At 40.1% G+C, this 131,745-nt stretch overlaps 2 protein-coding genes across 9 annotated transcripts; one reads left to right on the top strand and one right to left on the bottom strand.

The window, feature by feature from the left end:
• Positions 1-11,751: 11,751 nt before the first annotated feature.
• On the bottom strand, positions 11,752-68,117 carry LOC126198116 (uncharacterized). 8 transcript variants are annotated; one of them, XR_007540070.1, is made up of 3 exons: positions 67,819-68,117; positions 13,547-13,645; positions 11,752-11,913 (listed from the first exon to the last, which is right to left on the bottom strand). XR_007540070.1 is itself a non-coding variant. In XM_049934695.1 (3 exons), exons 2-3 carry the CDS (start codon positions 51,352-51,354, stop codon positions 35,567-35,569), a joined length of 1,290 nt encoding a protein of 429 aa, XP_049790652.1. In that variant the 5' UTR covers positions 51,355-51,547; positions 67,768-68,117; the 3' UTR covers positions 32,080-35,566. The 8 variants fall into 8 exon arrangements, 7 of the variants coding, with proteins under 7 accessions (XP_049790652.1, XP_049790651.1, XP_049790653.1 ...); XM_049934695.1 differs by lacking the exons at positions 11,752-11,913; positions 13,547-13,645 and adding exons at positions 32,080-36,853; positions 51,352-51,547 and having other exon boundaries at positions 67,768-68,117; XM_049934694.1 differs by lacking the exons at positions 11,752-11,913; positions 13,547-13,645 and adding exons at positions 32,080-36,853; positions 51,352-51,547.
• Positions 68,118-73,198: 5,081 nt separating this feature from the next.
• Positions 73,199-75,060, top strand: LOC126227063 (uncharacterized). Its single transcript, XM_049942235.1, has 2 exons — positions 73,199-73,546; positions 74,686-75,060. Exons 1-2 carry the CDS (start codon positions 73,199-73,201, stop codon positions 75,058-75,060), a joined length of 723 nt encoding a protein of 240 aa, XP_049798192.1.
• Positions 75,061-131,745: the final 56,685 nt, after the last annotated feature.

Here is a 131,745-nt window from a genome sequence, read left to right as displayed (position 1 = left end):
AATGTACATCTTTCTATCTGTTTATGAACAGAACCCAATTATCTATTCACATGAATGGCCACTGCAGACTAAACTGCCTAATTCTCTCTCACACACACACACACACACACACACGCACACACACGCACACACACACAGCTGCCGCCACCGCCACCACCACCACAGCATCAGTTCCTCACAACTACCTCTCCAGTTCAACCTTCATTCTCACAACCACCCTATCCTAAATATCTGCTAGTCCCCACCCTCAGCTGTCACCTTACAACCTTACTTTCTGCCACATCCCTACCCCACTGTGATTTACTCCCTTTTCCTCCACATCTACCTCTCTCTCTCATTACTCTCCAGTCCTCAGTTTTGTGATTTGTATCACAATTAGGCTAATCCTAGTTATTTTATTGCTATTTAAAAACCATCTGCTTCACAATACTTCCCTACCCTACCATCGCCTGACTTTTCCCTCCTGTTCCAGTTGCCATACTCACTTGCCTATACAACAACTAACACAAATCTTGAAACACGGAATTAAGATAAACAGTTAATTTGTCGAAGAGTTAGCTAAAACAGATGTTTTAATTTTCTTTTGAATTTATATGAATTCTCAATTCCATCCATTATGTAAGATGAATATGAAAGTTGGCTGTTTGTGTTTTTCTTATCTGTGTGTTACTGTCTATGTTATGTATCTTTATGTTCATATGTAGTTGTATGCAGGGATTTTTTTCAGGAAGAATGTGATGGTACACATATTCAAACATTTGAAGACTGTTTAAGAAAAAAAATGGCAAATATAACTTCTGACTTGAGATTTCATCGATCATCTGTCATCCATGTGCTGGTCACAACAGGTGAAAATTTTGAGTAATCTTCAATTTAAATTGCCCTACTGAAACAGTTTCTCTTCATCGGCAACTTGGCACCAAGCCGCAGAGTCAAAACATTAGCGCATATTGTTATATGCCCGGCTAAAGCTTCATAACTGCTGCCTTATTTAAAGAAATTTTACTTGTTTAGGCAAAAATAAGTCTTTTAGTGCTGCATGTTGGCTGTACAGTTAATTTAGGTTCTTACAATCACTGGCTTTTGTCTGCTGTGATACCTGTGCCTTTCAATTTTCTTCAGTGTGTGATTTGTCATGTGGTTTGCATTGAAAATCAGCGTGTCTTTCACTATTAGATTTTGAATTTCTTAATGGTGTATGTAGCTTTAAGAAAAGCAAATAAAGTATTAGACTGTGCTGGGAATCTTTTTGCACACCTGAACAGAAACGATTTGATGGTACATACTCTAACAATCATAAAAAAATCCATTCTTATAAGCATGCAGGCTAGTGTTTGGCAGTGATTTAGGTTGTTACTTTGTGTATGTCATTAGGTCTGAAGAATGAAGAAAATAACAAACTATTTTATATCCATCCAGGCATTGAACAAACTGAAAATTCATTATCTGTGTAGTGGACTGACAAGGCAGCCAGTCCACAGTGACAGGTAACCGAAAGGCACGCGTACACACACGCCGACTGGCGTTAAGTCTGAAACAGGATACGGGATGAAAGCTATAAAGAAAAGAACGGAGCTTCTCGTATACTTAACTTTAATTCATTGTGGTACATTTCTCTTGATAATACAAGTGAGACTCTCTCCAGATATGGTTAATGGCGCCTTGCTAGGTCGTAGCCATAGACTTAGCTGAAGGCTATTCTATCTGTCTCTCGGCAAATGAGAGAAAGGCTTCGTATGTGTAGTCGCTAGCAATGTCGTCCGTACAACTGGGGCGAGTGCTAGTCCGTCTCTCTAGACCTGCCGTGTGGTGGCGCTCGGTCTACGATCACACAGTGGCGACACGCGGGTCCGACATGTACTAATGGACCGCGGCCGATTTAAAGCTACCACCTGGCAAGTGTGGTGTCTAGCTGTGACACCACAATCTGAATGTAAACAACAGAGAAACACTAACTCTTGTGGTGATGGCAAAAGAAGATCTTAACAAAGACAGGTTTGCCACAAATTTCCTCAGGTGAAATTCCCTGATATTTTCCTGATTTCCAGACAAGTTTTAGCATTTTTCCCTGAGAAATTTTGAAATCTCAAGGGTAAGTTAAGACGTAAGTTGACAAACTGTCTTCTTAGCTATGGTACAAGCAACAACAGTGCAAATGAGGAAATATCTAAAAAAATCTTGCAAGCAGATGGCATTTTTGGATTAGGCAAAACTCTTAAGTACTAACATCAACATCTTTTGTAATGAACTGTTTTTCGATGGAGAAAGCAAGCCAAATGGTATATCTTAATTTTATCCATTGTTTTTCAGTGTTATGGTATATGTTTTTCATTAAGACCACTGATGTTATTTGATTTCAATAAAACAAAACACATTTGGTGACAAAAATATGGAGTCACAAGACAGGTTTAAAATACCTTCACTGATTTCAGAAATAACCTCAGAAAAAAAGTAGGCCTCTAGAAAGAAGTGTATAAGATAGGGAAGAATTGTGTAAAGCAACACTGTAGGTGACCACCAATAAAATGTTGGTTCTACTATGTTCATTATTGTCAGTTATTACCCACTGTGCTATATCTATTATTTTACTTGTATTTTGTGACTTTTCTTTCAAAAAATATATGAGTATATTGCATACAAACTGTCAGTGACTGACACAATTTTCTTCTTCTTATTGCCCACACATTCTAACATATAAATTAGTTTTGAAGTGCCAAAATGTACTAGAACAAATAAAATGTCTATAAAACTCAACACTGTACAATGTACTTGCAGTGAGACAGTCACAGTTCCTGAAATCCATAGCCCATGGCCTCTGGCCTGATGAGGAGCACCACAATCCTAGGTCAATGGATAAACCATGAAAATCCGCTGCATTACACCACACGCAAACAGACCTAGCCTGCGGGCAGATTGGTGAGACTAGATCCGACGGGCAGGGACAGCACAATAGTGGGAACCGAACGGCTTCAGATCAGCAGGCCCGATCCGTTATGGATATCCGTAGAAACAGCCCGCAGATTTGGCCTGTCGCGGAAACCCACTTGTGTGGCCAGCTATTCACGAGCCATAAAAAATATGTTGATGAAATGGGACCACGCTGATCAATCCATGTAACAGATAACTTGTTCATGTACTCTGAGAATCAATAATAACAAGGACAGGTAGCAACTCACGGTAATGATGATTGCTAGTCACAGACAGGCACATAGAAAAGACAACCACACTCTCATAACTAAATTTTCAGCCATAGCTTTTGTCAGAAAACAATAGCACACACTCATTCACAGTCATTACTCACACACACATGACCGCTGTCTCCGGCCACTGTGTCTACAGACTGTGAAAATCAGATCCAAACAAAACACTCCTTCCTCATGCCTGCCTGCCCCTCGTCAACAGCTAGAGACAAGAAATGGTGGCAGCACTGACTACAAGCTGAGAGGAGTGGTAGGAAGAAGAGAAGCAGTATTAATGAGGGAGCAGGGAAGTGGTGCATGTACTCAGCTGCACCCAGCCAGCGATGACAGCTCAGTAAACAAACCATTTCTTCCACTAGGACAAACCAGGATTTTTCCAGGTTTTTTAAATTTCCCTGATATTTCTCTTATGTGTTTGAAATTCTCTGATATTCCCCGATTTCCAGAACCTGTAGCTACCCTGACAGAGCTTTCAGTCACATGTAACAGTAGGATGGGAGACATTCTGGAATGCTGGAATTTGGAGAAAAAGCAGAATTTCACAGTAAGTATGAATGGCTGGAGGTGGAAAAGAAAATTTAAAAAAATTGTAAAGAAGTTGGTGACTTGGGAACTGAAAGGGCATCAAGTGGGATGAACATTTCACAGCAGTAGGTTTCAGTTTCTGTTTGTGTGACTGGTGGAACTGAAAAGAAATCTCAGCAAATGCTTTCTCTCCACAAGAAAATATTTAAACACAAAGAGGTCCTCAGGGTGCAGTTAAAACATCAAAAACAAAACTGGAAACTGCATGCACTAAGGCTTTCAAAAAAGTAAAGGAAATAACTGCCAATGTATTTCAATCAGCATATAAAGTAGTTACGAAAAATGAAGCCATCCACAGTTTTGAAACAGAAACTGATGTACAGGAATGTCTTTCATATGGGTCACATTCTTCATTCAACAAATGCATCCATAAACACTGCTTCTCATATAACAACAGAAAGGAGATAGCAAACAAGATAGTGATTGGGGGCAGTAAAATTGCCATCCTTATTAAGGAAAGTATCACATTCGCACAACTGTCATCAGTGTACCTGAGGACAACACTTTCAGATATGGATCAGTCAGCCTTTTTTTGTGTGTGTGGGTGTGAGGGGTGGGGAAAATTATTGAATTGCATGATGTCACTGCTGAAGGTATATATTTGGGAGCACTGGGGTTCACTAATGAGTTTCTGGAGTAGAATCTTGTTGCAGTCTCATCTGATGGGTCTACAGTAATGCTAAGAAAGAAGAAGGATGTAATTGCTTTAATAAAACAACTGTTTCCCAATTTTTTTCTGGCATTGTGCCAATCACATATTTCCGTAGCTGATATTGTGAGTGAAGATTTCCCCTTATGCATAAACTATTTCAAATCTTTCCTTGATAAATTGTATACAATTCACCACCAGTCAACAAAAAATGCTGGGTGAATAAAAGATAATGCAGTGAAACTTGAAACCAATTTACAACAAATTGAAAGAACTCTAGATACAAGATGGGTTGCTTATACCTTTAGAGCAGTCTCATGTGTGTGGAAAAATTTGGAAGTTTTAGTGGCACATTTCAAAAGTGTCAAAGAAGATCCCAAAAGAGACAAAACTGAGCAAGTCATGTATGGAAGACTATGTAAGTGCATAGCACATGTCAATTTTATATTAGACCTTGCACTGATGTGTGATGTTCTTCAGGACTTGACAGGACTTAGTGTTGACTTGCAAGGTCATGACTTTACAGTTTGTAAGTCCATAAGAAGATATGCCAGAAAATTAATGTGTTTTCTGAAAGAAAGACAAAACATGGCCTAAAGTACACTGAAGCCTTTGACGTAGAAGCACTGTTAATGTTAAAAGGTGTGAATCTTGAAAAAGGAGCAGGAAATGAAAGGAATCATATTGATGCGGTGAAGTTTTATGTGTGCCTGGGCAGGTGTATGGAGAACCACCTTTAAACATCAAAAGACATTGAAATCTCAGAACTGGCTACAGTTTTTGGGTCCGACTACTTTTAATCCTGATGTAGCTTATGGAAAAGCAGAAATAAGAAACTTATGTAAACATTTTAAGCTCCATGAAAGATATATCATAATAGGTTTCTATGAATCTCTTACTGAGAAGTATACCCAATATCTTTCCTGCCCCTGGGTAACACTATGAGTAGCATCCCAATTTCAACAAATGAATGTGAAGAGGCTGTTCACAAATGAACTTGATCATGATTCCAAGTGCATCACTATATCTGAATGCAGTAGCAAGTCTATGTTCATCAAATTGGTTGGTCCTCCACTAAGAATTTTCAAATCTGTGGATTACATGAATTCATGGTTCCTGAAAGGAAAGCATCTGGTGACTGACCTGAAAAGCAAGGAGAGAAAGTGCGAAGATGGCAGTGATCAGCCTCTTTTGCCAGTGTGGAATTAACTGTAAGCAGGTCAGCAAAACGAGGCACTACCAAAGTGCTTATATTTGTGTGTTCACTTGATTTTAAAAAGTAATACGGTTAGAAATACTGAGTGCAGTTACCACCTGGACAGGTTGACCACGAATAAATTAACCCAGCACAACCTCTCAGTTAACAGAATTTCAGAACCCTCAATTACACCAAAATAATTTCTCTGTCATTGACCTCTGATAGACCGAACCCCAGACCTCTAGATTATTGCCTATTAGTTCAATAATAGTATGTCTTTGTTTAGTTCTGTGAAGCAGAACCAGACTCTGCATAATTGCCAAAAACTGTAAGATCATGATGTGCTGTCGACTACAACTGAGAGTACCCCTTAAAATTTTTTAGAAAAAAAAGTATTTGTACATAGCCATTAGTAACGTGTCACTAATATGCCAAGAATGCAGCCAGCTGATTATGCAATAATGCAGCGATTGTCAGGAATGTTATGTAAAGTTTTACTTTCAAACAGATGGAGGAAATCTTAACAAACTAATTGCGTCAGTTGAGAGGTGGATACCGAGAAACAGTGGGTGCTGACATAGAAAGCAAAATAATGAGAAAACATATGATATATTAATAATTCTGGCTTACTTAACTTCAATTCAGCAACTGCTATTGTGTTCCAACAGTCCCTTGACACAAACAAGTTTGTCATAGATAATAACACAGAGAGGGGAGGCTAAATAGTAAGTTTTGAACACAATGAATGAATGCCGCTATCCAACTGGGCTGCCGTTGGTGCAGTGTCTTCTTAAATTGACTCTGTGATGGTGCTGGCCTCGTGTGCTGCAAAGGGTGAGCCTTTGAGCCGACTGCAGATTGTCAGGGCTGTATGTGAGTTATTGCCAACCTCTTGACATTGACTGCCTGCATGGTGTCGATGGTGTACAACACTACAAAACTGATGGCAAATAAATGAAAAGGTTGTTTCAAATTGAAATTGCAACTTTTAAACACATGGAATTTGAATCACATTAACATGTGAACTGTAATCTTCTTCAAACATTCTCACAAATAATGAAATTAATTCATGGGGAAACTAAAGAACATTCTTGATATAAAAATCTTGTGTGCACTTTTCTTTTGAAATGCTTCTAAAGGTGAAAGACAAAAAAACAGTTTATCAGTACAGTGAACACATGATTGATAATTCTGAAATGGATAACAAAGTACAGACTGTCAATTAGAATTTTGTCTTGACATTGTAATAATTCAATGAAGGTTAAACATAGCTAGAGTAGTTTGCATTAGCATTACAATTAGCACTCGCAACAAATAAGAACTCTGCCCATACTATTTATTTATTATTTATTTATTTATTTTATTTATCCATACGTTGACAATAAATATTGTATGGATGTTGTCAAGCCATTTCAAAGAAATGGACACAAACAATATATACATAAAAAAGTACAAAACAAAATAATACAATGAGGTTAATAATAATACAATGTAAGTAATATAGCCTATATACATCACTGCTTGTTATTTTAAATGCATAGTCTGTTTTTCATAAGGCTTTAGTTTTATCCTCCCTAAATGGCAAGTCCTTATATACACCACACTGCTTAAGTATATATTTACATCACACAATGGCTGTCCTTTAAGTATGTAATGTAATGAATGATTAGGTACATATTGAGTATTTTCCATTTTGCCTTTATAAATATCATCAGAAAAAATTTATTGAGCTACATAGTCATTTACACAATAAAAACATTGTTCTACTAGAAATTTTTTAAATTCTGTTTTAAATTTGTTATCATCTTCTAACTGCCTGATGTTGACTGGCAGTGCGTTGTACAGTTTTGCACCGATATGGCTCACATGCCTTTGTGTATTCGTTCTTTTTGTTTGCTGAGTATGGAGTGCTGCACTATTACGGGTATTGTAGTTATGAAAGTCGGCATTTGTCTGAAAATCTGCAATGTGGGTCCTGACATACAATACACATTTGTATATGTATAATGATGGTATAGTAAGTATTCTAAGCTTTTTGAATATGGGTTTGCAGTGTGTCTGTGGATGACTGTGAGTTATTATTCGGATGACCCTCTCCTGCAACAAAAAAATTTGTTTTAGGCGCCCTGTTCATTCCAAATGTACAATGGTCCAAGAACAAAGCATTATAAATGCCCAAGTTCAGAAGTGCCAGTGTTAACAACTATAGGAGTCTGTGCAGCTTCAGTTTGGTGTTTACATCATCAAATAGAAGCAATATAATAGTTAGGATACATTATATGTCAAGATTCATTGCAATTTAATTCATCATATCATTTCTATTCAGGTAGTGAAGGGAGATGAAAATTTAATAGTCATGGGTGACTGGGATTCGACAGTAGGAAAAGGAAGAGAAGGAAACATAGTAGGTGAATATGGATTGGGGCTAACAAATGAAAGAGGAAGCCGCCTGGTAGAATTTTGCACAGAGCATAACTTAATCATAGCTAACACTTGGTTCAAGAATCATGAAAGAAGGTTGTATAAATGGAAGAACCCTGGAGATACTAGAAGGTTTCAGAAAGATTATATAATGGTAAGACAGAGATTTGGGAACCAGGTTTTAAATTTTAAGACATTTCCAGGGGCAGATGCGGACTCTGACCGAAATCTATTGGTTATGAACTGTAGATTAAAACTGAAGAAACTACAAAAAGGTGGGAATTTAAGGAGATGGGACCTGGATAAACTGAAAGAACCAGAGGTTGTAGAGAGTTTAAGAGAGACCATTACTGAACGATTGACAAGAATAGGGGAAAGAAATACAGTAGAAGAAGAATGGGTAGCTTTGAGAGATGAATTAGTGAAGGCAGCAGAGGATCAAGTAGATAAAAAGACGAGGGCTAGTAGAAATCCTTGGGTAACAGAAGAGATACTGAAATTAATTGATGAAAGGAGAAAATACAAAAATGCAGCAAATGAAGCAGGCAAAAAGAAATACAAACGTCTCAAAAATGAGAACGACAGGAAGTGCAAAATGGCTAAGCAGGGATGGCTAGAGGACAAATGTAAGGATGTAGAGGCTTATCTCACGAGGGGTAAGATAGATACTGCCTACAGGAAAATTAAAGAGACCTTTGGAGAAAAGAGAACCACTTGCATGAATATCAAGAGCTCAGATGGAAACCCAGTTCTAAGCACAGAAGGGAAAGCAGAAAGGTGGAAGGAGTATGTAGAGGGTCTATACAGGGGCGATGTTCTTGAGGACAATATTATGGAAATGGAAGAGGATGTAGATGAAGATGAAATGGGATATATGATACTGTGTGAAGAGTTTGACAGATCACTGAAAGACCTAAGTCGAAACAAGGCCCCGGGAGTAGACAACATTCCATTAGAACTACAGACAGCCTTGGGAGAGCCAGTCCTAACAAAACTATACCATCTGGTGAGCAAGGTGTATGAGACAGGCAAAATTCCCTCAGACTTCAAGAAGAATATAATAATTCCAATCCCAAAGAAAGCAGGTGTTGACAGATGTGAAAATTACCGAACTATCAGTTTAATAAGTCACAGCTGCAAAATTCTAACATGAATTCTTTACAGACGAATGACAAAACTGATAGAAGCCGACCTCAGGGAAGATCAGTTTGGATTCCGTAGATATGTTGCAACACGCGAGGCAATACTAACCTTACGACTGATCTTAGGAGAAAGCTTAAGGAAAGGCAAACCTATGTTTCTAGCATTTGTAGACTTAGATAAAGCTTTTGACAATGTTGACTGGAATACTCTCTTTCAAATTCTGAAGGTGGCAGGGGTAAAATAAAGGGAGCGAAAGGCTATTTACAATTTGTACAGAAACCAGATGGCAGTTATAAGAGTCGAGGGACATGAAAGGGAAGCAGTGGTTGGGAAGGGAGTGAGACAGGGTTGTAGCCTATACCCTATTCCTTCTGTATATTGAGCAAGCAGTAAAGGAAACAAAAGAAAAATTTGGAGTAGGTATTAAAATCCATGGAGAAGAAATAAAAACTTTGAGGTTCGCCAATGACATTGTAATTCTGTCAGAGACAGCAAAGGACTTGGAAGAGCAGTTGAACGGAATGGACAGTGTCTTGAAAGGAGGGTATAAGATGAACATCAACAAAAGCAAAACGAGAATAATGGAATGTAGTCGAATTAAGTCGGGTGATGCTGAGGGAATTAGATTAGGAAATGAGACACTTAAAGTAGTAAAGCAGTTTTGCTATTTGGGGAGCAAAATAACTGATGATGGTCGTAGTAGATAGGATATAAAATGTAGACTGGCAATGGCAAAGAAAGCGTTTCTGAAGAAGAGAAATTTGTCAACATCGAGTATAGATTTAAGTGTCAGGAAGTATGGAGTGTAGCCATGTATGGAAGTGAAACAGGGACGATAAATAGTTTAGACAAGAAGAGAATAGAAGCTTTCGAAATGTGGTGCTACAGAAGAATGCTGAAGATTAGATGGGTAGATCACATAACTAATGAGGAGGTATTGAATAGAAATGGGGAGAAGAGGAGTTTGTGGTACAACTTGACTAGAAGAAGGGATCGGTTGGTAGGACATGTTCTGAGGCATCAAGGGATCACCAATTTAGTACTGGAGGGCAGCATGGAGGGTAAAAATCGTAGAGGGAGACCAAGAGATGAATACACTAAGCAGATTCAGAAGGATGTAGGTTGCAGTAAGTACTGGGAGATGAAGAATCTCGCACAGGATAGAGTAGCATGGAGAGCTGCATCAAACCAGTCTCAGGACTGAAGACCAGAACAACAACAACATCATTTCTTTTGAAAATTATTTTTTGAGCATGTAGAAAAAGTTGAAATATAAGAACTCCACATTGGAAGAATTATTATGCCAGTGAACATTTAACATCTGTTTCAATGGCTAAGTGGATAGGCTGATGGTTTACAAACATAAAAGACGAGTGTTCAAATCCAACTGGAGTCACTTGTGCAGCTAATATTTTAAACCTTAATTCCCTACAAATTGTGCAGTTGTAGAGTTTTCTAGGTTCCGCATACTTTTAAAAGATTCCATTTTATAACAGACTAATCTATAAACACACAGACAAATAGTCATAGTAAAAATATCGAAAATGGATGTATGTATTTGTAATTACTTTGACCAGCACCTGTTGTCTCTATAGTTTTCAGCTAAGGGAAATTTATCACCTGCCTGTTATACATCGAAGGTCTGCTTCAAAATGGCCGACATGAATGTTCGAGACCAAATAATCGCTCCCATTGAAACTGGAGTCACTAAGTCTGAGGCAGCACGTCGTTATGGTGTTGATGCTCCACAGCAAGGAGATGGATTAGATTATTTAGAGATAATGGTGAGGTAGCAAGACATCCAATACCTGGAAGACCATGAGTCTCTACATGGAGGCAGGGCAGCCCAGAATGCTCCTTTGTCTGTCATCCAGGAACTAAGGAGAACTTCACATTTCTTGGGATCATCGAGAACTGCTCTCAGAAGATTAAAGGACTACGTTGTATTTTGAAATTAATATTGTTGGCCTAATAATTATGTAGGCTTTTTACAGAATAATGAAATAAAATAAAATGAAGAGTAGGCTACGTATAGCTTCAATGTCTTGTCCACATGCCATTGGCATCAAGAATACTTTGGATCCTTTGAGGCATAGAATTTACAAGTCTATGGGAAAAGTTCTCATCCATGGCAATTCTCTCCCATGAATAATAAACTAAAGCCCATAGGGCATTCACAATTTCCAAAATATGGGTATGGCCAATTGGCCTGCAGAATCTTCTTAACCCATTAGTATCCAATTTATTTTTAGTTAATATATATTCTGTAGTTTTGGAAAGCTGTGTCCTGGCAACCCAATTTATGGAAACATGAAGAAATTTTGTTCACTTGTTGCCTAAATGTGAAATTTTTGGTTGTCCTCATTTGAGGATGCTGGGTGCTTGGCAGTTATTTTGTCATTACACTGCTTACTAGGAAAAGGGACAAGGGATAAATAAAATGGTAATAATATACTCAACATAACATTTCAAAACTATTATTTATTTTAAAATAAGTAACATTTAAAAGATTTAACAAAAAAATTCTCCAAAACTGGAATTTTGTTAAGGCCTGATATGATATTTGGGAAAGCTTTCCATACAGAGTGTAACATTACACTTGCCACAATATGTTCTCTGCTTTCCTTTGCAGTTCTCATAATGGTATCATCTTAGCTGAACTCATTTCAAGATCTTTCTTCAGATATGTTCTCACAATCTGTCTTCCAAGTTCTTTCCTGAAAGAGAAGTTCCTTCATTGAATCTCTTGAAATCCAGGTATGCATTCAGAACAGTCATATTTGCTATCCTTGTAAAAAGGCACCAGTACCACTTTTTACCACGCACTGCAGTGGTATGTTTCTCTGGCAGCCAGTCATGAAGATTGACGCCTCCCGTGAAATCCTAGTATATATTCAATGCATGTGGTTGTGGAACACTGGCCTTTTCTTTTTGGGATGAATTCCAACGTTAGAGTTTGACAGTTGGAAGCACAGTGCTAGTGTAACACACTTGTCATTCCGTTTTATGATCGAAACTTCCTTCTGTCTCCCAAATCTGTATTTTTATGGGTGGACAGATAAGTATCACCCTTTGCAAATGATTACTTTTATTGTTATGGGAAGTCAGATAAATATTAAGTTCCAACGAAGATTATTTTTACACTTGAAATTCATAAATCACAATTAGGCAGAAGGGTTGAAGAGGAAGGAAGAAGGGTGAAGGAAAAGAACTGGAGAGGTCTAGGAAAAGGGGTAGATTTTGATAAAGGCAACCAGAACTGCGGCTCAGGGGAGACTTACTGTATGGGATGAGAAGGAAAGACTGATTATTGGGGACTGCATCGGACAAGATTTGAAAACCTGAGAGCTTAAAAGTGGGAGACAGGGTAATATGCAAGACAGAGATTACTACTAAAACATTCACTCTTATTAACTCATATATGATGTTTTAGTAGTAATCTCTGTCTTGCATCTTACCCTGTCTTCCACCTTTAAGCTATCTGGTTTTCAAATCTTGTCCGACGCAGTCCCCAACAGTCAGTCTTTCCTTCTCATCCCGTACAATAAGTCCCTCCTGAACTGCAGTTCTGGGTGACTTTCCCGAAATCTACCTCTTTTCCTAGACCTCTCCAGTCCTTTTCCTTCACCCTTCTTCCTCCCCCTTCAACCCTTCTGTCTGAAGAAGGAGCCACTGGCTCGGAAAGATTGCCAACCACAACAGTCTTTTATGTGTGTGTTCTGCCACCACTTGCTGAGTAGATTTTTTTACCTATCCAATTAAATAGTTTTATGAATAATTGATTGTTTTCATTGTTACAAATCATAATTAGTTATTTACTGAAGAGAATAACAAAAAAGGTAAAAAAAGAAAATATAATTTAATAAAAAATGTAAATAAAGCACAAAACATTTGTGACATGAGTAAAAAAATAAAAATAAGACAGTGGTCAGATTCAATCTGACATATACTACAGCTACCACTACAGTAAACTGACACACCACCACTGACCTGCCAATCTCTCTCTCTCTCTCTCTCTCTCTCTCTCTCTTTAGCATAACAGTTGAATAGGCCTACCATAGTTGAAGAATGAACATTAAACTGGAAACAACAGACACTGGATGGCACATACACTCACTCGTGTAAACCACATGTAAGGTCTTAGAAAAATATGCCAATCAACTGATACGTTTCTCTTAACTGGAAACTATAGAGACTCCAGGTGGTGGTCAAAGTAATTACAAAGACATACATCCATTTGTCTGTTTGTTTCAAGATTAGACTATTATGAAATAGAACTTTTTAAAGAATGTGGAACCTAGAAAAAACTACAACTGCACAATTTGTAGCAAATTAAGGTTAAAATATTACCTGCACAAGTCTAAATTTTTAAAAAATGACAAGTGACTCCAGCTGGATTTGAATGCTCATCCTTTATCTTCATAAACTGTTAGCCTATCCACTCAGCCACTGAAACACATGTGAAACACTCATTGTTCTAGTAATTCTACCGACATACAGTTCTTATATTGCAACCAATTCTACATGCTCAAATGATGATTTTCAAAAGAAGTAACATGAAGAGTTCAATTACACTGAATCTCAACATACACTGTATCGTAACTATTATACTGCTTCTGTTTGATGATGTAAACACCAAACTGAAGCTCCACAGACCACTATAGTTGTGAACACTGGCATTTCTGTACTTGGGCACGTGCAATGCTCTGTTCCTGGACTTAAAATTATTCGAGCCAGGCAATCTTTTTGCCTCTCATTGCACATTCACACCAGAAAGCACCTCAAAAATCATTGTCTGTCTGCTGTGTCCACTGTCTGCACTGCTCATACTGCCTCCACTTACAAGACTCCTGCTCACAGCAGAATGACAGTGATGCCATTTACTCGCAACACAATCTCTGACAACCAAAGAATTACGTATCACTCATCTGTTTCTGCTCAGGTAGCAAAAGACACTCTTTTTGGCAAATGTAACAAAGAAAGGACCCACTTCTTATAATGTAGAAACCCACCAAACAAGAATTTCACAGAATGTGTCTCGCCAAGAAATATAGCACTGAATGTTCAAGAAACCTTTTCACAGTCAAACACAAAAAAAAATCAAAGCACTAATATGTGAACATGTATAAAGTTACACACCCAAGAATTATGGACTAGAGTAAAAAAGTCATTGTCTATGAAAGCAGAAGACATGTGAAACATAAAGAATACAAATAGTGGTAATGTAGCATCGACAGCTAAATAGCTATAAGTCATTAGTTATTGAACACAGAACTAAAAAATGTTCTGTTTGTGAGCAGTTTAACAAAACTAACTCCAAAAGTAAAAAGCTTACATAAAATTGTACACTGAGTACATTATTGCAAGTGTAAAATAATGACACAATAAGTGGAACAACAATAAGAAACTGTAAATCTTGAGAGCTAGGCTGAATTACTTTGCATATCAACAATATGGTTAACAGTAAAAAGTAAGTGTCTTAAAAGATATAAACAGCCCCACTAAAAAAATGAAGCACAAAATATATACAGAACACAGTCATGTAATGGAAGGCGAAAATGTTTTGACTCATAAAAAATGTCACAAAAAGCACATATATCACTGAACTTTTGTAGAGGACATACAATTAGTTGATTCACGTAGTCTCAATTGAACAGACAGATGGGAACGTGTGGAGTAAGGGGAAACTCGGGAGGGCAGAAGTGCTTAGGCAGTTCCTCCAGTGACAACCCAAAGATCCAAGGTGTATGTTTGGCTCTCCCACAACTCAATGTCACCTGCATTTCATCTATGCTGACAACTTAGAACTGGTCCATTTTGTTTAAAGCACAGGTAGTGGGGTAAATTGGCAAGCCAACAGTAGAATGTGACACCTGATATGGTGCCCCAGCTAGGTGACTCTGATCGTCCATTAGATGTAGCAGAACTGGACATCGAGTTTCAGTGTCTATTACAGCCATACAAATGCTCTTCTCATTGTAACATATGCATGCTCATCTCTACACACCCATGCTTGTCCAGAATGCATAAAACATAAACCAATGGAAATTAGACACTAATGTGTGTAAGTTTAATAACATACTAATGTAAATTTTTGTACATATAATAATAGTGTGCCATGAAATGAAAATTACCAGCAATAAAATATACATATCAAGAATCTTTCTAGGGAGAAAGTAATTAGGAAAAATTGTATAAGTTATTACAAATTTCTTAAGCATTGTGCTGTTCTGTATTAATATACTTGCTGTATTTTCAATTACTTGGAAATACCCCAAATTAGAATTATGTTGTTATGGTTACTTTTAAATTACCTTTCTATTCACTACTTCTACCTACCCAAATATACCAAACTACAATACATCTACAGTGCAAGCTAAGGGAAAAAGGAAACGGGATCATCATGGTTTTGGCATCTACTGGGTGTGTATATGTATTACAAGAATTAAAAAGAAAGGTACAATCAAGAGTCAGTCAAATGGTCCTTTCATTAGTCTATTAAAATCTTAGAGCCTATGTGTAATATAGTCTTATACTAGAAAAACATTTTAGATCCTCAATATCTTTATAAAGGAACTTTTGATGTATGGTAGATCATGTCACAGTAGAATAACCTGAGATCAGCTTTGCCACACCAATTAATGACCAAGCAGAAAAACTTCCCTGAAAACTTTGTATATGTGAAAGGTTAGTATTACATACTGACCAGAAAAGCTTTTGGCCATTAAGGCCTTCATCAACAATAGACAGCAGACACATACTCACGCAAATGCAACTCACACACACGACTGCAGTCTCAGGCAACTCAAACCAGTTGCCTGAAACTACAGTCAGTGTGAGTTGTGTTTGCATGAATGTGTGTGTGTTTGTGTGTGTCTGTCATCTATTGTTGACTAAGGCCTTAATGGCCAAAAGCTTTATTTGTGACTGTCTTTTTGTTGTGCCTATCTGCAACTCAGCATCTCCGCTATATGATGAGTAGCAACTTTCCTTTTCATAATATTGTTATAAAGAAAGAAAGTCTGTCATCAAAGCAAAAGTCTCATTCATATATATGTAATAAATATTCCACAACAAGCTGTTATCTATGGTGCCCACAATGGTTACTTACAAGTCATCAACATACAATTCCATCTCTCTTGCTGTGAAAAATATCAAAGCAGTAAACAATAAAGCCATTATACACCAACATCTCTGCTGAATCACATCTCTGCTCAAGAATCCTCTGTTGTTATTCTTCAATATTGCCACTTGCCCTCAACATTATATGTCTCATGTTGAACTCAGACTTTGCCAAAATTTTTGATGAAAGTAAGAATAGCAGGCAAAACCCATAAATATACCTTTCCTTGTTTTCTGGTGTATTAATTAGTCAAACACATCATCCTGTTACCATGGACTTGTAAATGATTCACAATTGATACTACAAGGTGTATAATATAAAATTAGCTTCCCATTCTGAAACAGCTTACAGTAGTTCTAGTTCAAATCTCAATCTCATAAACTGCAGAGAGTAAAGATGAAAGAGGAGAGAAATGAACTCTAAATAAGAAGTAAAGTTCCAAAGTTCCACCCTTCTGGGGGCATTCCATTCACCAGTTGGTACACCAACAAAAGAGCTGTTGAATCCCTATGTCTACACATCACCACCTTTAGCTGCACAAGCTTAGCAGCATTTGTGCTATGAAACTTTTACTCTGCTTAAACCTCACTTGTTTCCATTAGTCTCAAATTCCTAGTTTTATAAACACTTCACTGAACACAATCACCTACCAAGATTACATGTCTTAACCAAAACTGTAGTTTTGTACAACAAATATTTGTTAGTTCATCAGGACTGTATGGATTTGTCAGAAGCTGATACTTACACACCTTGTGTACGAAATAGTGCACAGGACTTAAAAAATCAGACTGCTCAAAGTTCTTAAACATAACACTGTGTCTGACGTAAGCTTGTGTAGTCTCTGACCAATAAACTGACAAAAATGCATTATATAAATCACATAAGTTTGCCCTTGAGGTATTTGCACATGAATTCCAATTTACGACCAAATGACTATGTAGATGGATGAGAACAATCAAATTGGTGAAGGTGTTCCTTTGGCTGTATTTCGTTTCAAACCATTTTTAATTTCCTAACAATAAGACATAACCCATTGCTTCTTTGTATGTATGAATTCTCTCTACCACCACAAGTTGCATCCCAATCGTATTATCTTCGAAAAACATTAGGTTCTCGAGTAAGCTTCCCCACATCATGAGTTTGCTTGTTCATCGGAATTTCCAATAACAGACCTACTAAGCCTATATCATTACCTCCCTGATCAAATTCCTTTCCAATACAAGAAAGCTGTTTATGTATTTTATTAACTTCTCATTTATGCTACTGATTAATAGTCATTTCTTCTTCCTTAAAACACAGCAACGATTGAAATTCTTCAGAAGCAGTAAAAGGGGCTGATTGTCATAATAATTTTTATCAGAATTGGTGGACAGTTGTGCCACATCTGTAGTCAGTTCCTCTACCTGTTTTGTAACTGCATTCAAATTTTCTTAAGTTTTAAGTGGCTGAGCTTCCAACTGTCATGTAAAAGATACTAATTGATGACTAATTCTTGTAACTGCACCTCACACTGAGTCCCTTGTTTCTTCAGCAGCAGAATTTCAGCAGTTTCCATACATTCAAGTTCGGACTTTATTTTATTTATCTCTGGCATGAGCTCGTCACGCACTTCTTGTCTAATCTCACTTAACTTAAAGTTCATCTCTAGCTCTTTATTTTCCTCTTTAATCTCTTTATTACATCTTCTAATAATTTCAAATTCTCTTCCTTTCTTTTAAAATTCTCTTCCCCGAGTATGTTAGTATACTCATCTTGACTTTAAGCATTGCTCTTTTCTAACCTCTTAACAATACCCTCCATGAATGTTGCCAGCATATTTTGCAAAGAATAATTTTCCCCAGGTACAGTATTGCTACTGAAGGAAAGAGAAGTTGGGTCAGTTTGCATTTGTGTTATGGGCGCAAGACCTGAACCTTCAACCACTAAGCTAGAGAGTGCTGTGACTCATCACACCCTAAAGAATCATTCTCAAATACTGGATCTCCTGATACATTTTCTAGTCCACTTCTTATTACTGGAATTTCATTATCCCATTTATGTCTGTCTACCACCTATCTCACACTTGAATGATTACTCTGAGCATGCCTTTCTTCACTCATATTTTCATTAAAAGTAGTTTCCCTTTGTCCTCAAATTTTAGATTTAGTTCTAGTAGGTCCTGACATCATACTTCAGATATAAAGAACAATGAATAAGAATCACAACTAACTGCACAATGTCTGAGAATCAACAAGGACACAGAAAATGTGTATTCATAAATTTCCAAAGAAAATGCAGAAATATTCTACTGTTATATGTGTACATAAGGAATGGAATAGCTACACTTCAATAGTACAAGTATAAACAATCACCATAAATCACTGCCTAAACTTGCAACCCAAAAGCCAAAAGTAGTGTTCAGTGGAAACAAAAGCTAATCTCAATATAATAATTGCGGCACAAAGGAAAAGAAATAATAACTACTATAATCGGTCACTCTAAATAAGTGCAGAATAAAAAAGTAACACATCAAATGTAGAAAAACTTTTCCCAAGCCTATCGTTCACATTGGTGTCACTTCAGAATTTTATACAGGGTCTAGGCAAATTAATGTGACCACCTGAAAAAGCCTTATTGACAACCTTTTACAGCATAGACGAGCAGAAAGAGAGACAGCAATGAGATTCTGAAAGGTCAGCCGTGGCCAGCTGCACTAAGTTTCTCAGTTAAGGATACATGGGTGGGAACAGCATGACCGAGATGGCCCCGCAGATTCTCAATTGGGTTTAAATCCAGAGAGTTTGGTGGCCAGAGGAGTACAGTGAACTCACCATGGTGTGCTTTGAACCATGCATGCACAATGCAAGCTGAGTGATGCATTGCATTGTTCTGTTGGTAGATGCCATTGTGCTGAGGAAACAACAAACTGCATGTAAGCATGTGGATGTGGTCCCAAGGATAGATGCATAATTGTGTTGATCCATAGTGCCTTCCAGAATGAGTTCCTGCAAGGTCAAAGAATGATGTATTTATGTTTCAGCTGGTTAATAGTATACTAATAGCAACTGATACACCAGGAAGTAAAAGACGAAGAAGAAGAGCTGTAACAGTTCACCCAGGGAATGCCATGAAAACGTTCCCCAGACCACAAAGCTCCCTCCTCTGGCCTGGACCCTTCCAGCAATTGTTGCAGAACTGCACATGTCAATGGCCAACTGTCCCATGGGACATAAAACGTGATTCATCTGAAAATGCCACCCCATGCCTTTCAGTGGACATCCAGTAGCAATACTGGCATGCAAATTCTAGGCTTTGTTACTGATGAGTGGTGGTCAGCAGGGGTGCATGAATCAGACCCCTGCTGCAGAGGCCCATTGCAACAACATTTGTTGGACAGTCATTGAGGAGACACTGTTAGTAGCCCCTTGGTTCACATGGATGGTCAGTTGCTTAACAGCTGCATGTCTATTCGCCTGTACACATCTCCGAAGCTCTTGTTCTCTCCTGGCATCTATGGCCTATGGTGTATCACAGCTGGCTCAGTGCTGGTTTTGGATAGTGCCAATTTGCCATGCACGGAATACTTTAATCACAGCGGCATGTGAACAATTTGCAGACTTCGTCATTTTGAAATTGTTTCCACCCTTGGCCTGAAAGCCAATGATCATGCCCTTTTGGATGTCAGGTAAATCACTCATCACTCCCTTTCTACAATATGAAAACAACAGCGCTATTTCACACATCCCCCCCCCCCCAACATACTTTTTCTACTCTCCACTGTTAGTACTGCCACCAGGCATCTGCAAATGGTTACTGCATGTTGATGTCGAACTTAGGCAGTGGTCATATTAATGTCACTGGACAATGTACAATACAGATGCACATACCTAACAGATAAAAGTGCACTAAACAGTTTTCCTTCTCAAAAACATTGAATAAACAATTGTTACACAGCAGCAGTTTTGCACACTCAGTTACTTCTAGACAACCAATGAAAAGGCTTTCAAATATTATTGTCTATATATACAATAATATAACTCTCAACAAACAGTATGTCATGCATCCCAACTAGTAACATACATTGCTCTCCACTGCAGTTCAGTATTTCTTAGAGCTTTCCACAAGATTCATTACCCAGCAAAAATGTATCTGTAATATGTACAAAAACTTCTTGTGTGCAATAAATTGCCAAAAAATACTAGAAAAAATTATTACACTATGTTGTCACATAAAAAGTGTCCATCTCACTTTCTAAACTGCGCAGCGCGCCAAATCACATATAATTATGTCATAAATCATAAAATGTATAGAAATAAAGATAAGAATACACAAATAGTATTTTGTTGCAGATACAATTTCAGAGCAAGCAGAGTTTTTCATCCAACTGCTAAACTGAAAGCTATCAATAAGAACGGACTCTAGACGGGAAGGTCAACAGGTTAAAATTGCATTGTTGCGTGTTTTGCTATCTGTGGGTGACTTTCTATGTGGTGTAACTTCATGTTCCTATTTAGTTGTATGTAACCATTGGTAACTGTCACAAATATTCTGTGATCTAGAAGTGCCATAACTATACTACTTGTGAATGCAAAAATTAACTACATCCATCAAAAAAAGTTTCGCATCACCCCAGTTCCCAGAACCCCTGAAGATAGACGTTGACTGTATCACAGACACAGTCCCTTTGACTGTTCAAAGATGTCACTAAACCCACCCAAAGATGTAAACAACCACACATAAACAATGCCTGTTAGACGGAGGGGGTCCGATAGCTGATCAGTTCCAATCATTCCACCAGGAAGGAGGTATACAGTTCGTGTTGTCTATAGTTCAACCATGCCTAGACAGTCAATTCCGCAGTTTGATCACATCCGCATTGTTACTTTGTGCCAGAAAGGGCTCTCAACATGGGAAGTGTCCAGGCATCTTAGAGTGAACCAAAGTAATGTTGTTCAGACATGGAGGAGATACAGAGAGACAGGAACTGTGGATGACATGCTACCTATGGATTATGGCTCGGAGGAACCCTGACACCAATGCCACCATGTTGAATAATACTTTCTGTGCAGCCACAGGACATCGTGTTACGACTCAAACTGTGTGCAATAGACTGCATGATGCGCAACTTCACTCCCGATGTCCATGGTGAGGTCCATCTTTGCAACCACGACACTATGCAGTGTGGTACAGATGGACCCAGTAACATGCCTAATGGACTGCTCAGTATTGACATCAAGTTCTCTTCACCTATGAGTGCTGCATATGTCTTCAACCAGACAGTCGTGAGAGACGTGTTTGGAGGAAACACGGTCAGGCTGAACACCTTAAACACACTGTCCAGCGAGTGCAGAAAGGTGAAGGTTTCCTGCTGTTTTGAAGTGGCATCATGTGGGACTGACATACATCGCTAGTGGTCATGGAAGGTGCCATAATGGCTGTATGTTACGCGAATGCCATCCTCCAACCGATAGTGCAACCATATAGGCAGCATATTGGCGAGACATTCGTCTTCATGGATGACAATTCACGCCCCCATTGTGCACAACTTGTGAATGACTTCCTTCAGGATAACAACATCGCTTGACTAGAGTGGCCAGCATGTTATCCAGACATGAATCCCTTTCAAACATGGCTGGGATGGATTGAAAAGGAATGTTTATGGACGTTGTGACCCACCAACCACTCTGAGTGATCTACACCAAGTCACCGTTGAGGAGTGGGACAATCTGGCCCAACAGTGCCTTGATGAACTTGTGGATAGTGTGCCACAACGAATACAGGTATGCATCAATGCAAGAGGACATGCTACTGGGTATTTGAGGTACCGGTGTGTACAGCAATCTGGATCACCACCTCTGAAGGTCTCACTGTATCATGGTACAACATGCAATGTGTGGTTTTTATGTGCAATAAAAAGGGCAGAAATGATGATTATGTTGATTTCTATTCCAATTTTCTGTACATGTTCTGGAACTCTTGGAACTAAGGTGATGCAAAACGTTTTTTGGTGTGTGTATATAAATTTCCTCAAATATATGACATTTAATTACTCTAAACTGATCTTGACAAACTATAAATGATTGATATTGGAATGTAAAGAGTAACAATCTGTGATTTACTGAATAATTTCCTCATCAACAAACAAAAGTTAAAACTGTTAACTGTTTCATGTTAAATTTGTCTACTGTCCTAAAAATGCAGCGTCTGCATTGCATAAAAAAATTGCTGTTCCTAATTACAACACACAATAATGCATTTTGACCCTATGTTTTATTCTTACCTGCACAATGGACAATGGTGATCTGCTCTGCTTTAATTAGAAAGAAAACACTGAGCTACAAGTTCCTAAAAGGAATCACTGTGCGCCTGACACCCATAAGATTTACTTTAACTGCTTGTCAATAAGGATTTAGAATGCAGACAGCTGATCGTGCAAAGCATTAAGTTTTTGTTTCAAACAGACAGAGGAAAACTCAACTAATTGATGGCAAATAAATAAAAATGTCGTTTCAAATTGTTGAAAGTATATTGCAACTTTTAAACAAACAGAATCTGGATCAGATTAACATAAGAACTATGATTTTCATCAAATATTGTCCCCAACAATTCATGCAGAAACTGGAGTACATTCCATACACAAAAATTCCTCTTAAGTTTTGTTCTGAAATGCTTCTAAAGGTGGGAGATGAAAAATAGTTTATCAGTATGCTGAAGATTTGACTGATAATTCTGAAATGAATTTCAAAATACAGATTGTCAATTAGAATTTTGTTTACACTACAATAATTTGTGGAAGATTAAATGTGCCACAAGCAGCTTCCATTAGCTTTGCAAGTAGCACTCACAATAAATATGAATTCTGCCTATATTACCTCATTCCATATGTACAGTCACCCTGGAAAGCGCACCTCAAAAATTATCCCCTGTCTGCTATGTCCGCCATCTTGACTGCTCACTCTCAGACAATTTACAAGAGCCTCCTGGTTGCGGAAGAACAACAGTGACATCATCTGCTCCTGACATAACCACTGGTAACCAAAGAGTTACATGTAACCCATGTGCCCAGGTACCCGAAGATGCTGTCTGTGGCAAATGTACAAATCAAATAGTCACTTCTTATAATACAGAAACCTTAGAAATGCTTGTAAGACCCATGAACTACAATATACATGCCTGCCCTGAGCTGCAGACAAAGAAGCAAAATCTACATTTAAATTCTATTTTTATCTCTTATTGTAATTGCATAAACTGCAATTTTACTGAAACTGATTTTTGTTATCAAAAACAAATACCATTAAGATAAATAAATGGCAAGTGAGTAAAACCATCTCAATATTTATGAAGAAGCTTCTCCGTGATGTGTGGCTATGTCGCAAGATTCCTACAGCTCACTTTTAATGAATGAATATTTTCGTAGATCAAAAACATAAGATACTTTGGAACCAACTGAAACTTTCTACCTTTCTGAGTGCAGTCGAACTATAATATTTCATACTGTTAATATGACCATTTACTACTGTGAACCTATTACTAAACGTATATGACTCTAATGTCACAATGCTTCAACTTCTCTAGTCAAAGGAAAGATAAGTTCACAGAAAATAACAATATTATTATTCTGCCTGCAGTTAAAAGCTTTTTGTACGTATCCATTTTTACAGATGGGTTTCACTACTGGATATTTTAATCTGCCATTACATATGTTTTCAGCACACAGATGGATTATGAATGCAACCAATGGTTGTTGTTGTTGTTGTGGTCTTCAGTCCTGAGACTGGTTTGATGCAGCTCTCCATGTTACTCTATCCTGTGCAAGCTTCTTCATCTCCCAGTACCTACTGCAACCTACCGTACATCCTTCTGAATCTGCTTAGTGTATTGATCTCTTGGTCTCCCTCTACGATTTTTACCCTCCACGCTGCCCTCCAATGCTAAATTTGTGATCCCTTGATTTCCCGAATCTAACCCGCACCTGAAATTTGAGACTCGAAATTCAAGGGGAGAGAAAAGTTTTAGGCCGCACCTCCAAATCGAAACAAAGTTGGTCTATTGTAATATGAGACACAATTTAGGTAGAATAAATGACGATACAGCTACAGTAGTTTGGTTCGAGTCGTAAGCTTATCAGTTAAGCTTTATCAGGTAGCCATTGCTATGCGTCAGGCGTGCTTCGTCTGGTTTGAATGGGTTGCTTATTTTTCTTTGATCTGATAAGTGCCGTTCTCTTTGTTATAGGTGTTTACGTCACTCTAGGCTGAAAATGCATTATTGTACTGTGTCATGTACTGCTTGTCGCATTCTGATAGTAAGTGTTTATGACCTGTCGCCGCTCGCGGCTTGGCTTGCTTACGTGCGCGCTACCGCCGCTTACAATAAATAAAAAAAAAAAGGAATTGTCTCATTAGTGAAACAATGGCAAGAGACTGCTATTTGTTGTTAATTTTACTGCTGCTTTCTTTGATAATGATCAACAAGAACCAAATAATAGACTGCGTATGATAGATGTTCTGAACGACAGTTTAGCTAAAATTTTTCTCTGTTTGAAAATCTTTGCAGACGCCTCTTTTGTACATTACATTCTGCACAGAAATTAGTCATCTTAGATTTAAAAATCTAGTCAATTGCCGTGCTTCATTTCTGATTGTATCACTATTAGGCATCAGAATAATACGAATATAAACATGACATGATATGTATATTCTTCCGCACTTGCTGCTGTCTCACACTAGTTTCGTAGGTTATTAGGTAGACAGGATTTAAATGAGATAACAGCAAACACGAAAGAATACATGGCAAAATGTTTATATCCGTATTATTCTTATGTTGAAGAAAATACTGCATGTGATTCGCAATTCATGAAAGTTCCTATTAGCAACCATCTTTTCTCACACGTAGGAAAAAATTCAGAACGTAGAGTTGGCCATATTGACAAACATCCCAAATAGTCTTGCCAGTCGGATTTTCGTAGTACATTGAAATGCTGCTACATTCGAAGATGAACAACACGGAATTTGTATTTACTTCGTTGGATAATGTATGAAAATGCAGTGGTCGAAACTCGGGGCGGAGAAAAAAGCTCGTCTTACACCTTTTTTTTAAAAAAAAATTATTTACTGACGCAGAAGTTTTGGTGCCAGTATTTATCTTTGTGCCTGCAAAGCATGCCTGTGTAGCGCTACATATATTCGACGGCAGAAGTTAGTTCTGGCGGCACCTACCAACATTTTTCAGAACTTCCACTTACTTTGCACTCGATTCTAAGCCGCAGGTGGTTTTTTGGATTACAAAAACCGGAAAAAAGTGCGGCTTAGATTCGAGTAAATATGGTAGGTGGAGCACATCACAACCATTCCCAAGTCCTCAGACAGAAAGAAGCCTGTACCTGGGCGGAGTGATGAATGCTGCTCAGAAATCTGGGTCCGGTAAGCTGCTCCGCAGTGGTTTAAATACCTATCAACAAATATTCCACACAGGTATGGGAAACCGTCAAGAGGATTACCGGTAAATACAGAAGCCATACATAACATCAGTGTTGAGGATAATGGGTCTACAAACAACATGGGACATCACTCAGACAGCAGCAGAGCACTTTGCAATGGCTATTGCTTCTATCATGCCTCAGCATTCTGCTGCTACCGTGCAATTATGGAAAGGGTTGAAAGGACTTATCTATTACGATTTATATAACCACCTCCTTTCCTTGTTGGATCTGGAATCAGTGACTGTCTAATGCCTGTGATAATGCACCCAATCACAACCGAATCCAATATAGTGTGCTAAGACACTCTCAAACAGAATCAAAGGAAATCCTCCTACAATGTTTTAATTTGACATGGCACAAATGACAATTTTCTAACTCTTGCAGGCAAATAATTTTCATATATCTCCTCAAAACAGAAAAAGGACATACATGGCCCAGTAGTTACAGAAGCATCACCTAACTAAGGTTTGATGGAAACATCCTGTGTTGAATAGTTAACCTTCACTTGGTCTCAACACTAGTGACCAGACTCTTAGTGCAGGTTCAGATGGTATTGTACACTGTCAACAGCTTGATGCTGCTGGATGTGGCTATAAAGCAAGCTTACCCAAATAGACAACATTGTACAGGGCTATATTTTGAAACAGATAAAGCATACAACACTATTTTGTGAACTATACTATACGTCACCTCTATCAACAGGGTTCCAAAGCCATCTGCCTGTGTTCATTCGGTCCTTTTTTCCATGACACTTTTTTTTAAAATGCCACATTGGTGAGGTTCTGTCTGATATTTTGGTGTAGGAGAATGGTATCCCTCAAAGTGTTTTGAGTGTTACTTTCTTTGTCATCGCCATAAACAGTATAATATCAATAATATGGAGTCACACGGCAATGATTCTCATTTGTGGTTGATTTTGTAGTTTTTTTTTCTCCACCTCCAATCCTGCAATGGCAACTCATTTGTTGCCCACAGTTGGAGGAGTGGGCTGCAGAGGCAGGTTCATTTTAATAATTCCCATAATATTTTTAATTTAGCTGACTTGTAAATGAGGGACACTATTATGTATTTCAAAGACTGAGTGAGGTTCCCAGGCACCTTATTTGAATCAAAACGGTCATGGTTATCACACCTAAAGGATGCAGGCAAGGACCCTGAAGGCACTGCAATCTTGCAGTTCTTAGCCATGGTCATTGGGAACAGACAATGTATGTATGCTCCAGTTCTATAAGACTTTTATGAGACTCCAACAAAATCATGGGTGCACAGTGTACAGATCAGCAAGACGTTCTTACCTTAAACTCATTGCTACCAGTGTTTGCAGAGAGGTCTAAGCAGGGTGATCCTCTTGGTCAATGTGTGATTTTCTCTGATTGTGTCTTCAAGATCTGGATACGTGAGTAGTTCACAGCGTATGATGCTAGATTACATGCAATCTTGAGATGAGATGTATCCAGACTGCAAACGCCCTCATCTGGTCATCTAGTGCCCTCCAGTCTCCTCAAAGCTTGTAATTGATTGTTTTATTGGTCCATTTCATCATTTTTGTACATAGTTACAAATTGGTATTGGACAAGTCAATTTTTGTGAGATGGTGAGATAAGACAACATGAATTTATGTGATGATTATTAATTGTATATCTACTACAATTTAAATAAGTTTACATACATAAAACTGTAAGAGCTGCATGTGAAATATAGCAAAGTGGAGCCACTGCACCTGCTATTGTGCTACTCCTATTAAATAACAATTTTTTCCATATCTTTTATCTGAATCTATTTATACAGACTAGTGTGTAAGTAGTCTGTATATAAAAATGCTACAATATTGCTCATACAATGTTTTATGTAATTTTATTATCCATGTGATAATTTACAGTTGGCTGGTTATAGTAGGGTACTTGATTTTTTAACTATATTAATTACGAGGAATTGGCAATTGAAATTGTTACAACAGTATCCAATGGAAAATTCAACCAATCTAATCAGTAGGTTTGAGAGTACTGACACCACTAAAAACTGAGTACCTTAAATAATATTCATGATTGAATATTCACCATAACAAAAATTACTTTTGCCATTATACTAGTTAGATCCCATGATTTGACATACTTTTATCATTCTCATTCCAGCACCAAACAACCATCATTCCACCATCACATCCAGTCTTTTTACTTCTCTCCTTTTCCGCTATCCCCACCGTCTCCCTTGCCCTCCATGTAACCTGCAGCACTTCACTGCAGCTGGGTGGTAGTATGACACTTCCTGAAACGTCGTGAGATATCAACGCTACCACCCGGCTGGAGACCCGAGAAACCTTCATCAACAGTTTACGCCAGGAAAGCCTACAGCCACACAATATAAACTATATTATGAATTGACAATTAGTGAAATTTGGTAAATGAGGTTTACTTATTATGATGTTCCATAAACTCAGACAAAGAATAGAAGCAGTGGTCAAGCAAGAACTGTTTTAACTTTATTTTAAATGCATTTAATGTTGATATGCATTTTAGATACGATGGCATATGGTTATATAACATAGCTCCAGAATGATACACTCCTCTTTTGCGTAAGTTTGTATTTACTGTGTTCCTGTGTAGGTTCATCTTCTGTGTAGTTTCATGTGTGTGTATATCATAGTTGCATTTGAAGAGATTTTCCTGTTTTAAGATGCTCCCTTTTGTGAAAATTAGTATTTCGTATGTATACAAACAAGGCCGTGGCAATATTTTCAGAGTTTTAAAAAGGGGTCTACATGAATCCTTACATTTAGCTTTTTTTTATCACCCTGATAATCTTTCTCTGCATTTTAAATGTTTTGTAGTATTTATGGAATTCCCCCAAAAAATTATTCTTTACATAAGTAGCAACTGTATACTGCAATGATACATTGTCAGCACTGATGAGCAGCTTGTATTTTGAGTGAGAATCCTAACAGCATATGCTAGTGAATTCAGTCTCTTATTTAAATTGTTTAGTTGTACCTCCCACTTCAGATCTGCCTGAACATGTACACCTAGAAATTTTGTATGACTGACCTTCAACACATTTTTTTTCCTTCGATAGTGAAAACTGGTTTTGCAGAATGGAGGTTTTGTGTGGTATGAAAGTTAGCTGCCACAGTATTTTCAGAATTTATGATGAGCCTATTGGTCTTGAACTAGTGTGTTAGGGTACGCATAACTGATACTGCAGGCTCCTGCAGATTTTCCTCATTCTGTGATTTAATTAGAATATTAGTGTGATCTGAAAACAGTACAGTGGTTCCATCATGTATTTTACTAGCCAAGTCATTTACATAAAGCAGAAATAGGACAGGTCCTAGAACTGACCCTTGTGGGACTTCATACTTGATTTTCTGTTCATAACTGCAAAAACTAGATATTTTTTGTGTTTCACTATCTTTGTGTTTTATTACTGTAATCTGCTGACGATTACTGAGGTACAACTGGATCCACTTTTGAGCCTGGCCTCTAATTCCATAATTACTTAATTTACATAAGAGAATGCCATGATCAATTACATCAAAGGCTTTACTTAGATCCAGAAATATCCCAGATACATGTTTATCATCCACTGCTTTTAATACTTCATTTAAGAAGGCAAAAATTGCTGACTTTCCAGCTCTGAACCCATGTTGTGAGTCACATATCTGCCTCCTTATTTAAGAAATCTGTTAATCTTCTACGGAACATTTTTTCCATAATTTTGCTGAAGCTTGACAAAACTGAAACTGGTCTATGATTAGCAATCTCACTTTTTGCACCCTTCTTATGCAAAGGTGTTACTTTTGCAGTTTTTAGATTATTTGGAAATACACCACTCTCAAAAGATGTTGCACTAGCTTTGATAATAGCATCTGATATCTCATCAACACCCACTGAATATTTGACAATAAGAGGTAATTCTTTTAGGGTTCTTCGACTGTTCCTCAGGTATTGTTGGATACAGAAATAGTGTGTTTGAATGAATTTTTTGATCTGAGTGACTGGTTGGCTGTTTGTCATGGTGTGTATTTATTAACTGCTGTGCTGTATTTGAGAAATAATTGTTGAAAGCACTAGCAACATGTTTGGGGTCAGTTAGTTTATTTTTATTCATAATCAGCTCTATATTACTGTGATTAACTGGCCTCGTACCGATTTCTTTCCTTATAATTTACCGGGTTGCTTTAGTTTTATTCTTGGAATCACACAATATTTTGTCATTTTCTAGTTTTTTTGCTTTTGAAATAACTTGTGTTAGTATCCTTTTGTATCTTTTGAAATATGCAGTAAAGTCAGGAATGGTATTATGCTTGGAGTACTCATACAATCTCCTTTTATTTTGACAAGATATCCCATCCCTTTTGTAATCCTTTTTTTTTAATAGTGGAGTTCAACATAGTTGTTTTCCTGGGAAAAGCCATTTATGTTTGAATGTAGCCATAAACTTATATTTCTCATTGGTCTCATTACAGTCACATATCTTTCCAACTTTCACCCTCTAGGAGAGAATAAAAATATTCCACATTTTTTATACTGAAATTCCTTACAGTGTGTTGTATTCGACTGGGAATTTGGTGTCCTGAAAACATTCATTGCAAGAATTTGAGCATAGTGATCGCTAAAACCCATGTTTACAACTTGTGTGTTATAGGCATATTTGGACATATTTATCAAGATCTGATCAATAATAGATGCAGAGGTATGTGATTCTCGAGTTGGTTCAGTTACCGTTGGACTGAGTTTGAACGATTGTAGTAAATTTATTAGGTCATCCCTGAATTTATTGAATTTTGAGAAATCAATATTAAAGTCACCACATATAATTATATTTTTCTTGGGAGAGTGAATTTCTTCCAAAAGTTCCTCCATGTGATTGTAAAACACTTTTTTGTCTCTATCTGGTAACCTGTATACAGAAATAATCAACTGTATTTTGCCTTGATAGTTCAGCAATAGAGAGTTCTATATCTTTTTCACAGGACAGTTTATGGTATTTAGTTACACTATTGAAATCAATATTTTCTTTAACAAATATACAAGTACTCCCATGACCCAGCAGATAAAGTAGTCCGCAATATCCAGGATTACCCCCCCCCCCCTACACTTACAAAGATTGGAGAAGCGGGCATTATTCTTCCGGGTACCAAGGCATATTTAAATTCAGGGATATGAATCGGCATATGTAGCAGGATGGAGGTGCACAGTGATAATAAGCTGGTGTGTCATCCCCCTGCATACTATCAACTCACTGTTTATGTGCAGTATCACACACAGACAAAAAGAAGAATGGCTGGAAATAACAGACAGTAAACAGTGCCTAATAGGGCCAACTTTTAATACTGTGTAAAATATCTTGCTTACAAAAATATTGGGGAGCAGTTTTTAATGTCTTAATAGGGTGACTAGACCAACCTTTTTAAGTGATCAGGCAGCTATACATCCCTGTATTGTTGTATAATAAATGTTTTAGAAGAGAGTTTAATATCACTGAACTAAATTTACAGGCTCTTGTAAGTTGCATGATAGTGTGATAATGCTGATGGAGAAAAGTGAGACTGAACGGATGTGAGTGCATTTTCAAGCAAGGTTGAACTATTACCTCTTTTCAATATTTTGGGCATTTTAACCACATTCACCTACTATTGTATGAGCGCTTATAACCCAGCAATTGAACATCGATAAACAACAAACACAATGCTGTTCATCCGTATTTAGCATGTTCACTGTCATGTGGCTGCTGCTGGCCACAGTGACACTGCGTGCCTGATGATGAGTGGCTGGTGGCAGACACAGCAGAGCCTCAAGCCTAACACCATGTGTCTGGCCTGTTGGCGAAACATCCATCACTAAGCTTGTGCCAGTCAATGTATTAATTGCTTATTATTAATTCCTATGCTTGTTGCCACTTATTGGAAGTAATCATTGAATATGTTACCAATAATTTCAATGTGTTATTTCCACCACATTTGTTAGCTAGGAACTGAATATTTTTAATACACCTATTTTTGATTACCACACACTTAATAATGTTTCATATTGTTTTTGATTTGTTCTTTGAGGTATTATTTTTCTAAAAACTGTAAACATTTTTTAGTTTTGAAAACAATGAAGGATTCAACAGCATTATTTGGAAATTACTCAAGTTATAGCTGTTATCTACCATACTACAATATATACTTGAAAAGAAACAAGTTTTTCAATAAACAGCATTGGTACCAATTCCAAAATCAACCTGAAAATTGCATTATTAAAAATAAATACACTACCCATATGGTTAAATAACTTTATTCAAAACAAGGTCCTCAGAAAATAATACAATTTCTGTCAATGTATAATTATTTTTCAGAGTTTGTCAAATATAGCATTTGAGATTAGAGGCACAAATACAGTTTACAACCATTACTGTTTCAGGAACATCTTTATTTTCCTACAAATAAAACCTATATTATAACTACATTACAAAACATATGGCCTATGCTTCTGACTATGAAAGAAAGAAGTTACAAATTCCTAGGTTCATTTTATAGCAGTTTGTAAAGTTCTTTTAAGATGCTATTTCATTTTATCTTCAGTGTAAACCACAATTTAGGTTCTGCCACACTGTTTTAGAGAGAGTATAACTTTTACAGTAGGCGTAAGTACCTTTACAAACATCAGAAACTGCAGGTTGCATCACAAGTAATCCTGACAGCATTTTTCTTTGTGTTAATAATATATCTAGATTACTCTATGTTGTAGCATCTTATATATCTATTTCGTAATTAACACCTTGGTTCCAAGTTTTGTGGAATGTGTTTCCCAAGTGTTATCATTTTTAATATCATTTCCTGCTAACAATTTCATATTAATCTCCATTTGTCTTCTAGTGTTCATTTTTACTGTTACAGACATTTAACAATGAAATGGCTAACCACAGTAAGTAATCTAACATTATAATCTTTGTTAATGTCATATTACAGATGTGAATTTTTTGTCACACTAATTTTCTTTTTGCAGGTAAATTAGTCTAAGTCAGTTCAATAATCCGTAGATCGTTTGTGCAATTTCTGAGCACAGCCACAGGTATGCCAATTATCCATAAAATAAATTTCACACTGACTTATACTTAATGAACAAAAATTAATGTATTTGCCTTTTAAATTAATTGTGTTGGAAATTGAAAAATTTAATTTTCATGATAAATGTAAATACATTAGACTTTCATGCTACTAGTTTCCAAACAAACTTTCATATACAGGATAGAAGGAGCTGCCAAGGAAAGTTAATTCCAGCTCAGATTTAGCAAATTGGTTAGATACACTCTCCTTCAAAATGCATAACTAGTGCCATAACCACTGCACCAAAACTACATTTATTACGATATTATTCCATCTTCTAAGTAAAGGATAATATTTATGCAGAGAATCACTTAATATTTGCTTGATAGGTTCCCGGGAATTACGCCGGATAATATTGTAGAAACCGCACAATATTTCAGCGAGACAACTGCCCGCCATTTTCAGGTGCTACTGTCGTGTCACTGCGAAGTTCACCAATTTATATGCTGGCTTTCTAGAACAGTGCACGCGCGAACGGGGTCCGTCACTCCCGGCCACATTTTCCCGCGCCGTGGCCCGCTTCCGCAGACCGCAACCCGTTTCTCCAGCAGAGGGCTCTGGTATTCGAGGCTGTCTACGATTGGTCTTCGATGACGTTATGCCCCGCTGGCACCTGCGCTGTTCTAGAAAGCCAGCATATAAATTAGCGAGGTTCTCAGCGACGCGACAGTAGCACCTGAAGATGGTGGGCAGTTGTCTCGCTGAAATATTGTGCAGTTTCTACAATATTATCCAGTGTAATTCCCGGGAACCTATCAAGCAGATGCAGCACCGGGAAAGCCTCAAACAGCACACTTACTATTTGTTTTTCAAAAGTGTTATTGTCAAATTATTCCACTACCACTTTTCTAAAAATATGGATCAAAATACTTGTGACATCTTCAAAAGGTAGTAACCCCCTTATGGCACAAATTCCCTACATTACTAAAAAAGCATTCTTGAAAATAATTTTGCATCTCCGAACTACACTGATATGCTTGCATACAAGCAAATCTCTCATACTACTACTGTTCACTTCAAGATTAATAATAATGGCTCTTCAAAATATGAAAGACACTTTTACTGATTGAATTACACCGAAATGACTCAAAATCTACTTCAAAACAAAGTGCATCAGGCAAAATGCAAACTAATTTTTTCTGAAATGAGCATACAGTCAGGTTATTTTTAAATGTCCATCATCAAATAATAAATGCGATAGCAGTTCACAGCACGATGTATGCAGAATTGTTTCGATATTGATTTGAAACCCAGATGAAAACTTTTTCTTGATGGCTCACCTTCTTTGCAGGAGTACCTAAGCCCATTTCATTGTGATGGTGCAGTTTCTGAACTTATTAAAATATTATTTTATATTCAGGACTCCTGCCTGTTACCACACCCATTCATTCATCCTACATAGGATTTTCCTTACTATCCTATAATAATTCCAGGTGAACAATAAGATATTTCACAACAGTAGATAATGGACATCACCTTCCCCATTATGTGTCTATTCGTAGTAATTTGAAATTAAAATCATATACACACATTTCATTTTATTCATGTGTTTAAATATCACAAACGTAATATAGTAACATGTTTTATGATAATTTGAGAACGTATCCGCAGTTCTATTGAGTACAAAGCTAAATGAGCAAATGAAATAAAATGAAAGCTTCACTACTACAGTTTCTCCAGATTTTCTTTCATTGTGAAAACCTCCAGAATAATTATGCAGATGGTGCAGCAAAAACAATATGCCAATTTCTTGATTGCTAATGAGAATCCTTATTGTACATGTATTCAAAGGATTTTTTTTTTTTTAATTGGGAGGTAGTAACAGTGACAAAATAAAACTGTGTTTATATTAATACTGTTTAAAATCACTGTGAATAACATGGGCCATAAATTTTATTTGACAATTCTCCTGATGCAGCTACATCAATACTCCACAAGGATCTGAGTATCCCCCCCCCCCCTTTTTCCCTAATACCTTGCATGTTTTGCATCATTACTATGTATGGATCTGTTTATCACATCAGCATCCTAAACATTTGATTTTGTTCTGAAACATCTAAAGCAGATTGACACATCTCCTATTTATGAGCAGGTTCAACATATTCATGTTTCATGAGTCTAAAATGTTGATATGGATAGTCTTTCACCACATACACATAATGCCTCAAGTCATATGAGACTTTAGTGACATTTCTAACCAAACATCATTACCTCACAATTGGTAATTGCATTTCCCCACAACCCATTGACTTACTTGTAAGTGACAGGGTTGATACATATGGAAATATGTTATCACATTAAAGCAATACTGTCCATAATAGAAAACTAAAGGAGGTTATCATTGCCATGTTACGAGGAAGGTGACAGAAGTCACAAGAGAAGACATGGAAAATCAATTTATTTTGACCACTAACTTGGGTTTTTTCTTGCTTTCCTGCATACAAGGTACAAACATTTAAATGTTAAGTCAAGTTCGTGCCTAATCTTCCATTTTATGCAGTAACTGTAATACAACTACAACAAATGAAACCACTCATTTTTTTATTTACATCAATACTTGATAAAAATCATAATTAGTCAGGATCTAATGTGCTACATTATTATTTTGAATTTTTCCTTAGAATGGTATTTTACAATAGTAAATAAAAGTTTGGCATAAATCAGAAACATCAACACATTATCAGTAACTTAGTTGTTATTTTATATGCAGTCTTTAGTTTGTGCCTGAAGCGCAATTTCATTCTTTGAATGTCTGCTACCTAATACATGATCCCTCACATTTTTGACAGTTGGCGGAATTGGACAAACACACAAGTTACATACGATAGCACCTTTGTCCACTGATAAATACTGCATTTGACTATACAGAGAGCCTGAAAGATGTTTAATGATTTTTGCAAGCTGGACATCTACTGAAGGGATACTTTCTTTTTGCTCGGCAGAAGTGGGAGACTGAGTCTTAAGTAGTTGGGTCAATGCACTAGCAACACTTGGCATATGACCAGTATTTTTCTGTACTTCCTTAAAAGGTACCCTTAAAAAGCTCTTATGATAACTTCCTGTCACATGTTCAGCAAAATTTTTGGGACTAGGCAACTTTTTATGACATACCGTACATATGAAGCCTTTTTCTAATGACTGTATACAACTGAATTCTCGAGTTTTGTACTGTTCACAAAGCTGAGGAGGAGTCAAATTAACTCTGTTAGAAGCTTCCTGAGATTTAGTAAAATTCTGTACCTGTCCCTTTTTCTCCTGTTTTTCTTTTTGCACAGTAATCAGTTTGCTTGGCTTCCCTCTGCAACATCCATCCTGGTTATGTAATGCAACAGATAAATGTAGGTCCTGGTTGTACACAGTTATAGCCTCATTACAGTTTCCACATATATATCTAAAATCACTTTCTCGTGTTTTAAGGTTCTCAGTTGGTTTTATATGTACTTTTTCATCATGTGATATTGTTTTGTCTATCTTGTTGTCTTCATGATGGACTTTTTCTTTCTGGTACTCTTCTGCTGGGATGTGTGTAACATCTTCCCAATTCCTTTCTGGTGATTTGTTAAGCACTTTCTCCTCATTAGACATCTTTTGTTCTATGGTACTTGCTTCACAAATGATATTTTCTTGCTGGTTATGCTCACTTACGCCTTGTGTGACAGCTTTGCTCTCGACATTTGGATTTGACGCTTTGTCATCACCACCACCATCAACAGCAGCAGTAGCAGTTGTAATCTCATTTTTCAGAATAGTAAGTTCACTGTAGAGAATAGTCAGCATGCCACCAATATTGAATAATCTTTTATTGATACTGTCACCTGGGGGTCCAGCCTCAAAATATGGCAGTAAAACTTCATAAACCCTTATGCAAGAAGTGAAAGTATCAGTTGTGTGACATACACGCTGATAAAATGAATCATTCTTTGACAACTCTGAAGAAATCATTTTGTCACCCAATCTGCAGAAAGATTGCTTCCTGACTAATAGAACCTGAAATCAATACCAAAAAGTTGCCATTAAGAGCAATCCAAACCTTTATTCGCAACTTATTTGCTATTACTGCTGTCTGTAACTGTGAGATTACTAGTCAAAAATGTTCTTTTTTCAGTTCCATCTTCTATATTCTAAAAGCATTTGCAGTTGGTTAATTGCAATACTTAGTCTGGTGCATAAGTTTGTAGCATTTTTGCTTTGCATGTTGGTATTCTGGTTGCTATGAGTTTATTTATCACCTGTCATTTTTATTTGTAGTTCACTGCCGGCCGGTGTGGCTGTGCGGTTCTAGGCGCTTCAGTCTGGAACCGCGTGACCACTACGGTCGCAGGTTCGAATCCTGCCTCGGGCATGGATGTGTGTGATGTCCTTAGGTTAGTTAGGTTTAAGTAGTTCTAAGTTCTAGGGGACTGATGACCACACATGTTAAGTCCCTTAGTGCTCAGAGCCATTTGAACCATTTTTGTACTTCACTGGTGCTATTTTAGTTTACACTTTGTCATTTGGAGATAGTGTAGGAACTGTGGATGCTAGAAAATGGGGTGCCAAGTGGAGAAACTTCCTTTCTGGATGAAAATGCAGTCCGAACATGGCTTGACCAGTTCTTCACTTCACTTAAAACCACACAATTTCTACTGTTGTGGAAATGAAATGTTATCCCAGGATTGGCAGACTGTTGTAAATAGTGAAGGAGAATATGTTACTGATGACTGATGTGTCTGTTACGTGTATCTGTTGTGTTTATTAAACTTATTGAAAAACACTACTAGCTTATGCACCAACCTAATATTTTAACAGTTAGCTATGTTCAGAGCTGTCCAGGAAAGACCATAACTGCTTTTATACAATAAACGTCAGTGCACCACACTCAACAGTAAGAACTCTCAAGTAATATGATTTAGTTTGTTTCAAACCACACAAAATGGGCATTTGTAAAATGAATATAAAATTAAAGAACTATAACAGCGTTTTTAGAAACAGTTCTATCATTCAATTATACACATCTGGACAGCTATGCATTACATCTTAGTACCAATCATTGTTACAAAATGCTTCAATAATATGACTCCATCTACTTTACATCTTAGTGCCAATCACTGTTACAAAATGCTTCAATAACATGACTCACTCAATAACTACAAAACTGTTTAGCAAAATCTAGATTTTTGTTCATCACAAGTTATTGCATAGTGCATGGTTCCAGTATTATTTGTACACTTTCCTGTTCCTTCTGTGTGGGAGAAACAAGTACTTACATGCTCCTATGTACATCCTAATATTTCCATTTTGTCACCAGAATCCTCACATAACATGTAGATAAGATAGCACTAGATGAAGGGAACAAAAGAAAAATTCGGAGTAAGAATTAAAATCCATGGAGAAGAAATAAAAACTTTGAGGTTTACCGATGACACTGTAATTAAGTCAGAGACTGCAAAGTACCTGGAAGAGCAGTTGAATGGAATGGACAGTGTCTTGAAAGGAGGATATAAGATGACCATCAACAAAAGCAAAGATGACCATCAACAAAAGCAAAACGAGGATAATGGAATGTAGTCGAATTAAATCGGGTGATGCTGAGGGAGTTAGATTAGGAAATGACACACTTAAAGCAGTAGATGAGTTTTGCTATTTGGGGAGCAAAATAACTGATGATGGTCGATGTATAGTGGATATAAAATGTAGACTGGCAATAGCAAGGAAAGCATTTCTGAAGAAGAGAAATCTGTAAACATAAAGTATAGATTAAAGAGTCAGGAAGTCCTTTCTGAAAGTATTTGTATGGAGTGTAGCCATGAATCGAAGTGAAATAGAGAGAACAGAAGCTTTCGAAATGTTGTGCTACAGATGAATGCTGAAGATTAGGTGGGCAGATCACATGACTAATGATTAGGTACTGAATGGAATTAGGGAGAAGACAAATTTGTGGCACAACTTGACTAGAAGAAGGGAGCACTTGGTAGGACATGTTCTGAGGTATCAAGAGATGTAGGTTGCAGTAGGTACTGAGAGATGAAGAAGCTTGCACAGGATAGAGTAGCAAGGAGAGATGCATCAAACCAGTCTCTGGACTGAAGACCACAACAACAAGTCAGTACTGAGAATTTAAAACAATGATCCACATAGCATAACATACAATTCATGTTGCATTTGGTACTGGAGTTTTTACAATGTCCTCACCCAACTTGAAATATATCACTCCTTTCATTCATCTTCTTCTTCTTCTTCTTCAAGCTAACCTACCCATCCTCAGAGTCGTACCTTGCTTACAATTTTAACTACATATGATGCAAGTAAGAAATACCCAAATACCAGATAATTCAAATTATCATCTCTATACGTAAACCAGGTGGAGACTTATCAAGGCCACAGGTTATTTCCTTATAGCAATTTCAGCCTGTGTTGAAAAGACATTGACGAGATTAGTAAAACCAAGATTCGAATGGCGCCTGAGAACTCTCACAACACAGTATGATTATTGCTAACTGAACATCCAGCTTGCCTAAAACTATTGGCACTTGCATCCCTAGTAAGCAAAAGGAGAAGTACAAGAAAATTATCAGCATTATATGGATTGGAATCATCTATAACAATCAACTGTCTGATAGAGCTCATGATGATTCCTCTTCAACAACATATTGCACTTCTGCTTATGTAATACAAGAGGAAGGACTTCAAGATCTCTTTGTTGCGATCAGTCAGCCATTCATTGATAAAAGGTAGGCTTTCATGACCAGTATTTGCGTCCTTAGTGATTTTTCTTCCATTTGTCCTCTGCATAATTTACGAGCAATGTTTAGTAAATCGGCATCTGTAATTACTGTAGTTACTATAGCAGATATTTTTAACTAACATATTGTGTTACAGCTAGTTTACCCTTAAAGAGGAGTAACCCTGTATATTATCTGCATTTATCGTAAGTTAACACTGTTTTAGAGTTTACTAACAACTATAATTAACCTTAAAACGTTTTAGGAAACTAGTAATATTTACCAAAGCCAAATCAAAAATGCAGCCCCACAATGAATGCTGTTCTTGAACACGGGATGAATTGGTTGATGTTTGTAAGCAACTGGAAATGCCCTGACTACTGTCAAATGATTGGCAGCCACTACAAATCAGTGTGTTGGAAGAGCTACCGAGAGTCGTGCACCTGTGATACCTGTATGTGTATGGATCCTGTCTCCTCTGCAGAAAGTATATGATCTGTCATTACTCACCCACTTGACTGTGAGTGGTGTGTCAATGGTAGATCTAGGCATCCTGTATACGGTGGACAGTGACCAAGGAGGACTCAGCATGTTATACTGATCCCCCTAACCAACAAGTTTGAGGTGCTCTCTCACTGGAACTGAACCACTGGGATTCACTTCACCTGTTTTGGGGAAACCCGTCTTGTCCAGTGTCAAGAAGAGGCAAATGCAAAAGGGTAGGCGTCTACTAATTGTCGGCAGTTCAAACGTACAGCTAATGGTGGTACCCCTTAGGCAAACAGCAACAAGGGAGAGGATAGTGACACCCGGTGCAGTCAGTGCGCATGCCTGGGTGCCTCATTCAACATGAAGAAGCTATTCCAACAGTCAATGAGGGAACAGGGAGCAATCAACTGTAGATTGTGGCACCCATTGGAACAAATGATGCCTTCATCTGGCTTCGAGGTCCTACTTGGGTCATTCCAGTGACTAGCAGAGAAGGTTGAGAAGACTAGCGTTGAGAAGACCAGCCTTGGGCCTGGAGTTTTAACGAAGCTTACAATTTGCAGCATTGTCCCCAGAACTGATCATGACCCTTTGGTTCTGAGTCAAGAAGGAATGAACCAGAGACTTTGATGGTTCTGTTACTAGCTAGACTGCAACTTCCTGGACTTGCACCATATGGATAAGAACTGTAGGGTCCTCCTAAATCGATCAGGTGTGCACTACACATCAAGGCTGTTACTCAGACAGCTGACTGCGTGTGGGAAGCAGAAAAATGTTTTTCAGATCAGGCAACTCTCCATGAAGTTCAGATAACAATAACTGTACGAAACCCAGAAGTATCAGTGTAAGATGAAAAAATTTGCCTCCCACATGTGAGAGTATTAAAATCCTAATAGCAAACTGCCAAAATATTTGAAACAAAGTCCCAGAGTTTGAAGTGCCCAGGAAAAGCAGTGAAGCTCACATAATACTAAGATACAGAAAACTGAAATTGATAGCAGTGAGATTTTTGGGGAAAATTTAAGTGTATATCAAAAGAATAGGCAAATGGGAAACAGAGGTGGTGTATTTGTCGCAGTAGACAAGAAACATAAATCCATCAAGATAGAAATCAAAGCTGTGTGTGAGATTGATTGAGCAACTTTTGGTATCAGAGGTGGACATAAAATGATAACTGGATCCTTCTATCGCACACCAGACTCCTGATGCAACCAAAAACTTTACAGAAAACCTCAGTTCAATTGTACACAAGTTCCCCAATCATACTTTAATCATTGGTGGAGACTTCAATTATCCAACAATTAATTTGGAAAATTACTGTTCTGTTAGTTGTAAGCATGATAAGACATCCTGTGAAATATTATTAAATGCCTTCTCTGAAAACTACTTAGAACAGATAGTTAGGAACCCCACTCAAGACCTACATGTACTGAATCTAATGGCAACAAATAGACTTGACCTATCTGAGGGTGTTCACATCAAAAAAAGACCACAATGTGGTTGTAGCGCAATGATTACCGACAAAATTACAAAGGACAACTAAAAAAGTAGAGAAAAATACACTTTCAGTAAACTACATAAAAAATCAATAGTGTCATATTTCAATGAGGAACTTGAAACTTGCAACACAATGCAGGGGCATGACAGGAATGACGGCTCAAGTTTAAAAGAATAATTGACCATGTACTGGACAGATACATTCCCAGTAGTACAGTTCATAATAGGAGGGAACCTCCACAGTATACAGTCACTGTAGAGGAACTTCTAAAGAAACAGAGATTACTGCATAGTAGGTGGATGTATCCTCTGCCATGCACCTCACAGTGGTTTGCAGGGTATAGGTGTAGATGTAGACATAGAGGCAGGTAGCTGTTGTCCACCGTATGTTTCTGTAACTGTTCAACATGTCCTTTTCTCACAAACCACGGATGGTGGGCAACACAAATTTCATGTACCTAGATTTCAAGAAAGTGATCAACATGGGCCCCACTGCAGACTGCTGACAAAGGTGTGAGCACGTAATTTAGATTCCTAGATGTGCAAGTGGCTCAAAAAATTTCAAAGTAATAGAACCCAGTATGTTGTCCTCAATGGTGAGTGTTTATCAGAGACAAAGGTATCGTCAGGAGTGCCCCAGGTAAGTGTGATAGGACTCTTTTTGCTCTTTATATTGATAAATGTTCTGAAGGATAGGGTGAGCAGCAATTTACGGCTGTTTTTTGATAACACTGTGGTGTATGTATAGTGTGGTGGACATGCTGTGAGATGAGTGAGTAGTGGTGACAGGCTGTGGGGCCCAGGGCAAACACCACTAACTGTTACAGAACTTTTATTGATTTTGATACATGACATAGCGAGGCTGGCAACTTCTCGTTACTCCTGGCTGGTGCTGATGAACAGGCGGTGGCTTCTTCAACTTTTGTGGTCCTGTCCTCCTCAGTTGCGCGTAATACTACGGTATATTGGTAATTTCCACTTATGGACCGTCCGACAGCAACTGAATAACTGTCAGACGGTCCATAAGTGAAAATTACCAATATACCGTAGGCGGTGGCTTTTCCACTCATATCCAATGAGACAGAACCCTGTGTTGCTGAGACTGGCAGCCTTTGGTGGTTACGGCCATTGACATCAGCAGCAGTACGTGTTGTTCTGCAACAGTGTTTCACTTAGGCAATGGCCTCTCAGCTTTGCACATGACCGCAGTGGTGGTGTGTGAAGTTTGCTGTACGGCAGAGTCAACTCGCTGCCCTCGGACAGGATTCAAATAGAGACGCACTGCACCATCAAGCCTACAGGAATTCGGTGTCAGTGGTGGCAGGAATGGGCAACACGTCGACAGGGCTGTGGCACCAAGTCCTGTGAAGGACTTAGTGTTGGTGGCAGGCGCATCCCAGTCTTAAACCCACACCTGCTGCCAGCAGTGCCTGGTTGTCTCGCTGTCCGGCATAGCCCTGGCATTGTGGCAGTACAGCTGGCTTCAGGCAATGACAAGTGATCCCTGCCTCAAAATCCAGACTTATTTATAAGCCTCCAGTGCCCATTTGTTCCACTAAAACCTGGTGCCTAGTCGTGTTACCATACCAAGAGACTCACGCCAGAGTGGTGATACTCTCCCACTTGCTACACAGTTACCACTGTGCAGCATCAATTGCCACTGAGGTTGGTGATCCTCACTTTCCAACCCAGTATACTGTCCTCAATGGTGAGTGTTTAACGGAGACAAAGGTATCATCAGGAGGGTCTCAAGGAAGTATGGTAGGACTGCTTCTGTCCCTTATACACATAAATGATCTGACGTGTCTTTATTGTTACCCCTTGTTGCCACATTGATGGATCTTAACACAATGCTCTAATGTGCTTACACTTCTCCTTACTTTTCTTAAGTCTAATAATTTTCTGAATGAAAATTTCACTCTGCAGCGGAGTGTGCGCTGATATGAAACTTCCTGGCAGATTAAAACTGTGTGCCGGACCGAGACTCGAACTTGGGACCTTGCCTTTCGCGGGCAAGTGCTCTACCAGCCAGGCTACCCAATCTTGGGTAGCTCGGTTGGTAGAGCACTTGCCCGCGAAAGGCAAGACTTTAGACAGAAAATTATTAAACTTCCTGGCAGATTAAAACTGTGTGCCGGACCGAAACTCGAACTCGGGACCTTGCCTTTCGCGGGCAAGTGCTCTACCAACCAAGCTACCCAAGCTTGGGTAGCTCGGTTGGTAGAGCACTTGCCCGCGAAAGGCAAGGTCCTGAGTTCGAGTTTCGGTCCGGCACACAGTTTTAATCTGCCAGGAAGTTTAATAATTTTCTGTCTAAAGTCTGGGATGAAGCCCTACGCTTCCCTCCCCTATGGACAAGACCCAGTCTCTCAGGTCTTACCCCGACCCGGTACTGTAATTACTTCTACCTTTAATCCCTAAAGCAAATACCCTATAATAAATCAGCTATCTTAATTACTCAGAAATTACTATGTTAATCCCTGACTCTATACATCTATCTTACGTCTCTCACTCGGGGTACCCAGTCTATGGGAACTTGGATTACCCCTGGGTCAGGCTTCCACACAGCTCACCATTTCAAATTTATAAGAGCTAGGCGGAACAAAAAATAGAATCACCATGGCACTAGGAACTGCAACATTCACAGTCACAGATACATGATGCCTACCTTCCTGATACTGTCCCACATGCTGCAACATTTGCTCTATCATCTGCTTAATTAACAGTCCCAAATAGGTTCCCAGGTGTTGTTACAGAAAGTGATAGTTTTTACTATTCCCTAGTGGCTGCAATAGCCACAGCATACCATCTTTAGTCTTGCATCTAGCACTTGTGTTCAAGATTGTAATGCTTCCAAATCCTGGTTCAGATTGCTAGCCAAGGCCCTGATGTTATCTACAATTTCCTTAGTCAGTTGCCAAAACATGCAGTTGTTGTTTAACATACCACTCTCCAAGTTAATCTGCATGGACTGTCACTCCACAGTTACTTTATTTGCCTTTGCTAACCCCTTTATGGCTTCTGCTTTTTTGTTCAACTTGATTAAGTCACTAACTTCTGTTGTCCCGAGGATGGTCTTTAATGTATATTCCACCTCCAGCGTCTATCCATCGCCCCTCCTCTCTCCTGGAGTCATGCAGTACCACTGCGATCATCTCCTGCGTCTGTTCCTTTAATCATAAATGTGCCCCAAGCAAATTCTTGTGTTCCTTTGAGATCTCTTTCAGATTTCCACTGCTAACTGCTAGCTTGTATCCCTGAATACACTTCCTTCAACCTCAATTTCGTTCTGCAACTCCCAAACATTAAACACTAAACCCAATGATGACCTGTGGCTAGGTAACACCATGTGTGGTAACCTGGAAAACAAAACTCTTCTGGATGATCATATAGCACCTTCACTCATCTCCACCAAAGAGGTACAGCATCACTAAAGCTAGACTACTTCTTCTTTGGCCTCACTCTCACATGGAGACCTGAGGTCAAGAACCAATATCACCTCCCTCACCTCCCCTCCTCCCAGAAGCCTGCTGTATTCAAACAGAATGCCTCAACACATGATAAAACCTACCTTAACATAAACATATAAAGTACATGAAACAACATTAACACCCTATAAACAAAGGAAAAATATTCATAAATCACAAAACCACACCACATATCAATTAATTCCTTGGTCTGAATGTGTAATGAGCATGAGGTTTCTGGACCTATCTCTCCTATCACTCATGTTTCTGTTTCTTCTCTTTTGCCCCCCTCCTCGCTTTTAACAATACCTATCATGGAAATCTTTGAATGGTCATAGACACCCAACATGCACAACTGTTTCCTTGTTAGCAGCTGCAGCTTCACATTTACTGGTGATGTAGTTTCAATTACTCGACATGTGCCCTGGCACCATATTACAATTTCTTTGTCTTTCCCTTCAGGGTACATGGGTTAGATATCATCCATTGGCCTACTTTATTTTTATACTGAGGCAATCATCACTTCTTCCTGCTTCTCCAATGCTGCACCCTTCTCCACACTTCCCTCACTGTTCTAGCAAACTCCCGTACTGTCTCCAGTTTCCTGCCTTCTTCCTGGCTAATCATGTCAAATGGCAATGTCATCTTTTTTTTCATGTACCACCTCAAATGGCGACAATCCTGTGATAGTGTGTACTGCACTATTAAGGACAGATGTGTGTCCCAATCTGAATGGTGTGTGTTTACATAACAACCAAGCATCTTCCCAAGTGTATACTAGTGCTTGTTCAGTCCTTCCATTAGCTTGCGGATGAAGTGGACTGTTTCTCAATTTTTTTCACCATTAGTAACCGATACATTTCTTTCATCAGTTCTGAAATTAGGTTTGTCCCTTGGTCTATAAATATTGTCCCTGGCACCCCAAACTTCAATATCCACCTATACACGATGCTTGTGCAACTGCCCATTGGTTTGGAATTGGCACTATCTCAATATGAAAAGAAAAATGGTGTTTGGCTGAATGGACCTAACACATCCACCCAAATGAAACTAAATGATTACTGCTGTTACTTGCCATACTGTTTACACTCTTCATTGGTACTCGGGGCTGCTTGTCATCTCCTAAGGCTGTGACGTATTGCCTGTGCTACAGCTATTTTTCTGCTTAACCCACCTGAATTTCGGTGTTTCTTCACTGGTTTGAGGATTACTTTGTAATGAAATTCAAAGAGTTTTAATGTTCACCTCATCAATCTACTAGAACAGCCCTTCAAAACCAGTATGTGCTTCAAAGAGGCACGATTCATCGTAAATTGAACCTTCCTGGTTCAAAATATACCCAAGACAATGATTTGGCATATCACATAATAGAACTCATTTTAAAAGTCTGGGAGCATCAACACCGGACTGACTGTTGACGTATCTTTTAATATGACAAATTACTCTGGCATTCCTCCAACACACTTAACTCCCTTCTTCAATAACTGCATAAGCGGTCTGGCAATATACACAAAACTCCTTCACAAACTTCCTATAATAATTTGTGAGACAAAAAAGTTTGCAATTCCTTGGTTGTTAGTGGTACCGGAAACTCTTGCATCACTTGTATTAACCTTGGATTGTCTTCTCACTTCCTTCCTAATTATATGGCCCAGATAGTTAACCTCCTCCAGCACTAAGTGACATTTTTCTGTGCTCCGTGTCAAACGGGCTGCTTGCAATCTCCTAAACAATTCCCTCAGATGTTGTCTACGACATTGTATATCCCTCGAAAAGACGATTATATCATCAAGATATATGAGACATTGATGCGGATTGAATCCTTTCAGCACACCATACACAATTGTTGGAATGTTGCTGGCAAATGTTACAATCCGAAGGGCATCCTTATATATTTGTAAGTGTCCACAAGAGACTGAAAATGCCATTTTCAGTCTGTTCTCCTGAGTAACTTTTTACTATCTGTTACAAGTTGCTTTGGAAGACAGACTGAAAATTCCTTAAGTCCACTGTTGAGAAGTATTGGATTTGCCATAAGTTACGTATCACTTATGTGATATTTGGAATTTGTAGGCATCTGTCGCAGTCTCACTATTCAAATGGTGATAATTGCAACAAAACCAATACTTCTTTGAGCCATCCATAGACTTCTTGGGCACAATCACAATTTCTGCATCCAAGGGGCTACTACTCTCTCTTCTATAATTCAATCAGCCAACTGTTGATTTATAATTTCCTCCAAAAGTATTGTGACAACTGTGGTTTTCTGTAAGGCCTCTGATACACCGGTGCTTCATTCCCATTCAGTGTCATGTGCTGTGTTACTGATGTAGCAGGCAATGGCCGCTGTGGAAAAAACAAATCCTGAAATTCTAGCAACAGGTCCTCATCTGTCTCTTCTCTGCCCCTTTAAAATTTCTCATGAAATGCAATCCCAGCAACATCCTGTGCCTCATCATAGCCAACACCCCATGTTTGCTCATTCAGAACCTCCAGGGTAGTCAATAATGTTTCCTTTAACAACTTAACTTCTTCAGCTCCAAAATTATAAATACTGACAGGTACTACTTTGCCTTAATCCCTCTCTTGTACATGTACAGTACTATGTTTCTCAAACCACATGCTGTATCCAGTATCTCACTTTGCTGCAGAGATTCTATAACACATTAACATGTCAACTCGCGTTTCAGGATCCACATTCACCAATAGTGACCTTCCAGTGTTTCCTGACACACAAACATGCAAATCGAGCCTTAATATCAGTGCTCACAATTTAGCTGGATTGTTTTGTATACTAGACACTCCTCATGGCAGATCGACATTTGACCTAAATGGTTGTACATCACTACCCCCTCTGCATTTGTTCTTACTGAATTATTTTTGCCGGGAACTCATGTCAGCAGCTCTGTGGTTCCCTCCTAAAATTTAACAGACCCTTCCTTCTCCTGGACCACCTGTACCTCACCCTCTATATCCCTATCGATGACCTACACCTCCCCTTATACCATTCCCATTAAATTGTTGTCCACATCTTATTTCCAATGCTCCTTCATGGCTGGTTGAACTGCCTCTGCATATATTCAATGCAAATACATATCTTCGATCCCTCGCCCTTGCAATCTACTGATATCCTTGTATTCGAGTGCTAATCTAACCACTGCATGGAGGTCCTTAGGCATACTCTCCTAGACATCTCTGTTGCTAAACCTCTCACAAAAGCATCGAGAGCCCATTGCTTGGTCTCCTGAAGTACCAAATTCTTCACCTCCTCATTCTGCGACAATTCATAGAATGTGAAAATTCAACTTTCTAAACGTATCCACTGAGTCCTCCACTGCCTCATTACGCCTTCTGGACACCATACCCATCTTATCAAAAACCTATGTCTAAGTTGATCAAAAGTCTACACATTGCTTAATGCTTCTGTGCAACTTGCAAACAACTTTGCCCCCCCCCCTTCCACCCCAAATCCAACACTACAATCTGCAATAACTGCTTACCCAACTAACCACTTGCATTAGCCGATGCCTTGAGATCTTCTACAAAAGCTAACATGACTTCAGATGCACTACCAGAGAAAGGAGAAACAAGGTTAGCAATAGCCAGAACAATCCTCACAGCCTGAGACCAGAACAATTCTATTTCGTGATTTTTCTCGGTCAGTTCATTATTAGAAACCATATTATCCACTCTCAACTGAGCTACCTATTCACTAACCACTGTAAAGCCTTCTCATGGGTGACACGTGTGTCTCACTTTGCCTCTGCCTCAACTTTACTCATTTTCACAACTCAGAAAAACAAGAGAAACAACAATACTAACGTAGATTAAAAAGGTACTCTCAGAGTGCTCTATCAATCTACCTCTTCTGTCTAATGATAAGTCACCATGACTCTTCACTGTTACTGATCCAGAACAAAGGGCAGAGTGCCCAAATAAATTATACTGAGTACAACACACAGGCATCAAACACTCATCTCTAGAATTCCCCTTGAACTGCAGTAAGTCAGCCAGCACCCCCGGTAAATGTAACCGTCATGTAATTACCATGATTTATCATCATACAAGAACAAAGTCATTCTCACACTGATGATGATACTACGGGCTGTGGCTCACATAATACATTGTGCACTTGCTGGGGGATGAGTGAGTGGTGGTAACTGGTCTTGGGCCCTCAGGCAAACACTGTTTAGACCAGCAGCCTTTGGAGGATACGGCTGTTGATGTCAGCAGCGCTGTGTGTTGTGATGATGACCTTTGGGCACTCAACTGCGCAGTCATCAGTGCCCATACAAAGTCTCAATTTTTACACAGTCCAATCTAGACACTGCCATGAATGATAATGACGATAATGATAAACTGATGAGGATAACACAAACACCTAGTCACCGGGCAGAGAAAATCCTCAACCCAGCCGGGAATCGAACCTGGGACCCCGTGATCCAGAGGCAGCAGCACTAGCCACTAGACCATGAGCTGCAGACTGCTATGCGTTGTGCTGTGAGTGTTCTGCTTGGGGAATGGCACCTTGTTTCCACCGCAGCCATGGTGGCGTGATTCTGCTGTGTGCAGGACTCAACCAGCTGCCCTTGGAAAGTAGCTGGCACTGTGGTCCCAGGTCCCACTAGGAGCTCAGTGTAGGTACGGCAGATACAGGTGGCAGGGCTGTGACACCAACTCCCTTGAAGGACTTCATGCTAGTGGCAGGTGCAGCCTGGTTTCGAATCCATGGCTGCCTCTGGCAGTGCCCAGTCATCTTGCTCTGGCATAACTCTGATGTTGTGGTAGTACTTCTGGCTTCCAGCAATGAAAAGTGTCCTCTGCCTCAAAATCTAGGCTTATTTACAAGCCTCCAGTTCCCATTTATTTCGCTAACACCCGGCACTTACTTACATTGGCATAACAAGAAACTCACAGCGGTGTGGCGGTAACGCCTCACTTACTAGACAGTTACCACTGTGCAGCACCGTTTACTGCTGAACTCTGCTATCCTCGCTGCGCAATGCACTGGCGTGTTGTTACTGTGACCCACTTGTCACCACAGTGGCAGCTATCGACCCATGGACTGTCAAAGCAACACTCAACAGCAGTTCCATGCTACTTATCCTTACTTTTGTTAAAGACTAATAATGTTCTGTCCGAAGACTGGGTCACAGCATAACATACAAGAAGGTGTCATTGTTGAGTGACTGTAGTATACAAGATGACTTAGATAGAATTTTTAGTTTTTGTGATGGATGGCAGCTTGCTCAAAATTTAGACTATAAGTTAATGTGGATGAATAGCAAAAACAATCCCACTATAATTGAATACAGCATCAGGAGGTTGCTGCTAGATACTGTCACACTGATTAAATATCTACATGTAACGTTGCAAAGCAATACAAAATGGAATGAACACCTCAGGTTGCTTGTAAGGAAGGCGAATGTTCGGCTTTGGTTTATTGGGAGAATTTTGGGAAAGAGTGGCTCATCCATAGAGAAGGCGGCATGTGGAGTGCTAGTGTGACCCATTCTTGAGTACTGCTAAGAGTATTTGGGATCCAAATCAGATTGGACTGAAGGAAAACATCAAAGCAATTCAGAGGCCTGCTGCCAGATCTGTTCTGTAGATTCAGTCAGCATGAAAATGTTAGGGAGATGCTTTGTACAACTCAAACGGGAATCTCTGGAGTGAAGAAGACACTTTTTGGAAGGCACAATTGCAGAAATTTAGAGAGCCAGCATTTGAGGCGCACTGCAGAACGATTCTACCATAGCCAACATACATTTTATATAAGGACCATGAAGGTAAGATAAGAGAAATTAGGGTTCGTCAAGATGTTTTCACAGAGTCATTTTTCCATCAGTCTACCTGCGAGTGGAACAGGATGGTACATGGTACCCTCTGCTATGCACTGTACAGTGACTTGCAGAGTAAGTATGTAGATGTACAGTTATGATGTATGTAGTGAAAGCACAAGAAGTTAGGAACTGGTACAAGACAGAAAAGCATTTCATTATTGAAATTATAAACAACAGAAGAACTTCTAGAATTTGGTAACCACAGTCGGACAACAGTACTAGCCTGGGTTAAAAGCTGTAGAAATATAACCAATAATGAGATGGCTGACAGCTGGCAAAGGAGGCAATTTCTAATGTGTAGCAATGTTACAAAAGTCTTTTACCTTCTAACATTTAGAATTTCTAACAGGTTATATCTTTATGCTAAGCTTCCAAATAAAGAATTTTATAGCTGCCTGGCACAGAGAATCATGACCAAGTGGCAAGCAGAACAGGACAAATCACAAGTCATTCGAAGAAGGCATTACATAGAAGTAGAACTTACTTACCATCCCAACCAAGACCCGGTTTAGTGATCACAATTTATGATGAACGTCACCACGATTTGCATGAGAAGAATTGTGGTATGGATGTTTTATGTCCCACCTGTATCAAATCAACATCAATGCAGTGCCATTTTGTGATAGTTACAATGAGTTTGTAAGAGATCTAAACCACCCATTGTTTTCTTGCAGAAAGGAGAAGCTGCAAGGGGGAAAAAACAGTATTTCAGTTTATCCCGTGTCCATTTCCCATGGAATATTATTTCAATATGCAATGAGAACAGTGCGCAAATTCTTACAACAGCCACTGGATTCATTTTAAAAAGCAGTTTTACTGTTTGAATTTGAGAGTAATTTAATTTATAGCTATAACACCATAGAAGCTGATAGTCTACACTATTTTAATGAGTGTTTCATATGACCTGGGTTTAAACATGCATTCATGCTTGTTTAGCATTCTAGTTGGTTCACTGAAAGATATCTGTTCTGAAGTCTTGATCTTAAAACTTTAATGTCTGTCCCTAACTTATGAAAAATACAATAAAGAAACATGATAACTGTATGGTCAATAAAATAAACCCCTCTTATTCTGCCATGGTGTCATGCCAAAGTATTGACTGATATTACTGACTTTACCAATTTATTGCAAATTCAGTATTCAAACAAAACAATGTTTCTTACTTCACACACTATTAGTCCATCCTTGGTCCTATAACAGGGTAAATGAGTGTTCCTGCAAAGACTTCAGCTTATTCATACATCATTATCTCGTGCTCAGAAATCAATTTCCAATATGCACTGGCACACTGGTCTTAGTTCCTCGCATGAATTCTAAAGCTGCCCCCTGCCATGGTCATTGTAATATACGAGTGACAACTCAATGAACTGTCTTATTTGCTCAACAAAAAAGCTGTAGTTTCAGACATGAAATAGTGATTTCTGAAGCAGTTCATAATACTTGTAGCTGCAACACTTTATGGTAGACTTTCTTGGGTCTGAATTTACTATTATCTTTACCTGTACCTACAGTAGTGATTACCGTGTATTAGGTCTACTGTCTTTAGCACAAAAAGGGGTGCACTATGCTACAACTAACATGTTTGATCACCTTCACAGCGATATAAAATGTCTGAAAGACAGCAAAGTAAAATCTGAAAAAGTTTCTCCTCAACGATCCTATTCTGTAGAAGAATTTCTATTATTGTAATATCTAAAAGATGGTGGGCAGGAATCTTAACTCACATCTGTATATTTAACATAATAACTTTTTAAATGTCAGCATGCAGCCATATTTACAAATTAATTTGGCATATAAATGTAAAATGACTCGTTTCACATTATTATTATTTATCATACAAAATGATCCATAGAATATGAAAGTAGCTAACTAACTGCAAAAATCTGATTTATTTTACTGGCTTCTGGAGTTGGTAAGCAATAAATTACTGAGTGTGAGTTGTTCATTTACGGGTTATTGGAAGAGGTATTTTTGAGAACGTCACTCTGAGATACAGAGCTGCACATGCAACTAGTCAAACTGATCTCAGAGGTCTGGATCTTCAACAGTTATCTCTCCAAAGCTGGGCAGGAGGAGTTGAAGGCTTCTCTGTCTCATATGTCTCTTTGCATCAACTTATTCAATTACTGATTTTTTCTTTGACCAATACACACCATTGCTGCTCCAGAAATGATGTAGACTGTAAAATTTACACAAGCTAGTGGATATGAGCACAATTCTCCTTGTTTGTGACTGGGCAATTATAATGTGGTTTCTTCTACACATCAAGGTGGTACAGTCATAGATCTGGACATCGTACAGTACACATTAACAGATCAAAAGTATATGGATGCCACTATGTAATGTGGAATTAACCATTAGATGTCACAAGAAATAGACTCATCAATATAAAAGGAGGTACGGAGTATCACGATGACAGTAAAAAAATAGTAACAGCAGAATGGGTCTGTCAGGAGAGTCCAGCAACTTCAAATGTAGGCTAGTCATTGTATGTCATCTCAGTAACAAGTCATTCAGGATCATAAAAAAAACCTTCTGAAGCTGCCCAGATCAACTGTTAGTGATGTGATTGTGAAGTGAAAATGCGAAGGAACAAGCACAGTTAAATCAAGACCAGGCAGACTTCATGTACTGATGAACAGAGGCCCTGAGCATTGCAGAGGGTGGTTGTAAAAAATCGTATTAAGTTAGCAGAAGGAATCAGTCATGAGCTCCACATTGCTACCACCAGTCCAGCTAGTGTACTGACTGTGTGCAGGAAGTTAAATAGATTAGAGTACAATGTTTGAGCAGCTCCTCATAAGCCACGCAATTCCGTAGTCAATACTACGCAATGCTTGAGGTGGTGTGAAGTTTGACAGCATTGGGCAACATATGACTGGAAACGAGTCATTTGCAGTTATGAATCATACTATACCCTGGGACAATTTGACAGAAGGGTTTGGGCTTGGCAAATGATGGGAGAACATTACTGACCATCATGTGTAGTGCCAACAGAGAGATATGGAGATGATGATGTTATGGTATGAAGGTGATGTTATGGTATGAGGGTGCTTTTGTGATTTGGGTGTGGTCCCCTTACAGGACTTACGAAAATGCTAAAGGATGCGAATGCTTTTACAGCACTGTGTGCTGTGTACAGTAGAGGCAGTTTGAAAACAATTATAGTTCATATCAATGCACTGTCATAAAGTGAGATCTATGAAGCAATGGTTTGTGGACAATAACATTCCTGGAATGGACCGCCCAGAGTTCTAACTCACACCTTCAGGATGATTGAGATTGATGACTTCACTCTAGACCCCACTGTCCGACACCACTATCTTCACTGGTTTTGGTTCTTGAGGAAGAATGGGCTGCCATTCCCTTCAGACAATGAATGAAAAATATAACACTTTTGCTAATAAAGTGTTTACCTTATTTGAACACTGTTTTCCCCCAAAACTAACCATGGTTAGAGCAAAGTCTACAAAGAAGCCATGGATTACTCGAGGAATAGGGGTACCTTGTAAAACAAAAAGAAAACTGTTTCTGTGAATCCAAAACAGTTCTGATGTTGATGCTATAGCACACTATAATAAATACTGCAAAATATTAAAGAGTGTAATACGGACATCAAAGAAAATATATTACAGGGAAAAGATAGTGATATCAGATAACAAAATAAAGACAATATGGGATATAGTGAAGGAGGAGACTGGTAGAACCAGACATGAAGAGGGGCAAATAGCATTAAATGATACTTTGGTGACAGATGTGTATATTGTTGCAGAACTTTTTAACAAACATTTTATAACTGTTACTGAAAAGATGGGGTTGTCAGGTTCCATAGACACTGCTATGGAATACTCAGACCAGACATTTCAAGTAACTTCCATAATATGAATTTGACCCTCACTACCCAAGCCAAAATAATTTCCATCATAAAATCTTTAAAATCAAAAACATCTAGTGTGTATGATGAAATATCAACAAAGTTAATTAAAGAATGTGATTCTGAGTTAATTAACATATTAAGCTATATGTGGAACCAGTCGTTTATCAGTGGAATATTTCCTGAATGGTTGAAAGATGCTGAAGTTAAGCCACTGTTTAAGAAGGGAGATAAAGAAATAGCATCAAATTTCCGTCCAATTTAACTTTTGCCAGGATTCTCAAAAATTTTAGAAAAAGTAATGTACAATCAGCTTTATAACCATCTTATCTCACATAACATACTGTCAAAGTCACAGTTCGGTTTTCTAAAGGGTTCTGATATTGAGAAGGCTATCTACACTTACAGTGAAAATGTACTTCATTCATTAGACAAAAAATTGCAGGCAACTGGTATATTTTGTGATCTGTCAAAGGCACCTGAATGTGTAAATCACAATATCCTTTTAAGTAAATTAGCATATTATGATGTAACAGGAAATGCTGCAAAATGGTTCAAATCTTATATCTCTGGCAGGCATCATCCAACTGGGAACTAATTACATGTAGGGTCCCACAAGGTTCCATTTTAGGGCCCTTACTTTTTCTTGCGTATATCAATGACCTTTCATCAGTAACATTATCAGATGCCAAGTTCGTTTTGTTTGCCAATGATACAAACATTGCAATAAATAGCAAATCAAGTGTAGTCGTAAAAAGATCGGCTAATAAAATATTTGTGGACATTAATCACTGGTTCCTAGCCAATTCTTTGTCACTAAACTTTGAAAAAACACACTACATGCAGTTCAGAATTTGTAAGGGGTGTCCCACGAGTATGTGCCTAACATATGATGACAAGCAGATAGAATAAGTGCACAGTGTTAAATTCTTGTGATTACAGCTTGATAATAAATTCAACTGGGAGGAACACACCACAAAACTGCTGAAGTGTCTTAACAAATCTCTAGTTGCAATGCAAATTGTGTCAGACATAGGGGATATAAAAATGAAAACGCTGGCATATTATGCTTACTTTCGTTCCATAATGTCATACGGGATTATTTTTTGGGGTAATTCATCAAGCCAAACTAAAGTTTTCCAGGCACAAAAACACGCAGTAAGAATTATATGTGGTGTGAACTCAAGAACATCCTGCAGAAGCCTGTTTAAGGAACTAGGATACTAACTACTGCTTCCCAATATATTTATTCCTTAATGAAATTTGTCATTAAAAATATATAACTTTTTCAAACCAACAGCTCAATTCATGGAATCAATACTAGAAAAAAGAATAATCTTCACAAGGATTTAAAATCACTTAGTCTTGTACAAAAAGGTGTGCATAATTCAGGAACACACACTTTCAATAATTTGCCAGCAGCCATAAAAAGCTTAAGAGAAGCCTAAAGGATTTATTGGTAGCCAACTCCTTCTACTCCATTGATAAATTTCTCAGATGTGTGTGTGTGTGTATCTATAAAAACTTCTGCACAATTTCAGTGCATTAATGTGTTCAAAGTAAATAAGTATTACAGTAGTTCTATTACATGTTTATTATCTTATAAATAAATATAACTTTTTTTATTTTAAATTCAGTGCATTAGTGTTTGTAAAATGATTCTTTCATATAATGTTTATTAAAAAAAAATGACGATCATTCCACTTGGGACCTGTGGAAGGTACATTAGCTTATTTGTTTCGGTTGTAAATATTTGTCATGTATTATTGTTTTTCGAACATGTTCCACATCCTGGAGGACCTCCTCACTACGGATCAATTGGAAAGAAAGTAAATCTAATCTAATTTAAACAATCAAACAGCACAGAACACAGTTCAAGTCAATGTAAAGCTATACACACCTTCATAGTAATGTTCACTTTTGATCAGACCATGTACTTAATGCCAAACTTAAGACAGACAATGTTTTCGTGTGTTCAAAAGACACTGTATATTATAATGAAGATGAAAGAGTCCAACATCCAAGTTGTAATTTATATATTTTGTCGTGCTCTAGCTTGAGTAGATTCTCAAATTTGCTCATTATTTCACAGCTGTTTACATTAGATATCAATAAATGTGCAAGTAGTATCTTTTCAAATGGTGGAATGATGATATTCAGTTTCTCAATATAGGCAGTCATCTTCATGTGGCACCAAACATTTTAATTTTGATTTTCAGTTGGATAGAACTACTTCAGGGCCACTAAAGCTGTTGACGTCCAGTTTTGTCTTATTTCCTGATGTAATGTTCCTGACTTGATAAGGGGCATAGTGCAACAGGCCAAGGCACTGTTTCTACGTTTGGAGGAAATCTACAGAAAGAACAACATAAGTGACTTAAAAAGTTTTCGCAATTACAGTTTAGTCTATTTTTGTAATTGTACGTCATAGCATTTCTTTTTCTCTGTTCCTGTTCGCACTAATGAAGCAATTCTCCTGTGTTTTGAAAATAGTTTATCTGTTAGCCTTTGTCCAGGATATTGTACATATTTATGTTTATTGCTTTGCAGAACTGTTATTGTGTGTGTATAGTTTTCAAACGACACACATTTAGCTAAGATTCCGGAAAAAGTAACGAATGTTGTCTTTTGAGTCAAAACCAAATGTTTTTGCAACTTACACATTTCAGACTTAAATTTCAGAAATGATGACTAAAACATTGAGTTTCGCACAGAAATTGATTTGACATAGGTCCTTTAAAAGAAGTTTTTAAATTAATCTGAGAGTACTTGCAAGAAAACTTTGATTTACATACACACTGTGCAAGACCCACCTGGATAGCTGCAGGCAATGACACATCACTTACAGAATTTGTGGCGGGGGGGGGGGGGGGGGGAGTGGGGGGCATGCTGGGCCCGTTTCATAGCAGTCACCATATTAACAACAAGGACTGCCAGGAAGTTTCAAGGACTGGTGGTTTCCCCACATCTGACAAGGTAAATTCCAGGCTAGCACCCACATCCTGGCTCAGTTATACAATTCGTGAACATTTAAAAATATTCACACAGTACCACACGGAATAACACTCGACACAGACAGTTGGGGAACCAAATTTTTTACTGAGAGGGAAGGTGTGGTGACAGGAAGGACATGCAGCCACCCTCTACTATTAAAATTGACAAATCCATAACATGTGAGCCCATAGAGAGATGGGATAAGGTCAGAAAAAATAAGAAAAGACTTATACACTACGCAAGAGAAGGGAGAGAAAGCACACAGCGTGCCAGAGGATTCTTGCTTAGAATGTGTCATTTTCCATTCTGCATGGATTTGTAAAACTACCAGTTCGTATTTACCCAACACCGTTTTGCAAGAATAATATCACATTCCTTTCGACAATACCCATTTAAGTTTCCCAATAATTTAAATTACACTTCTGTGTGAACCATAAAAATCTGTAAGATCCTAGTAGCACAAAGGTACATGAATTCCTTTGATGTGTTCTATAAGACTATACGTTATGATAGGTCCCGATGTCTCTTGATCCTTACCAGATGCATTGCAGTTTCCCACAAATATCTCAAGTTCTCCATTTGCTTCCCCTACTGCCAATTTAACACGACCATCCCACTTCATATTTCTTCATAATATTACATTTGTTTTTAAATAATCAGATAATATATAAACATTTATCACAAATGTTGTAATTTAACACCAATTTGGTGGGCACTGTACACGTCTCCTTATTTAAAAAGGGCTATTATTCAGTACCAAGGTGAAAATTGTCCATGCCATTCTGGTTGGTTGGTTGGTTTGTTTAAAGCGGGGGTGGGGGAAGGGACCAAACTGCTTAGTCATCGGTCCATTACTCCAGTTAAAACAACCATACAGAGGAAAGGAGAAAACAAACGAGACATAGAGCACAATACTGAAAGGAAGGAAATACGACAAGAACGACAGAAAGGCAAGAAACACTACAAAGAACAAAAGAGGACAAGAAAACCACAGACAGATGCAAGAAATAGGTAGAAGAGATTAAAACAAGAAAGCAGATTACCAAGGCTGGCTGACCATGAGAATAAAAAGGAGAAGCCAGCCTCCTTGCAAAACATTAAAACCCCCAACCTAAAAGCACTTGGGTGGAGGATAGGACAAAGGATGTGCGCTAAAACTTAGATCAAATAATAAAACCCACCCTCATGGATAAAACGTAAAACTAAACCTGCTGTTGATGCATTGTTGCCCAAGACTGAAAGTAGGGTGCTATGAAAGTTTAAAGTCCATCGCAGAGCGGCTAAAGTGGGCAGTCCACCAAGAGGTGGATCACCGGTGAGCCACAGCGACACTGAGGTGGGTCCTCGCAGCGGAGGAGGTAACCATGTGGTACCCACATATGGCCAATGCGGAACTGACAAAGGACAACTGATTCCCTGCAAGAAGCCCGCAGGGAAGACTTCCACACATTCACAGTCTCCTTAATAACACACAGTTTGTTGTGCATACTGTTATGCCATTCCATCTCCCAAAGGCGAAAAACCTTGAGGTGTAAGACAGAATGCAGGTCAGTTTCAGAGATGCCTATGAAAGGAAGCAGTTTCTGCATAGCCTGTTTGCCCAGGCTGTCAGCAAGTTTGTTGCCTGGAATTCCGATTTGTCCTGGGGTTCACACAAACACCACTGGACTGTTCTAGGGCATACAGGAACTCCTGGATGGCCACTGCCAAAGGATGGTGAGGGTAGCACTGGTTGATAGCTTGTAAGCTGCTCAGGGAGTCAGAACAGAGAAGAAATGACTCACCAGAACAGGAACGGATGTACTGAAGTGCAATAGATACAGCCACAAGCTCTGCACTGAATACATTGCAGCCAGTGGGCAAGGAATGCTGTTCAGTATGGCCTCTGTGCACATAGGCAAAGCCAACATTACCAACAGCCATCGAGCCATCGGTGTAAACAACTTCAGACTCTCCGAACATGTCAAGAATCAAGAGAAAGTGACAGCAGAGAGCGGCGGAGAGCGGAATCCTTAGGGCCATGCAAAAAGTCCCGGCGAAGCTCCCGCCGAGGTGTACACCATGGAGGTGTATGTGAATGGACCTCACATAGAGGTGGTAAAGGGAAGGACTCCAGTTCAGACACAAGGGATTGCACACGAACCGCAATCTCTAGCCCTGACCTGGGCTGCCAATGCGGGAGATGAACTGCCGCAGGTGGACAAAGGAGACGGTAATTTGGATGCTCAGGAGAACTACGAATGTGTGCAACATAACTGGCGAGCAGTTGTGCAAGTAGGATCTGCAATGGAGGGACTCCGGCCTCCACCAAGGACACTGGTCACCAGACTCTTTCTAAAAGCTCCCGTCGCTAGGCGAACGCCACAGTGGTGCACTGGGTCGAGTAAATGCAATGCTCAGGGCACCGCCGAACTGTAAACCAGACTCCCATAGTCAAGGTGGCACTGAAAAAGGGCTCTGTAGAGCGGCAGCAGTGTAGAGCGATCCGCAACCCAGTTGGTGTTGACCAGGCAGCAGAGGGCATTGGGGTGCTGCCAGCACTTCCGCTTAAGCTGACAAAGATGAGGTAGTCAAGTCAATCAGGCTTCAAAAAACAATCCTAAGAATCGATATGTCTCCACTACAGTGAGTGGATTGTCATTAATGTATCAGTAAAGTTCTGGTTCTGGATGAACAGTGTGACACCGACAGAAGTGCATGACACATAACTTAGTGGCTGAAAACTGGAAGCCATGGGCTAGAGCCCATGACTACACCGTGTGAATGGCTCCCTATAGGCATTGCTCAGCAACACCAGTACTGGAGGAGCAGAACGAAATGCAGAAGTCATCCACATAAAGAGAATGAGAGACCAACGGTCCTACAGCTGCCACTAAAAATAGAAACACACTGAATATGGATCCCCGTGGAACACCATTCTCCTGAATACGGGAGGGGGGGCGAGGAGGGGGTGAACTATGGGACACACCAACTTGGACAAGGAAAGTATGGAGTAACAGGAAGTTTTGGATAAAAATCAGGAGCACACCCCAGAGACCCCACTCATACAATGTGGCAAGGATATGATGTCGCCATGCCATGTCGTATGCTTTAATTAAGTCAAAAAAGACGGCAACCATGTGTTGGCATCTGGAAAAGACTGTTCGGATGGCAGACTCGAGGGACACAAGATTGTCAGTGGTAGAGCAACCCTGGTGGAAGCTGCCCTGACATGGAGCTGGTTGGCCACGTGACTCCAGGACCCAATCCAACCGCCGACACACCATACGTTCCAGCAGCTTACAAAGAATGTTGGTGAGGCTTATGGGCCAATAGCTATCCAGATCAAGCAGGTTTTTACCAGGTTTGAAGACCAAAATGATGGTGCTCTCCCGCCATTGCAATGGAAAGACGCCATCGCACCATTGCAATGGAAAGACGCCATCGCACCAGATCCGGTTGAAGATGACGAGGAGATATTGTTTGTAGTCAGACAAAAGATGTTTATTCACCTGACTGTGGATCTGATCCGGCCCAGGAGCTGTGTCGGGACAATGTGCAAGGACGCTGAGGAGCTCTCACTCTGTAAATGGGGCATTACAGGGTTCACTGTGGTGTGTAGTGAACAGGAGGATTTTCCTTTCCATCCACCATTTGAGGGTGCGAAAGGCTGGGGGTAGTACTCCAATGCAGAGGTTCAAGCATAGTGCTCAGCAATAGCGTTTGCATCGGTAGATAACACGCCATTGATGTGAACGCCAGTGACACCTGTTGGGATCTGGTATCCAAAAGGCGTCTGATATTCATCCGGACTTGGGAAGGTGACATATGGCACCCAGTGGTTGACATGTACCTCTCCCAACAGTCCTGTTTCCCTTGTCTTATAAGCTGGCGAACACGGGCACAGAGCCACTTAAAATCTATTAGGTGCTCTAGGGAAGGGTGCCGCTTATGTCGCTGTAGAGCTCGCCAACAGTCTTTAATTGCCTCAGCGACTTCTGGCGACCAACGCGGGATTGTCTTTTGCCAGGGGTACCCTAAAGAACAAGGGATCGCATTTTCTGCCACAGAAATGATCGTTGTACTGACGTGCTTAACCATAAATCAATGGCACCATGTGAGGGAGATTAAACGATGACAACAGAGGTGAAAGCTACCCAGTCTGCCTTGTTTAAAGTCCACCTGGGTAGGCGTTTGTGGGCATGATGCCGGGGGAGTGACAGGAAGATGGGGAAGTGGTCATTACCACACAGATCATCATGAGCTCTGCAGTTGATAGATGGGAGAAGGCCAGGACAGCAGACTGAGAGATCAATGGCCAAATGTGTGCCATGTGCCACCCAAAATGTGTTGGGACATCTGTATTTAACAGGCAGAGGCCGAGGTGGGACAATAAATTTTCAGCGTCTCTAACTCAGCCAGTAAGACAGTGCCACCCCACAAGGGGTTATGGGCGTTAAAATCTCCCAAAAGTAAGAAAGGTTTAGGGAGTTGACCAATCAGTGCAGCCAATTGGCGAGTGTCATCTTTCCCACTATTAGAAACCTGGGAAGGGAGTGACCCAAGGCACTCCATCTTGCGAGAGGAGCTGAAGAAGACTGACGCTTCTACGGCTGGGAAATGGTGTCCCCGATGGTTGGGGGGCAATGCTCCCAAGGTAGGTGGTGCAGGAGCAACAGGGAGGGAAGTGCCCCCCACCATCAAGAGGGCAGGAGTAGTCTTCCATCTCTGAGAGGCGACTGGAGTTGGCGGAACTGATGGAGCTAGAACTGTTGTACTGGCAGCGTAACACGATGTCATACGTACAGGATGTACACGTTCAAATGTTCTCTTAGCCTCATTATAGGTCAGCTGGTCCAGGGTCTTTTACTCCATGATTTTATGATTTTCCTCTCCTTCTGGAGAAGTCTACAGTCTGGCGAGCAAGGCGAATGGTGCTTTCCGCAGTTGACACAGATGGGAGGAGGGGCACATGAAGTATTGGGATGTGAAGGACATCCACAATCCCGACAGGTGACACTGGAAATACAGCAGGAAGACATATGGCCGAAGCACCACATCAGGGGAGGGATATATGGCTACACGTCACAGTGGTAGACCATCTCACCTTGACCTTCTCGGGTAATGCGTCACCTTCTAAGGATAAGATGAAGGCATGGGTGGCAACCTGGTTATCCCTCAGATTCCGGGGGAGGAGCGGGACGAAATGAACACCTCGCTGCTCTAAATTGGTGCGCAGCTCATCATCAGACTGCAAAAGAAGGTACCTATGAAATATGGTACCCTGGACCATATTTAAGCTCTTATGGGGCGTGATGGAAACAGAAACATCCCCGAGCTTGTAACAGGCAGAGGACGCTGTTTCAATCAAGACTGACCCAGATCGCATTTTGGATAATCCCTCCACTTCCCCAAACTTGTCCTCTAAATGCTCAACACAGATTCACATACAGAAATAATAACAAACGATACATCATCCCACGGAGAAGTCTATGATCACCTTTCATTTATGGTTGACACACTTGTCTATGACGGCGCTGTTAACTTCTCTAATTCCATTGTGGTCATTACACAAGATGCATGTTGAAGGAAATACGATAGTTCCTGAATCATTTTGGAATGTTCCTTTCCAGAATTTTGTGAGTAAGTCTCTTTGTAACATCGTCATGAAAGATTCCCCATCAGCTTTCGAACATACAAGGTACCGGGGCGAATAAGATACGCTGTCGTCCTTAGCCTGGCATTCCTCCCATGGTGTGGCCAGGGAGGGGAACGATACAGGGTCGCACTTCAGTGCATTGAATTGAGGCCATGAACACTTAAGAGACTGCTGGTGTTTGACCACCAGCAAGAGATGATGTACTATGCTTCATCACATGTCATCCGCCCTGATGCCACCAACTCTGACCAGGGGCCCTCCCCATGGACGCCACGCAGCCGCAGCAAAGGCCACCTGGCAGGATAGCCATTCTCGGGAGTCCCGATTCCCCAGGGGGACGGGCATCTACTCCTTGGCATATGTGGGGAGTTAACGGTGCAGTCAACAGCAGAGTGATCCCTGCGTGGTCAGGGGACTACAACCAACAGGGTACATGGCGGCCCCACCACAACGGACTAGCTACCGTGCTGGATGGATATCAGGTGCAAATGAGCTAAAAAGTCCATTATCATCATCAGTGCACAAAGCGATACTGCACAGTGGATGGAGGAAAACGCACCCAGGAGGGTGACCTCGCCCAACAGCTCGAGAATGAGTGGAAGTGCAGATCCATGTCGATGAAGGATGTGTGAGGTCTCAACGCATGATGGACATGATGCATCATGTGAGGCACCCTTCCCCAATTGGCTCGCTCTTCGGGAAAATTTAAAAGGCTGGAGGTCAAACCCTACAGTGGACCATCACATAAAGACCGAAACGTGTGAGACTCATTTTAGTCGCTTCTTGCGACAGGCAGGAACACTTCGGGCCTATTCTAACCCCCGGACCAGGGGGGCATGCCATTCTGCATTTCATTAACATAACACAGTGATAATGCTATTCTACAGATAGTGTAATCACCAAGGGTACTGCTGAGCCTATCTGATAAATTCTTTAAGTATACTTAGAACATTAACTGTACAGTTTTACTTTGAACTTTGATGGCAGTCAAACAGCGATACGGTGGCAGGATTCTCTTGTGTAAATGTCTGTTTACCACTAGAAGTTAAAAATTTCATTCTCCATATTGTCCTCTGTCTTGACAGCAAACTGACTTGTGAGCACTAGATGGAAGGTTTTGATCACTTCCTTCACGTACAACCAGAATTCCGTAAGATTTCCTGACAGAAGGCTTCATACACAGCACCTCTTAGAAAATGCTCAAGGGCCACGACTCTTTTGATGTGGGAGTTCTATACTTTCACATTCTCTGGATGAAGATATTAAATGAACATGGTTTCTGCTACCGTTTATTACCCTACTTGGCACACATTGACCTAAAGTGTGATTAACAACATGTTTGAACTTTGACTATATTTTTTCTATTGTTATCAGAGCCGAACTAAAAGTTCACAATTCACGTTTAAGTACAATGTTGGTGACTGGATAAAATCCTCTTAGTTTCAAGCCACATCATTTGAGTTAAAAATCATGAGCTTTCAACAGCTGTCACCGTCATCATCTTCACAGTTTAAAACTACTAAGGCTGACATTCCTATCGCATTAAGTGTGTGATATCACATATTACATTTTGTAATACCACAAATGTGCTTGAAAATGACACGTCATCGAAATTAGCTGATCTCACAATTCCAATAAAGATCATTTACATTACAGCCTACTATGGACCATGTTCCTTTTAATAAATATTCAGAGGCTCTGGATCCACAGAGAAACAAAATTTTAAAGAGAAGTTCGACACATGGCAAAAACTCCCCATCTTGTCCAATTAAAAGTAGAATGACAAAATGCAAATTTTTGGGAGTGTGTACAACAATGTAATTATTAAGAAGATAATTGTTTATGTTTACAGAATTCACATACAGAAATAATAACAAACGATACATCATCCCACGGAGAAGTCTATGATCACCTTTCATTTATGGTTGACACACTTGTCTATGACGGCGCTGTTAACTTCTCTAATTCCATTGTGGTCATTACACAAGATGCATGTTGAAGGAAATACGATAGTTCCTGAATCATTTTGGAATGTTCCTTTCCAGAATTTTGTGAGTAAGTCTCTTTGTAACACATGAGAAACTTCTTGTGGCATCTCCATTGCAACTGTCAACACACACACACACACACACACACACACACACACACGTAAACAAACAAAAACCAATCTAACAGAATCATGACAAAGTGTACAGACCCTCTTCTCCTCCCTCCCCCGCCCCCCCTCCTCCTCAGTCTTTCCTACCTCATCATAATTTCAGGTGGTATTTTACCATGAATATCTTGCAGAATAGGAATTCTTGCCACTAAAAGAATAGGACAGTATGTGTTGGTACATCTTGGAAATCTGCTACTTCCCACATTCCAAAACCAACTGCTCATTTTTAGCAGTCCACCTATATCATGTTCATGAACATAGTACCCCATAATCCCTATGGACACAATGACAAATGCTCTACACACAGGCTAAGTACAATACCAGAAGTAACAATGACCTGGTATCATTCCACTGTAATTCTATACAAGTGCTTTGTACTTTAAACAATTAAATCTTCAGTACCATACCTCACTGCAATAGACACCTACCTCATTAACACCTTTTAGAAAATCAAAGAATTTTGGTTACCTCCGAGATCTTATGAAGCTGGTGAATTTTTAAATAAAGCTTAGCAAATGGTGTGATTGTAAATTATTACAGTACTTGTAGAATTAGGATCCAATATGTCAGTGAACAATAACAAAATGCCTAGTTTATTATTAAACCAAACAATGGAAAATCCATGATGGAATTTAACAACACGAGAGAAGGAAAGTTGCTACACACCATATAGCGGAGATGCTGAGTCACGACAGGCACAATAAAAAGATTGACACAATCATAGCTTTCGGCCATTAAGGCCTTTGTCAGTAGTACACACACACACACACACACACACACACACACAAAGTGCAACCTGCACACACGTCTGCAGTCTCAGAGAGCTGTGTAGTTGACAAAGGCCTTAATGCCCGAGAGCTATTATTGTGTCAATCTTTTTATTGTGCCTATCGCAACTCTGCACCTCCGATATATGGTGAGTAGCAACTTTCCTTCTTTCATAATGTCAGTTTATTATTATATAGTAAATATTTGTATCAGCAATATACTGTAATTGTATTGACACTTGCAACCTTATATGACCTATGCAGTCTCTGCTACAATATAATTCCAAGTTTTCTAATACAGTGTCTAACATGTGTGCTCATTTTCCTTGCTTTCCAATTTCTTATCCTGAGAGGATTAGAAAATTGTTTCAAATAAATTTTCTGTTTAAAAATTAGTTCCTATTTCAGTGATAAATGTTGGATGATCTTCATCTAAAGCAAATACTGGTGAAATTTTTATTCTCTATTCGCCTTTAGTGGATTTGTCAAACATCTGGATGAATAACACAGAAAAGTAATGTTATCAAAATATGAAAAAAATTCAGACCTTTTGTAAGTTTCACAGCAGAAACTTAGAAAACTGTAAAAAGGTTAAAATGTTTGCAACCACAGACGAATAAAAATTCATGACACTGAAGCAGTCACCAGTTGCGGTCCATAATACTTTGTATCAACCAAGTAAGACAAATAAAAATTCATTAGGCCCTACACTGAACCAGTCACTAGCTGGGGTCCATAACAGGCCTACTTTGTATCAAACAGGTAATTTTCTTTCCTTAGCCACTAATTAAATCTGCGAAGTCTTCCCTTAAATCTCGTAACTTCCTTGTAAGAAATATATTTAATGCAATCTGAATTTTGTAAATTTTTGTAAACTAAACTTCGGATGTTCGCGTACTCATATCATTTGTTTCTACTGGGATATACTATATGTAAATATTACATTATTCAATACTACATTAGCTTACGGTACCAAGTACAATTAGCGAGAGCAGGGAAAGATTTAAAAAGCTAACAACAAAATAAACATCTGCAACCAGTACATAAACGGGCAAGTATCAAATGAAAATACTGAACCTAGCGATACAATCAATCTGCTTCAGCTATGATTTCACCAAAATGGTGGGCAAAAGTCATACATCTACACCCAACTGATTACAATACTACCCAAAACAAGAATTATGAAATGGTAACGGATGAGTCACATAAAACACTTAAAATAAAAGGTATCAGGATTGACTTTTTATGACGGAGAAGAGCCTGAAGAACAGAGTAACTGTTTTACTCTTGCTGAGTCCATACTAACGGAAAAATTTCCTCTGCACACACTATTTGTTTTGTCGTTGATTTTTAACTACTGTATGGTCAACCTGACATCACGTTTACCTGACATTACAATTACTCTATATAGATGTAGGTTTTCATTTCTTCACGTAAAATACAAATCAAGAAGAGTCAAATTAGATGACATACTGTTGAACACTTCAAATGTCATTATTGGAACCCGTAACAATATTATTGTACCTGCACCAAAAAACCAGCACCAACAGTCGCATAACCGAAAGGCTCACAGACTACACCACTCCAAAGCCAACAAAATATTGGAATTTGCTCGGAGTCGCCACGTCATTATAGACTTACTCTTAACTGTGAAACAACACACTGAAAATAGAATCCGGTGATTCCCACGAATCAACTTCTGACTTTCTTGTGGTTTATTCCCGCAGTATCCAGCTACTGAAAAACCCAGCAAACATGTCTTATTGTCTTTTGTTACATCGTCGAATGAACAATAATTCTATTCTATTCTACTCAAAACACTTCGAAAAGATACAGGAGTGTAAGGAAGGGCAGGTGGAGGGGAGAGGGGTTACAAACAAATATTGCAAATTAAAAGAGTGTGAACACATGTTGCGTTTTTCTGGTTTTTATCTCACAGCACGAAATTGGTAACCTCAATATTTACAGGATCCAAAGAGTATCAGAGTTCCAAGACAGCTCAAAACAGCATCTATGAAATACCCCAAGAATGAATTTACTTTTTTTCAGGATTACAGGCCTGTCCACACGCATCTTATGTCTGCGCAAATTTCTGCGCACATCAAGTCTGCGCAGACACATCGTTGCGTGAGGACAGAAGATTTGCTCCAACATGACGTGTGTGCAACGTGGAAGTTGGAGTTGGAGGTTTGAGCGAAACCTCTCAAATCTATGGGTTCAAACCACATCTGCGCAGACAAGTTGGAGCGTGTGGACAGGAGATCGCCGCAAAACTGGCGCGAAACAGCTTTTTGATCAGTCTAGTGTTTGTTTGTGCGCACAGGGCATTAAAATGGTTGATACTCGTCAGTGTTCTCGAGAGTTTGTAAGTGAATTCATTGAAATGTATAGAAACCACCCATGTTTGTGGAAGATTAAAACTAAAGAATATAGTGACCGAGACAAAAAGACAGCAGCATACAATGCTCTAATTGAAAAATTGCGGGCAGTTGTCGCCTCGGCAAACAGAGAAACGGTAATAAAAAATAAAAAATTCGTTGCGGACTGGCGAAATTATTTGCGGATGGATATCGAAACTTATAATTATCTCTTAAAGCTTGTAACCCCTCATATTATGAGAAAAAATACTTGTATGACAAGGGCAATTTCTCCTCATGAACGGCTGGCGCTAACATTAAGATTCCTAGCAACAGGAAGGAGCTACACGGATTTGGAATTTTCAACTGCAATATCGAAACAAGCGTTGAGTAAAATAATAACCAACATATGTGAAACTATTTACGCTGTCCTGAAGGATGAGTTCATGAAGGCAAGTCAAGTAAATTAAGTCTGTCAGCGAACTATTTACCGAAAAGAGTTATCCAAAGTTCAGAAATCTAGAAGATCTGGTGTAAGAGTAGATCAAGTATACCAGCCAATGTTATGGTATTTTGATCTGCTTGGCTTTCTTTGTGATCAAAAGGCCAAGACCAAGCAGGAGTCCAATTGAAGATGAAATTGGTGTGTCAATGTGCCAGGAAACGGAACAGGAGGTAATGTAAAACAAAACAGGTTCGCCCTGCAACTCTCGCAGTAAATATTCTTGAGAAAACTGCTTTCGCGTTAGCAGCCACTGTCTACACCATTTTGACCGCTTTCTCTGTTTCCTGCGGTTGGTCAGAATGTTTTTTGCAACACTAGTTGCGAACACAGACCACAATAGAACTTCCTCTATTTCTGTATTTCAAAATAACTGAATTAAATTTTTTACGTTTACGGGGAGCGTAGTCGCTTGCCACTGATATTTCTTTCTACACCGACAGATGGCGGGCGAGTAGTAGATTGGGATTTGTGTCGTCTGAACAGACCGCATTTGCAGCGATCTTTTGCATGTACAGACATCTGCGCCAATGTCTGCGCAGACAGATCATTGCGTGTGGACCGGGCTCGGCTCGACAAGACGCAATCATCTGTCTGTGTTACCTAGGCCGGTATTACACTATCAAAATTTCTTTGTCAAAGATTTGATCAAAGATGTGATCCAATATTCCGTCCAATATACACTCCTGGAAATTGAAATAAGAACACCGTGAATTCATTGTCCCAGGAAGGGGAAACTTTATTGACACATTCCTGGGGTCAGATACATCACATGATCACACTGACAGAACCACAGGCACATAGACACAGGCAACAGAGCATGCACAATGTCGGCACTAGTACAGTGTATATCCACCTTTCGCAGCAATGCAGGCTGCTATTCTCCCATGGAGACGATCGTAGAGATGCTGGATGTAGTCCTGTGGAACGGCTTGCCATGCCATTTCCACCTGGCGCCTCAGTTGGACCAGCGTTCGTGCTGGACGTGCAGACCGCGTGAGACGACGCTTCATCCAGTCCCAAACATGCTCAATGGGGGACAGATCCGGAGATCTTGCTGGCCAGGGTAGTTGACTTACACCTTCTAGAGCACGTTGGGTGGCACGGGATACATGCGGACGTGCATTGTCCTGTTGGAACAGCAAGTTCCCTTGCCGGTCTAGGAATGGTAGAACGATGGGTTCGATGACGGTTTGGATGTACCGTGCACTATTCAGTGTCCCCTCGACGATCACCAGTGGTGTACGGCCAGTGTAGGAGATCGCTCCCCACACCATGATGCCGAGTGTTGGCCCTGTGTGCCTCGGTCGTATGCAGTCCTGATTGTGGCGCTCACCTGCACGGCGCCAAACACGCATACGACCATCATTGGCACCAAGCCAGAAGCGACTCTCATCGCTGAAGACGACACGTCTCCATTCGTCCCTCCATTCACGCCTGTCGCGACACCACTGGAGGCGGGCTGCACGATGTTGGGGCGTGAGCGGAAGACGGCCTAACGGTGTGCGGGACTGTAGCCCAGCTTCATGGAGACGGTTGCGAATGGTCCTCGCCGATACCCCAGGAGCAACAGTGTCCCTAATTTGCTGGGAAGTGGCGGTGCGGTCCCCTACGGCACTGCGTAGGATCCTACGGTCTTGGCGTGCATCCATGCGTCGCTGCGGTCCGGTCCCAGGTCGACGGGCACGTGCACCTTCCGCCGACCACTGGCGACAACATCGATGTACTGTGGAGACCTCACGCCCCACGTGTTGAGCAATTCGGCGGTACGTCCACCCGGCCTCCCGCATGCCCACTATACGCCCTCGCTCAAAGTCCGTCAACTGCACATACGGTTCACGTCCACGCTGTCGCGGCATGCTACCAGTGTTAAAGACTGCGATGGAGCTCCGTATGCCACGGCAAACTGGCTGACACTGACGGCGGCGGTGCACAAATGCTGCGCAGCTAGCGCCATTCGACGGCCAACACCGCGGGTCCTGGTGTGTCCGCTGTGCCGTGCGTGTGATCATTGCTTGTACAGCCCTCTCGCAGTGTCCGGAGCAAGTATGGTGGGTCTGACACACCGGTGTCAATGTGTTCTTTTTTCCATTTCCAGGAGTGTATTTGACAAAGATCGTTGACGTAGCGCTAGAAGGGGTATTACACTGTCATCAAATTTTTCGTCAAAGTTCAAGATGGCTGACAACAACTTGTTATTAACCGCAGCAGTTATACGTACCTGATTGCGTTGTGTGCACATGCGGAAAAGAAGTGGGGGAAAAATGGAACCATACATACGAGGTTGACAGTCTTAAAAGTCCTGGGTTTACAACTTGATAATAAATTCAGTTGGGAGGAGCACACCACAGAACTACAGAAAGGCCTTAACAAATCTGTATTTGCAATTCGAGTGTTAGCAGACATAGGCAACATAAAAATGAAAAAGCTTGCATACTTTGCCTACTTTCATTCCATAATGTCATATGGGATAATATTTTGGGGTAAATCTTAAAGTCAAACAAAAGTTTTCAGAGTCCAAAAGCGTGTAATACGTATTATTTGTGGAGTAAATTCACGGACGTCCTACAGAAACCTCTTCAAAGAACTGGATATACTAACTACTGCCTCTCAGTATATTTACTTCTTAATGAAATTTGTCGTAAATAATATATCTATTTTTCCAACAAACAACTCAGTTCATACATACAATACCAGGAACAAAAAAGATCTGCACAAGGACTTAAAAGCACTTACTATAGTTCAAAAAGGGGTCCACTACTCAGGAACACTCATCGTCAATAATTTGCCAGGAAACATAAAAAATTTAGTTAGAAATAAAGATCAGTTTAAAAGGAGCCTGAAAAACTTACTACTGGCCAACTCCTTCTACCCCATTGGCGAAATTTTTAATAGAAACAAATGGTGTATTGTATTTATTCATACTATTAGTATTTTTATTTCAGCTTAAAAAAAATCGACATGTCCCACATCCACGAGGATCTCCTCAGCACGGATCAATGGAACGAAAAACTAATCTAATCTGGGTGAAGGCGTGGGTTTTACGACGACACGATAAAAACATTCAACAAAACTTGTTACGTGAGCTTACAGTGGAAGATGTCAAGTCATACATCAATTACTTAAGAATGGATGAGCATACATTTCTCTATGTGCTCAATGAAGTGTATCCTCATATCACAAAGCACAATATTCACTTAAGAACTGCTACATCTTCAGAAGACAGGCTCACTGTAACACTCCGATTCCTTGCTACAGGAGAGGGTTATGTTATGTTAGGTTAGGTTAGGTCGGATCAGGTCAGGTCTCCAATCTTCTTAATCTATTTTTGTATTCAGGGTGCCTCACGTTGTAAAGCGCCTCATCAGCTTCAGACATCTCTATTAATTTTGTAGTTGTCGTCACACACCAATTGTATTTACCGGCAATTGATATAAAAACACTACAGATGACAGAAAGCTGCAGCGATGCTAGCGCTCCATGTGGTAACATGTCACATTGCAGTGAACAGAAGACAAGCGGTTTCTTTGATCAAATATACAGCGAGGCCCTAGATTTGATCAAATATTGGACGACATTTGACAAAGTCCCTATTACACTATCAAATATCTTTGACAAAGATATTGGACAAAGAAATTTGATAGTGTAATACCGGCCTAAGGTACGTTTACACTGCGATACATGTATCGCGCCATGTATGAGCGACATGTCAATTTGACATGTCACGATACATCACCTCATACAAAAATTCACGGAACTTGTATGCGGACCCTCGAGCTCATACATGTCGCGTATACATTTTGTATATCGCTTTTTGGCCATATACGCGACAAGTATGAGCGACATTTTAAGAACTCGCGCATGCGTAGTACTATAATTTCCTGTCGTCTTGTCGCCTGCCGCTTATTTTGACGATTAGCGCTTGCGTAGTACCAGGCTCTTTGGCGGCTGTTTGAGTTTTGGAGGTGCCGACTGTCGTTTGTTGTGTAGTTATTTGTGTATTGTGTCGTGTGTTGTGCCTGCGTGTAATACTTTAAAATTTGCTATGACTTCTTGGTCAAAACAAAATACACTGCATTTTATAGAGGCAGTGCGCAGGCATCCCTGTATATGGGATGAGAAACTAGAAGACTATAAGAGCACTCAGAAAAGGTACGACGAGTGGGAGGAAATTGCCAAGGCATTTAATGTGTCAAGGAAGGAATGCGAGGACAAGTGGCATAATTTAAAAAGCCAATATAGTCGCGAGTTAGCGAAAAGGAAGAGCAGCAAAGGAACTGGAAGTGCTACAAGCAATGTGTACCACTCTTCATGGTATGCTTTTGAAAGTATGCAGTTCATAAGAGACAATTACAAACCACTCTCTCATAGGAGCACACATGAGGTAGTACCAGTAAGTAAATTTGTTATATTATTTTATTAATCATATATTTGGCAACATTTTTTCATGCTGATCCTTTACATAATGTGAATATTTACAATTTCACTGAAAAACATTATTCTCCATACTGCTATGGTTTGAAGTCCTGAATACTGCAGAAGAATAGAACATAATACTTTATGTCATCATTTAACAATGATCTGGAACTTATTTTCCATACTGCCATGGGATGGAGTCCTGAATACTGCAGAAGTATTCAGCATATTCTCTTCTGTTGTCATTCAGCAATGAAGTTCTTCTGCCAGTTCTGGGCAGTGGCTCCAGCACAGTAGGGGTGTCCCTCCAGGACCCAGGTATTACGTTGCCATCATCTCCCTCTCTGTCGTATGTTCCTGCTGGACAATACCTTTGAGATTTTCTGTTTTGAAGAAAATTATGTAAATAAACACAGGCTAGTGCCACCACTGCAGCCTTTTCCGGACTGAGAAGCATTTGCTTCCTCAACACTCTGTAAACAGCACTTATAATCCCAAATACATTATCTATTACTCTTCTTGCCCTGCATGCTCTATAGTTAAAAATACGCTGCCAACTATTTTTTTCATGCAGACCTGGAAATGGTTTCACAATATTTTCCTCTAGGGCAAAGGCTTCGTCAGCGACGAAAACATATGGAACAGGCTTGCTCCTGCCAGGAAGAGGAGTTGATGGTGGTATATTTAGAGTTTTGGTTTCTAACATTTTGTAAAATGTGGTGTCTTTAAGGACACCACCATCTGAAATCCTCCCCTGCGTGCCAACATCGGCGTAAATTATTCTATAATTAGCATCAGCAATTGCTAGCAAAACAATGTTGAAGCGCTCTTTATAATTAAAATAAACTGTTCCACTGTTCGGTGGTGCCACAATGTCAAAGTGCCTCCCATCTATAGCTCCAAAACACCTGGGGAAATTCCATTTTTCTTCATATTCTTTGGCAATTTTCAGCCATTCCTCTACAGTAGCAGGAAGCTGGAATGAAATTTGTTACTTTTTTAATTTAATTTACGCATGGACACTCAAAAAATTCTCAATACATTAAGATACTTTCATTAAATGTATGTATAACATATAGCTCACTTTGTCTTAGAAATGTCTTATGTATTTTAAAGGTCATGGAAGCCCCAGCCACAGAAGGAGATGGTGAAGGAGAAGGAAGCATTAGTTTCCCTTTCGATGTAACAGAAATGGAGGAGGTGGCATCTGCCACGCCCCGACAAGACATTGTGGAAGTGGAAACCACTCCAGTCATCTCTGTGCCTCCACATGAAAGTGGATCTGCAACCGTGTCACCCTGTACCACTCCAAGTCCGAGTGGAAGTGGTAGATCAAGTGCACTGAAGAGAGCCAGGAGAGACATGGATGAAGACCGAGAAGGTCTTTTACAGACCTTGAGAAAAGTTGGCGACAATTTAGCAGGCAGAAAAAGGGATCAGTTTACCCACTTGAGTGACTTTGTCGCCAATAAGCTCAGATTTCTTTATTAAAATGGCCATACTAGAATTATGGCAAGACTTGAGAACGGAATATACAGATGTTTGCATGAGGCAAACGATGAACTAATACAGCCAAATGCAACATAATATGTGGAGTCTTTAAAAACATGTATAAATGTTGAAATATGCATGTCATGTGCTGTCAAGTACTACTTAATAAAACTAAATACAAATTAATGTTGTTGGATATCTTTACTGTGTAGAAAGCGTCCTCAGAAATTGTGATATTGTATTGCTGAGTGAAGCATGTCAGTCGTTCCAAAGAACTTAAAGCTAACCCATTTCAGCTAAATTTGAGAAATATATGCTGCAAAATGTATGTGCCGTTAAAATTTTAGTTCCTATTCCAGCAGCCTCACGTGGTTACGTTGGCAACATCAACGGCGCGGTAGAAAATTTGTGCTGCCGTTGCTGGTTGACAGTTGCTTGATGTACCCTCGTCCGCTCGTTAAAAGTAATTGCCCTCGTAAAACGAAGATTTCATGACAAAACATTTGCATTGCTAATGCCAACGTCTCACACACACGATTGTCGGCATTAGCATCCGTTGTCAACATTATCACGCGAGGCCGCCGGAATATTAGCAAAAAACTGATATACGTGCCAGATGCATGAAAAAATTATATAATGTATTACATACTCTGATATATATGAAACTTTTACCTTCACTTCTTGGGATAAAACTTGCACAATGGCCTCGCAAACACGAAGAATAATGTTGCATATGGCTCTTTTTGATATTCTATGCAGATACATTAACGTCGAAAAGGAATCCCCAGTGGCCAAAAAACGGTGTTACTGCCAACTGATCCTCTGGTGGAATCGCTTCCCGAAAGTTTGTGTTGGTTTTGGACACAAGAGGAGCAACAAGAGACAACAAACCGCGGAAATCCTCCATACTCATCCTAACATAATTTCTAAAATATGCGCCATCCTCTAGCGTTAATTCCTGAACGAGCATTGCGTAAGCTCCGTGAGTAGCGCGTTTGCGAAGAAACTCTCTCTGCCACCATCTACGCTTCCTCCGCCTTTTCTTCCTATCATCTTCCAAAAGAGCAAGTGTACCAGCACATAAAAATGTGAAATCTTCCAAATCGTCGTCGGAAGCCATCGCACAGTGATACAAATCAATAGTGTAAACGCACGCTCATACATGTATGAAGTTGATACTTGCCAACTCATACAAGTCGCGATACATGTCGCAAAATCGCATATACATGTATCTCATACATGTGCCGATACAAATCGCAGTGTAAACGCACCTCACACGGAACTCACGCTTAATCTCATGTTTCATTCAACTCGCTCACACACGCTGATTATTAGATCTTTAAATGTGAAGCCAGCTGAATTCGTTGTGAAATAGTTTCACTGTGTGATCGTTTCATTTTTATTTTGTAAGATGTTTATGTAGACAATAAAACGACAGTTTTCAAGAAACAATTTTCCGACGACGTTATCAAATTTTCGACATGCGAGAAAGTTTTTTGTTATTGAAGTTAGGTGTACACATTATGCGAATGAAATGTCAAGAAAACATCAGATTTTCATCTGTTTCAAACCTTAGCTGTGTCGAAGGTCTCTAACGCAAGATTTGGGCTGTAAATAATACGACGCGCAATCGTCTGCTCGCGTACAGTAGCGATAGGCATCAGACCTCTATATTTGTAAAGAGGTGATATACTTCTGATATGCATCCTTATTTCCAACACAAAAAAAAATAATGCTTGTTCAGCATCTTAAATTGGGCAAGATCTATTCTGAGAAACAAAAACAATACAAAAACCACCAATGTATAGCAGAAATTATTTTGCTTACTGTAATATGTATGCACAGATTGAATTCTAGAAATGCACTTTATTTGGAATTAATACTTGATAATGCAGCCATATTAAAATTTCAAAACTTAGTGTGAATTAATTTTGTTATGCCAGTACTCACAAGTGCAAACCGCGCACTCCGAACGTGTAGCTGAATCCGTTTCTGCTGCATCTCTATGTGGATAAAGGTAAAACTCCACTGATGACACTCTCGTCGCTATTACAGACACTTGAAGTTTCGCTGTTCCTGTTGTCACTTAAAGTGATAATCATCTCTTCCACTGAAGTCTCCAAGGCACCTTCATCCTGCCATGCCCTTTCCATAAGGTTGGGTGTGTGTTTAACGGCTTTCTTCCAGTCGTCAGAGGTAACGTGAGTAATAGCTTCTCTAGTGCGGAGAGCGTAAATTTTTGCTTGTTCCTGGTAATGAAACAGTTCATTTGGGCCCATATCAACTCTATGGGGTTAAAGTGGCAGTGGTACGGTCGGCAACCTGACGATTGTACGCCTATGTTGTTTTGTCAGTTCGTAGATTTCATATTCTGGAAATTGCGGTTTACGGAAATTATTTTTTCCATAAGCTCGAACTTCTTAAGGTCATGATATACATTTTACATTACGACGCTCAAGCCAATTAATCATTTCCTTCTTTCGCTTTGCCATGGTAGGAGCACTGTCTAAAACAGTTGTAGGCGGTTTATATAGATTGGGTATTAGAGCTTCTACGAACCACTTTGTGAATGTAATGTGGTTCATATCTTCATGATAATCTCCTGTCTTCCTCGATTTAAAGAGAAGGAGACAGTGTGGTACGAAACCTTGTGAAGTGCCTGCATGCAGTAGAATCAATCTGCCCCCTTACCAGACGGCATCTGCATTGTTCCTTTAATCGTGTTGTCTGTCCACCATTAACAACGTGACCAGAATTAACTAACGTCTCATCGAGCCAAACCACTTCATCAGCATTTTATGCCAAATATTTGTTTTAAAAATCGGCATCGCCATGCAGCAATGTCCTCTCTTTCTAGCAATACCTTAAGGGGCTCCGGAACGCCCTATACTTGCAATGTTAAAATAACGCTTATAAATTACATCTTTCCTCACAAAGTATTTGAGATAGGAAGTTGAACTTTTTACAGATTATTTATTGGAATATGGGCTACAACTTAACACAGGGATTTTACAAAATTTTAGTTCAGTTATTAAAGATGATTTTTTTTCAATTGTAATGAAAATTCACAACATTTTTTTGCAATTTTTTATTTATATATTCAAAAATATACAATTTTATGGAAAAAGGCTGTGTTACATTATGCAGAAGGTACTGTGTAACATTTACTGAAAGTTTGAAACAAATATGTTTGGAAGATCCTTAGAAAACATGTAATTAGTATGAGAACATAAAAGTTTTGGGAATCGAGCGACAAAGATTGGATTAACTTTTTAGTGCATTCCAGGTCCATAGGATGGATTATCTTCATCCTCTGCAAACTCCTCCTCCAGCTTCCTCTTGTTCCTCCTCCTGTTTACTCTTGCTTGTATTTCTAGACTCTTTACAGCCCTGTCTGCAGCCCGAAGGCGTTCCTTGTCTAAAGCAAGCATCGCTCGTACCATGTTAGAACCTATCTTCATTCCCATATTTCTAAATACACTCCTGGAAATTGAAATAAGAACACCGTGAATTCATTGTCCCAGGAAGGGGAAACTTTATTGACACATTCCTGGGGTCAGATACATCACATTATCACACTGACAGAACCACAGGCACATAGACACAGGCAACAGAGCATGCACAATGTCGGCACTAGTACAGTGTATATCCACCTTTCGCAGCAATGCAGGCTGCTATTCTCCCATGGAGACGATCGTAGAGATGCTGGATGTAGTCCTGTGGAACGGCTTGCCATGCCATTTCCACCTGGCGCCTCAGTTGGACCAGCGTTCGTGCTGGACGTGCAGACTGCGTGAGACGACGCTTCATCCAGTCCCAAACATGCTCAATGGGGGACAGATCCGGAGATCTTGCTGGCCAGGGTAGTTGACTTACACCTTCTAGAGCACGTTGGGTGGCACGGGATACATGCGGACGTGCATTGTCCTGTTGGAACAGCAAGTTCCCTTGCCGGTCTAGGAATGGTAGAACGATGGGTTCGATGACGGTTTGGATGTACCGTGCACTATTCAGTGTCCCCTCGACGATCACCAGTGGTGTACGGCCAGTGTAGGAGATCGCTCCCCACACCATGATACCGGGTGTTGGCCCTGTGTGCCTCGGTCGTATGCAGTCCTGATTGTGGCGCTCACCTGCACGGCGCCAAACACGCATACGACCATCATTGGCACCAAGCCAGAAGCGACTCTCATCGCTGAAGACGACACGTCTCCATTCGTCCCTCCATTCACGCCTGTCGCGACACCATTGGAGGCGGGCTGCACGATGTTGGGGCGTGAGCGGAAGACGGCCTAACGGTGTGCGGGACCGTAGCCCAGCTTCATGCAGACGGTTGCGAATGGTCCTCGCCGATACCCCAGGAGCAACAGTGTCCCTAATTTGCTGGGAAGTGGCGGTGCGGTCCCCTACGGCACTGCGTAGGATCCTACGGTCTTGGCGTGCATCCGTGCGTCGCTGCGGTCCGGTCCCAGGTCGACGGGCACGTGCACCTTCCGCCGACCACTGGCGACAACATCGATGTACTGTGGAGACCTCACGCCCCACGTGTTGAGCAATTCGGCGGTACGTCCACCCGGCCTCCCGTATGCCCACTATACGCCCTCGCTCAAAGTCCGTCAACTGCACATACGGTTCACGTCCACGCTATCGCGGCATGCTACCAGTGTTAAAGACTGCGATGGAGCTCCGTATGCCACGGCAAACTGGCTGACACTGACGGCGGCGGTGCACAAATGCTGCGCCGCTAGCGCCATTCGACGGCCAACACCGTGGTTCCTGGTGTGTCCGCTGTGCCGTGCGTGTGATCATTGCTTGTACAGCCCTCTCGCAGTGTCCGGAGCAAGTATGGTGGGTCTGACACACCGGTGTCAATGTGTTCTTTTTTCCATTTCCAGGAGTGTACCTTGCACCTTATAATGTTGCCATCATTGAAAGTCGCAACAGCATCATACACACCAAAGTGAAGTGTTTCTATCCCAACAAATACAGTCTTGGGGATTCTCGACCATATAACACTATTTACACTTTCATTGGGGTTTTGAGTTTTTCCGTGAATACACTTTTTCAACAGTTTAGGTGCTGCTAAGTCTCTGAAAATAGGTTTTATCACCTCCATTATTGCATGAGGCAGACTATGCTTATGAGTGTACACTTCACCAGTTAGCAATCCTTTGTTATATTTACACCAACTGTCTTCTTCTTTGGGACACAACCTATGTTGGGAATTTTCATCGGTTGAAGAAGTATGAAAAAAAAGAGCCCAAACAGCCTTCTTCATTTCGTCGACACTTTGTGTATTTTGCCTAATAGCCATTCCATAATAGTTCTGTATTTTGTCAATTACACTGTCAGTTAACCTTCCCTTCCCATCCAACCCTTTACCATCACTGAGTTTTTGTTTTTTGTACGAAGCTTTCAGTCGCCGAAGTCTTGTTCCCATTCGCTTCTGTATGTGTCCAATACACTCAAATTTCTGCACTACAACATCATCACCATAGGGCTTCAGTCCTTGAACATGTTTGAAACTTTTAGAATCACCATCACCAAGGTAATTAACATATCACACTTCATCACACGCCTCAGAATGCTGGAATATACTGGCAACACCAGCCACTTCCATTCCTCCACTACTGCCACTATAGTTAGCTTTGCAATTATTTTCATGTGTACCTTTATATTTTTGTGGACATCTACAATATTTTGATATTACTGCTACATCTAAAACTTTCCCTGTATACATACTGGTGGCAGATACTACACCATGAAGAGATGTGTGTCCCCGTTTATGCCAGGTACCATCGAACGCTGCAGTCAAATCTCTGTTACCATTATTTTCCATTACTGCCTCTTCCACAGCGTTCTTCATAGATTCTATACAGACATCTTCTACTTTAGACCCTATTAATTTATTATAGGTCGTAAACTTGGTTGGGGGATTTGGAAGATTCATGATGCCACAGAAAATTGCACCTGCAGTAGCACCCTTACCAACTGAACGCAAGGAATAAACAAATCTAATGTTGTGTTCGTAGATTTTGCTACCATTTTCTTCAGTTGCAGTTACTGCAACACTGTTCCAAAAGGTGGTCATGTATGAACACTTATCACATTTCAGTTGTATTTCACTACCAAGTCCTACGTGCTTTATTATGGAGAGTTCCAGACCAACTTCACTACAATGAATACATCTTACACAGTTTGAAAAAATTCCTTTGAGAACCGACATATCAAATATTTCATTCACATCCGATTCGCCCATAAAACATTCATAGTTTTCACTCATTGAACGAAGCTTCTTCTGTGAAGTATTTTCTTTCCCAATTTGACTGCTATGGGCAGGTGTACTTGAGAGGTTAGGTTCACTCACTTGGTTATCGTCTTTATTGTTTACAGTAATAACACATACCTTTGGCTTTCCAACATTTCTCCTTTTCTTCAAAGCCTTCAGAGGATTTCTAATAACTTTACTTTTACTCATTATTATACTTCAACAAAACAGAGACTCAAGAAACAGAATTAATTACGAATATTTTCGAGATAACGACAGAGTAAATAAACATGAAACAATCGACAATCACACCAGCGGTATATATTGAACCATCACAGGTTAGCCACAACACATACTTTATCTCACATCACTGAAATGTACCCGATGAACACGGACGTTAATAATAACACCATTTGACAGCAGTTTAACAGCGCCACAGTGGGTCACGCCCATGTAGAACACATTTCAAAAAAAATTTAAAAATAGTTGTAGTCTTCGGAATTGAATAAATTATATATCTATTAAAAGGTAATAGTCTGCAGATTCAGAAAACGCAAAAAGTAAAAATTGAACTTTTCATGATTTTGAGCCTTTCCGGAGCCCCTTAAGGCTGCAAAATTGTCAGTAGTGAAATCCTATATTGTGCAAAACTGTGAATAACGATGTTCGACAGCCCTGAAAAAGTACTGATTCTTTGCCACCAATAACTTTGAGAGTGTGGGATGTTCCTTTCTGCGATAATAATCGTAAACATGACGACGAATTGCATACTCTGCAAATGAATCTAAATTCGTAATACACTTATCAATAGAACGTTTCTTCCCAGGAGTACCAAGTTTGGATGGTTCTACAACTTCCTTTTCTGTCTCAAACAGTTCCTTCCCAATTTTTACGACAGTGTTTTGTTGATATTCAGGGCTGCTGCCATACTACCTTGCAAACGGTGAGTAGTGGGACCCCATTAACCCTTTCAGATCTAGTGGTCACAATTGTGTACATAAAGTTTGTTCACTAATATTTCACTGACAAGAAATGTCAGATGCATCCAAACCCACTGTGCACATTTGTGTATGTTTCTTTTATCCATGCTCCAGCAGCTGCTGCTCTCTTGTGAGCAGTCTGTGAACCACATAGTAAAATATACTCTCTGGTGTTGTCTCTCTGTGGGAAGCCATTACTCGTTGTTTTTATTGGTATAATAGTCACATTGTGGGTTTTGTTCATGAATGTTTAGTGTGGTTTCCTTCTTTTGGAAACATTAGACATACTTTCAGTGGAATTTTCAGCAATTTCATTCAGTTCATATTTGTGTTATGTATCAGTTAAGTTTAATGTACACAGTTGTGAACAGCAGATCCTTGATGGTATAAAATAGGAAACAAAACCTAAAATGTATCTCAGCTGTATTTGCATGGATATGGTAGTTATGCAGGGTATTTTTCATTAATTTCAGTGCCAGCAGCAAGGAGGAGAATAACTGACCTGTGCATATGATTTTATTTGATATTGGAAGCTTTTGACTTACAAATATGGATAAAGAATAGGGACTTGTTTATGGATATAATTGAAATTGGTAACGTTTCTGACATTAGTTTGAGTGGAGATGAGGATTACAGTGTACCACTTATTGAAAGGCAAGCTGACAAATAGTGAAACGTGTTGGATCAGATAAAGTGGGCGTGAATGATGTGTGTAGAGACACCATATCTGAAGATGATGGAGAGGTGGTGGATGCTGCAATGAACTTTTAAGCAATGAAAACAACCCAGAATTGAATAACCTGTGTGACAACATAATTGTCACACCTAAAGAATCCATAAAATGCAAACGCAAACCTCTAAGTACCATTGCAGAAACATACAAAGATCCACATTTTGAAGAATCTGTCTTGGGTTCTCCAATACAATACTTCAAAACATATATACCAGATGATCTGTTCACTAGCTTGGCAGCACATACTTATATTTATGCATTACAACAAGGCAAATCCTCATTCAAGCAGACAACGCCTCAAGAACTAGAGGTGCTATTTCGCTTGCATATATTGAGTGGCGCTTTGAAATTTCCCTGATTATGAATGTATTAGGATACAAGTCTGAAGGTAAATGTGTTTTGGGAAAACATGTAATGAGACGGATTTTTAGAATCAGGGACAAATTTATATTTGGTGAACAATCTGGAGAAGACAACTGAAAATAAAGGTAAATTTTACAGTCAGGCCAATTCACACAGACATTCGAAAATTCTGCAGTGAACTTCCTATAGAAGAGAATGTTTGTGTGGATGAAGGAATTATTCCTTTCACTGGGGATTTTTGTGCAAAGCAGTATGTCAAGGGGAAACCAAGTCCAAGGGGAATCAAAGTCTTCATGTTGTGTGGAAAGAGCGGAGTAGTGCATGATTTCCTTTTGTATCAAGGTGTTTCAACTGAACTAAATACCGCATTGTGCAAAAAATTTGGATTAGGTCCTGCTGTTTTAGGATTTTCTCACTGGTGCTGATGACGTTACCATGTGTAAGTGGTTAGACAATAGGCCAGTTGTATTGTGTTCAAACTTTGTTAGTAAAGGCTCAGTGGGTGAAATTGAGTGTTGGGACAAAAAACACTGTAAATAAGTGAAATTAGAAAGACGTGAAATAATGAGGAGATATAATCATCCAGTGGGTGGTGTGGATCTATTTGATCAAATGATAAGCTACTACAGAGTTTTCATCAGCTCTCAATAATGGCCTTTGCATATGAATTTTCGTGCTGTTGACTTTGCCATCGTGCAGAGTTGGTTGGAATACAGATGAGATGCAGACAACCTGTCTATCCCAAAAAAGAAGCAAATGGACCTTCTTTCCTTTCGTATCAGGGTAGCAGAATTGATACTGTGCCAGAAGAAAGTGCCTGAAAAGAAGAGGCGGCATCCGTGTGATGAAGGACTGACTTCAGGTCTGGAGAGTCATACCAAGAAAAAGAGGAGAATTACGACCAGCTACAAAGAAACAGTTTGATTCCATTGACCATTTGCCTTTGCATGATGTAGAAGCTCCAGGTCGCTGCAAATTTCCAAAATGTACAGGGCATTCTAGAATTCGGTGCAGAAAATGTAAAGTACATTTGTCTCCAAAAGGACAAAAATTGTTTTTTGCAGTTTCATACTAAATCTTAAAATCAGTGTGTTGACCATTATTGTTTAAATAAGAACTGTAATTCGGAATTATTTTTATTGTTTCTTCTGTTTTAAAGTGAAATAAAGAGGGCATACTTGATCTGTAGTGTTAACCACCTTAATGTATGACAAGGAAGCTCAAGACCCGATGAACACAATTGTGTACTTTAAATATCTTGAAAATTAGAGATCATATGAACTTTTTTCTTAGAAAAATGTTGCCAGGAAACTCACCTCAATATAAAAATGATGTCAGGTATTATTGTATAAGTAAATAAAAAATCAGGTCTGAAAGGGCTAAGTTTTTCACTCTCAAAGTAAGCTCTTATCGAACAAACCATTTCTCTACATTGTCCTCGTAAAGCAGTCCCCTGTCCACGAGAACGAGGTCGAACTTTTGCACTTCTAACTTTCGGTGTACTTTCTTCTGGCATGTTAAATAAGACACAACAAATAACTGTCACAAAACAATACGGTAACTCCTAAATTGCAATGAAACAAACACAGCGCTCAGCGATTGCACAGACTCACTCACTGCAACTAAATCGCGGCAAAAGAGGAAGTACTGTGGACTGAGATTTGGCAACTCAGGGTGCACGTGCCCGCTGGGCTGCGGTTACCGCCATTATGGGATTGGCTGAATCAGAACCATGCCTCCAGCGCGGCCGTCTCCCTACCACTTCCGTCGCAGCTGTCAATACTAAAGTAATTTTGAATAGACTTGTATACCATAGACTCTGTGAACCATATACAGTTTCACCCAAGAATCTTACAATAACTAAAGACCCAAAATAAAACATACATAGGTTAGTAATAACTATATTCTGAAATGAAAACACAATTAAAAGTACACTTCCATTATGTGATTACAAGTGCTGTTCGGTTGCAACTCGTGAATAAAATAATGAAATATTTGTAGTATTAATGGTGGTGTGGCACATATGTCTGATCTGGACAAGTCCTATAAAAGAAAAGGTGACTCTTCCTCTTTCGCCAATAATATGACGATCAAAAATTTTCAAATCTTTCCAGAGGCTGCATACAATATTTATACAACTGTGGTCTATATCTTCAAATGTTTCCAGCAGCTGCGTATAATACGTATACATCGGTGGACTATATGTATGGCTCAAATTATTTATTTCATTACTTATAACTATGTTTTTTGCTAAGAAAATATCAGCACGCAAATGTGCTTTTAAAATGCCCCCTGAGTTGCGAGGCGAAAGGACTCACCTGCAGCCGAGGAACTCACTCTAAAGCACATTGCATATATATAAAGTCTACAAATACAGATACATAGCATATACAACATACATATCATAACCTAATGTTAACACGAAACAGATTTCCAATGGTTGAATGTGGCGTTTTATGTTGGCATTGGGCCTATCGCGTAAAGTTCAGTACTAGCGCAACCATCGCGAAACGAGCTCATCATATGACACATAGTTTATACCTAGTCCATGTGTTCATGTGCAGAAAACGTCGCAGAGACAACGTTTATCATCATGGATTTCACAAATGTGGATTAACATTTAAAACAGGTACAAAATCCTGAAGTTACAACAATCGTTAACACGAAATTACAAGTCCTTGTTGCTGAGTCTTCTTCGCACAGTATTGCGCTTGAAATGTCTTTTTGTTTCAGATCTAACGTCTTTTTACAACGTATCGTCGTTCACAGTTCCATGAACCGAAAACATACGATAACTTTATAAAGGTGATCATTGTTTCTGGCAGTTAAATGTCATAGTTCGCAGTTTTGACACAGATGCGTGTGCCCGATCACTTGTAGCACAGTTTATATTTTTTGCACTGTGTAGTGTCCCTTTTGCAATATTCACCCTTATCGAGGTGAAACATAAATAAAAATGACTGTATGTGACCCAAAATGAACTGCAAACATCGATTTATCTGCGAAAGGTAATAAAAATATACAATATAAAAATATACGGGTCTAGTGAAGCAGGGGATACAACCACCACCACCTAAAGAGAAGGCCGCGGCGCGCTCTTGTGACGTCACGCAAAGCGGGCCAGGGTTGGCTTGGCGCTGCGCTTAAAGAATCGAGACGCACGGCGTGCAAATCTTTGTCAAACTGTTTTACAGAACATATTCCGTAAAAAATAATTCATTTCTGAAATACTTTTAGCTTTATATGGCAGCTTCATGATGAAGTGCCAATCATTTCGATAATGGTCATAACTATTGTGGTATTTCACAGATGAGTATCAAATTTGAGAACGTTGCCATCAAAAATAGGGGTCGCTATGAATTTGTGTTTGATGCATATTACACATTCTATTGCTGAGTATGAAATACAGATGAGGTTTTGAAATTTTCGTAAAACTTTGGATCAATATCTGCTTCCAATCTCGAAAAAATTGAGCGTCTGCAGCAACTTCACTTCCGATCGCAACGCGCGGGAATGAAATATTCATAACGCCTGTCATATCTCGTAAACCGCTGGAGATAACGAAACGAGATCTTGGCAAATGATACCACGCAAAGAGGAGAGTACTTTGCCGAATGGTTAAAATAAGTAACTTTATCAATCGCGATATAGCAGAAACTATAGTTCATAATTCTTTTTTACCGGTAATGTAATTGCATAAGACTTATCAATAGCCAGTGAAAACGTACGAGTGCGGGATGTAAATAATATTGCGATATACATGATAAAACAAGGTACATTTGTGAAAAATGCACTGTAATAAAGTACATTCTTTCAGGACCAGACAACTATTATTTACACTCACTTGAAAAATTCTGCACTAATACAGTGTATAATATTAAATTCCTCTGCCTTCAGAATCCTAAATAAATATTGTGTAACTATTTATAGAGCTCCCTCAGGAAAGCTGAGTACATTCCCCAAGCAAACAATCACTTTTAACTCACCTCACAAAAACAATTATGCGTTGTTATTGTAATGTAAATTTTCTTTCCTGTAAAAATATGGCAGATTTTGAGCATAAGTCAACAGTGAAAATCTACAAACCTTCAGCAGATATTTGCAGCAGTTGGAATGAGACAATGTGTCAAGCTAAAAACGTCAATAATAAATTTAACCTATTTCTAGATTAATTTGTTCCATTGTTTGACACATCGAAAAATAACACAGATATGCTTCATACAGAGAGATCGCTTTTTAAACATGAAAACAGCAGTTTCAACATTCGTTAGCACTCATGCTAACTAATGCGAGAGTGAAAAACAACACCCCCTCACAAATAGAGAATAAAACGTATCGGTAATGCGTAACAAAATACGAACTGCAGAGAAATTTAAACACGAATAAAAAGTAACACGAGCCACAAATTTATATTTCGTTTTCAAAATCAAAATAAAGCCACTTGATAACGAATACTAGGCCTATTTACTGCGAACTTTTGCTCACAATTTTAGTCAAATGTATCCAAAATGCAAGATATTCCACCAGAAAAAAATAATAATTGTACTAGGTATATAGTTTTTACATACCTTCGTGTGCTCAGTGGGTTGGAAATTGTCCCGATGAATCGCTGAAAGACATTTCCAACGCAAATTCGGGAAATACAGAAGCGTCCGATCTTACCCGTCGGCTTTGACCCATGACGTCACAAATACCGCGGAAACGACTATAAACAATTCCAATATGGCGGATATAAAAACATCGCATACGTATTGTAAACACTGAAATACACAAGTTTCACAAAAAGCCTAATGACTGTAACGGGACAAGCGTGGGAAATTAGGGGTTTTTGGGTGGGGAGAAACTAAATATACAGAAATGTAGCCACCGACCGCCATTCAAAACCAAGCAAAACAACGAAATAAATCAACATCACAAAACTGACCAAATACCAAAAAACACATTCGTATCCATAATCGGACACTTCCCTTAACCTATATAGCTCAACAGAACCTACCGATCACATCCCCCAATAGAAAACTAAGAAACGAAAGCTTCCCTTACACCTACATACATCGGCACTTATGCAGTCTAGCAGGTACGGAAAAATTTTTCATTTTTTTTCAAAAAATTTGATCATCATGTGTCGTTATGCGGTGGGGGGAGTCTGCAGTGCCCCCCCATCCCCCCACAGGCTTCATTAGTGTCAAATCAATATTTTCGAATCATAGGCGGCCGCTGCCGCGGCCGCATTCCAAAAAAAAACTCCCAACCTAACCTCAAGTGGGCTACGCTACAGATCAATATGTTCATCAAATTGCTTCATATTACGTATACATGTTCATTAGTGTCAAATCAATATTTTCGAATCATAGGCGGCCGCTGCCGCGGCCGCATTCCAAAAAAAAAACTCCCAACCTAACCTCAAGTGGGCTACGCTACAGATCAATATGTTCATCAAATTGCTTCATATTACGTATACATGTTCATTAGTGTCAAATCAATATTTTCGAATCATAGGCGGCCGCTGCCGCGGCCGCATTCCAAAAAAAAAACTCCCAACCTAACCTCAAGTGGGCTACGCTACAGATCAATATGTTCATCAAATTGCTTCATATTACGTATACATGTTCATTAGTGTCAAATCAATATTTTCGAATCATAGGCGGCCGCTGCCGCGGCCGCATTCCAAAAAAAAACTCCCAACCTAACCTCGTATTCAGGGCTACGCTACAGATCAATGTGTAGGTCCCTTACGTCACGGGTCAAAGCCGACGCGTGAGATCGGATGTTTCCAACCTATACCCAATACACAAAACATACATAAATAACCAAAAAAAAACGGAACTTACCTCAAAAAAGTTCCAGCTCCACAAACTAGATTGGCCAACACACACACACACACACACACACACACACACACACACACACACACACCAACGAAAAAATACTGAACTAAAATAAAAACCCAACCCACCCAAACGTCAACCCCCTCCCCCACAACTCCAAAATACAACACACAAACACTATACAACAAAATAAACCACCGAACACACCACCAAAGAGCACCACAAATAAAAACAAGACATCTACAAACACGCCACAATCGCAAACCAAACTCCGCGCCGTAATGACGTCACACACCACAACACGCTTACGTCACGGGTCAAAGCCGACGAGTAAGATCGGACGTTTCTGTTGACCCCAAATTCGCATCTTTCGGAAAGGAAAACAACATTACTTTCGGTCGAGTTCCGTAATTCCCACGACACCTTGGCACACAACACTTGTAAACCATGTTCACAGTAGCTTCACTACACGTAAACACTGTAATCGCTAGTTTTAAGCACGAATATAGCACTCGATCCAACAAACGTGTAGATAAACAAACGCTTCGAAACACAACATGGTGGCCCGCTTGGAGTGACGTCACGACCTGCTATGAATTTCGCGCCGCGGCCTTGTCTCTAGGTGGTGGTGATACAACCCGTCGGCTTTGATCAATGACGTCATACATTAGTCACAGATAGTAATGTCTTCACTTCGAGGCATAGATAATAAAGCAGTTCTGTGTTCTGGATAAGCGCTACCATCGCACATTAAAATAATTATTCGTAATGATATTGAGGTAATTTGGAGTATTAGTTTGTTATTGTAGAACAATTTTTAGTGTCTTATTTTCGTTTATAGGAATGGATTTGTCTGTTTGTGGGTATGTAATTTTCGTTACTGTCTGTCTAGGCGAGCTTCGGTTATTCCTCGATATTTCCGTGTGATAAGTTCACCTTCCCATTAGCTTCTTTCACTGTATTTCACTATTTTGAAATATTTCACTGTTTCATCGCACCAATGTGTGTATTTTCGTGTTGTGAAGTACGTAACAGAAATTTCACAGCTGTCGATCTTCTTTCGTTTCCCAGCACTAGTATCAGTACGACATTTTCGAATGCGTACTTGCTGTATTACAGGCGAAACCCCTGACACAAGTACAACTTGTATCTCGTTCTTCACTTCCCCTTCATACTGACGACACAACTAAAATTTGTACCCCATCCTTCACTTCGCCTTTACACTGACACAATATACCTGTATGTCAATTGGCGAGCAAGATACAAATGTTGCATATAGCTATATAGCTCAAGTAACGAATGGGATACTATTAGCGTACAAGACAACAAGAAAACTGTATCCCATAGTGAAGTACGGGATACAAATTGTACATGTGTCGTCTTCTTGTCTCCGTGTAGTTCAATTGAGGTACAGGTTGGAAATGTATCTTACGTCTGTTTCCACCTTTTCGTTACCAGTGTACATATATAGAGGTCAACGGAAGTCTGGTATACATATATTACATACGTAGGCCCTTCTGTCATCAGTAGTACTAATATGTAAGTAAGAAAAGACTGTTAGTAATAGCGGAGACAAAATAAACAAAACATCTACCCCTTTGTCTCCCGTGTTCCACTTAGGGTTTACTGAAGCGGAGGATACATCGTTCGGGAGAAGAACAGGACAGTAATGCTAGTGAAAACGAAAATATCGACTTATGGCAAACTCCTGTTCAAACTGTACTTAAGCAACACACTTCGAATGAGCTTTTTATTTGTGTCCGGTGTTTCATTTATGGTTTAGTGAAGCAGGGGATACATAGTTCAAGTGAACAACAGGACAGCAATGCTAGTTGAAACTAAGAAATCGACGTACGCTGAACTTGTATCCCTTACTGCACTTAAGGCCGGTATTACACTATCAAATTTCTTTGCCAAAGATTTGATCAAAGATGTGATCCAATATTCCGTCCAATATATTTGACAAAGATCTTTGATGTAGCGCTAGAAGGGGTATTACACTGTCATCAAATTTTTCGTCAAAGTTCAAGATGGCTGACAACAACTTATTATTAACCTCAGCAGTTGTACGTACCCCAATTGCATTGTGTGCACATCCGGAAAAGAAGTGGGGGAAAAATGGAACCATACATACGAGGTTGACAGTCTTAAAAGTCCTGGGATTACAACTTGATAATTAACAAATCTGTATTTGCAATTCGAATGTTAGCAGACATAGGCAACATAAAAATGAAAAAGCTTGCATACTTTGCCTACTTTCATTCCATAATGTCATATGGGACAATATTTTGGGATAAATCTTGAAGTCAAACAAAAGTTTTCAGAGTCCAAAAGCGTGTAATACGTATTATTTGTGGAGTAAATTCACAGACGTCCTACAGAAACCTCTTCAAAGAATTGGGTATACTAACTACTGCCTCTCAGTATATTTACTTCTTAATGAAATTTGTCGTAAATAATATATCTATTTTTCCAACAAACAACTCAGTTCATACATACAATACCAGGAACAAAAATGATCTGCACAAGGACTTAAAAGCACTTACTTTAGTTCAAAAATGGGTCCACTACTCAGGAACACTCATCTTCAATAATTTGCCAGGAAACATAAAAAATTAGTTAGAAATAAAGATCAGTTTAAAAGGAGCCTGAAAGACTTACTACTGGCCAACTCCTTCTACTCCACTGACGAAATTTTTAATAGAAACAAATGATGTATTGTATTTATTCATACTATTAGTATTGTTATTTCAGCTTAAAAAAAATCGACATGTCCCACATCCACGAGGATCTCCTCAGCATGGATCAATGGAACGAAAAACTAATCTAATCTGGGTGAAGGCGTGGGTTTTACGACGACACGATAAAAGCATTCAACAAAACTTGTTACGTAAGCTTACAGTGGAAGGCGTCAAGTCGTACATCAATTACTTAAGAATGGATGAGCATACATTTCTCTATGTGCTCAATGAAGTGTATCCTCATATCACAAAGCACAATATTCACTTAAGAACTGCTACATCTTCAGAAGACAGGCTCACTGTAACACTCCGATTCCTTGACACAGGAGAGGGTTAGGTTAGGTTAGGTTAGGTTAGGTTAGGTTAGGTCAGGTCAGGTCTCCAATCTTCTTAATCGATTTTGTATTCAGGGTGCCTCACGTTGTAAAGCGCCTCATCAGCTTCAGACATCTCTATTAATTTTGTAGTTGTCGGCACACACCAATTGTATTTACCAGCAATGGATATAAAAACACTACAGACGACAGAACGCTGCAGCGATGCTAGCGCTCCATGTGGTAACATGTCACATTGCAGTGAACAGAAGACAAGCAGTTTCTTTGATCAAATATACAGCGAGGCCCTAGATTTGATCAAATATTGGACGACATTTGACAAAGTCCCTTTTACACCATCAAATATCTTTGACAAAGTTATTGGACAAAGATATTGGACAAAGAAATTTGATAGTGTAATACCGGCCTAAGCAATACAGTTCGAAAGAGTTTCGAGATACAACTGACATACATGTGACGTGATGTATTCTTTGCTAGTAATATATTTCATTCATTTATTTCCATTGTATTTTGCGGAGAAATACTAAGATACAAACACGCAATATCGTTAACGTGAAAATACTACTGGCCCATATATATGTGAAGTATAGTTTTTCTCTTTTGCATTCCCAAAGACCTTGTAAAAAATAACTAGACTCACTGATGGCGCTGCAGTCGCGGGATAATTTGAACCTTCGGCTGGACGCCATTATAGTGGTTGTAATCTGATGTGTTGTGTAGTACTGTTGTTTATGAAGACCCTGATTCAATGTTGTATATTTGTTGGGACGTACGTACAGTATTTATTACTCGTAATTCTACTGTCTGAACGTTCCAATCAAAAGAAGTACAATGGTGAAGAGTCGTGCAGCAACTAATTGTACAAATAAATTCGAGAAAGGAACGAATATTACATTTCACAGGTAAGTGAGTATTTTAAATTGTTTTGTATGTCAGTGCACTTGCTTAATAAATGTTTTTGTAACACAGTATTAGTATAATGTCTGTGCATCTATTTGCAGGTTTCCTTTCTCAAAACTATAGCTGTTACAAAAAATGGTTACACGCTGTCAGGGGGCAACATTTCCGACCGACAGAATACCATTTTATATGTTCTGATCATTTTGAAGAAAGTTGGGCTGATCTGTAGTGTTTTCATGGTCTAGGTTAGGTTGAAACTTGATAATTTGGTCGTGCCTATATATAACGCACTTCTCGTCATAAAATCTAAAGCAAGGTAGAGTCAGAAAATATCTATTAATATAGTGGGCAAATCTTCGAGTATTTTGATGCATTTTGCGTACATCTATCGTAAATGAACTACGAAAAATGCTAGGGGTCCAGTACATAACTTTTTAGCTACAGCAGATTCCATGTAGTACGTAAGATAAATTCATAAACAGTGACTAGTTGCCGTTTGTTCATAAATTAAAAAGTATATTGTAGTAACGTATTTAAATGAGGCATTATGTTTGTGACCTAACTCAAGGGAAGGCGTTTTGTAACCAAAAACGATGTATAAACATTCGAACTCCGCGCGTCAGTTAACCACTCTAATGGCCGCCGGCCAGCTATTCAATTTGTCCGCTCTTCACAGTCGACCACTCCTGCGGTTGTGGGGGCCTGTGCATTCCTTTGTTTCTCAACATTCTTCTCAGCTCTTTCATCTTTGTAATACATGCTCTCTGGCCAATTCTGACGTCATTGGTCAAAGCCGACGGGTTGAATCCCCTGCTAAACTAGACCCAAAATATACAATATAGATCGATGATGCAGAAAAGACATTATTTTTTGTGTATGAGATTATAATGTGTAAGTAATTAAAAGAAGTATTATCATCTCTGTAAGAGTATAAAACACAATGCAATGTTCATTCTTCTGTCTAGTCTGTTTTGTTCTGTTCGTTCTGGTGTTAGCTGGAATACGGTATGCAAGCTATTGTGCTGCGTTAGCATTTGTTTCTGTCGTAACGTAATTGCAAATATTTAATGGTGTAAACTGTGTCCTAGTAAGAATATACACTCCTGGAAATGGAAAAAAGAACACATTGACACCGGTGTGTCAGACCCACCATACTTGCTCCGGACACTGCGAGAGGGCTGTACAAGCAATGATCACACGCACGGCACAGCGGACACACCAGGACCCGCGGTGTTGGCCGTCGAATGGCGCTAGCTGCGCAGCATTTGTGCACCGCCGCCGTCAGTGTCAGCCAGTTTGCCGTGGCATACGGAGCTCCATCGCAGTCTTTAACACTGGTAGCATGCCGCGACAGCGTGGACGTGAACCGTATGTGCAGTTGACGGACTTTGAGCGAGGGCGTATAGTGGGCATGCGGGAGGCCGGGTGGACGTACCGCCGAATTGCTCAACACGTGGGGCGTGAGGTCTCCACAGTACATCGATGTTGTCGCCAGTGGTCGGCGGAAGGTGCACGTGCCCGTCGACCTGGGACCGGACCGCAGCGACGCACGGATGCACGCCAAGACCGTAGGATCCTACGCAGTGCCGTAGGGGACCGCACCGCCACTTCCCAGCAAATTAGGGACACTGTTGCTCCTGGGGTATCGGCGAGGACCATTCGCAACCGTCTCCATGAAGCTGGGCTACAGTCCCGCACACCGTTACGCCGTCTTCCGCTCACGCCCCAACATCGTGCAGCCCGCCTCCAGTGGTGTCGCGACAGGCGTGAATGGAGGGACGAATGGAGACGTGTCGTCTTCAGCGATGAGAGTCGCTTCTGCCTCGGTGCCAATGATGGTCGTATGCGTGTTTGGCGCCGTGCAGGTGAGCGCCACAATCAGGACTGCATACGACCGAGGCACACAGGGCCAACACCCGGCATCATGGTGTGGGGAGCGATCTCCTACACTGGCCGTACACCACTGGTGATCGTCGAGGGGACACTGAATAGTGCACGGTACATCCAAACCGTCATCGAACCCATCGTTCTACCATTCCTAGACCGGCAAGGGAACTTGCTGTTCCAACAGGACAATGCACGTCCGCATGTATCCCGTGCCACCCAACGTGCTCTAGAAGGTGTAAGTCAACTACCCTGGCCAGCAAGATCTCCGGATCTGTCCCCCATTGAGCATGTTTGGGACTGGATGAAGCGTCGTCTCACGCGGTCTGCACGTCCAGCACAAACGCTGGTCCAACTGAGGCGCCAGGTGGAAATGGCATGGCAAGCCGTTCCACAGGACTACATCCAGCATCTCTACGATCGTCTCCATGGGAGAATAGTAGCCTGCATTGCTGCGAAAGGTGGATATACACTGTACTAGTGCCGACATTGTGCATGCTCTGTTGCCTGTGTCTATGTGCCTGTGGTTCTGTCAGTGTGATCATGTGATGTATCTGACCCCAGGAATGTGTCAATAAAGTTTCCCCTTCCTGGGACAATGAATTCACGGTGTTCTTATTTCAATTTCCAGGAGTGTATTAGTATAAAGTGATCTCCGTGTGTTATTTCAAGAACCTACGCCATATTTATCTTATGAAAAGAATATTTAATGAAAATTATTTAGCATGTTTCCAGCTGTTGCGGAGCGAGTAACAGTGATCTCTGATTGTTAACAATTAGCCGCCATTACGCGGTACATATAAAATATTTTTTCACAGCACAATGTCTGATAGCCGGAGCGGAAGAAATTATGTAAAAATATTCAGTGAGATTAATTGAAGTAATCCAGTGAAATAATTTTATTAAAACTTGTCTATTTTGTGTGATAGTGAACTGGAGCTGAGTAATACTACGCTATTGCATTTACAGTAATTTGTAGGGAGCCTGGCGCTCGATAAAACCAGATATAATACGTAATTGGCAACCTACGAAATTCATTATTTCGCTTATTATATCTCTTTTGTATGTTTTTGAAAGCTAAAAGTAAAAACTAACTCCACTAAAAATCAGTATCAGATCACGATAAATCAAAGGACAAACAATTTTACTAGGAGAGTGTTTCCTCTAAATAAATAGTTACATTATTTTTTTAAGAGATATAATAAATAGCGCCCTGTTACGTGGGACCCGAAGAGATAAAATATTTTTTTAGGGTTTGTATGTATGTAATTGTTAACATGTATTGTATGTATTCTGTCTATCAAATTCCATTTCATGTATAAACTTGAACGAGGAAAGTGGAGAAGAACTGTATAGACCCTGAGAGGACGAGATAGCAAAAAGAAAAGAAAAAAGAAATCAAGGTAAGGACCATTATGCATAAAAGCCTGCTACATAGGCCCGTTTCATCGAAGTATAGTATTATAGATGGTACATGGTGTACAGTGGTGTAGATATTAATATTTTGTGATTTTGGAAATAATAAGCAGCTTGACTTGTGAACTTAGTCCGCATTTGTAGTTTGAAACAATTTTTCTAGTTAGCCCAGTGAAAGTCATTATGGGAAAAGTTGGACGTGTGTTAGACTTGCAACCAGATAATGTGTCCAATGTTACAAATAATGTGCAATTATAGAGCGATATGCATAGTGGCACTGTCTTACTAAATATTAATAGCGATCGGGGGGGGGGGGGGCGGAGGGGGGGGGGGGGAGAAAATGTAAACAATGTAGTTTCCGGTGATATGCCAGGAAGTAGCCAGCAGACGAAAACAGTAAAACCGATAGGTACTACTAGTAGGGCTAGTGATCATTTGCCAATGATTAGAACAACTACCACATCGGTATGCTCACCAATACCGGATCCATTTGCTGAATTTTTACGGAAATTACAGAAAAAGAACGAACAGCTAGTGAATCAGATAAGGGAACAAAACGAAGAAAGAGAGAGATTGAGGGAAGAGAAAAACGAACAGCTAGTCAATCAGATAAGGGAACAAAACGAAGAAAGAGAGAGATGGAGGGAAGAGTGGAATCAACAGCTAGTCATGCAGATAGGGGAACAAAACGAAGAAAGTAGAAAAAGAGTTCCATGACTGGCTCACTGAAAAAGAAAGCCAGATCACAGAACGTGTAGAAAGCAAAATACAGTCTGCTCTGCAAAAAGTAACTAACGGAGCAGCTGTATGTAAACAATCCACAGTAGACACGCTACCACTCGCAGGTCATAAAAGCGAAGCGAGATACAAATTGCCAGTACCGCTGTGGCAGCAAGAAATGACACACAGAATTGCTGAACTCCAGCCTGCACATTTGCAAATGCTTAACAACAACTGTGGCACGCCTGTTAGGAACGTGTACGGTAATGAGAACTTTACGTACAGTTCATTCCAACAAAAAAGCGATTCGGAAAGAGAAAACATACAATTTACAGGAAGCATTCCTATTCATAACCCCGTGGGGGCAGCTTCTAGTTCCACAAGCAATAACATTGATGAAAGCTTAATAAAACACAGACAATTCCAAATATCTAACGCGGAAAAGAAGACAGTGCATCCGGTAATCTTCATAAAAGGTTTCCGAAATGTATTACCGAGTGCCTGGAATGAACGCCAAAAAAATTCAGTTCATAATCGCACACATACAAGGCGACGCTGCCTTATGGGCAAATGAAGTCATAGAAAATTGCCATAGCCTGGCACAATTTGAAAAATCTTTTCTAGACAGATACTGGTCTAATGCTATTCAAGAACGCCTGAGGACTGAAGTATACAGCCCGCAAATGTACAATCACAAACAGGGTACACTCCGTAAATATTTTGAAAAATATATCAACAAAACTAGATATTGGGATGACCCTATATCAGCCCGTGATGTGATCAGAATCTTAAAATTACAATTGCCCGGTTATATACGAGACAAATTAATAAACGTACCCGAAAATGACCTGGAACGGTACTTGTCTGTGCTGGACGAAATCGATCTCTCCCAGGAAGAAAATAGGATAAATAAAGACCGGGAGAACAGTAATGGTTCACCACGCAAGTTTAAAAATGGCAACAACAATTCCAATTTTGGAAGCCACGGAAATTGAAAGGAAGATCAATTTGCAGAACAAAACAGGAAGAACGGAAACGGTCAACCATCTTACAATCAAAAACGTAGGTGGGAAGATAGAGGGCATCCCGGCTACAGTAACAGTAATGATAACTACAATAACAAACGTCGAAATGAAGGTCAATGGCCGCAACAAAGCAGTAGTGCCAACAACCGCACTTACCCGGTGCAGTGAATGCAAACTTCTATGCCACCACCACCGCCTCCTAACGGTAACCAGTACCAGTGTGCCAATAGGAATTCTATGCAGAATACTAATGCAATACCACAAACATGGACAACTCGAATAGCAGCGTAAGGATAGTAGAAATGCCCACTGACGGAAACCACCATAGTTCAAGACCGTCAAACGAACAACGGCCACAATAAGCTCCCAATTGATTGTCGGCGAAAAAACAGGGGGCACACCTAGAAACAATACACAATATATTATTACTGAGGTACCAAGATGGAAACAGTACACAACATGATTTACTTATGGAATCAAACCAATGTAACAAAAAAGAAATAACTGAAGTACAAACCATCATAAAAGCTAGAATTAATGAATTGCCAGTAGAAGTATATATAGATACAGGTGCCACTACTAATGTTATGAGCTATGATCTATACAAAACCTTGAGCCAAAACCGCAACTTACCGACATTTCCTGTACACAACTGCTGTGTCATGGGAGCACAAGCACAAAACGTTCAGTATCAGGTGCTGGTAGATTTATGCCTAGGGGAAGATAACGTAAAATGTATCTTTCTCGTAGTCAAAGGATTGAGAGTAACCTGCATCCTGGGGGGAGGTTTCCTGAGCGAGAAGAAGGCAAAAATTGATTTCTGCAGCGGGAATGTGGTGTCACCGCCAGACACCACACTTGCTAGGTGGTAGCCTTTAAATCGGCCGCGGTCCATTAGTATACGTCGGACCCGCGTGTCGCCACTGTCAGTGATTGCAGACCGAGCGCCACCACACGGCAGGTCTAGAGAGACGTCCTTGCACTCGCCCCAGTTGTACAGCCGACGTTCATAGGAATGGTTCACTGACAATCACGCTCTCATTTGCCGAGACGATAGTTAGCATAGCCTTCAGCTACGTCATTTGCTACGACCTAGCAAGGCGCCGTATTCAATTAATATTGAAATTATAAAACATGTACCGTCAAGAGCGCTGTACACCAAATATGGATTAAAGTTAAGTATTCAAAGATCTTCGTACTTTATTTGCAATTCTCAAGACATTGTCCTGTTCCAGACCTCACGCCAGTCTGCGTGAGATTAAACGCGTGTATTTCGGCCTCCTCTAGCAACACGGTGTTGGCTCTTCTGCCAACACTTCAGGGAAGATCTCCCTACTGAATTAAAATAAGCAGAATGTACTGGATTTAACGCGAACAGTAAGTACACCCGAGCGTACGAGTAAAAAGCGAAGAGATGCCCATATTTCAATTAAGCAGCAATTTAAGGGGCCAGGGAGAATATTATTCGGATGTAGCTCACAACGAAACGCTTCGCTGGACCGTAACCCTTAACAATAAAGCGCAAGAATCATGTTATCTAACTGAATCCCAACGAAAGCAGCTCGCACAGTTATTGAATAACTACAGTGATGTTTTCTCTGAAAAACCTGGAATCATCAAAGGGTATATGTATGATATAGATGTGTTTCCCCATGCGATATTCTGCCAAGCATCATATTCAGTACCGTGGACGAAAAGGGAGGCAGTTAACAAAGAAATACAAAAAATGCTGCAATGGGGTATAATAGAACCATCGCTTTCGCCGTACAGCAGTCCGCTGGTAGTTGTAGCCAAGCCAGATGGAAAAATCAGACTTGTCCTAGACGCCAGGAACATTAATAAAATTATAGTACCCTTTAGGACGAGACCGGTGAATTTAGAAGAACAAATACAGAAATTCTATGGAGTCAAATATCTCACCTCGATAGTATGCGAAGTAGTTACTGGCAAATCCCGCTAACCAAGGAATCTAGAAAATTCACCGCCTTCATTTTCAATGGAAGGAGTTATCAATTCAAAGTGTTACCTTTTGGACTCAACGTAAGCGCAGGCGTATTCATTACAGCATTGGACCTAGCGCTAGGCGCAGACTTATTAGAAAAAGTTACTCTTTACGTGGATGACCTTCTAGTGGCCACAAGCACATGGGAAGAACATATAGAAATCCTCGAAAGAGTGTTAAATAAGCTCGCAGAAGCAGGAATAACTGCAAATCTTGAAAAATCAAAATCTGGGAGGGATCAGCTTAAATTCTTTGGACACATCATATCACCTTCCAGAATAATGCCTGATACCAAGAAGATACATGCGATCAAAGAATTCCCACAGCCCACAAACAAAAAACAGTTAAAATCATTTATCGGACTAGTCTCCTTTTTCCGACGTTTTGTGCCGAATCAGCTGCTCAACAATGAAGCCTTGCTCACCTTATTGCGAAAAAATATCACATGGAACTGGTCCGCAGAGTGTCAGCAAGCTTATGAAGAGATCAAAGGAGCCTTAGTGAATGCACAAATGCTCTACCATCCGGATATGACCCGGGATTTTTGTATAGCCACCGACTCTTCGTCCTATGGTTTAGGAGCATGTCTGTTTCAAGTAGAAGAAACCAATGGGAACAGGGAAATAAGAGTTATAGCTTTTGCCAGCCGAGTACTTACTCAATGTGAGAGAGCATATTCGGTGACCGAAATGGAAGCACTCAGTGTTGTATGGGCTCTGCAAAAATTTCATTATTATGTTTATGGCAAGTCAATTAAATTGTTCTGTGATCACCAAGCCTTAAGCCTCCTATTAACCTACAAACTATTACATGCCATACTAGCCCGTTAGGCATTAGTACTACAGGAATACAATTTAAAAATTATCTACATAAAAGGGAAAGATAATGTCATTGCAGACGATTTATCACGTCTACTAGTAGGCATGTCTCAGCTAGATGAAATGATCGAGCGAGCGTCAGAATATAAAGTTTTATTAATGACGTCGCAACCATACCATCGCGAATATTTGCACCTGTGCAAGAATGTAGGACAGCTGCAAGACGAAGATCATACCTGGATGAAAGTGAAACCATCACTAATATTAGAGCAAGCCAACAGCGAAAATTCGCGGTACAAAGTGGAGAACAACATATTGTACCACAGAAATGACACCGCCTCAGAAAACTGGTGCTTGTGTATTCCGTACAAATACATACAAAATTTTGTCTGGTACACGCATTACGCATGGGGACATGTAGGAATACAGAAGTGTGTAGCAATAATACAAAGGTATTGTTACATCCCGAATAGTAAACGTGTGGTCCAAAAGATATTACGAACGTGTGACGTTTGTCAGAAAGCTAAAGCCAACAATAGAAGCAACAAAACAGAACTGCATCCAATTATTCCGATATAGCCACTTCAAATGGTGTCAATGGACATCGCAGGACCATTACCTACGGCTCGCGGTGGAATGAAACATATATTAGCTGTTTACGATACCTTTACTAAGTATGTGAAATTGTTTCCAATGAAACCCACTACTGCCAAACAGATGATACAACGCATATCAAAAGAATTCATACCGAAAACAGGAAAACCACTAAACGTTCTAACACACAATGCTAGATATTTCACTGGTCAACTGTGGAAGGAGTTTCTACGTGACCAAAACATAAAGCATATATTAGTTGCACATTTCCACCCGGAAGCAAGTCCCGTAGAGAGAATTATTCGGGAACTCGACAGATTTATCCGAACATATACTCATCAGCAACATACAAAGTGGCCGGAATTGTTACCCGTCTTTGAAAATATACACAACAATCTACCTCATCCAGCTACCGGATACACGCCCAATGAGTTACTATTTAGTACTGCAGAACTAAATGAATGGATCACGCTGGTAACAAAATTGCCGCGCACAGATAAAAGGCAAGAGGATAAAATAAAGGACGCCATCAGCAACATGACGAGCTGCGCTAGTCAACGAAAGAGTCGATATGACAAGTCAATAAAACGGACAGTCCCATATCAGATAAACGACTTAGTTTTGATAAGAAACCATCCTAAGTCGTCACTCATAACAAAGAAGAACAAGAAATGGCAAATGCTGTATAATGGACCTTTTAAAATTATACAAATACCGCACGGTTGTAGCTACCTTATAGCTGATGTGATGAGTGGGAAGATCAAAGGATTGTATCTCTATAAGGACTTAAAGAAATTTTTGGTACCTGACATGAATGATTTACTGTATTTTTGTGTAATATGTAGGTTTTGCACAGACTTCAATATATAATTTTGTGTAGTTATAAGAATTTGACGTTTTGTTTGTGCTTAGTATGTAAGATGTTTTGTCTTTATTTCAAGGAATGATTTACACATCAGCCTTCAAAAATGAGTAAAAAGAAGCTAAAGGACCATCAGTCCAATGATAGTATTTGTTTAGAAACATAATCAGTAAGTGTAAGATGTTTTTCAGTGGTTATTAGAGATAGTAACTATAAATTTTACTATGCTGTGTGATAAATGTTTATTTAAAGAATGCACTAAATATTCTAATCTGTCACATGAAAAATGAACAGAATATGCAAAAGACTGTGCACATACAATGTGACATCTGTGATGCTGTGCTTTGACCTTAAAAGAGAAAGTATAAGCATCTAGCCACAATATTTAAGATTAAATGAGAGCTCCACTTTAGAGCATGTTTTTGAACTGTGATCAGTGTGTGTTCGAAACTGTACAGGCAACATTTTTAGTTTGGACGCTACCTCCTGTGCGCCAACAATTAATATGACGTCACGGACCACGTAGTAGGACGTTACTGCAGTGGCAAGTACGGTGGAACGCCGTCAAACAAAAATTGTGAAACATAAATATTCCATACGAAGTGATGACAACAGGGATGTGCAGTGCTTACTTCAGCATCATATCTCCTGCATCATTCAGCACCAGTACGTGCAAACAAACACGAAAATACCGAGTAACTGAGCCTGTGCCTCGATGATGCAATAATGCTTGTAATATTTCTACAAGAATTTGCTATGCTGAAATCGGGTGCTAATAGTAGAATAAAAGCGGGTTAAAAGCCGTGAATCTTTTGGGGAGGTTAATCGTGCGTTTACTGGGCAACTGTTTCAGCAGGTAACTAGTCTAGGTTTACCAGATTAGCAATCAGACTAACATTGATTATAATCTTTTACAGTCATACAACAACCGGTAATATATATTTATAAAAGGAGAATTTAAATAAAAAGAAAGAAATCAGTTTATATTTGCAAATTTATTTTAAGATTGTTCATTGAAATTTCAGCATATTATACGTGAGTTATAACTGAGCTGGTGCCTTATTTACGATTGTGAAAATGTGAGATTGGAATCTTACGGAACACATAAAATATGGAGCCAAGATTGGGAGACTGGATACAACACTGCATTCATAAAACAACACACAAAGAACATTGAAACACATGCAAGAGAAAGTTAACCACAACCAACAGATTCAAATTTTCAGTCAAAGAAATTACGTTCGAAGCACAATCCTGTCCGTCATGTAATTACCACGCACTGGTATACTAAATTCATTGTTAACCTGATGGGTCAAACAGTTATATAAGCACGTGGTACTGGTCTCGCAAAGTACACCCCACGTGGGTTGAACATAAAGAAAAGTTGCTATATTGAAAATATTGTTAAGATGAGACGTTATAATCACACAAGCATTCGCATTTAAGATTGATCTTAGTTAGAGTTACTGACCAACACGTGGTTCCACTTTACTCATAAAGTAGTAACAAAGCAACTACCGGAAAATAATATGAACTGGACACGAGACTTACACTCCGCTGCAATTAAAGATAACCTTAGATATTTTAGAGCTAAACCCGAAATAAAATGATTAAGTTCTCAGTTAGGATGAACTTAACAAATCCATTGTCCTACGGACTTAGCAGACACGCGCTTAGCCGGAGATCTTACCATTTCAGACGCTCGCCACCGCCAGACTGCAACTGCCTACTACTGGACTGCAACTGCCTACTGCTAGACTGCAACTGCCACTGCCGGACTGCAACTGCCTACTACCGAGCGTGCTTCCCTGAGGGTCGCTCACAAAGACAAACGGAAGGGCCCAGAGGGGCAGCTTCCTATACCAACCTGACAAGGGACGGACCGGACCATACTAAGAATAGAAACCTCTTTGCTTTTAGGAACCGTAGCTACCTGTTCCAACGTTGGTCCTACTGTTCTCTAGCAGACAGCCTTGTCTGCTACCCTCAAGCATGCAACTACAAACACATTTGATCATTCATCCTCTCACACAGAAGGGAAGGGGGATGACAGTATCTTATCGTATACAGTATATAAAAGAAAGCGGATGTAGGTTCCGTATGAGACTGTGTGACATGAATTACATATAAGAATTACGTATAAACTGTGCTTTAAAGTGTAGTAGTGTGACAGATTGTTCTTGTTTACGTGTAAAAGTAACACGTTCCACTACTCAGTCTCCTCCCAGATAGTCAGAAACGCCACAGTAAATTTAGGAGAGGAATTTACTCCATAAATGACATCAGATTTAAGAAATTAAACATGAAAGGAATCCAACAGAGACCTTTCATAACCCCAACGCTCCGGGAAAAGACTGTGCAGGGAATTTTCTGGCCATGCTAGGACATTCCCAAGCAGGCTTCTCACACCCTACTTAAACCAAAAGTGTAAAGAAAAGGCAAAAGGTCACCAGCTACTTGCTAAAACACAATAATTTCTACACATCTTTAGAATCTACCAATTTCAAAGAGAAAAAAAATCTGTAACACCTATTTAAAAGATAGTGTAGACCTAATTCGGTCAGCAAGTAAAAACAATGGTTCCTGTGTCATTAATATGAAAACAATTTCTGGTTGTTACCCTTATGGAGTTCACCAGTATTTGCTCATTGCAAGAGCCAACTGATCACAGGCAAATTTATGACTGTTTATTAACAGGCAAAATTTATGAAAATAGCAAAGGTGCCACAGCAATTAAAAAAGAACATGAAATAACATCAGTATTATAAAGCAGAACATTACAATGCACAATTCGCAAAAGCAAAAAAAAATCGACAAGAAAAAAAACATGTTTTACAAAGTGGTTATCGCAAAAAAATTCTATATCTTATAAAACTAATAATCTGTAGAATTAACCTAACTATGTGGCACTAATTTAATCACTCTACTATATTTCAGTTAGTTAGCAAACAATGAGCACTGTGTCATTATACTGAAACTACAATAATTGTGTGATTGTTACCCTTAAGGGGTTCCTCACAATAAATATGCCCCATGCAAAGGCTAATCGATCACAGCCCAATGAGAATGAATAGCAATCTGACTGATAAAGGAAGCAGTGCCACAGTAATGAATTTACGAAACAAAATATCACAAATCTAATACCTAACACAAGAACAAACATTGATCAATAAAACAGTACAATAGTCAACATCTAAAACAAAACACCAATAAATAAAACACCTGCAAAATACAAGAGTCAAAGTTTAAAAGAAATATAGAACACCTGCAAAATACAGGAGTCAAGGTTTAAAAAAATATAGAACACCTGCAAAATACAAGAGTCAGAGTTTAATAAACACCAATAAATCGAGTCCCTGCAAAACACACGAGTCAAAGTTTCTGTGACAGAAACACACGTATATGCATTGAACTAAGAACCGTATAATCACTGTTCACTGATACACTCACTAGTTCCACTGTTCCGAGGCACAAAATAAGGGGAGGGGGAGGGGGTTCGTCGCCGCAGCTGTCAGTAGGGATTTTTGTCCATCTGTTGCGTGCGATCCCGCCGTCTCTGCCCTCTCATGAAGTTTCTCTTGGTGGTCTGTGTCACGTACATCTCGATTTGGTTCCATGTTTGTGTTGTCAAATTCGTGCGGTATCCTCGATTGACACGCCAGGTTGATATTCCTGGGCAAGGATGACACTTCAATGGCTCTTCTTTTGTGTCACCCTTAGTGACCAGAGAACATCGAACCATGATTTACTGTCGCTTGACAGTAGGCATCCATCAGGAAATGTTGATAGGCGTCATTGACGTCTGCAAGTTTCTTTGGACAGTACCTGTCAAAAGGCTCCACGCCCCTTGTGTTGTTTCACCGCAGCCGTCTTGTCACGGTCGCGTGCGTGAGGTGCGTTGCCAGGAGATGGATTTCCGCGCGGTGGACCGCTCGCCCATCTAAGGTCATCGCCTCGAGGAAAGGGTCGCCCGGGGCGGCCGCCCATTAGCTCCAGGTATAAGGGAAAGTGTTTGCCGCGACCCTTCTTTTGTGGTCGACCGCGCTCCCGAAGTGGCCCGGTTGACAGCGTCCCTTCTTTTGTTGTCGGCCGCGCTCCCAAAGTGGCCTGGCTGACAGCGTGTCCTGCTGGGAAACCTGCCAGTCTACAATTAGTCCGGCTGCTCCCGCTGTCTCTTAAGAGTTTTGCCGGTTCGCTTTCACGTTCTCAACTGCACTCACAGAAATTTTTCATCATCCTTATCTGATTACACAATGTCATACATAATACCACTTAGTATTGTCTTTCACAATTTTTAAGAACAAACGTGAGACTTGATTTTTTTTTTCTTTTTCTTTTTTTTTTTTTAATTAAACAAATTTAGATGAATCGACAATATAAAATTAAAAGTTAAATGACTTGACAATATAAAAAATAAAAGTGAAATGACTTGACAGTGTAAAATAAAAATTTAAATGAACTGACAATATCATATTTAAATCCACATCACTAATGTGGTTCACTTACGTTTTAATAAATCAAGTGCTACTTATTAATTCACTAAAATGAATAGGATTATCCCTTGTGCAAGTATAGGTCAGGACAGCATAGGGTTCACATGTTATTTACACACACATACATGCACACCTGTTGTCTATTCTACAAACTAACTACCCATAAACATGCATTACTCAATATTCTACTTCTATCCACTCCTAGTTAAGCCCACAAGCTACTCCAATGCTATTTCAACACCGTGTATATACCACTACAGCAATGTTCTAATTCGTCCTCTTCCTGACGCTCGCCGCATATGTCTTGTCATATAATGAATATGGAGAACTTTCCTTAAACATACACATTAAAAAAAACAATGGTTATTTACACGCAAAAACATTTATACCAGTTCACACACCTGAAAAGAGACTCGCAATTATACATTTATCATACTCATATATTCACACATAACACAGTAAGAAAATTTCATCTAAAATTACGTTATCACAAGAATTAATCACACAGATGGCTCTGAGAAGGTTAAAGATATTTTTATTATACCGGTTATATTACATTTTCTTACCCATTTTGCTTCGATTTCGTTCCTTCTTTACGTTGCCTTTCGCTTCCAAATCAGTTATTTCGCCTGTGGTGGTTATTCTGGATTCATTTCTCATGAATGGCAAAATTGTGGTCACCTCTATTCTGTAAAACAGTATCATCTTAACATATTGAACTTACAACAGACACAAAAGATTCGAATCCTCCTGTAGTTTAAATGGCAAATGTTTTGCTTCATCCTTATTACCTTAAACCAAGCTTTCCTTCGTTCCCATAATCAAAATTATTTAATCATCCTCTACCTTCAAGAGGGAAACTTCCTCAGTACAAATCATATAAGCTGCAGTGCATCCCGCACCAGCGAAAACAGTAAGCTGCAATGCTCACAGCATCAGCAAAATCACATAAACGTCGCTTTTCTAGAACAAGTATTCACGCAGAATAATTTTTCGGGCTTTGGCTCAACATCAATCAAGACTACAAAAAGGATCTATATTTCCGTTCCATTCTCCATTTGCTGAAAAAACTGCTCGTATTTGACTACCACAATAATATTTCAGAGCCACGTAAATTACACAAACCACAATTCTTCTTTCACCTTGAAGGGAATCAATATACTTACGAAATCCACAGGCAGCACTTTATGTACTCAGCTATAAAGAACAAAAAAGACATATATCATCAATATTAACATATCATCGCATATTGGGAAGCCAATGGTTAAACAATCGTATTATCGCATCCTGTTTTCAAGATTCCAAACTTACTCATTCCTTTCTCAGAGTTCTCCTATCTTAAAATATTCATACAGCACGCATACTCTAGTAAGAGATCCTCATTTATATTGACAGATATAGAATAGTAATAGATAGATAGTAGCACTGAAAGCAGAAAATCGGAAACAAGGCTACTAACAGCTGGGGACCTGGGTTTGCCATACCCATAATACCCACAGATCGGATATTCCCCTGAGTTTTTTGCAATAATTCAGCAACGATCTTGCTTCTCTCAGGAGCGACAAAAAAAAACCATAAATAGCATTTCACTCGTTCACAAAGAAACCTTTTATCTTCATATTTAAACCAACCTAAATCCTAATTGCACAAGGAAAGAAAACGGATTAAAAAAAAAAAACTACAAACATCACTTCAACAATCACATAGAAATATCTTTATCACTATTTTTACCAACATATTATTCAAAATGCATACGTCACAAATTTAAACTAATCCATTCATTCTCCTCTCTATAAACCCTATGTACTGATTTGCCATGTCGCTCATTTGTTCCGATTTGGCGCCTTCTGGGCTGATCATTTGTCATTGCCGGTTTCGTTCATTTCCATTTACTGGATTATGTCTAGGGTTGGCCGGCCGAATTTGAACATCATGTGGGGCTCCGCCTACAATCCTACTCCCACCGTGTTCATCGTAGTAACGATGCTGGTTGCCGTACCTGTTGCGTTCACGATCTTGTCCCCATCCTCTATCATTTCTGTTGTTCCACCTGTGTCCGCGACTGTTACCCCAGTTTCTATACGGCCTGTCCCGATTATTGTTCCGTTCGCGTCGCGACGACCAGTCACGCCGTTGATTAATACGACGGCCACGACTGCGATCGCGCTGCTGTGCCCTGTAATAACTTTGTGTCTGATTAGGTGGGCATTCTGCTGTATTATATTCCAACTCTTGGAGAAGTGTTTTAAACGTTTCCACGTCCTCTTTGCATCGTCCCGCAAGAATGACGTGCCGCAAGTGCATCGGCAATTTGGTGATGCATATCCTAATTAGTTCCGCAGGCCCGTATGGGTCGTATAAAAATTGATTTGCCTGCAGCATGTGGTCGAATAGGCATGCAGGGCTGCCGAAACCAGACTGGTTCAAATTTGGCAGCATAATTATGCCATGTTTGACCCTATCTTGTGCCGCTTCCGACCAATAGGCGGACAGAAAGGCTTGTCGAAACTCCCGAGTGGAGTTGCAGTGACGCGCTGCCGACCTCATGCGACTCGCCGGTTCGCCTTCCAAATAGCCACACATATACTCTATCTTATGTGAACTTGCCCAGTCGGGAGGAAGACAGAACTCAAATTGCTCGAGCCATGCTCGTGGATGTATGCCTTTTTGAGAATTTCGGAATATCTCAGACTTTCTTACCGTAAGGAAATGTTTGAAATCAAATCCCCGCATTTCCTTCCGGCGAGGCCCTTGTATGTTTTTATTCGTCTCATGTCTGCCCCTTAAATTACATTCTTCCCTGTCGTCAAAATCTCCCTCGTGGCCGGAGTCCCTCTCTGCACTGTTCGTACGGCTATTTTTATTGCTATTGGCGAGTTCGGAATCACACGCCATGCGGTTTTCCAGATGCGCCACGCGTTCTTGTAATTCGCCAGTTACAGCTTTGTGCTGTCTGTTCACTTCGAATTGTCCATTCTGAAATTTAAGAAGCGAACGCACTTCTTCGGTCTCTGCGGCCGCTACCGGTGTAGTATTGTTCTCGCTTTCCGTCAGCTTCATCGTGCCTACAATGTCCGCTAATGCCGCAATCTTATCATCTATTTGTCTCTTGTCCTCCGCCCCAGTCTGCTTCAATTGTTCAACCTGCTGTTCCAACGCGTGGATCGCTAAACTGTTGTCCGCTATTGTGTTGCTAACGGACGTGGGACAATGCGTTTCCGCCTCCTGGACCCTCGAGAGTACCTGCTGGCGTTCTCTTTGGCATTCTTCCCTCAGCTCTTGGAAATTCCTAAGTAGCCGTTCTTCGCTTTCTTTAGATTCGGCCTCGCCACTCCGCTTGCTCTGTTCTAGGGCTTGCAGACGGTCATCGATTTGTTCAAATGTACGGCCTAATTCTTTCATAATATCACTTTTTATTTCACTTGCCAGATTGTTTATTCTTTGTGAGATATCATCGGACACTCTCTGCATCGACTTGTCGACTTTATTTGTCTGCTGGATTAGTTTTTCGTCTATTTGTTCGCCTAGCTCTCGGATCGATTTCTCAGATTTTTGCGTCATTTGTTCGCCTAGCTCGCGGATCGATTTTTCAGATTTTTGCGTCATTTGTTCGCCTAGCTCGCGGATCGATTTTTCGGATGATTCTTTTTGTTCTCGGAACGATTTTTCTGATTTCTGTGCGTTTTCTTTATTTTGTTGCAATAAAGCTTTCATGAGTTCTGCCAAATCAATTTGGTTAGTTGGTGGCAAATTAATTTCTGGCTCTGATGTGAGCCCGTTCGTGCTGTTTTGCATTTCGTCTGAAGTATTCTCCATTGCATTTTCGGAACCGCCCGACGCGTTAATATTGGAAATCAAATTATCCCCTTGGTCCATGTTGCTTAAGTTGTCGGACCGCTTACTTTTAGCTTGGTTACGTGTCAGCATTAGTGCAATTTACACCCAGTACGCAACACACTAATCACAATAAATGTGTCCCCCAAAAATTACGACAGTCACAAGAAAGATACTCAACCTAGAACGCACTTTTTCACACGCAAAACAACTTTTTATCTTTGATCGAAACAGTGGAATTTACAAGCGAGAAAAAAAAACACACATATATAGAACAAACAAATATAGAAAACAAAACAAGACAAACAACCCAACGCCGATCAACAACGCCGTGAATCTTTTGAACGTCTGCTCAGAAACAACGCAAAAGTTGTTTGAGCGCTGTAGGGAAAAAAAATTAAGATTATAACACGCTCGCAATCTAACGTATCAGAGATTCCAGAGTCTAGCGGAATCACAGAACAGGGTCGCCATGTGTAATATTTCTACATGAATTTGCTATGCTGAGATCGGGTGCTAATAGTAGAATAAAAGCGGGTTAAAAGCCGTGAATCTTTTGGGGAGGTTAATCGTGCGTTTACTGGGCAACTGTTTCAGCAGGTAACTAGTCTAGGTTTACCATATTAGCAATCAGACTAACATTGATTATAATCTTTTACAGTCATACAACAACCGGTAATATATATTTATAAAAGGAGAATTTAAATAAAAAGAAAGAAATCAGTTTATATTTGCAAATTTATTTTAAGATTGTTCATTGAAATTTCAGCATATTATACGTGAGTTATAACTGAGCTGGTGCCTTATTTACGATTGTGAAAATGTGAGATTGGAATCTTACGGAACACATAAAATATGGAGCCAAGATTGGGAGACTGGATACAACACTGCATTCATAAAACAACACACAAAGAACATTGAAACACATGCAAGAGAAAGTTAACCACAACCAACAGATTCAAATTTTCAGTCAAAGAAATTACGTTCGAAGCACAATCCTGTCCGTCATGTAATTACCACGCACTGGTATACTAAATTCATTGTTAACCTGACGGGTCAAACAGTTATATAAGCACGTGGTACTGGTCTCGCAAAGTACACCCCACGTGGGTTGAACATAAAGAAAAGTTGCTATATTGAAAATATTGTTAAGACGAGACGTTATAATCACACAAGCATTCGCATTTAAGATTGATCTTAGTTAGAGTTACTGACCAACACGTGGTTCCACTTTACTCATAAAGTAGTAACAAAGCAACTACCGGAAAATAATATGAACTGGACACGAGAATTACACTCCGCTGCAATTAAAGATAACCTTAGATATTTTAGAGCTAAACCCGAAATAAAATGATTAAATTCTCAGTTAGGATGAACTTAACAAATCCATTGTCCTACGGACTTAGCAGACACGCGCTTAGCCGGAGATCTTACCATTTCAGACGCTCGCCACCGCCAGACTGCAACTGCCTACTACTGGACTGCAACTGCCTACTGCTAGACTGCAACTGCCACTGCCGGACTGCAACTGCCTACTACCGAGCGTGCTTCCCTGAGGGTCGCTCACAAAGACAAACGGAAGGGCCCAGAGGGGCAGCTTCCTATACCAACCTGACAAGGGACGGACCGGACCATACTAAGAATAGAAACCTCTTTGCTTTTAGGAACCGTAGCTACCTGTTCCAACGTTGGTCCTACTGTTCTCTAGCAGACAGCCTTGTCTGCTACCCTCAAGCATGCAACTACAAACACATTTGATCATTCATCCTCTCACACAGAAGGGAAGGGGGATGACAGTATCTTATCGTATACAGTATATAAAAGAAAGCGGATGTAGGTTCCGTATGAGACTGTGTGACATGAATTACATATAAGAATTACGTATAAACTGTGCTTTAAAGTGTAGTAGTGTGACAGATCGTTCTTGTTTACGTGTAAAAGTAACACGTTCCACTACTCAGTCTCCTCCCAGATAGTCAGAAACGCCACAGTAAATTTAGGAGAGGAATTTACTCCATAAATGACATCAGATTTAAGAAATTAAACATGAAAGGAATCCAACAGAGACCTTTCATGCTGTCTAATCAATTCTTACCCACAGCCATAACATATTACAATATACGTTCTGTAACATATGTGCATTTGTTTCACGATTTGCACGAGTCAACATCCTCTCCAGTGCTGAAAACTTTAACGAGCGGTGCGCAACAATGCAGACGCACCACGCTGACAAAATGACGTCGATCCGTACTCCACATCCTGACCGCCGGCTACGGACAAGAAAGAAGACAACAGTTTCCAGCCGACGCTCCATGGCAACGGGCACGAGGCATCGCGGTAGCGACATACAGCGTCATCCACACCACACGACGAGAAATGCGCCGACAAAAATTTAAAAAAACTCAAAATATTACCAACACAATATAAAAAAATTTGATAAACCTTTTCATATAAAAACTATAGGTTTGTTTCTTTTTCAGAAAATTTTATATTTTTATGTAAATACTTGTAATACCAAAACATGTAGAACCAACTTATGTAAGTAACACAAAGGGTTAAATCTATCAGCTCTGCCGAGGTTTTTCTGGGATTTCCCTGCGACCCCCGTCCAAATGGAAGAGCTTGTTATATTACAACTGTCCCCAGCCATTTTACGTAAAAAGACTCAAAATGAATGTGTACCCATGACCTAATACACGGTAAAGTGATCTGAAAGTGACCAACGAACGAAAGAAAAGTGACACTAGTGGTCTACAAGGACCAAACATCAAGTAGTGTGTTCCTTGTAGCCCAGGGGGCCGTGTAGTGTCCCTTTCGCAATATTCACCCTTATCGAGGTGAAACATAAATAAAAGTGACTGTATGTGACCCAAACTGAACTGCAAACATCGATTTATCTGCGAAAGGTAATAAAAATATACAATATAGATCGATAGGTGCAGAAAAGACATTATTTTTTGTGTATGAGATTATAATGTGTAAGTAATTAAAAGAAGTATTATCATCTCTGTAAGAGTATAAAACACAATGCAATGTTCATTCTTCTGTCTAGTCTGTTTTGTTCTGTTCGTTCTGGTGTTAGCTGGAATAAGGTACGCAAGCTGTTGTGCTGCGCTAGCATTTGTTTCTGTCGTAATGTAATTGCAAATATTTAATTGTGTAAACTGTGTCCTAGTAAGAATATATTAGTATAAAGTGATCTCCGTGTGTTATTTCAAGAACCTACGCCACATTTATCTTATGAAAAGAATATTTAATGAAAATTATTTAGCATGTTTCCAGCTGCTGCGGAGCGAGTAACAGTGATCTCTGATTGTTAACAATTAGCCGCCATTACGCGGTACATTTAAAAATATTTTTTCACAGCACAATGTCTGATAGCCGGAGCGGAAGAAATTATGTAAAAATATTCAGTGAGATTAATTGAAGTAATCCAGTGAAATAATTTTATTAAAACTTGTCTATTTTGTGTGATAGTGAACTGGAGCTGAGTAATACTACGCTACTGCATTTACAGTAATTTGTAGGGAGCCTGGCGCTCGATAAAAAGCAGATATAATACGTAATTGGCAACCTACGAAATTCATTATTTTGCTTAATATATCTCTTTTGTATTTTTTTGAAAGCTAAAAGTAAAAACTAACTCCACTAAAAATCAGTAACAGATCACGATAAATCAAAGGACAAACAAATTTACTAGGAGAGTGTTCCCTCTAAATAAATAGTTACATTATTTTTTTAAGAGATATAATAACTGGTTACACTGTTATTTAGACTGATGTCACTGTTTTTGTCCTAGGTCGTACACCGCCTGATAGAAGACTGGTGGATTCCCATTCCACAGAACAAGTTCGTGAAGGCATGGTCGATCCTCGTTTATACCAGGTAAGAGTGTCTGTCATTTCCGAGAACATATTGCGCCCTAAGGGCCCGTCCAAAATTCCTCCACCCGTCGAGTGGTCTTCCTCATTTTGGAACAAAGCGACCGTAGGTGCAGTAGGGAACCAGTTCTTGCTATTCAGACTTGCAGAGATGCAACGCAGTAAATGTCAATTTGCGATGCACTCAAAAGTGTCGGTGCACTTCACTATGACAGTTTTTCCACATGCTCAGTTTGTCGAGCGATATACACATATTCGTTCACAAGTAATTGTGACGTAGAACAAATGTCCATCATCAAGTCTTTACGCAAACAATTCGTAAAACGATTCTACATTAAAAGTTTGTAAACAAATTTCAAACGTAAATAGTTCATCACGTCTGTATGCAAAGCAATATATCATGAATAGCCTTTTTCAATTATGCGGGTTTGCACTTCAGTTTCCTCGTAGTCACAAGTTCAGCGTCATACGGTAAACGTCCACAAATAGTTTCATGTTATGCAACTCTCATAACTTTTCCATATGCACACATGTAACAAGTACAAATAACATATACAAGTGAGCATATACCATTTAGCTTTACCTAAATGCTGATAAATACATGAAAATAAGAACAAATAACAAAAGCAATGACCTAACATCAAACACAAAAATACTCGCGACACGAGTTAACTGTGCAGTCTAAGCATGGTCTTAGCTACTCTAAGTGTGTGTGTTCAGTGGTGAGATGCGTATCCAATCAGTTTCAAGGTGAAACTGTATGGGTATAGAATGATCAATTATTCACGTCAGTCAGTCGAAGACTGACAGTGCGGATAATCAATCTTGTAGGCTGAAAATACACTCCTGGAAATGGAAAAAAGAACACATTGACACCGGTGTGTCAGACCCACCATACTTGCTCCGGACACTGCGAGAGGGCTGTACAAGCAATGATCACACGCACGGCACAGCAGACACACCAGGAACCGCGGTGTTGGCCGTCGAATGGCACCGCCGCCGTCAGTGTCAGCCAGTTTGCCGTGGCATACGGAGCTCCATCGCAGTCTTTAACACTGGTAGCATGCCGCGACAGCGTGGACGTGAACCGTATGTGCAGTTGACGGACTTTGAGCGAGGGCGTATAGTGGGCATGCCGGAGGCCGGGTGGACGTACCGCCGAATTGCTCAACACGTGGGGGCGTGAGGTCTCCACAGTACATCGATGTTGTCGTCAGTGGTCGGCGGAAGGCGCACGTGCCCGTCGACCTGGGACCGGACCGCAGCGACGCACGGATGCACGCCAAGACCGTAGGATCCTACGCAGTGCCGTAGGGGACCGCACCGCCACTTCCCAGCAAATTAGGGACACTGTTGCTCCTGGGGTATCGGCGAGGACCATTCGCAACCGTCTCCATGAAGCTGGGTTACGGTCCCGCACACCGTTAGGCCGTCTTCCGCTCACGCCCCAACATCGTGCAGCCCGCCTCCAGTGGTGTCGCGACAGGCGTGAATGGAGGGACGAATGGAGACGTGTCGTCTTCAGCGATGAGAGTCGCTTCTGCCTTGGTGCCAATGATGGTCGTATGCGTGTTTGGCGCCGTGCAGGTGAGCGCCACAATCAGGACTGCATACGACCGAGGCACACAGGGCCAACACCCGGCATCATGGTGTGGGGAGCGATCTCCTACACTGGCCGTACACCACTGGTGATCGTCGAGGGGACACTGAATAGTGCACGGTACATCCAAACCGTCATCGAACCCATCGTTCTACCATTCCTAGACCGGCAAGGGAACTTGCTGTTCCAACAGGACAATGCACGTCCGCATGTATCCCGTGCCACCCAACGTGCTCTAGAAGGTGTAAGTCAACTACCCTGGCCAGCAAGATCTCCGGATCTGTCCCCCATTGAGCATGTTTGGGACTGGATGAAGCGTCGTCTCACGCGGTCTGCACGTCCAGCACGAACGCTGGTCCAACTGAGGCGCCAGGTGGAAATGGCATGGCAAGCCGTTCCACAGGACTACATCCAGCATCTCTACGATCGTCTCCATGGGAGAATAGTAGCCTGCATTGCTGCGAAAGGTGGATATACACTGTACTAGTGCCGACATTGTGCATGCTCTGTTGCCTGTGTCTATGTGCCTGTGGTTCTGTCAGTGTGATCATGTGATGTATCTGACCCCAGGAATGTGTCAATAAAGTTTCCCCTTCCTGGGACAATGAATTCACGGTGTTCTTATTTCAATTTCCAGGAGTGTATATCTTCTTCACACCTGTATAAAAGTGGATATAGAATTTGCTTTAAAATTTTAAGTGACTACTGTAAGTATTTGGCGAAGACGAATCTCTTCTTTCTCCATCTGCTGCTGACAAGAATAGCTGAAATAAAACTCTTATAGTACGTAGCTTTTCTGTAGAAGTACTGTGAGGTACGTGTACTTGATAGTTGTGTATAACTTAAGCATGATCCATAGATGTGTTTACTGCTGAGCATGGTACACTCTAAGATCACGGTGAGCATATAGTCAAATAATTCTGTTTGTTTTAGGATGCTGCAGCAGATATGCCCCAGGATTTGGAATGCTGACAATAATATAAGGACTGTCGTACAGCAGAAGCCACCTCACGTTGCGCCGCTGAAGAGCAAACGACTTAGGGTGAGTACGCAAAAGCACTAACATACCAGCTTCAAATTCCTGCTTCCTCTTGACAGCGCGCACGTAAGTTTTGTTCCTAATTTTGGCTTCTGCAGTCAGTGTCGCACAGACTTCTGTTACCTTTTCGTCGTGTGTTGCTAGCTGAAAAGACAATTTTGGTAACGGTTCTGTCCAATCGTTGTCTTCTCTGCAATAGAACATGAGCTCATTAGGAGTGTATGGAGTTTCATACACATTGAGGTTGTTGTGTACCTCCTGAAATAAATACAAATATGTTACGCAATTAGTATGTTTGGTAGAAATGTAGGTTCTCATAAATCTGTTAATCTCATGGAAAACATGTTCAGTGGGATTACACTGGGCACTATACCTTGAGATAAAAATATTCTTAATACTACTGTCTTTGAGAAGTTTACGTCACTTGTACCCATTATAGTATGCAGCATAGTCGGATAAAATAGCTTTTAGTTTTCCCATGTGAGGAATGTAGTCACATGAGAAACGACGAATGATGGCAGTGGCAGTAGCATATCTTATAGCATACAGTTTAACATGCTTGGAGAATAAATCGCTTGTGGGATGTGGACCACTTATGTCAGAATTACAATTTCTAGACGTTTACTGGGTAGAATAGAATGCAAATCTGTCTTTGTAGACAAGTTCAGCGGTTTATATTTTGGACAGATCACGCATGTTTTGAGTATATTGTGGATCTTACAACTCATATTGCTAAAGTAACAACAGGTGCTAAGCTTTGCTACGAACTTATTGGTACCATAATGACCCAAACAAAATGTATGTGCCAAATCAGGTTGCATTCTGAATCCTTAGGAATACAAACACATCAAGTAGTGGCTTCTGGATGACAGCGATAAAATAACACATCATTATGTATCAAATATCGGTTGGTCGGAGGATGGTCAGGTTTATTTGTAAGTAAAACTCTTACCTTATTCCAGTGAGGTTCAGATTTCTGCAATGTTGACATATTTCTACATAAGTCGATATAATACTGGCGATATAGCTTATCCTGCATATGAAGTATTCGGCAATCATTCACATGCTCCAAGTCAGAGTTACACTTATTCAAGCCTTGAGGCAGACGAGACAAAGTGTTGGGAATGACGGTGCCTTTACCCTTAATATATATAATTTCAAAGGAATAGTTTTGCAAAGATAAAGCCCAACTTGACAATCTGGGATGTACCAGCTTACAAGTTAACAGAAATGTGAGAGCTTGGTGGTCAGTATAAATTTTAGTGTGCTTACCATACAAATAATAATTGAATTTCTTAAAGGCCCACACTATAGAGAGTGTTTCAAGTTCTGTGGTAGAGTATGTGCATTCACATTCACTAAGTGTGCGGCTCACAAAACTAATAATTTTCACATGTTCTTGTTCTCCATTCTTTACAACTCGAAACAAACAACAGCCTAAACTGTAGGATGAGGCGTAACATGTCATACAAAAATCTAAATTAAAATCAGGGTGATCCAAAATGTTTGATTTAATCAGAGCATGCTTAATACTATAAAAGTTTTTCTGACACTGATCAGACCATATCCGTATCTGATTCTTTTTGAGTAGGTTCCATAGATGTTTGCTATTTAATAGTTGGTGTGGTAAAAATAGTCGAAAGAAAGAACAAAGTCCAAGGAAAGATTTCAGTTGCTTTCTAGTCCGTGGACTAGGAAAATTCCTGATTGTGTCTAACTTACTTGGGTCAGGCCTTACACCTTGAGCATTAATAATATGTCTAAGATACTTAATTTCACTGCAAGCAAATTTCGACTTTTTGAGATTAGCCGTCACGCCAGCTTGTGCGAATTTATGTAGAATCTTTTGCAAAGTATCAATGTGTTCAGACCAAGTCTTACTAGCTATGAGCAGTTCATCAATGTAGTGAGTAACTGATTCAACCAATTCATCACCAAGTACAGTATCCAGTTTGGTGATAAACACGCCTGAACTGACGTTCAGACCAGAGGGAAGGATACAAAATTGATAGGCTCGCCCCCTGTATGTAAATGCAGTATACTTTCTAGAATCTGGCGTGATTGGTACTTGCCAGAACGAATTGGTCAGATCTACTGCAGAAAAATACTTAGAATCTAAAAATTTCTGGAGTTGCTACTCTAAATTCTCAGGTTTCACGTGAACAGGTAAAATAATCTCATTAATTGCACGAGCATCCAAAACAACTCTGATATTCCCATTGGTTTCTTTACAATAACTAAAGGGCTGCTGTAAGGTGATGTGGAAGATTCGATAATTTTTACTCTAACACTTGTTTCAACTCGTGCCACACAGCAGGTCGTTGGGATAGTGGCACATTATAGGTTTTGTGGAAGAAAATCTGGTGAGGTTTAACTTCTAATTTATACACATATGTGTTGATCACACCTGGTCCTTTGCTAAATACTTGTACAAACTTGGACAAAACATCATAAAGTTCATTATGTTCATCATGTGTGACAACTGCGATTTCTGATAACTTATTACTAATTAAAGTTTTCAATTCCTCAAACTCGGCATCAGGTGCATGTGTCTGTGTGTCAACATCATCAGTGTCCTGTATTAACTGAATCTTATACCCTGCACAATATTTGTCGTGCTTCAGAGCCCTGGTATCGAGGTCAGTTGAAATTTCACTTCCCTTATCTCTAAGTATACATTTACAGTGGGAGAAATCAATAGTGCTGTCCTTCTCGCACAATATATCTAAAACTAAAATGCAATTAGTGACCAGGTTTTGGACGAAGAGGAATGGCCATTGTACGATTTCATTACGTACCTTGACTGTCACAAATACCTGTTTCTTAACCCTTGAAACTTATTGCCTATGGCAGTTAAAATTTTACAGTTATGGACAGGATACTCTGACACAGTTCAAACTCACACATTTTCTTGTAAAACTCATAGGACAAGACACTAACATCCACTCCTGTGTCCAGAATAATAGTAGTGGGAATACAACCCACAACACCAATAGTTGAGGTCAAAACTATTCCATTGGATGATGAACGAGATTGTGTGTTCTCTTGTAAACAGTTCATCAGACAAGTTTTCGTCATGATAATACCTTATGAGTAATAATGGCTGTTGTATACAACTACCAGGTACATGATCATTGTGCGGTTGCAGAATGGGTGTGTCAAATATTTAAATTGAAGTCGCCCCGCAACTCTTCCACAGCGACGACCTGGGGCACAGTAGTGACTGTTTTTAGTTTGACGTCGTCACATTTGTAGTGGGTGCAGGCACAGACGGAGGTGGACTATCACTAGTTACTTCGATAATATTTACATTTGGGTATTGTTTGTTCCAGTCTCCGAACTGTGGCGGTCGTTGCGTTTTCGTGTTTTGGCTCATCTGCGGGTTCGTAAATGCATTCCAGTTCTGCCCGGCCGGAGTGGCCGTGCGGTTCTGGGCGCTACAGTCTGGAACTGAGCGACCGCTACGGTCGCAGGTTCGAATCCTGCCTCGGGCATGGATGTGTGTGACGTCCTTAGGTTAGTTAGGTTTCATTAGTTCTAAGTTCTAGGCGACTGATGACCTCAGAAGTTAAGTCGCATAGTGCTCAGAGCCATTTGAACCATTCCAGTTCTGAATTTGTATTTGCGGCGGCGGCAATTGCCACTGTCCTGTGTTATTGTTTTGCTGTGGTGGTGTCGTAGTGTTTTGACACTGGGCAGCCTAGTTGCTGTTACTCCAGCTCTATTGCTGGTTTGGTGGGGATTAATGGTTATTTTTGCTTCTCTTAAAAATTTTCTTACCATTCTGATAATTATTTTTACCATTGTATTTGTTGTTGTTGTTGCGCGGTCTCTTATTTGGATTGCCGCCAGTAGAATAAGAAGTGTTTAAATACTGTTTGTGCTGTGTTGAGAATGTTGGTTCTGATGTGTATATACATTTGCCATGTGAAGCGGTTGATCTGTTGTCTAGCGTGTCCGACAGCAGCCAGCGCGCCGGAATTGGGTTGTCTACCCTGCGTATTTTGTACAGCGCTGGTGTAAACATTGTAGCAAAAAAGCATATCAGTTGAATCGAGCACTGTGAGAAAATGCTCTGCCTCGTTGTTTGGGATGTGCAGAAGTTTTTCTCTGATAACAAGCGGCAGTCTTGCTTTCAATGCACGGAGGATGTCGCCGTTGCAACCGGCTCGTGAAGCAAATGTCCCATATTTAAATATTTCTCGAAATACCGGCGCATATTGCCGTGGTTAGGACTGAATGCTTCAGGATACACAATATGCCTACGAAGTCGTTCCTGTACAGATTGTGACCAAAATTTAGATGGAAAGGATCTCTCAAATTGTTCGTATGTAAGGCATGTCGGCTTCATTATACACTCATACAGTTGCGTCGCCTTGGATATAACCGACAACATAAGATATCCTCTTACGGTCACCACGTACGAGGAAATGCATTTCTGAAGGCTTTAAGAAAGATGGCAGGATGTACGGTTCTTTTTTCGGGTGTAAATGACTGAAATTGTCTATGTTTTATGAAGCTCTCCTCTTCCTTGGCACTATGGTAATGTTTAGTTTCGGAATGATTACTGTAAGGTTCAACTGGCGAATGGCACGGAAAATGTTGTTGATAACACTGTTCGACATGGGTTCTATTTCTGATATTAAAGTATGTGCTTCTAGACCATTTTACCGTGGGAAATTCAAATATGTAAACAAAAAATCGTTGTCAGGGATACTTTATATACAATTCATGGCAAACACAGAGATGTTTTGGAGAAATACGGGTATGTTGCCGCATCCAGTAGTGATAGAACGTGATAATTTCTTGTGCAACAGCAGGTGGGAAGAATCAGACATCATTAGGTTACCCCCGCCACACCTATGTCATTAAGACCACCTGAAACATCTCATTAACTCGAACGGCGACAGCCGGTCGCTGGCTCGGCAGTAAAGCTTCACGCCTCCTAGACCGAAATTCTCACTTCGTGAAAAAGAAATGGCCTAGGCGGAGATGGAAAGTTGGCGAAAGTCTGGTAGCTCCTGAATATATACTACTTCCACCGCTTCACATCAAACTTGGCCTGATGATACAATTCGTGAAGGCCATGGATACAACAGGCTGTGGGTTTGCATATCTAGCTACCAAATTCTCCCGTCTTTCAGCTGCAAAAATAAAGGAAGGTGTATTTGTGGGCTCACAAATCAGGGAGCTGCAGAAAGATGCAAATTTTGAAGCATGTTTAACTGATAAAGAAAAAACCGCATGGGACTGTTTCAAGATGGTGTCGGAAAACTTCCTCGGAAGAAAAAGAGCTACTAACTACAAAGAAATTGTGAAGGATATTATCAAAGCATGTCAGGATTTGGGGTGCAATATGTCTTTGAAGGTACATATGATGGACTCTCATCTGGACTACTTCACAGAGAGTTGCAGTGACGTATCGGATGAACATGGGGAAAGATTCCATAAAGACATTTCTACCATAGAAAGGCGCTATGAAGGGAAGTGGGTACCTTCTATGTTAGCAGATTATTGCTGGAATATCATTCGAGAGAAGAAAGATACACAATACAAGAGAAAAAAGTGATGTGCATTACATGGCAGTTGTTTGTCAATTTTCTGCAATTTCTCATGTCAAATAAATGCTTAAAAGTGTATACACATAGGTTGCTGTGTTATATGTTAGATCCCACCCTCCATTAATGTGATGAACTTGTAACATCATAAAGATGTGCATTTGTTTGTCGAATTTCACCTCACGTTTGCTGCACTATATCAGAAACTGAAAAGAGAAATAAAATTGCGATTACTCATAAACTATCCCTGACAGAATAAAACCAAAAACAGTTTTCAATTCAGCACTCAAAATACAACTAGGATCACAATATTTTTTATCAGAAATAGAAAAAAAGTTTTTTTTTTTGTAGAACAGTGTAATTATCACGACTGCAATGCAGTGTGTCATGTTGAGGTGCGTACTGTTGTTGTTGCGAGTACGTGGTGTGCGGTGTGTATGCGTCATCAATGTACTCGTATTCATTGTCAAACTGTGTGTTTTGGTTGCTATTACCGTCATTGCACTTTGGTTGTACGTCTGTCAAATTGTTTCTATTGTGCTACTTGACTGATTACGTGTTTGTTGTTATTTATAAATTCCGCGACAGTGTCGTGGACAACAGCAAGTAATTTTTCTTGTGAAGCACTCGTCAAAATATTTGTCTTTTTGATCGTTCCAACTGTGAAATTCTCTGTTGATGCATGAGAAATGGTTGTCAGTGCGTAGTCTTACTTTACCAGAAAACTGTTTGTCAATTGTGTCAACCTTGTTTTCGACTTCGGCAATACGCCTTTATACAGGGTGTTACAAAAAGGTACGGCCAAACTTTCAGGAAACATTCCTCACACACAAATAAAGAAAATATGTTATCTGGACATGTGTCCGGAAACGCTTAATTTCCATGTTAGAGCTCATTTTAGTTTCGCCAGTATGTACTGTACTTCCTCGATTCACCGCCATGATTTCATACGGGATACTCTACCTACGCTGCTAGAACATGTGCCTTTCCAAGTACGACACAACATGTGGTTCATGCACGATGGAGCTCCTGCACATTTCAGTCGAAGTGTTCGTACGCTTCTCAACAACAGATTCGGTGACCGATGGATTGGTAGAGGCGGACCAATTCCATGGCCTCCACGCTCTCCTGACCTCAACCCTCTTGACTTTCATTTATGGGGGCATTTGAAAGCTCTTGTCTACGCAACCCCGGTACCAAATGTAAAGACTCTTCGTGCTCGTATTGTGGACGGCTGTGATACAATACGCCATTCTCCAGGTCTGCATCAGCGCATCAGGGATTCCATGCGACGGAGGGTGGATGCATGTATCCTCGCTAACGGAGGACATTTTGAACATTTCCTGTAACAAAGTGTTTGAAGTCACGCTGGTACATTCTGTTGCTGTGTGTTTCCATTCCATGATTAATGTGATTTGAAGAGAAGTAATAAAATGAGCTCTAACATGGAAAGTAAGCGTTTCCGGACACATGTCCACATAACATATTTTGTTTCTTTGTGTGTGAGGCATGTTTCCTGAAAGTTTGGCCGTACCTTTTTGTAACACCCTGTATATCATCATGCACGGCCGGATAAGATTTAATCTGAGTAACTACAGACTGGCATGTTTTACTGAGATTGTTTACTTGTGCTCGGATCTCTGTCACATCTTTATTTGTGTTTTGTTGTTGTAATGAAAGCTCTGAAAATTTCGCGTTGAGGTCGGGCACTTGTCCAGTCAGTCTGTTATTTATCTCCTCAACACGGCTACACGAAGTGTCGTTTGATGCTTTAAGTGCAGCTAAATCTGATTTAATTTCATAATGACGTGTTTTTATGTCGTCATGAGCTGTTTTCAAAGCGGCGCGTATAGACGTCATCTGTTGTTCGATACGTGCGTTAGTGTCCTGTTTACGTTGTGTCATTTGTTTCACAACAGCATCGAACATTCTGGCAATACTAGTGATGCGCAACCGTTCGCCCCCGCCACGTCGTTAGACATGACGTCAGACACCAAAATTGGTTCGGAACTAGACTTAGGAATATTACTGGTGGACTGACTATTTTCTAAATTTACATCACCAGAATAGTCTATTACATGTCGCTCGTTAGTATTCCAGTCAACCGTTACGTCACTTTCATTATGTAATGGCATGTCAGAGTCGGATTACGTCTGTGTTTGCGGTCTCTGGTTTTCCATCTTTCCTAATTGTTTTATGGTCAATACCATGCCACACGTAATGTATGACACAATAAAAATTTAAACTCGTATGTGTAATCAGAATAAATGTAAAAATTAATCTCGCTGTACAATAATGTCTGAACAAGAAAATTGATGGTCGAAAGTAATGGTGGAATCTTGAATACTAATGGCTGCACGCCATATTACGCCGCACAAAACTAAAAAGTCGGCTATATTGTAAACTGATAAAACTCTATTGTTGCACTGTATGAATAATGAAAATAATTTTGGAAACCGCGATGTAGCTTAAAATCACTGCTAAGGAAACGGAAAATTGTGATACATCTACCAAGCAAGCTTTGATTATACGAGGGCAGTTCAATAAGTAATGCAACACATTTTTTTTCTGAAACAGGGGTTGTTTTATTCAGCATTGAAATACACCAGGTTATTCCCCAATCTTTTAGCTACACAACACTATTTTTCAACGTAATCTCCATTCAATGCTACGGCCTTACGCCACCTTGAAATGAGGGCATGTATGCCTGCACGGTACCATTCCACTGGTCGATGTCGGAGCCAACGTCGTACTGCATCAATAACTTCTTCATCATCCGCGTAGTGCGTCCCACGGATTGCGTCCTTCATTGGGCCAAACATATGGAAATCCGACGGTGCGAGATCGGGGCTGTAGGGTGCATGAGGAAGAACAGTCCACTGAAGTTTTGTGAGCTCCTCTCGAGTGCGAAGACTTGTGTGAGGTCTTGCGTTGTCATGAAGAAGGAGAAGTTCGTTCTGATTTTTGTGCCTACGAACACGCTGAAGTCGTTTCTTCAATTTCTGAAGAGTAGCACAATACACTTCAGAGTTGATCGTTTGACCATGGGGAAGGACATCGAACAGAATAACCCCTTCAGCGTCCCAGAAGACTGTAACCATGACTTTACCGGCTGAGGGTATGGCTTTAAACTTTTTCTTGGTAGGGGAGTGGGTGTGGCGCCACTCCATTGATTGCCGTTTTGTTTCAGGTTCGAAGTGATGAACCCATGTTTCATCGCCTGTAACAATCTTTGACAAGAAATTGTCACCCTCAGCCACATGACGAGCAAGCAATTCCGCACAGATGGTTCTCCTTTGCTCTTTATGGTGTTCGGTTAGACAACGAGGGACCCAGCGGGAACAAACCTTTGAATATCCTAACTGGTGAACAATTGTGACAGCACTACCAACAGAGATGTCAAGTTGAGCACTGAGTTGTTTGATGGTGATCCGTCGATCATCTCGAACGAGTGTGTTCGCACGCTCCGCCATTGCAGGAGTCACAGCTGTGCACGGCCGGCCCGCACGCGGGCGATGATGACACACGCTTTGCCCAACGACTCACCGTGCTTTTGTCCACTGCCAGATCACCGTAGACATTCTGCAAGCGCCTATGAATATCTGAGATGCCCTGGTTTTCCGCCAAAAGAAACTCGATCACTGCCCGTTGTTTGCAACGCACATCCGTTACAGACGCCATTTTAACAGCACCTGTCGGAAGTCAATGAAACTATACGAGACGAAGCGGGAATGTTTGAAAATTTTCCACAAGAAATTTCCGGTTTTTTCAACCAAAATTGGCCGAGGAAAAAAATGTGTTGCATTACTTATTGAACTGCCCTCGTACAAAGCGCTTGGCCAAGATTGCTGATGCAAAGATGCGGTGCCTTGATTAGTAGTGGAATTTATTTGTACGTCGTGAGGCATAGTCCGCGATTGCAACGTAATTTTAGGTGTCGACTTCAATTCCAGTAATTAGTCTTACTTCAACGTATTCCCGTCTCGTCTCTCGTATGTCGTTTGCAATAAACATGTAACGAAAGGAAGACAATATAGTACACATAACAGTGCGTCCTGTCGCGGTCGTCGATTAAATTTTTTTTTTGGGGGGGGGGGGGATCTGTGTAACTGGATCGAGAAAATACAATGAAATAAAGTAATTCAATTTAAGTAAATTTATACAAACTCTCGGCGCTTGTGCATGGCATTTTCGTTAAAGGTCCGTTCATGTATTTTTAACCGTTTTCTTCTCTGTGTGTTTTTTCTAATATCGTACAGCGTGAAAAGACAGCATCCGAAGACGACGGTGGTTCGAGCTGGACGACTTTTTGCCCAAAAGTACAGAACCTTTTGGCATGCTAAGTCACCCAACAATCTCACAATTACTAAAGACACAGTATGAAACATACATTGTTTAGTAATAACTATATTCTGAAATGAAAACACAATTAAAATTACACTCACATTATGTAATTACGAGTGCTGTTTTGTTGCAACTCGTGAATAAAATAATGAAATATTTGTAGTATTAATGGCGGTGTGCCACATACGTCCTATCTGGACAAGACCTAGAAAACAAAAGATGACTCTTCCTCTTTCGCCAATAATATGACGATCAAAAATTTTCAAATCTTTCCAGAGGCTGCATACAATATTTATACAACTGTGGTCTATATCTATGGCTCAAATGATTTATTTCGTTACTTGTAATTACGTTTTCCGCTAAGAAAAGCTCAGCATGCAAAAGGTGCCTTTAAAAACTCCACGTCTCCACGTATAATACGGGAAAATTCTTGTATGAGTAGAGCGATTTCTCCAACTGAGCAGATGACGTTGACACTGGTGAAGCTGCAGAGAAGACCCTACATTCACCTCACCTCAGCAACACTTCTCCGTGATATCACAATGCCGTGTACGTGCACCGTTTCGTTTCTACTGTCGGGGATGTCTGTCGACTTTCGTGGTCGTATCGAGTTCTGAGAAGTGGAAGAAGTCATATTTGATAGGTTTTAAGACTAGTCCATCCTGGCTGTCGTGCCACGCCACATCCCGTCCCGTCAAAACATTCTAAAATGCATTTCAAATGGCGGCATGCACACTGGCCGTCTCGTCAGGTCACATAATGGCACCGTCAAATGTTTTTTAGGAAGAAAGTTATGCCAGCTGACGTCATCCGTCCGTTATTGATCATGTGATGCTCAAGCTCATTTCCTCCCAGTACATGGCCATATACAGATCTCCATATTTCGTTTCGTTGTAGCTTTCGTGGTTAGTAACAGTTGTTTTTGTTCATTATTTGTTATAAATTGTTTCGTTTCGTTATTTCTTTTATGAAGAAGTATAATAAATGGCGAAGGATTAATTGAAGCAGTGAGGTAGCAGTCTGAATTGTGAGACATGAGTGTACCAAATTACTGTCCTCTACTACATTTATAAAGTGGATTTTTATAAATTTTGGTACAGTATTTAATATTTTACAACGAAATCTATTGCAACTTGGCTCCAACTTGAAGTGAAAAAAGTAATGTGGGGGGGGGGGGGGGGTGGAATCAGATTGATTAGTAGTGGAATTTATTTGTACGTCGTAAGGCATTAGTAGTGTTTCATAAAGAAATAGTCTGAAACATTCAGAAACTGCAAGTTGTATGTTAAAATATGTGTTTGTGGCAAACTTGTTTATTGTTAAATATGCCTCTAGACTGTATGTGAAACAGTTTTGCAAGTGTCAGTGGTTAGTATTTATGTAGTTTCACTAGCTTACCACAGTATCAATAAGGTACTTAAAAGCCAAATAAAAGACATAAAGAAAAACTATAAATCTTGTAGGGGAAGGTATTGAGGGTAATACGACAATCGCATAATACATTGTCCTGGACCACCACTAAACTTAACCCCAAACAAACCAAATTTTCATGGGATGCGATGGCAGCACGGAACCCTGTGTTCCTTTTAGTAATTCTGAGTGCAGTTTGACGTAATAAATGAAAAAACTGGTGCCTCGACTTTCTGAAATGTAAAATGAAGATTCCTCTTCCCCGAGCTCCTTGTATTGCGTGCGGAATTCCCCATCTGTATGACACTTTATGACATTTTTCTGTCCCACACTCTTTCTTGGGCACTTCTGCCTTTGATCTAACATAAGAGCACAGCTGTAACCCTTTGAGTCCAATATGTTCTAACATAACCACAAACGGCGGAACGAAGAAGCGGTACGAAAGAGCAGAGAAGGCTATGAAAAGAAGATGGCCAATGGTGCTTGGAATCGGACCGCGCCGCGCCACGCGCACCACTTCCATAGCTGCATGCATGTAAGTCCAGCTTCTGCTAGCCTTGACCGCACAAGATCGGCCCGAGTCTGCAGCGGGATTAGTGCTCCGCTGTACAGATCTGAATCAAGTGGTTTCTTGGACTTGGTGTATAGCAAGAACTGTGTTGATTTCATATAGCCCCTTTGCTAGCGACATTAGATGTAGAACAAGTTAAATATTGTCAATTTGTTTTTCTGGAAATAAAACTACAAATGTTGTTTGTTTGAAGTTGTTGAATGTTGTTGCGAGAACGCTGCATCCCAGAGGCACCCTATTTGCGACGAGACGGCAAGACACCACAACTGGCGACGAGTTTTGTCACTGAACTATGTGCCTACTGACCACGGATTCTGTTTCTTGTGTATATTGTGCCGGCGCCTAATTCTCTCTTGTCTTTACTTGCAAGGGCGCTCGCTTTGCTTTACCCGTTTCTTGTCGTTTTTGCTAATCACTGTTTTCAGGCGGGCATTGCATAACATTTATTTGATATTGTCGTTGTTGTTGCTGTTGTGGTTTTCAGTCCAGAGACTAGTTTGATGCAGCTTTCAATGCTACTCTATCCTGTGCAAGGTTCTTCATCTCCAAGTACCTACTGCAACCTACATCCTTCTGAATCTGCTTAGTGTATTCATCTCTTGGTCTCCCTCTACGATTTTTACCCTCCACGCTTCCCTCCAATACCAAATTGGTGATCCCTTGATGCCTCAGAAAATGTCCTACCAACTGATCCCTTCTTCTACTCAAGTCGTGCCACAAATTCCTCTTCTCACCAATCCTAATCAGTACCTCCTCATTAGTTACGTGATCTACCTATCTAATCTTCAGCATTCTTCTGTAGCACCACATTTCGAAAGCTTCTATTCTCTTCTTGCCCAAACTATTTATTGTCCACGTTTCACTTCCATACATGGCTACACTCCATACAAATACTTTCAGAAACGACTTCTTGCCACTTAAATCTATACTCAATGTTAGCAAATTTCTGTTCTTCAGAAACGCTTTCCATACCATTGCCAGTCTATATTTTGTATCCACTCTACTTCAACAATCATCAGTGACTTTGCTCCCCAAATAGCAAAACTCATCTGCTACTTTAAGTGTCTCATTTCCTAATCTAACTCCCTCAGCATCGCCTGATTTAAGTCGACTACATTGCATTATCCTCATTTTGCGTTTGTTGATGTTCATCTTATATCCTCCTTTCAAGACACTGTCCATTCCATTCAACTGCTCTTCCAGATCCTTTGCTGTCATCGGCAAACTCCAAGTTTTTATTTCTTCTCCATGGGTTTTAATTCCTACTCCAAATTTTTCTTTTGTTTCCTTTACTGCTTGCTCAATATACGGATTGAATAACATCAGGGATAGGCTACAACCCTGTCTCACTCCCTTCCCAACCACTGCTTCCCTTTCATGTCCCTCGACTCTTATAACTGCCATCTGGTTTCTGTACAAATTGTAAATAGCCTTTCGCTCCCTCTATTTTACCCTGCCACCTTCAGAATTTGAAAGAGAGTATTCCAGTCAACATTGTCAAAAGCTTTCTCTGAGTCTACAATTGCTAGAAACGTAGGTTTGCCTTTCCTTAATCTAGCTTCTAAGACAAGTCGTAGGGTCAATATTGGCTCACGTGTTCCAATATTTTTACGGAATCCAAACTGATCTTCCCCGAGGTCGGCTTCTACTAGGTTTTCCATTCGTCTGTGAAGAATTCGCGTTAGTATTTTGCAGCAGTGACTTATTAAACTGATAGTTCGGTAATTTTCACATCTGTCAACAGCTGCTTTCTTTGGGATTGGAATTATTATATTCTTCTTGAAGTCTGAGGGTATTTCGCCTATCTCATACATCTTGCTCACTAGATGGTAGAGGCTATCAGTAGTTCTAATGGAATGTTGTCTACTCCTGGGGCCTTATTTCAACTTAGGTCTTTCAGTGCTCTGTCAAACTATTCACGCAGTATCATATCTCCCATTTCGTCTTCATTTACGCCCTCTTCCATTTCCATAATATTGTCCTCAAGTCCACTGCCCTTGCATAGACCCTCTGTAGATTCTTTCCACCTTTCTGATTTCCCTTCTTTGCTTAGAACTGGTTTTCCACCTGAGCTCTTGATATTCATACAAGTGATTCTGTTTCCTCCAAAGGTCTCTTTGTCGTTATTTAGAATTTTTGTCATATATCTTTTTTGCGTTTGTGTCTTCCAATACGGCCTTCCCACGTGTCCCGCCCCCTTGCTCAAGCGCCGCAGCCGCACAGCCACACAGCTAATGCACATGTCTCAGTTTCAGACTACCCAGATATCTACACTTCTCAACACGGTGCAGCAGCTACTCGCCAACGCTACACGGCAGATAGAGCCAGCTCCGCCTACTACAGCTGCAAAGGTGGTGACCTTTTCGCAAATTTTTCAAGCAAGATGAGGAATGGCTCGAGTGGCTGGCCCAGTTTGAGGCGCATTTTTCTCGCCCACGACTTTCCAGGTACTGTGAAACTTCCCATATATTATCAACAGTGGGAAG

The sequence above is a fragment of the Schistocerca nitens genome, chromosome 1 (assembly GCF_023898315.1).
Source record: "Schistocerca nitens isolate TAMUIC-IGC-003100 chromosome 1, iqSchNite1.1, whole genome shotgun sequence".
In the NCBI taxonomy this organism is placed as follows: Eukaryota; Metazoa; Arthropoda; class Insecta; order Orthoptera; family Acrididae; genus Schistocerca; species Schistocerca nitens.
The sequence above is the reverse complement of the archived record's forward strand: the minus strand, read 5'-3'. Positions and strand labels throughout refer to the sequence as shown.

Coding starts and splice junctions, on each gene's coding strand:
- LOC126227063 (XM_049942235.1), top strand. CDS start 73,199: ATGACTTCTTGGTCAAAACAAAATACACTGCATTTTATAGAGGCAGTG. Junction 73,547..74,685: donor GCACACATGAGGTAGTACCA/GTAAGTAAATTT, acceptor TGTATTTTAAAG/GTCATGGAAGCCCCAGCCAC.